General features: G+C 46.8%; 2 protein-coding genes across 2 annotated transcripts; both read right to left on the reverse strand.

Moving 5' to 3' along the window:
• Positions 1–1,014: 1,014 nt before the first annotated feature.
• Positions 1,015–69,377, reverse strand: iffo1a (intermediate filament family orphan 1a; the record flags this gene model as incomplete). The annotated part of the gene is made up of 9 exons (XM_084311930.1): positions 1,015–1,174; positions 13,539–13,660; positions 21,551–21,646; positions 25,497–25,611; positions 29,153–29,334; positions 34,591–34,731; positions 39,035–39,130; positions 41,472–41,532; positions 68,344–69,377. The coding sequence occupies 9 exons, from the start codon at positions 69,375–69,377 to the stop codon at positions 1,015–1,017; spliced, it is 2,007 nt and encodes a 668-aa protein (XP_084168056.1).
• A 1,132-nt stretch (positions 69,378–70,509) lies between these two features.
• LOC311227871 (glyceraldehyde-3-phosphate dehydrogenase-like) lies at positions 70,510–82,962 on the reverse strand. Its single transcript, XM_084313716.1, has 12 exons — positions 82,881–82,962; positions 82,259–82,306; positions 78,253–78,352; positions 75,525–75,634; positions 74,846–74,936; positions 74,484–74,599; positions 74,009–74,090; positions 73,514–73,665; positions 72,948–73,026; positions 72,483–72,566; positions 71,979–72,076; positions 70,510–71,082 (listed from the first exon to the last, which is right to left on the reverse strand). Exons 2-12 carry the CDS (start codon positions 82,279–82,281, stop codon positions 71,013–71,015), a joined length of 1,005 nt encoding a protein of 334 aa, XP_084169842.1. The 5' UTR covers positions 82,282–82,306; positions 82,881–82,962; the 3' UTR covers positions 70,510–71,012.
• Between the last annotated feature and the right edge of the window lie 61,217 nt (positions 82,963–144,179).

Raw genomic sequence — 144,179 nt, forward strand, 5'->3', positions numbered from 1 at the left:
TTAGCAATTTGGGCTGAACAGGAGACAACCTCTACACGCGTTACGTTCCCCCAGTGAAACTCCTCGCTGTCAGGTGAAAAGAAGTGGCTGGCGACTCCACATGTATCGGAGGAGGCCTGTGGTAGTTCTACACCCTCCCCAGGCCGACAGTGGGGCAACGCGCGCAACGACCAGGAAGGGAATTGGCATAACGACTAAATTGGGATGGGTGAAAATACAGAAAGCACCCCACCCCCCCAAAAAAAACAATGAGCAGCCACCTCTCATGTGCCAGAGAATTAGCATAATTTAAGTATTTTGTGTAACACATCTTTATGTTTCATTCAGAGCACTTTTCAAGCTACTTTGCATGTGGCGTAGTCATGGAACAGACTCTTAGATTAAACAGGAGCTAGAATAAACAATAATAAATATTATCATCAACTATTGAACTGAATGGTTTTAACTTTAGTTTGAATTATCAAGTTACAACAATGTATCGTGTGCAACGTTTTCTTCAGAATTTGTGCACGTTATGTTGCCTTGCTGTCCACAGTAATATGGTAAGCAATGGGGAATTGTTATGGAAACTGTGCAAATGACTGCTTCTTGCTATAAAGAGCAAAGCAGAAGGGCTATATAAATGAAGAGGTGTTCATTATTCATTCTCTTATAATCTTGGGGGACATACATTTATATTTAAATAACCTTCAGAGTACTATTTTGGCCTCCAACTAGGTGTAGTAACATCTCAAAGCCATAGGGAGGCAGTAGAGACAAATACATTTGACAACATCACTGGGGTCCCTGACATGAACTTAAATTGAACCTTGCCTCCTGTCCTTTTTACATAATTTATGACCTGGATCAAAATCGCCTACACGCCAGTCACCTGAATTATTCAAGTTTGCAAAAGTCGTACTGTTTATATAACTGTTTTTTGTTTGTTTTCTAAACTTTTGGATCCAAAAATGTAAACAGCACTATTGAGAAGACGATGTGTATATTAGTGTTAGATCAGGTATAGTGGTGCCGTTAAGGTTTCCTCCAAGTCAGTGGAGGACGACTGCTGCTGATGCGGGTGTCACAGTACGAGTCATCACTCTCTGAGTCTGCAGGCAGGCCCGGCTTCTTCCTCTCACACTCATCACTGTCAGAGTCTTCTACCGTTAATGGGATGAGGGAGGTCGACTCACTGAGAGAGAGAGAGAGAGAGAGAGAGAGAGAGACAGAGAGAGGAGGTGGGGACAGAGAGAGAGAAGGATGACGGGAGAGAGGGAGAGAGCGATAGAGGAGGGAGGGAGATAGGGAGAGAGAGATAGAGAGGCAGAGAGAGAGAAGGAGGGGGGACGGAGAAATAGAGAGAAGGATGGAGAGAGAGAGAGGGAGGGAGAGAGATGAGGGAGAGACAGAGAGAGAGAAGGATGGAAGGAGAGAGGGAGATAGAAGGATGGAGGGAGAGAGACAGAGGGGGGAGGGAGAGAAAGTGAGAGTGATTTATAAATGTTTTTCTTTTCCTTTTTCTTTCATACACAGAACAAGACATCACAATACAATAACATTAATGAGAGAGTGAGAGTGATAGTGAGAGAGAGAGAGGGAAAGAGAGATTATCAAAGCTATAATACAGGTGCAGCTCAATAAATTAGAATATCGTGGAAAAGTCCATTTATTTCGCCGCATTGATGCAGTAATTTGTGCAAAAGGAGCCCCAACTAAGTACTGAGTGAACATACTTTTCAGTAGGCTGACATTTCTATATTAAATATATATATATATATATATATTTTTTTTTATTGGTCTTATGTAACATAAAATTTTTCTGAGATACTGAATTTGGGGGTTTCATGAGCTCTAAGCCATACTCATCAAAATTAAAACAAATAAAGGCATGAAATATTTCACTTTGTGTGTAATGAATCTATAATCTATGAGAGTTTCGCTTTTTTGAATTTAATCACTGAAATAAATGAACTTTTCCACAAATTTATTGAGCTGCACCTGTATACTGTACATCCAGCCTTTTTAATTCGGTCTCTCTATGAATCAGATGTGTCCTACTTATTTCCATGATTTGTGATGGTAAATGGAGGGCATTTATATAGAGCTTTTATCCAAAGTGCTTTACAACTTTTGCCTCACATTCACTCACACATTCACAGTGGTGGCAACCATGCAAGGTGCCAACCTGCTCATCGGGAGTAGCTGGAGGGCGCCCCCACTGCATGATGTGTGTGTGTGTGTGTGTGTGTGTGTGTGTGTGTGTGTGTGTGTGTGTGTGTGTGTGCGTGCGTATAAGCACTATGTGTGTATGTAATTTCTTTTTATTTTACCTTCATTTACAGCCTGATCTCGCTATAAAGTACTAATTGACCACAGGAAAAAAGGTACAAAATGTACGTTATGTTATAGCCATAAGTAATATTTGTATGTATTGGAAAACTTTACATGTGTACTGTACGTATTACAAATAAGTACATATATAACCCCTTTTACATTTTCAGAACACTTTTAACCGAACTTTTAAGCGACTGCAATGATTGTTGGTTGCAGATATTTTTTTGGACTTTTGCCGATTACAATAAGTATATTACTTATGGCTATAACATATTGTACATTATGTACCTTTTTTCCTGTGGTCGATTAGTACTTTATTTACGTTTTCTGATGAGACTGTGTTATTATCTAACCAGGTGTTTAGCCTGTGTATGTGTGTGTGCGCGTGATGTGGCGGTTTCCATCTGTAAACATAAGTAATAGTTGGTTTTAGCGAAAACGTGGCCTTGTCTTTTCACCGACCATGTCGTCTTTCCCAACCTCTCTCTACCTGCTCAGCTGGAGTTGTCCTTAAGACCTGTTCACACCTCCCCCTCCCCCTGTATCCTCCCTTTTCTCTCCCCGCTACACCCCTCACCTGGTCATCCCTTCCCCGCCCCCCTTTTCTTAAGCTTAGAGGCAAACTCACAGAATAAGGGGGGGGTGTTCTCCTGGCCGGAGAAAGTCAAGTTCTGAACTCCTGCTCTAAAATGTATTTGATTAGCCATGTTTTAAGTTTCAAGTTTCAAGTTTCTTTAATATTTGTCATACAGAAGTACAGAATACTTTTATACAAAATGCTTCTTACTGTTACGCTCCATAGACTGTGCTATCAGTACTAAATACCTATATGTCCCTATGCCATAAATGTCATGTATGTTGTGTATGTCATAAATGTCTATATGAATTGAAAATGGGGGACCCTGATGGAAACAAGACTAACGTCTTTCTCAGGTCTGCATCCCCTTAACAATTGTATGTATTGAGCCGTACTGTATTGTACCCATTCTGCAATCTGTTAAATAAAGTTTTCATTCATTCATTCATAGACAAGATAAGTATGAAATAAAATAGTATAGCATGTAGAATAGAAGTAAAAATAGAGGTCACAGTGTTCAGTATAGACATATGTACAATGTTCGATGCAGAATAGAAGTAACTGAGTTACCATACAATATACAATATACTATGTGTTGTGAAGGATCAGATTAAACCGAATATATATATTTATTTATGGATATATATTTAATAGTATTTGTATATCGTTTGATATCCCTTGTATATTCCTTGTACATATACACGGAATATCCCTTTATTCTACTACAGCCCATAATAGTTCATTCTCTTATTGGACAAAAGGACCAGGCGCCAGGGACAAGCCCCTGGCGTTCAAGTTCAAAGGTACCGACGAGACATGCCCTTACTAGCCTCAGCTCCGCGCAGGAATACGGCTACCGAAAGCAGAGCGGCACTACTTGTCCACCGTGCATATAAATATGGCGCAAGAAATGTAGAATTCCTCTTAGTCCTTTACCCTTCTACCCAACTAAGTAACAAGACGTGAAGCCTCACCCCACGATACCGCGTGCGGTGTAGTACGGCCTGTTTGGCCTTAGAATAGCAGTGAGACCTCGTGCGAATTAATAGCTGAATTGCCAGAGTTTGGCACCGTATTTCTATTAAGTAATAATAGTCTATTATGTATGGTGCATCGTTCGGTTAGAGTTCTAAAGTGAGCAGCACCCCCATCGTTTCCTCGCGTTATCTAGAGTCTTAACCAGGCTGGGCAGACCACGCGTGGTGCTTTCATCCGAGGAGTTCTAGGCGAGGACGAGTGGACCTGCACATTGGATTACCTACCCCGACGACTGCTGAGCCCTATACGGCATGGAATATCTATTTGCTTTGGTGCTTTGATTTGTGGAGCGGATAATCGCCAACACCGGTGAGTGTTGGATTTACCCCGAGAGGAGCCAAGGTGAGACGGCGCTCAGACCAGACTGAGGTCGCCTCGCTTCTTCTTCGTTGTGGACCTAAAGCTACAGCTACAGCTATCGTCTACAAGAGAGCCCAAGTGTATTCATCTGCGGATCAAGGTTCTACGGGCACTGTGTTCTGTACCTGAACTCTCCCTAGAAATCGTTGACCAGACGGGATACAGCCGACGGCTCTCCTACCCCCCCTACTGGCTTACAACCGGCGGGACCCCTTCAGTATATTATCCAGCTATAATCATTAAGTGACCATCGCTATAATTCCCTAAGAGCCAGGTTGTATACTTGCTTCCTGTGTAACCAGAGATTGGACATTCAGTGTTGATTTGCATACGAGTACTCATTTGCCTTACAAGAGCATTCAATTCAAATCATAAATGTAATAAGTAACTATTATATGTACCCTTTGCTATATATTAAATATTTGACTTATACCTTTGTGTGGACCTGATTTCATATGTGGGAAAGTGTTCATCATACTTAGATATCGTGTACTGTATGGCCAGTAATTAAAGTACATAAAGCGGTAGTGGTTTAATGATACCATACTTATCAATACAGTCAGGGAATTGTACCCCTCAGTTACAATTGGTCCTTCGAGCCGGAGGGTAATTAGTGTAATATTAATATAGTGGTATTAATATTGAAATGGCCTATGATGAACACTCCACGAAACGGTCCTCCTAAAGTAGAACGCCCGCAACGTAGACGACAGCCACCTCAGTACTTAGAGGATTACGTTGTCAGTAAACTACCTAGCCTTCTACAAACAGTAAACGCAGTAAAAGTAGAAAGTAAAATTATGTCCGACCCTATCAACCAGGATACCCCGACCACAGAGGCCCTAGTGGGTTCTAATGTAACTGACCAAGCTCACGGTGGGGACCAGGAGGGAACTGACACGACTTTACCCCCCGCCAATACCGAAGAAGTAGTCCCCCCAGAGCTCCGGGAGGAAGACAACCCTCCAGAGGTGGAACTCTGCACGGAACAAGATGAGGAGAGCGCCGAGGAGATAGAGCTCCAGGACTCCCCAACGAGTACAGCCAGGAGCGGCTCACCTCTACAAGCGTCTTCCCCCAGCGAGGCGGAGAGGATGCTGTCACAGGCGTTCTTCGCCAGCCTGACAGCCTCTACCGAACGCGATCGACTTCAGGGTGAACGCGATCGACTTCAGGGTGAACGCGATCGACTCCAGACACAGCAACGGAGCGAAGAAGAGCACATACGTCTGGAGCTGAGACGCCTTCAGACGGAAGAGAATATGGCAAGAGACCGGGCCGACGCCCAGCGCGCCGCTGCCGGTGCCCAAAGAGAAGCAGATCTCACCAAGCGCGAAGCCGAGCGCGACAGACTACAAGCGCAGCTAATGGAGCAGCTGATCACCAGGGCAACACCCCCTCCCTCCACAAGGGGTTCCAGAGCCTCGTCAAGACACACGTCAAGGGCACCCTCCCCTAACCGAGCAGGCGACCTTGAACTCGACCACCAGAGAGAGTCTACACCCCCCTCCGAACTCATTCCCCGACCGGTCCAAGTGAGACCCAGCTACAAGGAAGGAACAGCGGACACCGCGGAGAGGCTAAATAGACGACTACAGGATCTAGGTGACCTGGCAGAAGAAGAAGAGGGAGAAGAGGAGAGTCAAGCCCGACAGCAGCACATTACTCCACAGGACCAGGAGGTCCAGTACAGCCCAGGCTATACCCCCGCGGCTCTGCGCTACAGACCCCCGACTCGACTCACGGGTGAGCATGACGCACGACCAGTCCCGAGGAATAGCACCTGGACCAGCGGGCCATGGTACCCTGCCAGTACCAGCCCACCGAGAGGCGTAAGAAGAGACTCGCCCAGGAGGCCCCTCTTCCAACGCTCACCGATGTGCCAGCCATCCATGGCGTCATACATTGGCACACCGACGTTTCCAGACTTCACCCATGAGAATCGAGCACAGTACACGGAGCTCCGGATGTGCTTAGAGACAATGATGGTGGATGTCGCTGATGAACGCCACAAGTATGCAATATTATTGAAGCACCTGAAAGTGCCCCGAGCGCACAACATAGCGCTGGCCTATGCCACCTCTACGACCCCATACACCGCGGCTCTAGCAGCGCTGGACCAGAGATATGGACGTATATGGGATTACGTAATACAGGAGATAAGGCATATTGACCGCCTACCCCCAGCAACAGACAATCGCTCACTAGACGACCTGTCTATAAAAGTACAATCCCTGGTAGGGATGCTGGGGGCTAGGCCTGCCGCGATAAGCAATAAATCGATTAATTGCCGCGATAATTAAAATGAATGCAATGATTTTGACGGGCGCGATTAATTGCTATTTGCGCGTTTGTTTTAATGAGGCGGAACCAGTGCCCCTTGCAGTCTCTCTCCGTGTGGGTTGGCCGCTGGCGTTACTACAGAGCACAGCACGGGAGCTCCGTGGGGCAGTAGCAACGCCACATATAGCTTAATACATTTCTCAATAGTATTGCTCCTTTTAACCAAGTAGCGTTATTTGTAGTGTAACGTTAGAATAACACAGAATAACGTTAATACAATTACATGCATCATTGTTTACAATGAACGGGTGGGGCTAGTCAAAGCACTGGAGACGGGGACAAGTTAAACATGAATTAATTTATTATAACGGGTCGTTTTCGAGTCGTGCTGCAGTGCCTACGCACCACAGCTATTCTATTATATACTGCTCATCGTTGATTGCCTGTAGTAGCTGCATCTAACGTTAGTAGCTAACGTTAAAACTAAAAAACACAACCGGACGAGACAAGTTGTCGGCTAGGATAATCACAACAATACTTCCGGTCCGGTCGGTGGGCTTCAAAATAAAAGTCTTAAACCGGAAAAGACGGAGCGGTGGGCTTCAAAATAAAAGTTTTGGGAAATAAATTTCTCAAAAAAATTCTCTAACCGGTCGCAATAATATCGCTTATCGCGATATTTTCGGGGGCAATTAATCGCCCAGCAAAATGTGTTATCGTGGCAGGCCTACTGGGGGCGCAACGAGAAAAGGGTATGCACGAACTATACGCAAACTCGAACGTCGAGAGGATTTTAGAGAAGCTGCCGCCCGCCCGACAGGAGCGCTTCAGGCGGCAAAGAGACCACCGTGATCCTAACGGTCCCGAGCCATCCCTCCTAGATTTAGCCGACTTCCTGGCGAGAGAAGTCAGCAGCCTACGGCTGGATACGTTCGTGCGGAGCACGCCAAGCTCCAGAGAGGGACCTAGGAGAGTAAACGATGGCCGAAGATCGGTGACTGTCATGCACCAATCAGAATCAGTACCGAGCAGCAAGAACCACAGTACCCCCTCGACGAAAGAGAAGTGGAAGATGGTGTGCCCGTACTGCGAGAAGGAACACTGGTTGTCACAATGTGACCAGTTCAAGAAGATGACCGCTGAAGAAGTAAGTCAGTGGATAAAGTCCAACAGGCGCTGTTACCGATGTGCGCGCAGTCACATGGCAGCCGAGTGCGCCTAAAGAAGAGGTGTAGTCGGTGTGACGGAGCCCAGCTGGATGTCCTACACGACAGTAACAAAAGAAAGCCTGCACCATCCAACAGCACAAAGGCAAGTGTTATGTACATTGACCCCGCTAGCAGCAGCGGCGCCCAGGTGCTCTTAAAGGTGGTCCGTGTAACACTGAGTTACCAAGATAAGGTCATGGACACTTACGCCGTCCTTGACGACGGGTCAGAGAAGACCCTTCTCCTCGCGTCCGCTGCGGCCCAGCTGGGGCTGCGGGGGAGCGAGAACCAGATGACGATTCGGACAATAAGAAGAGATCTAAAGACGATAAAGGGCGAGAATGTCTCCTTCACTATCGCAGCAAGCGGGCAGCCAGAGAGACGGTACAGGATTACTAATGCTTTCACCAGCCAAGAAATAGGACTATCGCAGTACACCTACCCCATCGCCAAGCTGATGGAGAAATATGTGCACCTGCGTCAACTACCTATACCGCTCATAGACGGTGCCACCCCGACCCTGCTGATAGGCTCCGACCATGCAGACCTCATAGTCCCGATAGACCGGGTCCATACAGGACCCAGAGGTTGCCCTGCAGCAGTCGAGACCCGCCTAGGATGGACATTACAAGGCCCCCTCGCCAAGTCTCTTAACCGAACAGCAGCCACTAGCTGCCTCCACTCCAGAGCGACAGAAGGAGACACCACACTCCTGCAGCATGTCGAGAGGCTATGGACACTAGAGACAATGCCCTTTAAGAACGAAAAGAAAGACATTCGTTCTAAGGAAGATATCTACGCTATAGCCCTCCTCGAGCACGGGACAAAGAGAGTCAACGTCAACGGAGTGATGAGATACGCAACTCCACTCCTGAGGCGAGAGGGAATGCCCACCTTTCACGCCACAAAAGAGGCGACGGAGCGGTATCTATTGAACACGGAGCGGCGCCTAGCCAAAGACCCCGCTCAAGAAGCTGTGTACCGCGCTGAGATTAACAAGCGAATCACAGCGGGACACATAAAGAAAATTGACTGGCGACGTCGTGCGCTGCTCCGCGCCTCCCTGATCAAAGACGGCTTTGATCTCCGGCAGCGGGCCAGCAGCGACCCCCCAGTATTGCGCAGCCTCTCCCCCGAGGTCGCAGAGGACCCAGCAGCAGATGAAGAGGTCCAACAAAGTGTGACAAATAGTTTCTACGTGGACAACTGTTTACAAAGCGTCTCGACGCCAGAAGAAGCCGAGGCTCTCCTACTCAAGCTCCGCGCCTCCCTGATCAAAGGCGGCTTTGATCTCAGGCAGTGGGCCAGCAGCGACCCGCAAGTACTGCGCCGCCTCTCCCCCGAGGACAAGGCCGCGAGCAGCGATACCTGGATGGCGACCATCCCAGGAGAAGCCCAAGAAATGACACTAGGACTAGTCTGGCGCTTCAAAACAGACTTGCTCCATTATAGACACAAACCCCTGATCAAGGAGCAGGGAAGGTCGACGGCAATACCGACCACCAGACGGAGTGTATACAGAACACTCGCCAGACAATATGACCCGTTGGGATGTATTCTACCTTACACCACCAGGGCAAAGATGATTGTAAGAGCGCTATGGGACAAAGACCAGGGCTGGGACGATCCCATACCCGAACACCTTGCATCCACATGGAGAGAGTGGGAGACGGAACTCCGCTCACTCCCAGGTGTTAATATACGCTGCAGCTACTTCCCACCCACAGTGAGGCCAGAGACATGCAAGATCGACCTGCACGTATTCAGCGACGCCTCCGAAGTAGCCTACGGTTCGGTGGCTTACTTGCGTGCCCAAGAGGAGGGAGGAGAAATACATACTGCTTTCATCCTGGCTCGCTCAAGAATAGCCCCACGCAAGCAACAATCTATCCCGCGCCTAGAGCTCTGCGCAGCCCTAGCAGGAGCGCAGCTCGCCACGTTAATCTAACGTGAACTCACCATCCCGGTGCAAAGAACAATCTTGTGGTCAGACTCCACGACCGTACTCACATGGATCCGGTCTGATTCGTGCAGATACAAAGTCTTCGTGGGAGTCAGAGTCACCGAGATTCAAGAGTTAACAGAAGTAACCAGCTGGCGGTATGTGGACACCAAACACAACCCAGCTGACGTCATCACCCGGGGAATGTCCCTGGATGACCTCACCCGTCCCAACCTTTACAGTGACGGGCCAGAGTTCCTCAAGCTCCCCGAAGAAGAGTGGCCTACACCCACCCCACGGGAGGCGAGCAAAGAGGAGGCAGAGAACAAGAAACCTATGTTCTGTGGGTTGACACACACACTCGTCCCCACAGACCCGGTTCTAGACGATTGCCTCACCCTAGAGAGTGCGCAGCTAAAGACATTTCTGTGGCACCACCCAGAGGTTCAGCCCACAACTGACATTTCAGCAGCTGACTACGAAGAAGCAGAACTCCTTCTACTACAACGAGCCCAGAGAGACTCGTTCCCCGATGAGCTAGCCTGTCTACAGGGAGCAAAGCCCGTCCCATCAGACAGCAGACTGCTTCACCTGGCCCCCGAGAGCGACGCCCATAATCTCATCAGAGTGGGTGGTCGTCTGCGGAGAGCCCCAGACCTACCGGATGACGTTAAGTACCCGATAGTCTTGAACAGCCGACACAAGGTCACAGAGCTGATCATAAAGAAATACGACGAGGATGTGCACCACGCAGGGGCAGAGAGAGTCTTCGCGGAGATCAGACGTCGTTATTGGATACTGCAAGGGAGAGAAGCAGTGCGGCGCTTCCAGCGAACCTGTCTAGACTGCCGTAAGTGGCACGCGCAGCCCAGTATACCCCGGATGGCTGACCTACCTCCCTGTCGCCTCCGACTCGGCGACAAGCCCTTCCACTCCACCGGTATGGACTGTTTTGGCTTGCTGTATATAAAGAGAGGAAGAGGAACCGAGAAGCGGTGGGGTATTGTATTCAAATGCATGACCACCAGAGCGATACATATCGAACTCCTTCCAACCATGAGCACAGACTCATTCCTTATGGCCTTCCGAAGATTCACATCACGGAAAGGAAAACCGTCTACATTGTTGTCTGATCACGGGACAAACTTCAAAGGCGGAGAAAGAGAGCTGAGAGAGAGCTTCCAAGCTATGGGCCCAGAACTTAAGACCCACCTCGCTCCATCCCAGATTGACTTCCAGTTTAATCCCCCGAACGCACCTCACTTCGGTGGAACCTGGGAACGAGAAGTAGACAGACAGCCCTGTACGCCGTGCTTGGGGCCCAGACTGTGGCGGAAGAAGTCCTAATGACAGTCCTCACGGAGATCGAGGGAGTATTGAACTCAAAGCCCCTCGGTTACGTCTCGAGTGATGTAGCAGATGTCGACCCAGTCACCCCCAACACCCTCTTGATGGGGCGGCTGGACCCCGCACTACCACAGACAATGTACAGGCCTGAAGAAGCGAACGGCCGAAGAATGTGGAGGTACAGTCAAGTACTGGCTGACAAGTTTTGGAACAGCTTCCTACTCCACTACCTACCGTCTCTACAGACCCGCCAGAAGTGGGTGAAAGAGAGAGACAATTTGACAGAAGGAACAGTCGTCATGATCATCGACCAGTCACTACCCAGAGCTATGTGGCCGGCTGGCCGCGTAAGCAAAGTGATCACCGGTGCCGATGGAAAGGTCCGAGCAGCTGAAGTGCTCGTCCAAGGACGGACTTACACCCGACCCGTGGCGAGGCTAATAGAACTGCCAAGGCTCCCTGATACTATTGATGACGACCATGACCCTATGACTTTGTGAGTTGACTGACCCTTACAGCGGACATTGAGTAGTGGACAGTGCGGTTAATCTGTCTCTGCTCAGCTAATTAGGTGGGACTAATTAGGGGGCGGCTGTTGTGAAGGATCAGATTAAACCGAATATATATATTTATTTATGGATATATATTTAATAGTATTTGTATATCGTTTGATATCCCTTGTATATTCCTTGTACATATACACGGAATATCCCTTTATTCTACTACAGCCCATAATAGTTCATTCTCTTATTGGACAAAAGGACCAGGCGCCAGGGACAAGCCCCTGGCGTTCAAGTTCAAAGGTACCGACGAGACATGCCCTTACTAGCCTCAGCTCCGCGCAGGAATACGGCTACCGAAAGCAGAGCGGCACTACTTGTCCACCGTGCATATAAATATGGCGCAAGAAATGTAGAATTCCTCTTAGTCCTTTACCCTTCTACCCAACTAAGTAACAAGACGTGAAGCCTCACCCCACGATACCGCGTGCGGTGTAGTACGGCCTGTTTGGCCTTAGAATAGCAGTGAGACCTCGTGCGAATTAATAGCTGAATTGCCAGAGTTTGGCACCGTATTTCTATTAAGTAATAATAGTCTATTATGTATGGTGCATCGTTCGGTTAGAGTTCTAAAGTGAGCAGCACCCCCATCGTTTCCTCGCGTTATCTAGAGTCTTAACCAGGCTGGGCAGACCACGCGTGGTGCTTTCATCCGAGGAGTTCTAGGCGAGGACGAGTGGACCTGCACATTGGATTACCTACCCCGACGACTGCTGAGCCCTATACGGCATGGAATATCTATTTGCTTTGGTGCTTTGATTTGTGGAGCGGATAATCGCCAACACCGGTGAGTGTTGGATTTACCCCGAGAGGAGCCAAGGTGAGACGGCGCTCAGACCAGACTGAGGTCACCTTGCTTCTTCTTCGTTGTGGACCTAAAGCTACAGCTACAGCTATCGTCTACAAGAGAGCCCAAGTGTATTCATCTGCGGATCAAGGTTCTACGGGCACTGTGTTCTGTACCTGAACTCTCCCTAGAAATCGTTGACCAGACGGGATACAGCCGACGGCTCTCCTACCCCCCCTACTGGCTTACAACCGGCGGGACCCCTTCAGTATATTATCCAGCTATAATCATTAAGTGACCATCGCTATAATTCCCTAAGAGCCAGGTTGTATACTTGCTTCCTGTGTAACCAGAGATTGGACATTCAGTGTTGATTTGCATACGAGTACTCATTTGCCTTACAAGAGCATTCAATTCAAATCATAAATGTAATAAGTAACTATTATATGTACCCTTTGCTATATATTAAATATTTGACTTATACCTTTGTGTGGACCTGATTTCATATGTGGGAAAGTGTTCATCATACTTAGATATCGTGTACTGTATGGCCAGTAATTAAAGTACATAAAGCGGTAGTGGTTTAATGATACCATACTTATCAATACAGTCAGGGAATTGTACCCCTCAGTTACACTATGCAATGTACTAATATACAATACTATATAGTGCAGAGCAGAAATGGGATCAGGTACAATTTAGGTACAATTTACAGTAAGGTGTACGAGTTGTAGTGCACATCCTTTACCAATAAATATAAAGTGTAAAGTGTGTTTCGGTGATCTAAAATGTGGAGAGTGGGTGCTGCAGTGTGTTGTTTGTTTAAGTGAGTGTGTGCGTGTGGGTGTGTGTGCTGTGTGCTGTGTGCATTTGATGGTTGTTGCATAGTGTTTATTGTTCGTTGAGCAGCCTGATGGCCTGGGGATAGAAGCTTCTTCTGAGTCTTTCTGTGCTCGCCTTAAGACTCCGGTATCGCTTGCCTGACCGCAGCAGTTCAAAGAGGCATTTGTATCAACCATGAAGATTTTACCATGCGCATGACTAACCTCTCCGGTTCCACCAGAGTGTGTGTTGACCTTTATTTAACCAGGTATTTAGCCTGTGTACGTGTGTGTGTTACCTGTCTGTGATGAGTCTCCTGCAGGTCTCCATCTGGACGTCCAGGCCTCTCTTCATGGAGCACATCTCCATGTACTCGTGCAGGTGGCGGTTCATGTCACTCTTGGCTGTGGACAACTCCAGCTGAGCAGGTAGAGAGAGGTTGGGAAAGACGACATGGTCGGTGAAAAGACAAGGCCACGTTTTCACTAAAACCAACTATTACCTATGTTTACCGTCTGTAGTGCTCTCTGCTAGAATAATCGGCGGATCGCATTCTTGCATTTTTTACATGGAAATGAGGTCACGCACATGGCGTCGACACACGATTCGGTTGAATAAATAACGAAGCACCTGATAGAATATGCCCTGTCAATTTTATATTTTTTCCAAATATTTAGCATTTTAAAAATTAGCGGACATATTATTTATCATACCCCGGCCTAAGAGTAGGTGTAGGATCAGTCTAGGATCAGTGCTCAGGTGACCATACATCTGACTATGACTTATGAGCCAAGCTGGTCTCAGATCAGCACTCGATAAGTACTCGACAATAAGTACTCGATAGTATGCAATAAGTACTCAATAAGTACTCGATAAGTACTCAATAAGTACTCAATAAGTACTCGATAAGTACTCAATAAGTACAGTCCCAGAACTCCTTTCCACATTTAAACAATTACTAAATATGGTCACAAAATCAGCGAAACGTTAGCTTCAGCTTTTGAATGGTCAATTCATCATACAACTCAGCACTTACATGTAGCGATACATGTACAGTATGTTATGTATGTGCTTTGCCGTTAATCAGTCCTCCATACAGCATAAATAAACCTCCTTAACAAACGGCCATTTCAAATGACTAATGTGAGCCCTATTTCACAACAACACTCTAAGGTTCTCAAACTTTTTTATACCACGACCCCATTTTACTTAGGATTTTTTTTGGCAACCCCACACTTAACACATTGGGGACGAAGCACGGATATATCCGGCTTTCGAATCCATGCGTTGTGGACAGAATCACGGAGATATCCGTGGGAAGTTGTTATTGCTTTTATTCCATTTTAATAACCTGTTCAAGGTCGCCGAGCGGCACTGCAGATTTTCCCTACTCTATGAATTCGACAATGTGCAATACCAGCCAGATCATCTTAGGGGCGCTATCGTGCTACTGCAATGTGCCCTGTGGGCGAACGGATCAGTCTCTTTGTTTTCTTTCAACAGAGATTTGAGTAGCACGATTCTGGATCTGCAGCCTGTAGCTTGGATTACGTTTCGATCTACCAGATGGTGATCGATAACGGGGAAATGCTCGGGGGGATCCCACCGGCTCACGGTAAGATCTTTTTCACGTAAATTACAGCCCGATCAGAGCTTGCTATGATACTCAACCAGCCGACCACCGACGAACATGGTTATTGGTAATCAATCATAATAAACGACGTGTGTGTCCCCCCCCTTTCATGCATACATGCTTTGGGAGCGTCCGGATCATATGCAGTTTGAGTTATTTCTGTAGCATCTGTAAAACGGAAATGCCATTGGATATAACGTTAGCAGCTATTAGCTCTATAACGATAGGTTATGTATATAACCTAGTTATATGAGTACTGGCTGAGCGTCCTGCTCTTCGCCATACCGAGATATACCTCATCTCATGTACCTACTGTACACCATCAACGAATAAAACAAATACACCCAGCACCTATCAGGCCCCGCCCCTACTGCCGTACTCTATAAAGTACTGGGCGTGGCCACCACTCACTCTTCCTCGGAAAAAATCATTTCCAAAGAAAAGTTTCCCCAAGGGACCTTAGGGCAAGCTAAGAGCAGGACGCTCAGCCAGTACTCATATAACTAGGTTATATACATAACCTATCGTTATTTTTCGTACCGGCGAATCGCGTCCTGCTCTTCGCCATACCGAGATATGGGGTAGAGCGGACGTGAGGCCCGACAGATGCACCCCCTGAGGACCCGTAAGCCCACATCAAGGGGTTGGGGAGTCCCGTCACCCCATCCTTCCTAATGAAGAGGGGGCGCAGTCAACTCCACCAGAGTGCAAACAAGAAGGAACTAGAACCCCTTGAACACACAGCACAGGCGGAACCACGTGTGACACAACACACTGTGGCCCATACCCACACACCCCTGCTACCCCACCAAAGGACGGGAAGCAGGAGAGGCCACAGACCTCAGAACCGCCTGGGAGACAGAACCCCCGGTCATGTCCATGAGGTAAAACCTTACGAAGGGACCCGGGGAGGACCATGAAGCTGCAGCACAGATGTCCTCCACCGAGGCCCCACCCAGCAGAGTGGCAGAGGCCGCCACCCCACGAGTGGAGTGCGCCCTGACGCCCCCAGGGGGATCCAGCCCGGCCAACATGTAGCAGAGGGCAATGCCCTCGCACAACCAATGGGACAGGCGCTGTTTCGATAGTGCCTTACCGGCACGAGAACCAGCGTAACAGACAAAAAGCTGATCGGTAGCCCTGAGGCCCTGAGTACGGCTGAGGTAAATCCCCAAGCACGGACCGGACATGACAGGTAAAGGCCTGCCTCCAACTCACTACGTGAGGTGGATGAGACGCCTGAACCACAATATCCCTGGAGCGGAAAGAACTCCGGATATTTTTAGGCACGAAGGCAGGATTAGGCCGCAGAGTGGCACCGCAATCGGAACGAAAGACAGGCACTCTGGTCATACCGAGAGAGCACAAAGCACACCCACGCGTTCAGCGGAGGTGACGGCCAGCAAGAACGCGCTCTTGAACGACAGCTGTTCCAACGGCGCTTGCTCAAGAGGCTCAAACGGGGCCAAGGACAACCGACCGAGGACCAATTGAAGATCCCAACTCGGAGCCAAAGAGCGTTTTACCGGCCCCTGCCCCCCGTCTTACACCACTCTTGGAACATACGCCATCTGCCCGCGTAAGCGCGACAGTGGAGGGAGCATGCGCATTCCAGATGGTATCAACCACAGAAGGGTCCATCCTCTCCAGACTTACCCTCTCACCAGCCAAACCATCAGACGTTGGCACAACACCGGGTGCTGAACAGCGACCCGTGTGCTTGAGTGAGGGCCTTCGCTGACCAAGGAATAGGCCATGGCGGAGCTACCAGTAGCTGGATCAGGACCGGGAACCACACAGCTGCGCCCCGGTCCGGCGCAATCAGGATCAAGGACCTGCGCTCCTCAACGTACCCGCCCCAACAACTGACCTAACAGATGTATGGGGAAAGAATCCCAGGCGGCACGGCATCGGTCCCAGACCTGCCTGGCTATGTCCGGACGTAATCCCCACCCGTCAGGATGAGGGACCGCCCCGCGACATTACACCTGTACCCACATTCACCCTGCCGGGGATGTGGGGAGCCCTCAGGCCGCGCAGATGGAGGACGCCCATAGCCAGCCGCCCGGTGCAGACGGGGGGAGCGTACTCCTCCCTGTCTGTCGATATACGACACTGACGTCGTATTGTCCGTCCTGATCAACACCGTTTGAGGACCAGAAGGACCGCTTTCAATACCAACACATTGAACGTAGCGCAGACCGGGCAGCATGGTTTGCCAGCTGCCCCCTACTGCGTTGGCCCGACGCGTCTCCAGCGAGGGAGGCGTCGGTGAAAAACGTGACGTGTGACAGCCTACTGCCCATGGGAACCCCCCTGGTGAGGAACCCCCCAGGGCGAGGTCCCCCAGTACTGACACGGGAACCTTAGCCGCTTCCACTTGCCTCTCACCGGGTCTATTTCCATACTGGAAAACCCACCTCCGTAGCCCCCTCCTGGGGTGAAGAGGAGGCCAAGAGGGACCACGGAATGAGCAGATGCCATCATACCGAGCAGGCGTATCACGGACAGCGCCGTAACCGTCCTAGGACGGAACCTCCCGAGCGTGTCGACAACACGCTCTGAGAGGGATGCCCATAGCACTCCAACCGTTGACTGGGAAGAGGAGTACTCTACTTTCAGTCTACAGCAAACCCCAGGCTGGTAGGAACCTGCCTGGTACGAGACCCGACGATCCACCTTGACCGCGAAGGACCAGAACGTCGTCAGGGCAGAATACACTCCGTAACCCCTGACGACGCAGAGGCCCCAGTGCGGCCTCCACGCACTTGGTGAAGATGCGGGGAGCCAGAGAAAACCGAACGGCAGCCTCTGGTACTCATACGCTAACCCTGCAAAGGAAGCGTAGGTAAGCCCTAGGATGGAAGATCGGAGATGCGAATACGCATCCTACAGGTCTATGGAGGAGAACCAGACCCCCACCTGACAGTGTTCAACAGGTAGGAGACGATCCAAAAAATGCTGAACCTTCCCATGGGACACGTCCAGCATGGGTCTGACACCCCCCCTCCCGATTTCTCAGGCACCAGAGAACACCGGGAGGAAAACGCCACGACGATGGCTTGCTTCGTCCACAGAGATTGGATCTCGTTGACCAGAGCTGTCACTGCTGGTGACCCTGACAATAGGGTCTGTACCAAACCCGAAAACGGGTGGGGTTGTATAAATACAAGTCCCCGCCTCAGCGTTCTCTCCATCTACCTCGACATATGTGATGACACTCCCAACGCACCCGCCGCCATGTGGCGCAGGTCCGCCAGGAACTGTAGATAGTCGGCCCGGTCCCACCCGCTGTGCGTAGCCAACCCTGGACCCTTGCGAGCAGAGCGTTCCGTGGAGTCGGGTCGGAACCTGACAATACCCACGAGGCAATCGCACCCAAGGGGGGGACCCCGACAGAAAGGGCCGGTTTGACACGGGGGAAGCTGACATCAATCTAGGTGACAAAAGCCCCCCCACTGAACACCCCTCCAGAACATGCTGAGGAGTTGTTCTGCAGCCGGACATGCAAGGCGTGAGGACCCCATGGGTTCCTACACACCGTAGCCCTGCAGTGATATTACTACCACCTAAATCACGCGCACCTCTTCTTTTCAGACCACTGCCGATCTCGCGGGAGTGGGAGGCACCAACATGATACCTGGCCTGGCGAAGGCGAGGTCGGGGAAGCCCGCACTGTGTGCCCCAAAAAGGTTTCGAGCCCCCCTGCTGACAACACTTATAGTTGACAGACGTAACACCAGGCTCAACCAACACAGCTTATGGTGTGGGAGCCGTTTGACAGCACAACATTCTCACGGACAGACCCAGGCTCAGCCATCAACTGGGTGTCAGCCCCTGTCCCCATGAGAAGCGAAAAGTGGGGCCGCACGCGCTTCAACGAAGGCACGCGGCCCGCAGCAAAAGGAAACAATCAGAGCCCCCTTTTTCCGCTGGTGTTGGGGGAGGGAGTGATCGGAGAGCGGGCTGCTCGCGGCAGGACGGCGACGGCTTGTATATTCCAAATTGAGCCCATCCAACATGGCCGATCCCTCGCCCGCCAAGGCTGTCGGCCTTGTGGACACCTGTCGATTCAACGCCCAGGATACCTCTGGCGGGGGAAAACATGGCCGCCTGTGTGAGGCGGTGTGGGGCCTAGGACAATACCGCCTGTGCTCCAGCGGAAGACAAAAATCCTCTGCGGAGAGGGGAGCCCTGAGCGGTTATAGCTTGCGGCTAGGTCAAAGCTAATAACGTCAACAACCTCGCGCGATGTGTCGACGTCGGCTGGCCCTCAAGGCCCCGCCACCAGACACCACTTTTTTATAGAAAAAACAGCAATTCGAACACAGTTACTAATCGCTGCCAATTCCATACCGTGGCGGTACAGGCTTTAGCAGCCCACCAGCCACTCGCCGGGCCAACCCACCTCATGGCGTCGGCCGGGCGGGGCACTGTTTCAACATGTCAAAAGCAAAGGACTGATGCCTTTTCAACACGGAGCACCAGTGGTGGTTGCAAACAGCAACCTCCACTGTGGTGTGCACCATGAAGGGGTTAATGAATAAATGAACTAACACCACGAACATACTGTAGAATGGGCAAACCCATGCTCACGACGTTAAGGGGAGGCGGACCAGAGAGAACCAGTCCCGCATTCATTCATAATATTCACAACAGCACACCAGCCCTAGCCCTCAGCTCATTTACCCATGAAGGTAAACAAGCCCCCCCCCCCGCACTACTCCCCCAGTAGACACCGATTGACCGTCAGCATGAATGGTTGAGGAGAGAAAAACTGTAGTATAGACAGACATTCCCGTAGCAGAGAGACAGAATAGAAACAGTAGCCCAAAAATAGCATAGCGTTAGCCGCGCGCTTCAGGATAACGGGGAAACAACAACGTTTACCCAGATATCCCGCCGCTTGCGCCAATACACACTCGGTTGTCTCTCGGGACAACTCGAGCACATCACAAACGCCAGCATTTGTCATGCCTAGTGACATCCCACAGCGGGGAACAGTAGAACATTGACCCAGCATTTATAGCATTTAGTATTAGCAGCGCGCTCCAGAACAGCCTGGGAAACGTCCACCTCTTAGAGGGACGTTTACCCAAACATCCTGCCCCTGGCGCAAAATACAACTCACAACAAGCAGCATTTACTAACACCAGCGATAATGCCTAGTGGCGTAAGTCCTACCTTGTGCGAGGTAGCTCGATAGTTACACCTCACACGCTGTCCCCTGTCTGCTGTCAACAAGACAGGGAAACTACCGAACTCGACGCTGAGATGCATCGAAAATGCATCCCGCTGCAGAGTCGCAGAACCGCCAGAACATGCCGCGAAGATTTCAGGGGTAGGCAAATCTTCGGTAAGCACTCAATATTATCTAAACTTTTCGAACAGCTAGTTGCATAGGGCGACTTGCATCCGCTATGATGGAACCGAAATTAGAGGAAGAGTGAGTGGTGGCCACGCCCAGTACTTTATAGAGTACGGCAGTAGGGGCGGGGCCTGATAGGTGCTGGGTGTATTTGTTTTATTCGTTGATGGTGTACAGTAGGTACATGAGATGAGGTATATCTCGGTATGGCGAAGAGCAGGACGCGATTCGCCAGTACGAAATATAACTAGCCTTCCAGAAAATATACTAGTCCAAATCCGCTATAAAGCTTATATTCACGGCGCTATAAAATGAGAACCTATTGATGCATTTTTCTTTTCTTTAAGCCATTTTGAAGGGGCGGTTTATGCACTCAATTGACAATGAGAATGGACAGATAGCAATACTATAAAGTATAGATTTAGCTGTACAAAAAGCCACACGTTTGTTTACAAAAGCTGGCCCTCAACCATTATATTAGACGGGCCCCAGTGGCCGCGAAAGTGTTAATGTATTGTGTAATTTCAACGTAGAATTAAGAAATATCAAAATAAAAGCATAATTGCATAATTATTAGAATTTCTTATTACAGCACTATGTAATATACATTTATTTTTACTTACTTGCCAATGCGCGACCCCACTGTGACCTACCCACAACCCCGCTTTGGGTCCCGACCCGTAGTTTGAGAACCGCTGCTCTAAGGCAATGTTTGGGAACTCCACTTTGACTGTGGGCTGCACTAGCTCCCATAGGTGCTTCATCTACTCAAAGAGCCTAAAATAGATCTCTCTCTCTCTCTCTCTCTCTCTCTCTGCTGCAGAGGACTCAAGAGTCCAACTGCAGCAACACCGGTGCTTGTTCTGGGATGTAGTTCAGTTGTGGTTTCTCACATTCTGATTAGGACTATCATCTTGGACCACACGTCGTCAGTAATGAGGAGTCATGTGACCAGAGCTTAATCTGAGCATAATCTGCAGATATTTTTCTCGTAACTTTTTGTCAATATTTGTCATTTGCTGAATTCTGGTCATTCTACTGGGTTATTTGTAATTTGTTGCTCCCAAAAAAACCTAACCCCTAATCTCCACCTTAACCCTCACCCGTAACACTAACTTTATCCTGCTGGATTGAGTGACGTGTTTAAATGTGAGCATGGAAAGATATTTTCCCTAACGAACACCTCGCAAAGTCTGGGGGTTCCTGTTATTGTGGGGATATTTGGGCCCCGTGAGACAGTAAGACAGAGACAGACATAGAATACACACACACACACACACACACACACACACACACACACACTCCTCACCTCTATCTGGTCGATGGTCTCCTGGTATTCTTTCTCCCTGGTCTTGAACAGACACTCAGTGTCATTAATCACTTTCTCAATGGATTCCTCCTGTTGCTAGAGAGAGAGAGAGAGAGAGAGAGAGAGAGAGAGAGAGAGAGAGAGATAATAGCTATTAATTAAAACCAGAAGAAAAACAAACATTAGGGGTGTAATAATACACATGTGACACTCCCAATAAACATGTTTAGAAAATAACAAACACAATTTAACATTATAGTGCTTTGGGACTAGAACAAAATATAATTGCTAATTTAGAAGCCAATATGAATATAGCACATTGAGGCTTACTCTTGGTGGGGTGGTTAAAAGACCCTAACTCCCAATCTCCACCTTAACTTAACCCTCACCCCTGATACTAATATTAAGGTGATGCATCTTTCAGAATTCATAAATGTACAAAAATATTTGTGAAAATTAGCAACTCTCTCCCAAATCCAAAGACTAGAGTGCTAAAACTCAAACTTTTGATGTCGTCAGGTATAAAGTCTGCTCCATAGTCAATGAATTGGGAAAGATTGTATAGGTGCCACCGAGAGCACCCAGGGGGAATGTTCAGAGTTGAGGTACATTTTCTGTTTCAGAACTGAGATCACTACATGAAATAAAGCTCATTAATAATAAAGAAAACAAACACTGTGGATCCACAAAATCAGTCTCCCATTCATTGTCAATGGAGCAGCTCCAGACTTGATGATCACAAGTTTGATTCGTACTTCTCTGATTTGTTTTTTTGGGAGAGGGAGTAACTCATGTTCACAATTGATTGAACTGTCTGGAAATAGCACATTTGATTATTTTCTAATTTGAGGGATGTTCCCCTTTAAGAGAGTATGAAAAAAGCCTTTTCCTAGCAAATACCTAGAGGCATCCATTCTTGTGGGGATAAAGGCATTCATAAAAATGAATAAAGATAAATTAAAGGTGCTATAGATAACATTCAGCCACTAGATGTCGCACCACAGCACCTGTCATTTATCCAATCAGGTGCATTCCTTGTGAGGAAATGGGAAGTAGGGAGGGGATACATGCACACAACATGTAAACAACAACATTCATTTTGGACCCTAAATAATTAATTCATGAATCAATTATGTTTTTGGCAATGCTTTCATTCCGCGCCTTTCTAAAAACTCTGTAGATGTATTATTTAAGAAAGAAAAAAAAGATTGCTCTTCATAAAAAAATATGTATACTGTAACACCTTTAAATTAAATGAATGGGCTACAAATGAAAAAATACTCTAGGTGGAGTGGCCCAGCCAGCCTATATATAATGGTAGAGGAAACTGTGTTATGGAACAGACACAGACACTGTATTGACCTCCATAGGTTCCCACGCTCCAAGGTAACTCACCTCTGAGTTACCTCTAGTCTAAGACTATTAGCTCCCATGGCTTAGTTGGTTAAATAAAGCCTTACTGTGTGTGTGTGAGTGTGTGTGTGTGTGTGTGTGTGTGTGTGTTTGTGTTTGTACTATTAGTAGTGTCATTACATTCAACTTGGAAGCAGACTTTTACGTCATTCCGATGTCCTCGTCTAAAAATGACTTTACCAGGTCAGGGCAGTAGGACAGATGCACGGACAGGACGGACACACAGCAGGGAACAGATCTACATGTGTGTGTGTGTGTGTGTGTGTGTGTGTGTGTGTGTGTGAGAAGATGGAAGATTCGATCATTCTTAGTATTACTAATGGGGTGGATCTGTACAGATTAACAGCTGACTTTGCCAGAGAGGGACATTCGTGCCTGATATTTTCCACTTGTAGCTATTTATTTTTCTTTCTTTAAATTTTTTTTCTTTTACTTGTGTACTAAGTATATGTGGACTGAAATAATAACAATAACAGGGGTCATATCGGTAGGATATTTGATTGTTCAGAATGAGAACCATACATGTAGACTCGAGCAAAGTTCGTTTTCGTGGAATAAGCACGTAATTGAGCGGTCAAAGCGGTCCTCACTGTCACGCGCCGTAATGCGACGACTGTCGAGACTTAAAAATGCCATGCTTGTCTCACAAACTAGAACTTTTTGTTTGTGTCTACGCGGATTTCATTCAAAACAATCAAATATCTCATGGATATGACCTTTGAAAATACAATCATTTAACATCATAGAAAAGCAGTTGAAAGCCAGAAGGCAACCCCTCTGCACGTCTCTGTACACGAGGGTGAGTCGCTCCTTGGTGTGTAAACTCACTCCTAAGATAAACAACTGCCCACTTTGCCACCTTGGTTCCTTTTCAGGCGGCGGAATGGATGAGACCGTGGCGTCTTTGACCTTCAGGGTCACGTGGTTCTAGCGAGAGGAGGGTTGGCGGTTTGAGGCTGGTCAGACATGGTGCCGCTGAGCGAGAAGTGCCTGCCGGTTTATATCCAGCAGTGGCCACTGTCCGCCAGTGCCCCTGATGACGACTATACATGTTGAAATGTTGGCTTAAAGGAACACGCAAACATTATGGGAAATGGTAAACGGTGCATTTATATATAGCGCTTTTATCCAAAGCGCTTTACAATTTGTTCCTCACATTTTACCCATTCACTAATTTTGAGAAAAATCTTAGAAATGTGGGAACATAGGGCTGTGGGACCATTGGGCTGTGGGAACATAGGGCTGACCCCACACATTCACACACTGACGGCAGAGGCAACCATGCAAGGTGCCAACCTGCTCATCGGGAGCAGTTAGGGGTTAAGTGTCTTGCTCAAGGACAGTTCGACACGCTGCCTGGGAGGAGCGGGAATCGAAGCAGGAACCTCCGGATTACCAGACGACTGCTATACCTCCGGGGCCATTATCAGTAGAAAGCTAATTTGTGCTAATCTAGGCTAGCTCGCAGCCAGATCGTTTTCTACTGAATGCACAGAGAGGAAATTGGTATTTATCTTCTTGTCAGACTCTAGAGAAGACAGTAAGCACATGTTGGTGTGCTCCTTTAAGTAAATGATTTATGCATAGAGTGTGTGACATTTCGCTGTGGTCAGCACCTTTCTAACACTGACTATTTGCTGTGGTCAGCACCTCTCTAACACTGACTATTTGCTGTGGTCAGCACCTCTCTAACACTGACTATTTGCTGTGGTCAGCAGCACCTCTCTAACACTGACTATTTGCTGTGGTCAGCAGCACCTCTCTAACACTGACTATTTGCTTTGGTCAGCAGCACCTCTCTAACACTGACTATTTGCTGTGGTCAGCACCTCTCTAACACTGACTATTTGCTGTGGTCAGCAGCACCTCTCTAACACTGACTATTTGCTGTGGTCAGCAGCACCTCTCTAACACTGACTATTTGCTGTGGTCAGCAGCACCTCTCTAACACTGACTATTTGCTGTGGTCAGCAGCACCTCTCTAACACTGACTATTTGCTGTGGTCAGCAGCACCTCTCTAACACTGACTATTTGCTGTGGTCAGCAGCACCTCTCTAACACTGGTTCCCCTTTGTCCCAGAGGCAGCCGTCACCCGCCATGCGTCCATCCTCCTCCATCAGTACAGCAGCAGTACATGCAGCCGTTTCCTTCTTTCATGTTAGGAGAGCAGAGCTCAATAGGCACTTTAGTTGTGTGGTGTGTGTGTGTATTTTTATTTTGTATACTTTTATTAATCTCCTTAGGGAAATTCGTCCTCTGCACGCATCCTAACTATTTTAGGAGCAGTGGGGCAGCCACACAGTGCGGCATCCAGGGACCAGCTCCAGTTGTAATGCCAGTACCTCGGTCAAGGGCGACGGCAGGAGTATATACTGTACCTACATGTAGCATGTCTTTTTCTGGTGTGGGAGGAAACCGGAGTACCGGGAGCAAACCCACGCAAACACAGGGAGAACATGTAAACTCCACACAGAAAGGCCCCCTGCTGGGGTTTGAACCCAGGACCTTCTTGCTGTGTGTGTGTGTCCTACCTCTCCCTGTGTCTCCACCAGAGAATAACCAGGAAAATCCTCCCACAGCAGCAGTGTCTCCTCAGTCTCCTCCCAGGTCAGGCTGTCGCAGTCATCCTCAAACTCACACTCACGCCTGGAACACACAGACACACAGACACAGACACACACACACCATATTTGAATCCACAGACCATATATAGATTTTAATGACAAATATATACAAATATTCCAGGAGGTTTTAATTTGATTGCTTGTCTATAATTACGCAATGCTATGCTAATGTGTATTTTGTGTCTACATCACTGCTGTGAAGCACTTTGGGCTGCAATTCTTGTATGAAAGGTGCTATACAAGTAAAGTTTATTATTATTATATCACACATACACAGGATTAAAATATTAACAGTTTCAACATGCCATTGACACATTTGATGACATTTCATTGGTACAGAAAACATTGTCTCACACACTCACTCACACAGTTACTGCTTACAGTTTTTCTCAATTGCTTTGGTGCATTTCTCTGATCAGAATTAAAGTTCTCATAACTGTTAGTTCAACCTCCACAACATTTTGTAATTTGTGCACATCATAGTAGCCGTTTCTCATTCCTCCGAACAAATTACAAATGCTTTTGGACATGCATCAATTGCTTTCATACAATTCTCTGCTGTTTTATAACATTATCATTTGCTTAGGTCATGTCAGTCAAAATGAACTATACTTATGACTGCTGAATAGTCATTCCCTATAAAACTAATAGTCCTCATTTCATTGCTTGAGTCATTACATACAAATATGTTGAACTAGTTGTCAAAATCTGTCAAGCAAATTTTATACATTTCTTTATAATCTTTCCCCTGAATGGAGCTGGATGCCAGGGAATCGCTGCACACATTCATATATGTTGATGAAGCGGGTTTCAATCTGGCAAAAGGTAGAAGGTGTGGAAGGAATCGCATTGGACAGAGAGCAACCACTGATGTCCCAGGCCAACGAGGAGGGAATATTACAATGTGTGCAGCCATCTCAGAAAACGGCGTCCTCACCCATATGCCCCGCATTGGTGCATACAACACACAACATCTGCTGACTTTTTTAGACTCTTTACAGGGACATAATCCCTGAGAATGAGAGGGGTCTAAATGGCGACCATCTGACCAAGTACGTTGTTGTATGGGATAATGTGCGTTTTCACCACGCAATTCTGGTCACACAGTGGTTTGCAGCACATGAAAGGATGCTGGTGGAATATCTCCCTCCCTACTCCCCATTCCTGAATCCAATAGCCAGACAGACAGGAACGTCTGGATGTGAATGAATGATTTACAGTACTGTGTATGTTGAATGTTCCAATTCAGTTCCAATATGTGCAATATTGTTTACAGTTGTGCACAGCTCTACCCAAAGGCCAAAGGGTGTTTCAAGTTCAAGTCAAGTTCAAGTTCAAGTTCTTTAATAGTTGTCATACAGAAGTACAGAATACTTTCATACAAAATGCTTCTTACTGTTACGCTCCAGAGACTGTGCTAGACAAGATAGTATCAAATAACATAATAACATAATATAGCATGAATTTAGAAGAAGAAAATGAGGTCACAGTTGTTCGGTATAGACATATGTACAATGTTCTGAGTTACCATATAATATACAATACACAATACTATGCAGTGTACTAATGTACAGTACTATCTAGTGCAAAGCAGAAATGGGATGAGGTACAATTTTAGGTACAATTTACAGTAAGGTGTACGAGTTGTAGTGCAATCCTTCATCCATAAATATAAAGTGTGGGGAGTGGGTGCTACAGTGTGTTTGTTTAAAGTGGGTGTGTGCTATAAAGTGTGTGTAGTGGGTGCTACAGTGTGTTTGTTTAAAGTGAGTGTGTGCGTGTGGATGTGTGTGCTATGTGTGTTTGGTGGTTGTTGTTGTGTAGTGTTCATTCATTGTTCGTTTAGCAGCCTGATGGCCTGGGGATAGAAGCTACTTCTGAGTCTTTCTGTGCTCGCCTTGAGACTCCTGTATCGCTTGCCTGACGGCAGCAGTTCAAAGAGGCAGTTGTTCGGGTGGCTCGAGTCCTTAATAATTCTCTTAGCCTTCCCCTTGCAACGCTTGTAGTAAATGTTCTGGAGGGTGGGGAGCCCCCCTCCAATTGTGCGTTCGGCTGAACGTGTCACTCTTTGTAGTCTGCTTTGGTCTTTTGCAGTGCTATTCCCAAACCAGGAGGTGATGTTGCCGGTCAAGATGCTCTCTATTGTACATGAGTAGAAGTTCTTAAGGATCTTCTGGCTGACTTGGAACTTCCTTAGGCGCCTGAGGAAGTAGAGGCGTTGTCGTGCCTTCTTCACCACACTGTTAATGTGTGTGGTCCATGTCAAGTCCTCGGATATGTAGGCTCCGAGGTACTTGAAGCTGTTGACTCTCTCAACCGGTGCCCCGTCGATGCTGAGGGGGCTGTAGTCCTTGACCCCCGACCTCCTGAAGTCCACAATCATCTCCTTTGTTTTGCTGACGTTCAGGGAGAGGCTGTTTTCCTGGCACCATCCCGCCAGGACCTTGACCTCTTCCAGGTAGGCCCTCTCGTCGTTGGCAGAGATCAGGCCCACCACCACTGTGTCGTCAGCAAATTTGACGATTGTATTGCTACTCCGCTGAGCCACACAGTCGTGTGTGTACAGGGAGTAGAGGAGGGGACTCAGAACACAGCCCTGGGGGGCCCCTATGTTGAGGGTGATGGATGAGGAGGTGCAGTTGCCTGCTCTCACCACCTGGGGTCTGCCAGTCAGGAAGTCCAAGACCCACTGGCAGAGGTCATAGCCCAAGCCCAGGTCCCTGAGCTTGGCTATGAGTATGGGGGGGACTATGGTATTGAATGCCGAGCTGTAGTCGATGAATAGCATTCTCACATAGTTCCCCTGCCTCTTGTCCAGGTGTGATGCTGCTGTGTGCAGCACATGGGATATGGCGTCCTCCGTGGACCTGTTGGGGCGGTATGCAAATTGCAGGGGGTCCATGTTGATGGGGAGGGAGGAGCAGATGTAGCCCTTTACTAGCTTCTCAAAGCACTTCATGGCTATGGAGGTGAGAGCTACAGGGCGGTAGTCGTTGAGGCAAGCAGGCTTGGATTTTTTGGGTACTTATGTTTCTTATGTTTGTTGTAAATTAGTTTGTATTTTTCTTTTGCACAATGCTGTGAACAAATTAAAATTGCAAAGAGCATATGCAGTAAAAATGTGAAACATACATGTCTTGTACTCATTTACCTCACTAAATACAGCAATGTGTAACTGTAGATTTCAAATGGCTGTGCAAATAGTGTATAGTGCTGTCTTGAGCATTTTCAGAAAGTGTCACCAAGATCTGACTTTTTTTGCATTGGAAAACACTTACAGAGTGAACTGTCATAACGAAAACATGGCAAGGCCATTTGACTATCTTGTTCATAAACAATGGTGTCAGGACTTTTCATTTTGATGACAGTGACACTTTCATTGACAATGAATACTTGCTTTTGAGGAATGAATTATCCATTTTGAGCAAGTGACACGCTTCTGCAGGTTATCACCTAGGTTTTGCAGTTTGTACTAATTGTTTTGAGAAATGCACTAACAGTTATGAGAACTTTAATTCAGAGAAATACACCAAAGCAATTGAGAAAAACTGTAATGCACCTACAGTTGATTCAGCATTCTCTGCATCTCCTCGTTAATTTGATTGGCTGACGTGCTACAGGACTCTTCATCCTTGCTACCGCCTCCTTCGCTCTCAGACAGTGTCTCGTCGCCGTCCACTCCCTTCACCAGCTGGACGCTAGGCTTTCTGGGTCGGCGGGTAAGAGTAGATGGGGGTGTAGCCACCTGCGAGAGAGAGAGAGAGAGAGAGAGAGAGAGAGAGAGAGAGAGAGAGAGAGAGAGAGAGAGAGAGAGAGAGAGAGAGAGAGAGAGAGAGAGAGAGGTGTGTTGTTAATACAGATCAAGGTGTTATTTCAGAGCTATAGGTTATTTGGTTATCTGGTCGTCAGCTACAAAAACGAATTTAAAAAAGTTGCAGGTTGCTCAGAATAAAGCGGCTCGCCTGGCACTAGGCTGTTCATACAGGACAAGTATTGGTTTTATGCATGAACATCTGGCATGACTGATGGCTGAAAATAAAATATCGATGAGTCTTCTAATGCTACTACGGCATTATTAGCACTGGTAAGCCATCTAGCTTGGCTCATCAGTTAGAAACGACTTCTGAACATGGTTACAACACTAGAGGGGCCGCTTCTGGTAACATCAGAACAAAATCAGCACCAAAATCTAATTTTCTCAAACTCACTGGCATATATAGGTCAATAGCACTCTGGAATGCTCTGCCGAAAAACATCTCATCCACAATACGTAATACAATTACTTTCAAAACAAATATTAAGAGATATCTTGCAAACATGTCAAGTATGTAACTGTTATCTGTGTATTATATATTTTTTTGTTTGACTGGAATGTTAGATTTTAAAATGTGAATTTGTATATTTGTATTAATTTTTAATTTGTGTTTTGTCAAGTATGTAACTGTTATCTGTGTATTTTATCTTTTTTTTGTTTGACTGGAATGTTAGATTTTATAATGTGAATTTGTATATTTGTATTAATTTTTAATTTGTGTTTTGTTTAAATTTTTTTATTCGTATTTTTTGTTGTACATTTGTATTGTATTTGTTTTGTCTAGGACCCCAGGAAGACTAGAGGCTCTTTCATGAGTCTCTAATGGGGATCCTTTAATAAACATAAACATAAACATAGGTACATTGAGTTCCATGTTTGATCAGGTCACAGTCAGGTCAATGAGGCATTGTCGTCTATTTTTAAAGCATGTTCTGCACTTAACCCAATAGCCCAGCTCTTTACTAGACGGAGTGAGGAGGGGAGGGGAGCTGCAGACCCAGAGAGCTGCTGACTCTTCATACTCATACTTCATATTCATACATAAAAAAAGGAAAAAGTTGCATACTCATTCATTTTGATGTGACATCAAGAGCTACACATTTTAAAGGGTAAAGGCAAAACCAACAGCAGTCATATTTGTAAAGGTGGTATTATGTAGTATATATACACTGTAAATGTGGTATTATATGTAGTATATATACACTGTAAATGTGGTATTATATGTAGTATATATACTCTGTAAAGGTGGTATTATGTAGTATATATACACTGTAAATGTGGTATTATATGTAGTATATATACACTGTAAAGGTGGTATTATATGTAGTATATATACACTGTAAAGATGGTATTATATGTAGTATATATACACTGTAAAGGTGGTATTATATGTAGTATATATACACTGTAAAGGTTGTATGTAGTATATATACACTGTAAAGGTGGTATTATATAGTATATATACACTGTAAAGGTGGTATTATATGTAGTATATATACACTGTAAAGGTGGTATTATATAGTATATATACACTGTAAAGGTGGTATTATATCATAGTATATATACACTGTAAAGGTGGTATTATATGTAGTATATTATATATACACTTAATGCGGGCCGTCAGACAGAGTCAGGTTTGAACCTCCGGTTTCGCCTCTCAATGACCGGACAAATCACCACTGACGCTGAAAATAATGACATCATGATCTTACTTGAGGTTTTGTGAGACAGAGAAGTGGTAAAAGAGCCTAAACATACCATTACATAAAGATGTGTAAAACATCTTTATACAATGGCATGCAAATTTCTTGATTCTGATTGGCTGAAACACTTCTTTCAGACGTTGTTATTTCTCATAACATACTCCACGTGATCCCAGAACCCGCCCACAACCGAATTACTTTGTTTCCGAATCACTCCGCCGTTCGTGGTTTTAGGAATGAAACCAAGATGGCGGACAATAATCTTTATGAATCAGATGTATTGATATCGTCATAACGACTCATTCAAAAACGATTCTGTCACATGGAATGTGTTAGTTGCTTACACAATGTTGGATTATGTAATTGGTTGGTCATGACTCATTGTGAAACAAAATATAAATCGTGGTGTTAGATGGCATTCGTTGTAGAACCTCCCTCTCCTTCAAAAGGACACTGTGATTTCACTGTTAGATGGCATGCTTTGAAGCAACCTATGTATAGATGTAGCACTGTCTATCTGTATGTCATATGTTATGATGCATTGAAAATGGGGGACCCTGATGTAAACAAGACGAAAGTCTTTCTCTGGTCTGCATCCCCTTAACATTGTGTGTATTGAGCTGTAGATACATTCGTTGTAGAACCTCCTCTCCTTCAAAAGGACACTGTCATTTCACTGTTAATAAAATTGTCAATCAATCAATCAATCCAATAACAACCGCTAACTTCAATGTTAGATGGCATGCTTTGAAGCAACCTATGTATAGATGTAGCACTGTCTATCAGTAATACAATTTTCAATCAATCAATCAATCAATCAATCAATCAATCAATCAATCAATCCAATAACAACCGCTAACTTCACTGTTAGATGGCATGCTTTGAAGCAACCTATGTATAGATGTAGCACTGTCTATCTGTATGTCATATTATGTTATGATGCATTGAAAATGGGGGACCCTGATGTAAACATCCCCTTAACAATTGTGTGTATTGAGCTGTACTGTATTGTACCCATTCTGCAATCTGGTAATACTTTTTTAATTAATTTTCAATTAATCAATCAATCAATCCAATAACAACCGCCAACTTCACTGTTAGATGCCATGCTTTGTAGCAACCTGCCTCTGCAAAGGACACTGTCGCATGAAGCGATTTCACTGGATACGCCGGACGCGTGAATATTAAAGGCAACCAACTTGTGTTCGGCTTTTCTCTGATTGGCCGCGACCCCACGCGCAAGCAAGCGGCAGCCCCTCCCACGTCCCAAATGAAACCCAAGGAGCTAGCGGCAGCGCGGGCAACCAACTTGTGTACCACTACCAACCAACTTAAGCTGCTGTACCAACCAACTTGTGTTCAGCTGCGGTAGCAGTGGAGCGCTGCTGACTGATTATTATGTTTCGCGTTTTTAACAACCAACTACCAGATTCACTTGTCACTGTACATCACCTCTGAAGTATAAACAAAGCCCATACAGTTATGAAATGCGCTGAACTAGAAAGCGTAACGTTATTATGTTTCGCGTTTTTAACAACCAACTACCAGATTCACTCGTCACTGTCACTTCAGCTCCAGCAGCAGCAGCGGCCGCGCTCCGTTGAAGCCCTTCAATGACAGAGCTCTCATATTTTGCGAATGCATTAAACTATATCTTAAATTATGGCTATGTGTCTAATATGGCTGTCGCTTATCAATGACTTCGCGACAGCCATATTAAACACTCACTGTACATCAGTGTGGAACTGTACGCTGTAACGTTATATGTTATTTCGCCCGTGGAGGCTGCTGAAGCCGTGAAGCGCCAGCGGGGCGACGCGGTGGTTTTTCCCCGGCTTCCGTGCACCGCCCACGGCTTGATCCAGCTTCAGCAGCAGCAGCGGCGGTGCTCTGTTGTAGGAAGCCCTTCGCTGACAGCGCTCTCATATTTTGCGAATGCATAAACTATATCTTAAATTATGGCTATGTGTCTAATATGGCTGTCGCTTATCAATGACTTCGCGACAGCCATATTAGACACATCGCCATAATTTAAGATATAGTTTATGCATTCGCAAATATGAGAGCTCTGTCATTGAAGTGGGTGGTGGCAGCATTACTAACAGTAGCGATTTTTATTGTTTTGTCATGACCAAACATAATCCCAACATAGATAGGAGGTGTACTGTATGTCAAATGTCGGTCATGTGGTGGAAGAGTTTAGTACAGTCACACAACAGAACACCAGTGTTTCTAGTAGATATGTTTATTAATATAAATAAACACCTCTGTCTGAACTGGTTCGAGCAGCGCGTTGGTTCGAGCAGCGCGTTGGTTCGACCAGCGTCTCTCAGCGGAAAAGGGCGTGTGCTAGGGCGGTCACGTGGCCGTGTGGCCAATCAGAGAAACGCTGAACGAAAAGCTGAACACAAGTTGGCTGCCTTTAATATTCACGCGTCCCGCGTACAATGGAAGTATGGATATATTCGTAACGAATAATAAAAAAAATATACTGTTAACTGGAATATGTTGGTTGTTTACACAATGTTGGATTATGTAATTGGTTTTGTTAGATGGCATGCTTTGAAACACCGCACCTCCCAGCTGCTTCTAGACACAGAGGCAACTTCACATGGAGGCAACTTCTTCTTTTCTTTTTTTTGGACCTACTTTTTCTGCTGATGGTTTTGTGAATAAATCTCCATTATGCTTCAATTACTGTGTGTTGGCAATAAGGTTGGATGAATTTGGCAATTGTATAAAAGACATTACACCTCAGCTGCGCCTCGGGCCTAACAACCACCCCTAGGCATGCTCTAATTCTTATAACACACTCCTGCGCGTGATGTAATGCTTAATTAAACATTATCGGATTTGGACATTTCTAGGTAAGACTTCAGGCTATGGCCCCAGCAGTGTTTTCAGCTAATAACTATAGAGTAGAGAGATATCCAGGCATCTCTTTGCAAAATAAAATAAAATAAAAATAAACTTTCATTTCAGTGTGTTCAAACCTCTGTAACTCTATGGCAATAGCACTCATACTTTCAGTATGCAATAGATTTTATGCTAAATTTGCAGGACTGTTAAGAGGTTAAATATATATACACACACACACATATATATGTATATATACATATACGCATATCATATATATATATAACATTATATGTAGACAGCAAACAACTAAGGACATGTTTTAAATGTATGAAATGATCGTGTCAAAATGTTTCAAAGTCAACAAGGTATTTGTATTAATGTGATGTTGTACTGAATGATTATCATGTCATGAGTTAAAACAGTTATGATACACTTTCTTCAACACACACACACACACACACACACACACACACACACACACACACACACACACACACACACACACACACACACACACACACACACACACACACACACACACACACACACACACACACACACACACACACACACACACACACACACACACACACACACACACACACACACACACACACACACACACCTGGAAGATGTTTATCATGTCCTCGCAGTTCCTCTGTTGGGCCACGTCACAGAGACGAGCGGTGATGTCGATGCGTCGACAGATGTCCATGTCCACCTTCATCGCCTTCTCCTGGATCTTACTGTCCAACTCCGACAGGTTCTGATGGAGAGAGAGATTAAGAAGAACTTCAAGGTATTTGACATACATCTCGATCTGATTCTAATATTGTGAAGCTGTTCAAACACCACGCATCAGCATTGAGAGCATTAGCAAAGAGCAAACTATATATTGTTAACAGAACTCAGCTATAGGGCGACAATAATGTGGTCAAGAGGCATGGTTTCTATCTTGAGCCTGAACTGGCGTGACTTGTCTTTATTCACATGGTAAGCAGCAGTAACACAAGTCTTCTCTCTCTGAGAGACGTTGGGGGAGAGAACGAAATGGGTGTATACCTTTGCTTTTATAGTTGCCATAAGGTAGAGTACCTGGGTGGCTCCGCCTAGAGCGCCCTCCAGTGGAAACAGATATATATGCAACTAGGCAATCACAGGTGGAGACAATTATATATGCAGGTAAACAGTTACTAGTGTAAACAGCCATATGTACAGTTAGACAGTTACTAACAATCCTACACAGAGCCTCTGATCTCAACATATCTGTTTATGTATAAGGAATTTCACAAGCTATAAAACATTTAATGGGATATACCACGGCTGCATAGGGCAAAATAAATAAATATTTGAAAGATTTCCATGTGTACCATGGACTCAAATGCATTTTTTTGTATTGACTAGTTATTGAGCCAAACATTATCATTTCTCAAAATTGTCTTATCAAAGTCACATTTCCACCTGAGGTGCCCTAGATGCCAAGCACCTCATAGATGAGCAATGTCACACAGTCACTCATTCTGCCCCTAGTGGCAGCTCACAGGCATGGCAGCCGTGTTCAAATCTGCGCTGATGCTTCACATCTACTGTATGTCACTGTGTGTCCTTGTCTAGCGTGTGTACACACTATTACATCTAATTCTCCACTTGCACAATCTGAATGTAGCCATTTCCGGCTGACTTCCGGTTGCCAATAGCACTTCCTGTCCCATCCAAATACATTGGTTTTAGCTACTTTTCTCCCCTTATTTAAACAACTTTGTCGTCACAGAGAGGCAATGAAACGTTTGTATTATTATAGTATAGAATGTATTTAATAAGCAAACGTTTGTCAGCAGGGTTTTTGGGCTGTATTTCATGTAAAAACGTTTACTGTTAGTTTCCTTGCTCAGCCAGCATTAGCTAACCGAAGCTAGTGGTTAAACAGGCCGGATTAGCTTTGAGCTAACTATCTTTCCCGACCCATGTATTCATTCCATTCTAAACATAACGTTAGTTTACAAAACATGACCCGTCTATATAACGTTGAGGAACAAATTATATAGACGGGTAATGTTTTGAACAACTAACGTTACGTTTAGAATGGAATGCATCGGCAAAGATCCGTTAGCTCAAAGCTATTCCGGCCAGTTTATCAACTTCCTGTCATTTAGAAATATGATTTTATAGTGAAAATCATTACCAAAACGTCCGGAAAAACCTAACAGGAGCATTATAGACGGTCATACAAATGTACAAATGCTATAAGGTGGCAAGAAATGCACTATAAACAATACTTTATGCATCGGCAAAGATCCTTAGCTCAAAGCTATTAAGGCTAATGCTGGCTAACAAGAGGCTAGCGCAAGAAACGACGCCGCAAAGTATTGTTTATAGTGCATTTCTTGCCACCTTATAGCATTTGTACATTTGTATGACCGTCTATAATGCTCCCGTTAGGTTTTTCCGGACGTTTTGGTAATGATTTTCACTATAAAATCATATTTCTACATGACAGGAAGTTGATAAACTGGCCGGAATAGCTTTGAGCTAACTATCTTTCCCGACCCATGTATTAATTCCATTCTAAACGTAACGTTAGTTGTTCAAAACATTACCTGTCTATATAATTTGTTCCTCAACGTTATATAGACAGGTCATGTTTTGTAAACTAACGTTATGTTTAGAATGGAATGAATACATGGGTCGGGAAAGATAGTTAGCTCAAAGCTATTCCGGCCAGTTTATCAACTTCCTGTCATTTAGAAATATGATTTTATAGTGAAAATCATTACCAAAACGTCCGGAAAAACCTAACGGGAGCATTATAGACGGTCATACAAATGTACAAATGCTATAAGGTGGCAAGAAATGCACTATAAACAATACTTTGCGGCGTCGTTTCTTGCGCTAGCCTCTTGTTAGCCAGCATTAGCCTTAATAGCTTTGAGCTAAGGATCTTTGCCGATGCATAAAGTATTGTTTATAGTGCATTTCTTGCCACCTTATAGCATTTGTACATTTGTATGACCGTCTATAATGCTCCCGTTAGGTTTTTCCGGACGTTTTGGTAATGATTTTCACTATAAAATCATATTTCTAAATGACAGGAAGTTGATAAACTGGCCGGAATAGCTTTGAGCTAACGGATCTTTGCCGATGTATTCCATTCTAAACGTAACGTTAGTTGTTCAAAACATTACCCGTCTATATAATTTGTTCCTCAACGTTATATAGACGGGTCATGTTTTGTAAACTAACGTTATGTTTAGAATGGAATGAATACATGGGTCGGGAAAGATAGTTAGCTCAAAGCTAATCCGGCCTGTTTAACCACTAGCTTCGGTTAGCTAATGCTGGCTGAGCAAGGAAACTAACAGTAAACGTTTTTACATGAAATACAGCCCAAAAACCCTGCTGACAAACGTTTGCTTATTAAATACATTCTATACTATAATAATACAAACGTTTCATTGCCTCTCTGTGACGACAAAGTTGTTTAAATAAGGGGAGAAAAGTAGCTAAAACCAATGTATTTGGATGGGACAGGAAGTGCTATTGGCAACCGGAAGTCAGCCGGAAATGGCTACATTCAGATTGTGCAAGTGGAGAATACTGAGTGTTACAAAGGATCAGATTAAACCGAATATATATATTTATTGATTGATATATATTGCATAGTATTTGTATATCGTTTGATATCCCTTGTATATTCCTTGTACATATACACGGAATATCCCTTTAGCCCAGACCATAATATTTCATTCTCCTATTGGACAGCGGTCCACAGGCGCCAGAGCCATGCCTCCGGAGTCAGGTTCAAAGTCACCGTCAAGACATGTCTGTGCATGCCCGGCCTTGCCCAGGGATACGAGACAGAAATGAGCTGGTACTAGTTTGTTCACCTAAACGTATAAATACGGCGCAGGTGAATACAGAAGCACTTAGTCAGAAGTCGTAGAGTTACCCAATAAGTTGAAGCCTCACCCACGATACAACGTGCGGTGAAGTATGGCCTGTTTGGCCCCAAAATAGAGCTCGGTCTGCGTGCGAATTAATAACTGAATTGTCAGAGTTTGGCGCTATACCGTCGAGTGCGACATATTTCTATTAAGTCAGTAATAGTCTATTTGTGTATAGTGTATCGTGCGGCTAAAGTTCTACAGTGACCAGCATCACCAACGCTTCCTCGTATCAGCTAGAGTGCTTATCCAGGCTGGGCTGCTTTCATGGCGCTTTCACCCGAGGAGACCTAGACGAGAACCGTGTGGACATGTACACTGGATTAATCTACCCGACGACTACATAGCCCTTTGCGGCTGGATTATATTTGTTTTGGTCCTGTGATTTATGGAGCGGAGAATCGCCGACGCCTACACGTGTGGGATTTACCCTGAGGAGCCACGTCGAGTCTGCGCCTCAGAGAGCCTGAGGCCGGCTAGCTTTCTTCACTGTGGAGCTACAGTCTACGGAGAACAGCTGTATTCGTCTGTGGATCAAGAGACTATTGCACCGTCTCCTGTACTTGGAGTCTCCTTAGTCATCGTTGACCAGACTCTCTACTACCGACAGATCCTCTACCCCTGCTGGCTTACAACCGGGGGGACCCTTCCAGTATCTCCCGCTATATATTACTAGTGTACCATAGATATAATTCCCTAAGATTCAGGTTGTATAATTACCTCCTGCGTAACCAGAGAATGGACATTCATTCTTGATTTGCCTACGCACATTCCTTTGCCTTATAAGCGCATCCAAAGTATAATAAGAGAAGTATATTATGTACCTTTTGCTGCAATAAATACTTAATTATCACTTTGTGTGGAACCGGTTCATTGTGGGAAGTGTTCATTATATTTATATATCATGTACTGTATGGCCAGTAATTAAAGTACATAAAGCGGTAGTGGTTTAATGATACTATACTTATCAATACAGTCAGGGAATTGTACCCCTCAGTTACACTGAGGATGCACTGACATCGGTGATAGTTACCATTATGTGTGTGCTTCCTTCCTCACAGCTGTGAATTATGCCAAGTAAGGGTTACTGGAATGACGTCAGTATGAGAAGAGAGCAGACACACTCACGTTGCTCATGAGGCCTTTGAAGAGGACCAGCTCTGCCTTCAGCTGCTTCACTCTGAGGGCCAGCTCGTCCTGACACACCTCACTCTCCTGGAGGTCCTACACATATGCAAATACACACACACGCACACATGGACACATATTGAGAATACACATGAAGAGATGCATGTATTGTACACACAGACACACGGGCACACACACACACACACACACACACACACACACACACACACACACACACACACACACACACACACACACACACACACACACACACACACACACTTTAGACACACTAAGACATTTCTTTATGCTTGGCAGACTGGTTTAGAATAGTGTGCCTGCAGACACAGTATAGTACAGGCATCTGGGCCAAATGCTTTACTATCAGCAGGTTTAAAGGTGAACTTGCATTCCGGTGCGTGATCTTTGTTTTGGATGAATTTCAGGTATTTTCTTTTTTAATTTAGGTTAATTTGTATGTGGTTGAGTCTACATGGTCCTCATTTCAAACAATCTTACAAATAGCACCTTTGAAAGGAGGAGGCAGGATGTCCTAGAGAGGCTGAAGGGTGGCTAGTATTACATCTACGGTACGGTGTCCCAACATCTCTCCCTAAGTGCCCTTGAGCAAGGCACTGAACCCCATAACTGCTCCAGGGGCGCTGCACTGCAGGCGACCCTGCGCTCTAACCCCTCTGAAGAAAAGCTTAATGTGTGGGGGACTGTGTGTGTGTGTAACTAGGAGGGATATGAGGACTGTGTGTGTGTGTGTGTGTGTGTGTGTGTGTGTGTGTGTGTGTGTGTGTGTGTGTGTGTGTGTGTGTGTGTGTGTGTGTGTGTGTGTGTGTAAAGTTAGGAGGGATATGAGGACTGTGTGTATGTGTAACTAGGAGGGATATGAGGACTGTGTGTGTGTAACTAGGAGGGATATGAGGACTGTGTATGTGTAACTAGGAGGGATGTGACTGAGGACTGTGTGTGTGTGTAACTAGGAGGGATGTGAGCACAGTGTGTATGTGTAACTAGGAGGGATGTGAGGACTGTGTGTATGTGTAACTAGGAGGGATGTGAGGACTCAGACTGTGTGTATGTGTAACTAGTAGGGGTGGGACGATACATCGATCCAGATCGATACATCGATGTAATTATCAACAATCGAATCGGATCGATGCGATGTAATAAGATCGATTCATATCGATACTCTTATTTTGAAAATCCTGTGGCGAGTCTCATATCCGCCCAAGAACAACAGCAGTAGCTCCGTGTGTGTAGATGTTACAGCATAGCATTCTCCCTTTCTGTGTGTGTGTGTGTGCGCGAGTCTTTGGAAAGACCAGATGAGGTCAGAGGAGTTTGATGTTTAAATGTTATTTAAACATAAACAATATAATACATAATAAATGTAGGCCTATACATGATCATGCAACATCAACAAATTGTTGTAGGAACGGTTTGGGAGAGGGAGGTTGTGAGTTTTGAGTTCCAAAAAATGTAGCTTAAAGTTTAAAGCTCAATATATCAAAACGTGGCACTTTACAGTGAACAGGAGGTCTATTTGTATTAAAAACAATAGATTGATTTTCCTTTAAATGTCTGGAAGAGCTCAAAAATACAAATGTCAAATGATATTTTCATTACCTTTTTTTTGTTGATCTAAATGTTACTGATTGTGTTAAATGGGCATATGATATCATCTCATATCGATCGCAGGCACCTGAATCTAATCGTATCGTATTGTATCGTGAGAGACTTTGTGATATCGGCAAATATCGTATCGTTGTCCAAAGAATCGATATCATATCGTATCATGATGAAACTGGTGATTCCCACCCCTAGTAACTAGGAGGGATGTGAGGACTGTGTGTATGTGTAACTAGGAGGGATGTGAGGACTCAGACTGTGTGTATGTGTAACTAGGAGGGTTGTTGATTAAATCAGCTAATCGATTAGTCGACAAATATTACATTATAGGGTTTGTATCAGCACTGCCAGTAGGTTAGCTGTAGAGTCAGTATACTAACTGTAGTGTCAGTATGCTAACTGTAGTGTCAGTAGGCTAACTGTAGTGTCAGTATGCTAACTGTAGTGTCAGTATGCTAACTGTAGTGTCAGTATGCTAACTGTAGTGTCAGTAGGCTAACTGTAGTGTCAGTAGGCTAACTGTAGTGTCAGTATGCTAACTGTAGTGTCAGTAGGCTAACTGTATGCTAACTGTAGTGTCAGTATGCTAACTGTAGTGTCAGTATGCTAACTGTAGTGTCAGTAGGCTAACTGTAGTGTCAGTATGCTAACTGTAGTGTCAGTAGGCTAACTGTAGTGTCAGTATGCTAACTGTAGTGTCAGTAGGCTAACTGTAGTGTCACAGTATGCTAACTTTAGTGTCAGTAGACTATACTGTCAGTAGGATAACTAGTTTAAAGTTTAGTTTAGAGCTTACCTCTTCCAATTCAGCCACTTTGTCCTGTAGGTCCATTCTAGCAGTGTACTCTTCCTCCCATCTAGAGAAATGCACGCACGCACGCACACACACACACACGCACACACACACACACACACGTTAACACCTTTGTTATGATAATATATGAGCTGTCTTAAAGGGGAACTATGCCCTACTTCAGAATTTATTAGCAACTCTCTCCCAAATACTTTATGACAAGTTTAATACTCCTCTGGCTTTTGGAGCTCAGGTTCACAAATATTGATTGAACTGTCTTAGGCCATTGAAATAAAAAATCGTAATTTGAGTGGTGTTCCCCCCTTTTTTTTAAATCTACTTTTTCTCCTCCTATTTTTCTGTATTTTTCTCCCATCCCAATTTAGTCGTTTATGCCAATTCACCCCCTCCCCTTCCTGGTCGTTGCACGCATTTCCCCCCTACTTGCTGGTCTAGGGAGCCCTGAAGTCTATCAGATGCTTCCTCCGATACATAGGAGACAGCCAGCAGCCTCTTTTCACCTGACAGCGCGGACTCTCATTGGTGAAGTGTAACGCGTGAGAGGATCACACTACCTTCACCAGTTCCTGCCCTTGCTGTGCAGGCGCCCTGACCGACCTGTAGGAGTCGCTTTTTACAACGACCAGGATACCACCCACCGGCTTCCCACCCGCTGACACTGCCAATTGTGTCAGTATGACGACCGACCAAGCCGGAGGTACCGCTGACAGCCGGATTCGATACCAGTGTCTCTGCGGTGGTAGACAGACGCTTAGTCCGCTGCGCTACCCGGCCGCCTCAGGGCTCTACAGTGCGACCAAATTGCTCGCATATGCCCCTAAAAATATGTGTGCGAACCGTAAAAATCAATTACGCACACGCTGTGCGAGTACAGATTACAGCCTCTCTCGTCTTTTTTTTCCTCCGCCGCGAGAATCGTTAAAAAACTACAAGTCCCACATTGCACTCAAGCCAACGGTCCAATCACAGTAGAGTGACGTGACTGGTTTCATGAGAAAGAAAGCAAATGACCAATCGGAAGCTCTCATTTGGCTTGAGGGCTTGTTTACTTCCTGAAACGCCACCATTGCGATATGCGAGTTTCCCAAGACATGTAACTTCTAGTCTTACCAATAGCAATATATTTTAGAACACCTAGATTTAGCGATAGCAATAGTAATATAACGTTAATGCAACAAAACGAATGCCTTGCTTTGTTAATCATAACGTTGATGCAGTAGCGTATGCCGTTGTGTTGACTGTAACGGACATGATAACAACATAACACTGTGTACACATTCAAATTGCGATAACATCTAACATTTTCAAATCGATGCAGTTGAATTTTCCCCTTAGGATCGATGCATTGTTACACCCCTACACCAAAGTAACTGCCGGCCCACTGTGTATGTGTGTACAGCTAGGGTGACCATATTTTGATTTCCAAAAAAGAGGACATGCCCCCTCAGCCTCGAGATACTTAATGATACTCAGGCATGCGTTGCTCATGGGACGACTGGTTGCACTATGTTTTAATGACGCCGCGCGCGCGCTCCCGCGCATGCACATAGATGTTCCCTCGCATAGCACAGACTAAAGACAGTGCCTAATTGCCTCTACGAATGGAATGTAACACATTTCATTCACAAGTTTTGTGTGAATGTATCTGAGAACGTATTTGAACACACCTGACAACCGGCCATATTGTTATGCAAAGTAGTACTTAGCGAGTTGGCGCATCAGTCGGGTGCAGCGCATTCCTGTGTGCACTCGTGTGCACATCCGTGCATGTGCGTGCTTCTGCTCACAGACTGTTTGCACGGTGTGCAACCCCGTCCCATGAGCAACGCATGCCGATACTCAACGTTTACTCAAAGATGCATTATTGTTTTAATATATTTAAAGTATGCCTCCTCTCTATGGATATACAATTATTATTTATATTATTTTACTGTATATAACACAACACTATCTCTCTATAACCAAAGACAGACCAAACCAAAGTTAACAATCAGCATGCTTGATGATTATGCCTAGAATTATCTGACAAATCTCAATGGCACAATAATTACTTAAAAATCAACCTGTAACAAAATAATAGCTCTCTTTTCAAGTCTTACTGGACAAAAATAAATAACAAAATATATGAAATAATAGAAAATAGAAAATCCTGTTAACAAATATCTTTTTCAGACAAATCGTTTTTTTTGCCATGTTTCAATGAGATATTATGCAATGGTTTCTGCTGTCTCATTTGGTGTATTTAACCTCGATTCATTTTGTTTGCATGCCACCCATCTTCCAGTCAAAGTACTATTATGATTGGGAATATTGTCACTGCTCCGTGGTTACTCCTGTCTGTAGAAACACCACAGTACTGGATTTGATTTGAGTGCTTCATGTGCGACATCAATCGAGTCGAGTGGGGCGCTATAACACATTGGCTTCGGATTTAGTGCGCGCACTAGTGAACTTCGCCTCCCATTTGTTCCGACGGGTCGGTACATTTGGAATTTCTTCTGCAGTTCATCTGTAAAAGTACATTATTTGGCATTGTGAATGTGAGCTGCGCTCCACTCTGTCCCCTCTTCCTCTGTTTGTGTGTGTGTAGTTGTAGAGCCGCCCACAAAGCTTCTCAGGGATTACGTCACACACGCAACAGATTACCGTAGTATTCTGTGCTTGCGCCAGTCAATTTAAGTATATGCAAACGGTCCGTGAAAGCCGGACATTTTCATGCATTTATAAACCCCCCCCGGACGGCCCGGACGCGTGAATATTAAAGGCAACCAACTTGTGTTCAGCTTTTCGTTCAGCGTTTCTCTGATTGGCCACACGGCCAATCAATCAATCCACTAGCACACGCCCTTCGCGGCAAGAGAGACTCGAGAGACGCGGCGAGGCTCCCCCAGGTACGCATGAGGCTCCCCCAGGTACTCTTGAGAGGAGCGCCCTTGTTGGTTAATGCCACTGGTGTTCTGTTGTGTGACTGTACTAAACTCTTCCACCATGCCCACATGACCGACATTTGACATACAGTACACCTCCTATCTATGTTGGGATTATGTTTGGTCATGACAAAACAATAAAAATCGCTACTGTTAGTGCCACCACCCACTTCAATGACAGAGCTCTCATATTTGCGAATGCATAAACTATATCTTAAATTATGGCGATGTGTCTAATATGGCTGTCGCGAAGTCATTGATAAGCGACAGCCATATTAGACACATAGCCATAATTTAAGATATAGTTTATGCATTCGCAAAATATGAGCATAACTGTATGGGCTTTGTTTATACACGAGTGAATCTGGTAGTACAATGGTGCTGCTGCTGCTGGAGCTGAAGTGATGTACAGTGACGCGAAACATAATAATGTTACGCTTTCTAGTTCAGCGCATTTCATAACTGTATGGGCTTTGTTTTTATACACTAGTGAATCTGGTAGTACAACGGTGCTGCTGCTGCTGCTGCTGGAGCTGAAGTGATGTACAGTGACGCGAAACATAATAATGTTACGCTTTCTAGTTCAGCGCATTTCATAACTGTATGGGCTTTGTTTATACACTAGTGAATCTGGTAGTACAACGGTGCTGCTGCTGCTGCTGCTGGAGCTGAAGTGATGTACAGTGACGCGAAACATAATAACGTTACGCTTTCTAGTTCAGCGCATTTCATAACTGTATGGGCTTTGTTTATACACTAGTGAATCTGGTAGTACAACGGTGCTGCTGCTGCTGCTTCTGGAGCTGAAGTGATGTACAGTGACGCAAAACATAATAATGTTACGCTTTCTAGTTCAGCGCATTTCATAACTGTATGGGCTTTGTTTATACACTAGTGAATCTGGTAGTACAACGGTGCTGCTGCTGCTGGAGCTGAAGTGATGTACAGTGACGCGAAACATAATAACGTTACGCTTTCTAGTTCAGCGTATTTCATAACTGTATGGGCTTTGTTTATACACAAGTGAATCTGGTGTACAGTGACGCGAAACATAATAACGTTACGCTTTCTAGTTCAGCGCATTTCATAGCGCTCCACTGCTACCGCAGCTGAACACAAGTTGGTTGACACAAGTTGGTTGCCCGCGCTGCCGCTCGCTTGCGCTCCTTGGATTTCATTTGGGACGTGGGACGACTGTGCTTGCCTGCGCGTGGGGGCGGGGGGGCGCGGCCAATCAGAGAAAAGCCAAACACAAGTTGGTTGCCTTTAATATTCACGCGGCCCGGACAGGGCGTGAAAAGAGGACATGTCCGGCCAAAAGAGGACATTTGGTCACCCTAGTACAGCTAACTTGGCTAGCGTTATGAACAGCAGAGGTGGGCAATAGGGTCCAGCTGCAGCGCCGGACGGCCGGAGTGCAAGCGGTGTGACGTAATTGGCAGACTCGACTGTCAATCAATGGTCTACCTGACACGCAAACTCATAAACAATGTTTCTGTACTGGAGGACGTGTACAGTATTTCAATAGGCAACCCTGAAAGGATTATTTCTCTAGAAGAGCAACACAGCCAAAACATAGGCATTCTATGCATAAAAGGGGCAAAAGCTAAAGTTAAGTGACTGTTACTTTTGTAGCAGTAGTTTGATTGATAGTTTATTTGATAGGGACAGCACATGTTAATGAACATCAAGTACAAAATACAAAATGTAAACATGCAGGGTTGTAGCAAGAGCTAATTTACACACATGCACGCACAGTACAAATATACATTTATTTTTGAAAAGGTTAGCGTAGAGCCCTGCGCCTAGTGGTGTTCCCCTTTAATCTCCGATATGGGCTGCTAGCAGGAGTGAGCAATACTGTATATCTCTGTAGCAGAGACACACTCGTCCCCTGCTTGGAAACTCCCATTCAAAGTTAAACCACTGATTTTTGTATACCTGGTAAACAACCCCTTAATTTTTTTTTTTTTTTTTTTTTTTTTTTTTTTTTTACTTTTCTTAGCCTGTTGAGATGTTAAAAGAAATTAGACATTAAATTAGACATACCCTCTAAGTAACTGGATGGTCCTGTGTACTGTATCTATGCTCACTGGCAAAGTAATGCTCATTTCCATTACAACATTATTATAGTGTTGGACTTCAGGAAAAATAAAACAGGCATGCACAGCCCCATCCACATCAATGGAGAGGAGGTTGAGCGGGTCTGTAGTTTCAAATTCCTGGGAGTCCACATCTCTGAGGACCTGTCCTGGACCACCAACACCTCGACCCTGGTCAAGAAGGCCCACAAGTGCCTCTTTTTCCTGAGGAAGTTGGCCAAACTCCACCTACCCCCTCCCGTGCTAGCGAACTTTTATCGCTGTACGATTGAGAGCATCCTCACCACCTGCATCTCAGTCTGCAACTGCACCGTTAAAGACCGGAAATCACTGCAGAGGGTAGTGAAAATAGCCCAACGCATCACCAAGACCCCACCCCCCCCCCATCTCATCAACCTAAGGGAAGCGGTGCTCACGGAACATCATCAAAGGCGCCTCTCACCCCAACCATGGACTGTTCACCCGCCTGCGGAGTACTCACTCTGGGGCACGCTACCGCAGCCTCCCAGGCAGAACCAACAGGACCACGAATAGTTTCTTCCCCTCAGCTGTCAGACTTCTGAATCAAAACTCTACGTAGCCCACTGCACCTCACTGTATACCATATAGCCATAGCTTATGTAGACTTTATTTGAACGATTATTATTTCTTTTTTTTATTATAACCATTGCACTTTACTGTACAGTTTTATTTATATGTGTCTTATATTGCAACTGACTGTTGATTGTCACATCCTGGTTGGACATACACAATCTTGTACTGTGTAATGACAATAGAGTGAATCTAAATCTAAAATCTACATTTATTAAAGGTTCTATGGCAGCCATCTAAGAGCAATCGTTCAAATGTGTCGATCAGGGTTGAGAAATGGCCTATCCAACAGCTCAGAGAACAAATATCCCCTTCAGCAGTGCACCCTGTACGAGAAGCACCATCTGTTGACATCCCTGTTATAGTCATGCGGATCATGACTCTAATTAAGAGGCCTTGCATTCTCGTTCTTCCAATATGGCTGCCTGTAACCATTGGTAACCACTTTCAAAATAAAATGCCTCATCTACATGTACATTCGGCTCAAACAAGGGACTAAACACGTTTCGCAATTATGCCACATCAATGTGGAACGCCCTACCCACAGCCGTAAGAAAATGTGAATCCCTACCCACTTTCAAAACCGCTCTCAAAGAGCACCTACGGGAGGCTGCAATTCGAAACTGGCCCCCGTAAATGTCCAACCCCCCCCCCCCCCCCCCCCCCCTCCTAATGTACAGTTTCCTCCCCCTCGTATGTATATATTTTCTGTTAGGATCTCTGTTTAACAGTACTGTATATTTGCATATCTTGTAAGTCACAAATGTAACAGTACTGTATATCTGTATGTCATGTATGTCATAAATGTCATGATATATATCTGTATATCTGTATGTTGTGTATGTCATAAATGTCATTATGAATTGAAAATGGGGGACCCTGATGTAAATGTAGCCCATGCTATTTTCTTGTCTAGCTGAAACATTCATTATGGACTGTGAATTGGGTGACGCTCCTTGGAAGAGTGTAATTTGTTGACGCTCCCTGGAAGAGTGTAATTTGTTGACGCTCCCCTGAGATTTACGTGGTACAGCCCTGCTTGTGAGCAGCGTGTGGAAAACTGTTCCTGGCTGCAAGCATTTGATAAGCAATCAACGGAGAGACAGAATATTGGGGCAGTTGGAGAATATTAGAAAAGTGACAGAAAACGGTATACTTGAACAGAAAACTACTTGGACAGAAGATGAAATATAGAGGATAAAGAGAGGATTCCGTGCTGGAACTGGACAAGGAAGAGAGAAGAAAAGACTAGCTGACTTGAAGACCGAATTGGAGGAGAAACCATTGCCAATTGAAAGACTGATAAACAAATGGAAGAATCCTGATTGGTTTTTGTTACCCCCTTCAGTGAACACGGATCTGCATCAACTGAAGTGGTCTTCTTCATTGACCTTCTCCACTCACCATCACCCAACGGTCAGCTGGTGAACTTTAACTTGGCCCCTGGTGGTAGGAACAGAATATCCGTTCCCTTTTTGTTTAATTGAGTGCACTCAAAACAGACTTTATTGGGTACCTTTTTTATTTAATTTATTATTTTCTATAAATGTGGACCATTGCATGGAAGCTATGATGTTGTAATATGTACTGAACCTGGTGAACTCCTTTAAGTTATATAAAAGGTAAAACGTAGATCACGGTGCCTGTGTATTTTTTCTTAGAGCCAGTCTCCTTGAACCTATAGTTGATAGTTGTACCACTGCAGAAAGAACTGATAGTGTTGAATTACAGTAGGTTACATAAACAAGACAAAAGTCTTTTTCTGGTCTGCATCCCCTTAACAATTGTGTGTATTGAGCCATACTGTATTGTACCCATTCTGCAATCTGTTTTCAATCAATCAATCAATCTATGTGCAGTGGTAGAGTAGGTGCAATGCTGGAAAAGCAGAATATTACTGTTCTACTGTGACTTATTTACACAATCCAGTAAGAAGACACCAATGTGGTATGTTTCTGTTGATACATTTCTCATATATCAACACATATACCAACTGTTGTCTCTTCCATAGCCATGTACAAAACAATGGTTGCTAATTGCTATGTTACAGGCATCCATGTTGGAAGACAAGAGAACTAACCAAACATTCCGTGCAAGGCCTCTATATCATCCTGCTCCCACTGCCTTATATCCACATATATTGAAAGGTTATAAGGTGCACTGCCTTATATCTCAGTATACAGTGTATACTATAAACTATATAAAGAGAAGACTACATTTGAAACGTTGGACCCAAATACACATGGAGCTGGTGTTAATGTACTCTTACAGAGTCAAATACATGGAGCTGGTGTTAAATGTACTCACTCAGTCACTACAAATTCAAGCTTGCACTCTGACTTAACACCACCAAAACAGTGATAGTGGGCTAACTATAGTGTCAGTAGCCTAATGCTAACTGTAGAGATGGTGCGGTATAAAGGGAGTGACCATTTTAGAGGTCCCACACCACTGCATTTCTCTTGCATTAATAGTGCAGAGTTTTCCAAATCATTCCTTGTGGGTGGGGTACAGTATGCAGTGCGGAAAGACCTCCACTCCATAGACCCCGTGGCTTTGCCTCCCGGCCTCGCTCGGCTTGTGGTTACGTAAACACAGGCCATGCACTATGCATGGCAAGACAGAGACCGTGTGAGTGTGAAAAAGAGAGAGGGGGCTTTCTCATTAGGAACGGGTGCTCCGCTCCGTCCTCGCTCCATCTTTGAGTGTGAACTCCCCCCCTCCCTCTCCCCCCTCTGGTTTGTGTACACACTGCAGTCTTGGTTCGCTCCGGGTTTTGTTTACGGTTTGCTTTTTGAGCGTGTAAGCTGCCGTAGGCGATGATGTCACACTCGAACGGCAACACATGGAACAGTTGAACATACGGAGATGGAAACTGGATGCCCGATATATAAAGAAACGAATAACCAATAAATATGAAGTTATCTTTGAACCTCTGTTGTCAAGCCTTGTCAATATAACCCACCCCCTTTTCTCACGAATGGAACTAGTGTCGTGGAGTTGAGCGTTTTCCAGGGTTAGCGGCTAACGCTAGTTAGCTTAGCCTAGTTATTGGATAACTAGTTAGCAGCTAACGTTAGTTATATATATTAACGTTATATTGCATGGCATTGAAGGCTGGTCTGTGTCTAATGAAATTACAATTGCATGTCATTGAAGGTCCGCGCTGGTCTGGGTCTATAATGAAATGAGAGGAAAGCTCTGCGCTAAAGCAAGTCTCATCTCAGCCGCGACGTGACAACATACTCGATGTTATATAAAAATAATCTTGCGGTCTACTTGAAAATCAGCCTGCATTCTACCGGTCGATCACGGCCGACTGGTTGGGCACCACTGGTCTATAGAAATAAATGCATTCGAACAAGAAACCAATGTATAGCAATAGCAAAGAAAATTGCCAGGCCTAATGCGAGCCAGGGAAGTCTTGGGCTTGTAACGTGGCTTCATCTCGAAGTTTTCATCCACTGAGCCGTGAGGCTCAACATGCTTGTTTGGTTGAGGTCTGAACTCCCCAAATTGTCCATAAATATAGTTTTTGTGGGTATTGTCCAGTTGTTTCTGTATGTTTTTATCTGCCCAAAATGCAAGCAAGCATGAAAGCATTACCGTAAGCTTGCACACCACGCCCCGTCGTCGGGGACGCTGGTTCGCACCCGAGACCACCTATTCCAGCGGTCCAGGTTTGGAGCGAATCAGCACACCCTATTTTGGTGCGATCGCGCTCTGATTCGACCCCGAATGGCTAGTCTGAAAGCCCCCAGAGAGAGAGGTGTGAGAAGACATGAATATTTATGTGTGAACTGTGAAGACTGTGGTTATAGAAGAGAGGGACAGACAGAGAGAGACACACACAGACAGAGTGGTAGCCTACAGACAGACAGGTAGCCGAGAGAGAGAGAGAGAGAGAGAGAGAGAGAGAGAGAGAGAGAGAGAGAGAGAGAGAGAGAGAGAGAGAGAGAGAGAGAGAGAGAGAGAGAGAGAGAGAGAGAGAGAGAGAGAGATAGCCTACAGACAGAGAGAGAGTGGTAGCCTACAGACAGAGAGCGACATCTCGGAATCAAAGAGAGAGTCAGAGGCAGGGAGGGCAGAGAGTCAGAGGCAGGGAGGGCAGAGAGTCAGAGGCAGGGAGGGCAGAGGCAGAGAGTCAGAGGCAGGGAGGACAGAGAGACAAAGGCAGGGAGGGCAGAGGCAGAGAGTCAGAGGCAGGGAGGGCAGAGGCAGGGAGGGCAGAGAGACAGAGGCAGGGAGGGCAGAGAGTCAGAGGCAGGGAGGGCAGAGGCAGAGAGTCAGAGGCAGGGAGGGCAGAGGCAGGGAGGGCAGAGAGACAGAGGCAGGGAGGGCAGAGGCAGAGAGTCAGAGGGAGGGAGGGCAGAGAGACAGAGGCAGGGAGGGCAGAGAGACAGAGGCAGGGAGGGCAGAGAGACAGAGGGAGGGAGGGCAGAGAGTCAGAGGGAGGGAGGGCAGAGAGACAGAGGCAGGGAGGGCAGAGAGTCAGAGGGAGGGAGGGCAGAGAGACAGAGGCAGGGAGGGCAGAGGCAGAGAGTCAGAGGCAGGGAGGGCAGAGAGACAGTCAGAGGCAGGGAGGGCAGAGGCAGAGAGTCAGAGGCAGGGAGGGCAGAGTCAGGGTGCCCAGTCCTGCTCGTCAGTCTCATCATGTGAACTTGCAGCGCTTATTGTAAACTTACAGGGTGGGCACACATACTGCAGGTGGTTGTGGAAGTAACTTTACACTGCAGCTCAACCAAACCTGGCTCAATTATCTTTGATTTGATTGAAGTTTATTTCAAATATGCAACATAACAAACAAACATCAAGTACATAATATAGCCTTAAGCCGTTCAAATAATAAATGTATAAAAAAAATTACAAATTTAAATAACAAACAAACAAAAAAGTCAAAAAAAAGTGGGAAGAAGCATACACTTATTTAATCCCACCCTATTTTACTCATCAGAACATACTATATTTTATTTACTAATTCATACATTACTAGACTTATATTGAAAATGAACTTAGTTTAACAATAATTTTTTTTAACAATACCTTATTAATATTTGTCAAACTGTATGTTACCCTGTAAAGTTCCTCTAGCCATTTTTTATACATATATACAACTATATACCTACATATGCACATATATACATTTATATATATACATACACATACATACTGCCAGTTATCAAACCCCTTCTTCATCTCTGTACCTCTGTAAAACCATTTGACTGTATTTTATTTTAAACTGTTTTATGTTTTGACATTGCTTTAACTCCACAATCAGACCATTCCGTAATTTTACTCCGCATATTGAAATACAAAGACTCTTCATGGTCGTTTGAAAACTGTATCTTTTGAAATAAAATGTTCCGGCAGGATTTTCTCTAAATCCATTATTGTTGTCAAATGAACGTCAAATGCATTCAAGATTGTGAGGTTCGCCTATTCCCTGGACCTTTAATTCCTGTTCCCTGGACCTTTTATTCCCTGTCTCCTCACCTCACCACCCCCCACCCTCGCGTTGTCGTTACTGTGAGGTTCGCCTCTTCCCTGGACCTTTAATTCCTGTTCCCTGGACCTTTAATTCCCTATCTCCTCACCTCTCTAGCCCCCACCCTCGCGTTCGTTTACTCTCGTCTGCTCTTCAGCAGCCAACACCCTTGGACTATCTTTCATTATGTGTTTGATTGGTCCGTGCCGAACACACACTTCTAGTCAAGTATCAATTACCTTCACGCACCTGATGTGTGTTCTAATTAGCGCCCCAGTGGGCTTTAAATACCTGGATCTCCCCCCCAGTCCTGGTCGGGTCGTTCTCTATCTGTAAGCTCCTACGGGAGATTCCCTATCTGTCTGTATGCTGTTTCATCTCCGGCGTGAGACGAGGTGCAAGCCTTCGCCACCTGTCGCCGTTTGCCTGGAGTGGGACACAGTACTGCGCTCTCTAATTCTCTACGGGAGGTATTCCAGTGTTCCACTCCAGACCCCGCGCCAGACGCGCTCCTACAGCTGATGCGCTCCTACAGCAGACGCGCACCACTCCAGACTCCGCGCTGATGCGCTCCTACAGCAGACGCGCACCACTCCAGACTCCGCGCTGATGCGCTCCTACAGCAGACGCGCACCACTCCAGACTCCGCGCTGATGCGCTCCTACAGCAGACGCGCACCACTCCAGACTCCGCGCTGATGCGCTCCTACAGCAGACGCGCACCACTCCAGACTCCGCGCTGATGCGCTCCTACAGCAGACGCGCACCACTCCAGACTCCGCGCTGATGCGCTCCTACAGCAGACGCGCACCACTCCAGACTCCGCGCTGATGCGCTCCTACAGCAGACGCGCACCACTCCAGACTCCGCGCTGGCGCTCCTACAGCAGACGCGCACCACTCCAGACTCCGCGCTGGCGCTCCTACAGCAGACGCGCACCACTCCAGACTCCGCGCTGATGCGCTCCTACAGCAGACGCGCTCCACTCCAGACGCGCATCGCTCTCTAATTCTCTACGGGAGGATATGTCTCTCCGAGCCGGCGCGCTCTCCGAACCGGCGCGTTCTCCAAGCCGACGCGCACCACTTCAGACGTTTAGCCGGCGCGCTACCACTCCAGACGCGCATCGCTCTCTAATTCTCTACGGGAGGATGTGTCTCTCCGAGCCGGCGCGTTCTCCGAACCGGCGCGTTCTCCAAGCCGACGCGCACAACTTCAGACGTTTAGCCGGCGCGCTACCACTCCAGACGCGCATCGCTCTCTAATTCTCTACGGGAGGATGCGTCTCTCCGAGCCGGCGCGCTCTCCGAACCGGCGCGTTCTCCAAGCCGACGCGCCCCACTCCAGACGTCTAGCCTGCGCGCTCCTACTCCATCCCTGTAAGCAGCTCTGGCCCTCACCCTGTCCAAGGCCTTAACCCTGTTTTCTCTGTCCCTGTCTCCAGCCCGCCTCCCCGGGCCTCTGTCCCTGTTCCCCTCTCCAGTGCCCCTGTTCCTGCCCGGTTCCTGCCCGGTCCTTTGCCCTGTTCCGTTAGCCTTAGCCCCTTAGCCTGCTCGCCTCTTAAAGGCACAGTGCCAATTTTCCCTAATTCTTGTTTCCAGTATTTTGTGTTCTCCCTTAGCCTTCCCCTTAGCCTGCTCGCCTCTTAAAGGCACATTGCCCTTTTTACTTGTTCCAGTATTTTTGTGTTCTCCCTTAAAGGGACAGTGCCGCTTTTCTGTTGTATTCAATAAATGCCCAGTTCTTGGCTTACTCTCATACCTGTCTTGTGTTGTGCGATTGGGGTCGGTTACAAACCATAACAGTACGACCCGCCCAGTCGACGACCCCAGCCAGTACAGACAGTGTATGTTGAGTTTGCCTTTTTTTTTGTTCCCTCTAGTTCCCCTGTTAGCTCCCCTGTTAGCCTTTGTTAGCTCCCCTGTTAGCTTCCCTGTTAGTCTCCCCTGTTGGCTTCCTTGTTAGCTCCCCTGTTAGCTCCCCTGTTAGCCTGTTAGTCTTCCCTGTTAGCTCCCCTGTTAGCCTGTTAGCTCCCCTGTTAGCTTCCCTGTTTAGTTTCCCCTGTTAGTTCCCCTGTTGACTCCCCTGTTAGCTTCCCTGTTAGCTCCCCTGTTAGCCTGTTAGTCTCCCCTGTTAGCTTCCCTGTTAGCTCCCCTGTTAGCCTGTTAGTCTCCCCTGTTAGCTTCCCTGTTAGCTCCCCTGTTAGCCTGTTAGCTCCCCTGTTAGCTTCCCTGTTAGCCTCGTTAGCTCCCCTGCAGCTTGCCAGGCCTCTACTACCAGCATGGCCCCGGTCTGCTAGCTTAGCCCCGGCTGCTAGCACAGCCTCTATGTTAATGCAGCCCTTGCAGCTAGCATAGGCCCTGTAGCTAGCCATGCCCAGGCAGCTAACCCGGTCCCTCTGCTTGGCCTCCACTTTTTGTGTAGCCTTCCCACTGCTAGGACTGCCCCTTCAGCTAGCAAGGTCAGTTTCCCCACTGCTAGGACTGCCCCTTCAGCTAGCAAGGTCAGTTTTCTCCCACTGCTAGGACTGCCCCTTCAGCTAGCAAGGTCAGTTTCCCCACTGCTAGGACTGCCCCTTCAGCTAGCAAGGTCAGTTTTCTCCCACTGCTAGGACTGCCCCTTCAGCTAGCAAGGTCAGTTTTCTCCCACTGCTAGGACTGCCCCTTCAGCTAGCAAGGTCAGTTTTCTCCCACTGCTAGGACTGCCCCTTCAGCTAGCAAGGTCAGTTTTCTCCCACTGCTAGGACTGCCCCTTCAGCTAGCAAGGTCAGTTTTCTCCCACTGCTAGGACTGCCCCTTCAGCTAGCAAGGTCAGTTTCCCCGCTGCTAGGACTGCCCCTTCAGCTAGCAAGGTCAGTTTCCCCACTGCTAGGACTGCCCCTTCAGCTAGCAAGGTCAGTTTTCTCCCACTGCTAGGACTGCCCCTTCAGCTAGCAAGGTCAGTTTCCCCACTGCTAGGACTGCCCCTTCAGCTAGCAAGGTCAGTTTTCTCCCACTGCTAGGACTGCCCCTTCAGCTAGCAAGGTCAGTTTTCTCCCACTGCTAGGACTGCCCCTTCAGCTAGCAAGGTCAGTTTCCCCACTGCTAGGACTGCCCCTTCAGCTAGCAAGGTCAGTTTTCTCCCACTGCTAGGACTGCCCCTTCAGCTAGCAAGGTCAGTTTTCTCCCACTGCTAGGACTGCCCCTTCAGCTAGCAAGGTCAGTTTCCCCACAGCTAGGACTGTCCTTCCAGCTAGCTTGTTCTCTCATGCTGGTCCAGCCCTGTCTGCTAGCCTAGCTCCGGCAGCTAGCGCAGCCTCTATGTTAATGTAGCTTTACAGCTAGCATAGGCCCTGTAGCTATCAGTGTCCTCTAGTTACCCCTCAGCTCCTTTAGTTACCCCTCAGCTCCTCTAGTTACCCCTCAGCTCCTCTAGTTACCCCTCAGCTCCTCTAGTTACCCCTCAGCTCCTCTAGTTACCCCTCAGCTACCATAGTTACCCCTCAGCTCCTCTAGTTACCCCTCAGCTCCTCTAGTTACCCCTCAGCTACTGGAGTGGAGCAGACGCGCTCCACTCCAGACGCGCATCGCTCTCTAATTCTCTACGGGAGGATGTGTCTCTCCGAGCCGGCGCGCTCTCCGAACCGGCGCGTTCTCCAAGCCGACGCGCACCACTTCAGACGTTTAGCCGGCGCGCTACCACTCCAGACGCGCATCGCTCTCTAATTCTCTATGGGAGGATGTGTCTCTCCGAGCCGGCGCGCTCTCCGAACCGGCGCGTTCTCCAAGCCGACTCGCACCACTTCAGACGTTTAGCCGGCGCGCTACCACTCCAGACGCGCATCGCTCTCTAATTCTCTACGGGAGGATGCGTCTCTCCGAGCCGGCGCGCTCTCCGAACCGGCACGTTCTCCAAGCCGACGCGCCCCACTCCAGACGTCTAGCCTGCGCGCTCCTACTCCATCCCTGTAAGCAGCTCTGGCCCTCACCCTGTCCAAGGCCTTAACCCTGTTTTCTCTGTCCCTGTCTCCAGCCCGCCTCCCCGGGCCTCTGTCCCTGTTCCCCTCTCCAGTGCCCCTGTTCCTGCCCGGTCCTTTGCCCTGGCCCTGTTCCGTTAGCCTTAGCCCCTTAGCCTGCTCGCCTCTTAAAAGGCACATTGCCCTTTTTACTTGTTCCAGTATTTTTGTGTTCTCCCTTAAAGGGACAGTGCCGCTTTTCTGTTGTATTCAATAAATGCCCAGTTCTTGGCTTACTCTCATACCCGTCTTGTGTTGTGCGATTGGGGTCGGTTACAAACCATAACAAAGATAAGATAAGATAAAATAAGATATGCCTTTATTGGTCCCCTTGGGGAAATTAGAATGTCATAGCAGCATGGGGGAGGGGGTGTACAAGAATGGGCAGGGTAATATTAGAAAGACATATATATAGGCAATACAATAAAGATATGATAAAATGATGATAAAAATAAACAGTGTAAACAATATAATTAACTGAATATAAAAATAAGAGAAAAGTAAACAGTGTAAACAAAGGTTCAGATGAGGGTCTGTATGTATCGGTTATATTATACGTTACAATAAATAAAGGCAATAAAGAATTTATTTTTATTTGAATCTGAATATATACTATGAGTAAGAGTAAAAGTAAACAGTATCCACAAGGTGCAGTATACACATGGTACCCTAACAGTAACAGGGCATGATATACGTCATACATTGTATTGGTGGTTAAGAGACACACAATTTCAAGAAGAATTCACCAGACCAGTTCAACATCAACCAGAGGGGACTTCCTGCAACATGCAGCAAGCAACGTGGCCCTGAGGACTTTCAAATTGTGTTAGAAGGTCATCACAACTGATCTAACAACAACATGTTGAGCAGAACATCTTATACCTTTAACCCTTTCACTACCACTATAGAATGTTAACCCTTTCACTACCACACTACAGTACAGAGTAGACTAAGAGTACAGTGTGGTAGTGAAAGGTTTAACCTTCTGTAGTGTGGTAGTGAAAGCGTTAACCCTTGTAGTGTGCGGTAGTGAAATGTTTACCTTCAGTATTGTGGTAGTGAAAGGTTTACTGTATTGTGGTAATGAAAGGGTTAACATTCTGTAGTGTGGTAGTGAAATAATTAACCCTTTGGAGTGTGGTAGTGAAAGGTTTAACCTTCTGTAGTGTGGTATTCTCCTAGATCTATCTGCAGCCTTCGACACAGTCAACCACCAGATCCTCCTCGCGGCCCTCGCAGGAATGGGAGTGGCTGGCTCTGCGCTGACATGGTTGTCATCATACCTCAATGACCGCTCCTACCAAGTGTCATGGAGAGGGACCCTGTCGGCCACCCGCCCCCTGCGGACGGGTGTCCCCCAGGGCTCGGTTTTAGGACCCCTTCTCTTCTCCCTCTACACTAAATCACTGGGTAACATTATCACGTCTCATGGCTTCTCCTACCACTGTTATGCCGACGATACTCAACTCTTCCTCTCCTTCCCTCCCTCAGATATCCACGTCTCTGAGCGGATCTCGGCCTGTCTGTCCGACATCTCCGCCTGGATGACGACCAACCACCTCAAACTGAACCTAAGCAAAACAGAATTGCTCCACCTGCCGGCCAAATCCTCCCTCCCCCCTGACCGACCTTTCCATCACAGTCGAGAATGCAGCTGTGACCGCGTCCCCGACCGCCAAGAACCTTGGTGTTGTCCTCGACGACCAGTTGAACTTCTCTGCTCACATCGCAGCGACAACCAGAACCTGCCGATTCCTCCTGAGCAACGTCAGAAGGATACGCCCCTTCCTGACAAAAGAAGCCACCCAACTCCTCGTCCAATCAACAGTCATCTCCCGCCTCGACTACTGCAACGCACTGCTCGCTGGCCTCCCGGCCACTGCCACTAAGCCTCTTCAACTCATTCAGAACGCAGCGGCCCGCCTGATCTCAAACCTACCGAAGTCGGCCCATGTCACCCCACTTCTTAGGGACCTGCACTGGCTCCCCATTGCTGCACGAATCCGCTTCAAGGCCCTTGACCTAGCATACCGTGCGGCAAAGGGAACTGCTCCCGCCTACCTCCGGTCAATGGTCTCTAACTACACACCCTCAAGACCCCTACGCTCTGCATCTTCTGGCCGCCTCAGACCTACTCCTATCCAAGCTCCGGGAGGGTCATCAAAGAGAAGTCGCCTATTCTCAGTCCTTGCCCCACAATGGTGGAATGAACTACCCACCCCAGTTAGGACAGCCGAAACACGTCCAATCTTTCGCCGTCGACTAAAGACTCACTTCTTCAACCATTATCTGAATTAAAAAAAAAAAAAAAAAAAAAAAAAAAATCTAACCCTAACTAACCATACTGTCATGCACTTGTCCTAATAAACTAACCTACACTGTAGCACTCAACACTTTGATGAACATTGTTACTCAGCTGATAGAGTTGTGCTCTTCCTGATGGCTTGTCGTACAGAACTTGTAAGTCGCTTTGGATAAAAGCGTCAGCTAAATGACTAAATGTAAATGTAAATGTAAATGTAGTGAAAGTGTTAACTCTTGTAGTGTGCGGTAGTCAGTGGTGCAGTCGTAATATGGGCAATGCCCAAACGCCACATGCACGCGCGCTCCCGCGCACGTGCATACATGTTCCCTCGGTTGCGCACAGAACAGATGATTATTATGCATAAATGTTTTAAATGTAATTGTAGTTACAATTTATTTAATTGAATTAACTTAAACTAGAAAAGTAAATACAAACTAAATTAACAATGTAACTTAGAGTTAGTTTACAGAAGGTCAGTTTCCTTCAGCGACTCCCTGCCGGAGCTGGGCGGCTGCTCCGACGACTCATTGACGCTGGTGGAGAGGCGGTAGTGGAGGAGAGGAGTCCGTTGTTATGCTATCGCCTATCGGTATCCTATTATTATGCAAAGTCTAGGTGATAAGTGCCGGCCGGCGCGACGAGTTGTGTGCGCGCGTGCACATCCGCGCACACTTCTGCCTCAGTGACCTATACCTAAACGGCGTTTAACCGCGTTTGTGCACGACTGCATGCCTGGCGGTAGTGAAAGGTTTACCTTCTGTAGTGTGGTAGTGAAAGGTTTACCTTCTGTAGTGTGATAGTGAAAGGTTCACCTTCTGTAGTGTGGTAGTGAAAGGGTTAACCTTCTGTAGTGTGGTAGTGAAAGGGTTAACCTTCTGTAGTGTGGTAGTGAAAGGGTAAAGTAAAAATGGTGAAATACTTACTAAGGTTTCCTTTGAATAATATTTCCAAGCTGATTTGACCAAAATGTGATTGTTTGGCTGATTATTGTTTCGGTAATGTAATGTATGATACATTGCAGTGTATTCTGTTTATTGGGTCTAAATAATGTAAACGCACCTGTCACCCCGCCTCTAATCCTAACCTTAACCAAACTAACCATAAAGTTAAATTAACCACAAAGTCAAAGAAAAGCTAGAAATGAATGCGAATGAACTTTTCACACCCAATGCACATGCACACAGAACAGAACAGCAAGCACGCACACACACACACACACACACACACACACACACACACACACACACACACACACACACACACACACACACACACACACACACACACACACACACACACACACACACACACACACACACACACACACACACACACACACACACACACACACACACACACACACACACACACACACACACACACACACACAGAGTATTGGACTAGCAGACTAGCCTGTCTGTATGAGCCATTAGAGGCTGAGAGATGGTAGAGAATAGACATCACACACACACACACACACACACACACACACACACACACACACACACACACACACACACACACACACACACACACACACACACACACACATTGATCCACTGGGGCCTGACCGTAATATAGGATGTGATACTGGTAAGCTGAGAGAGCTGACATGTATCTCTTCTTTATCACCAGCCAGTCCAGTCGGCCTATATACTGTAGGATATTACTGGAGGTTAAAGGGGCAGAGAGCAGACCTCTAAAGCAGACTCTATTTCTTCAACTTTCCTTATATAGATTTAAAATCTCTTTAAAGATACGTATAAAACTATGAATGTATGGGTGTATGTGTGTATATGCATGTGTGTGTGTGTGTGTGTGTGTATGTTTCTGTGTGTGTACTGATGCACGTTGTCTTGGCGATGATGATGTCAGCACCTCAGTGATGCTGCAGGAGGCGAATACTCAGTGAGTGTGCATGAACCTGTGTGCACGTGTGTCTGTGCACGTGTGTCTGTCTGTCTGTCTGAGAGAGAGACAGAGAGAGACACAGATAGAGAGATGGGGAGAGAAACAGAGAAATGGAGAGAGACAGAGAAAGAGAGATGGGGAGAGAAACAGAGAAATGGAGAGAGAGAGAGAGAGAGAGAGAGAGAGAGAGAGAGAGAGAGAGAGAGAGAGAGTTCCCTGGTGGCACCACAGCCAGCGGTCACAGTCCTCAGTACAGTGCCGAGTGCTGCATTGCAGGTGCCGTGACAAACGCAGGAGGAGAGGGAGGAGGGGGAGGGCGAGTGAGGGAAAAGTGAGCTACGGTGTTTGTGTGTGTGTACATGTACGTGGTGCTTGTGTGTGTAGGCAAAATTAGAGATAAATGGAGGGAGGGGGAGAGAGGTAGAAACAAGCTGAAAGAGTGAGATGGGAGACAGAGAGAGGGAGGGAGAGTCAGTAGGAGAAGGGAGGGGTGAGAGAGAGATAGAGAGAGAGAGAAATGGAGGATGAAAGAGAGAAACAAAGTGAGAGTGGAACGGGGTGAGAAGTATATGAGGATATGAGCGAAACAGAACGAGTGAGGAGGAGGCAGTGAGAGGAGAAGGTATGGAGGATGAGAGGACCAGAGGATGATGAGGGAGGAGCGAGAGAGATGAGGGAAGGAAGGGGGGGGGGGCATGAGGGAATACAATACGTTTCATCCGAATTTCACTATATCCAACAAACCATAGCAATAAACTCCACTTACCTTTCTGTCGGACAAATAGCCATCAATTCAACATTAGCTTTAGAGGTCCTAAACTCTGGACACTCTAAATTCATCATTGAGGTCAACAACCTCCTTATCCATATTCAAAAAATAATTAAAATCTAATTTAATTTCATCATAAATCACCATCACATTAAGTTACTCCTGTGTCATCAGTAGGGATGGGTACCGAATCAGGTACTTTTAGGGTTCCGATCGAATCACGTCGGTACTACCGAGTACCGATTCACGTGAGATCCGCCGGTGCCACATTTCGGTACTATAAAAAAATAAAAGTTTTTAAATTTTTTTGACTTACTTACTTTTTTATTTTTTGTCCGACGACGTCAATGTTTAGTTTACTGCGAAACGAAACCTCTGAAGTGTGCCTCACGTTCACGTCAACGTTCACGCACAATACACTCTTACCTAGGATTTTACTTGATTCAACAACAAAGCAGTTGGGGCAATGGCAAGCCGAAAACGGTTGCAAGTTTGGTTACACTTTACAAAGCTAGATGCAGACAACGCTCGCTGCAATATTATATATGATAATAAATTATTTGAAGTTTGGATTTTTAATAATTTTTTTTACAACTGAGGTAGGTAGATAAAAGATTTTGAGACTAAAGTACCGAAAAAAGGTACCGTTGGCTACCGGTATCGTTTCACAGGTACCAGTATCGGTTCAAATGTGAAAGGTACCCAACCCTAGTCATCAGTGTTACATCTTAGTATGACTGCTTGTTTCCTTTTCCTCATTATATACCGTCAATATGTTATTCTCCTCTTCTTTGCCCTCTTGTACTCAAAAAAATAAAAAATAAATAAACGTTTTTCTTGTTACTGACTCATGTCAATCTTCCATGTTTTCGCTATAGTGTCTGCCTTATGTCTCTGTTCCTGTTTTGTAGTTTATTTTGTAGACCATGCTACACATGTAATTCGTTCATATTGTTTATGGACAACGAGATGGGAGTGGAACTTTGTACAAGCCCTTTGGGCTTCGTTCCCTCCTAGCACTGTTTTTTTTTTTTTAAATAATGTGCTAAAATAAATAAACTAAACTAAACATGTGAGGGGAAAACAAGAGCTCCTCTCTCCTCTTGTCCCCTGACACTCCTCCTCCTCCTCCTGGTGCCATCCATGCTACAGGCCGACATGGCCACGTGTCAAGCAGGTTTACTGTCATTCTAACCTCATACAGTAGTCTATAGAGGAACACAATGACATTCCATCAGGACCACAGTGTAGCAGCATACTGCCCTGCAGAAGCTAACTGTAACTGTCACTACGCAAACAGTGAAACTGAGAAAAATGGCTTTAAAGTTCTTTCACTATCCGGTAATTTTGTAGTTACTGCAATTCTTTATACAATTTTCCTCTAAAACAGAGCAAGATTGGTGCGGCCGGGTAGCGCAGCGGACTAAGCGTCTGTCTACCACCACAGAGCCACTGTGCGGTCGAATCCGGCTGTGGTGCCTCTGGCTTGGCCGACCGTCCATACTAACACAATTGGCAGTGTTAGCGGGTGGGAAGCCGGCGTAGGTGGGTCCTGGTGGTTGTAAACAGCGACTCCTACAGTTCGGTCAGGGCGCCTGCACAGCAAGGGAAGGATCTGGGCGAGGTAGTGTGACCAGTGTTGGGCAAGTTACTATAAAAAAGTAACTAGTTACAGTTACTAGTTACTTCTTCCAAAAAGTAACTAAATTACTTACTCAGTTACAAATTATAAAAGTAACTAGTTACTTCAGAAAGTAACTATTGCGTTACTTTCAAGATTTTTTTTTACATAAACAACATACACAAATCTAAACTATTTGAATGTTGCTGTGGGACAAAGTGAGACTAGCCTCCAATCAAATGCCATGTATGTAGATATTATAATTACTATGTTTATATAGTGGATCATACAAATACAAACAGAATAGATGTTTTGGAACTTTTGATATGTATTGCCCCTCAACAGGCCACAACTGGGCAACATTAAATTATGCTTGTTAAGCACTATACCAAAAATAAATAACAAATATATACTGATTGATTGAACATTTTAATTAACAGATTGCAGAATGGGTACAATACAGTACGGCTCAATACACACAATTGTTAAGGGGATGCAGACCAGAGAAAGAGTTTCGTCTTGTTTACATCAGGGTCCCCCATTTTCAATTCATGACATTTATGACGAAAGTCTTTCTCTGGTCTGCATCCCCTTAACAATTGTATGTATTGAGCTGTACTGTACTGTACCCATTCTGCAATCTGTTAATAAACTTTTCAATCAATCAATCAATCAATCAATGACATACACAACATACAGATATAAGAATCTAATCGAATCATCTAAACTAATCTAATCTGCTATTAAACCAGGAAGTGCAGCACTGTTGATAAGGCTGTCAGCACTGCAGTAGAGCCACTCAGTGCCCTGCGCTGCAAAGAGTGAACACAAAACGCTCATGGACCCGCGGTCTCATGTTGACTGAGTCGCTTGTGTTGTTCGTTGGATTCGTTTTTGGGCTCAAAACGTACACTACACGGGCCGCGGTCTCATGCTGACTGATCAGTGATCGCTTGTCTTGTCGCGCTGTGTGTCAGACTCTGGATGCTTTAGACACCCGCCCACCTCCACCTCTGATTGGCTTACCATGACATTTTATTCAACCTCAGCCAATCGTCAGCATGTATGCTTGGCTCGCGCACTGCCCACTAAACAAGGAAGAACATATTATTGCCTCTCGGCGCAGAGATCTGTCTGATGAAAGAAACAGGTTCATTCATAGTAACGCGCCGCATTTTTTTGCAGTAACGGTAACGGCGTTATTAAGATTGGAAGAGTAATCCGTTAGATTACTCGTTACTGAAAAAACGAACGCCGTTAGTAACGAAGTTACTTATAGCGCCGTTATTCCCATCACTGAGTGTGACCTTCCACACGTTACACCCTCTCAGTGAGAGTCCGCGCTGCCAGGTGAAAAGAAGCGGTTGATTGGCTACACATGTGTCGGAGGAAGCATGTGATAGTCTCCGCCCTCCCAGACCGACGTAGGGGGTAGAGTGCGCAACGACCAGGAAGGGGAGTGGGAATTGGCATAACGACTAACATTGGGATGGGGAGAAAAATGGAAAAAGAAGGGGGAAAAAGAGAATACAAAAAAAAAGAACTCTGAATCCTTGTCACAAGATAAAACAGATATTGAGAATTTCTATTTCATTATAATTCAATTTTGTCCGTTTTTAATTGCAGTTACTGCGGTTAACTTCTGCAGGGCAGTATAGTATACAAGTGAACAAACTTGTGAGACAGAACTAGTGCAAGTGACAAGACAGTAAAGGTGCAATACACAAGACTACGCCGGGGAGAGGGGGTTGAGGAGCATGACAGCCTGTGGTAGAAAGCTAAGGTGATTTGTATTGGTCTACTCAAGTTTTTGATTGATTTAAGACTCATCCTCTGAAAAAGAGAGACTCCTCTGCATCTTTTGTCCCTCCCCCTCTTCCTAGCTAACGGCCCAATTCCCCATATCCGTCTGTGGCTTCCCATCCTTGTGCCGTATATTTGTCATCGTTTGCTCACACTGGTACTTTATGTGACTAATGAAGGTCCCGGCGACTGAAACGTCAACAGGACCTCGTCACAGTGCCGTCACACGCTTGAATGAATATTGAATGAACGGACTCTAGTGCACACATTTAGGCAGCATCTCTACTCCTGGTTGTTTGAGCGTACACTTTTTTCTTTACCTACTGGTGGTTGACACGAACTGGCCAGGTAAAATCTATGGATGACAGTAGCACCAAGTCATTGTTTTAATGACGAATCACACAGCTGAAAAGAACAAAGTAGGCTAAAAGTTGGTCAGAATTTCTACCGATGTTGCAGCTGATGATCTTTCTCAGTCTGCAAATTATACTAAGCCATGAAGGGCCCTCTGTTAAAGGTAATCGTTACTGACATAGTACTACAGAAAGCCTAGATTATTGTTTCTTTCAGACAGGCTCATGGGTCATCTGGGGGACTAAGTAAGTACCCCCTCGTACCACCATAATCCACACAATGGTTTTTCTGGCCCTGGAATTGGTATAAAATGGAAGCAGTCCTTTTCCATGCCATACCCCAACCCCCCCCCCCCCCCCCCCACACACACACATTCTCTCTTTCTCTCTGTCCCTTTCCTCTGTGTACTATTTAGTAAGGTAAAAATACCCGCCCCCCCCCCCCCCCCCCAATAATTATAATAATAAAAAGAAGTGCCATCAAACTGGCAAAAAAGGTTGGCACCAGCTCAGCAACAGGCTGACTCTGCACTTGGTTTCCAACCAAAATAAGCGCGACAACGGCCATCTCTTCTGACTATGTATAGTCATATATGCCATATAGTGTTATTTCCAGGGAAATGAAGACGACGAGAAAAAAATTAGCATGTGTCCCTCATCGCGTTTCATGTCGATGTTCGCCCTCGTTTCAATCCAAGCTGAAGGCCACGTTACAGTGTCCAGATGTCAGTATAGCTCAAAAAGTGAACCTGTGAATCATGAACGTGATTACAAATCAATGTGGTGGAACTCCCCCCCCCCCCCATAAGATAAACCCAATGGAAAAACATGCACAACAACAAGATCGCTAACGCTGTGGCGTCCTTGACGAAGACGGACAGGAGCACTTGGATTGGTCCCCTGGCGCGGCTCACGTTGCGCCTGTCTCCTCCCGGCTGCCCTTCGGGGGGAAGGACGACGGGATGGGTTAATCACAGAGACTAATCGCATACATGCATCGCATGCATGCCGATTAATGACCTCTGAGCAGGTCCTAAATTATTATTAACTATGGAGACTATTTCTGTTCTTATGGAGCTTAATGTGAACCTAATGTGCAGCGAACCTGAGAGGTACCAGGCCTCTCCGTTGTCCTCTTCACAACACATCTGTAATAGGAGAACCATACAATGTAAACGGATACAAACCCTATAAGCCAAAACGTCTGCTTTCCACAGACATGACCTCAGCCACTGTGTTTGGTTTATAAGTCTGTATTAAATCATCTAAAACACTCTAAATGGATTTTACCCAATGAGGCTGTAATCACACTACGAAGAAACGCGATTGTATACAGAACAAATAATGTGCCATTAAGAGGCAGAATAAGATAAACAAATGGCATGATATGGGCCTACCTACATCAATCAATCAATCAATCAATCAATCAACCAACTCCATAGGGGCGACAGTGGCTCAGGAGGTAGAGCAGTTGTCTGGCAATCCGGAGGATCCTGGTTCGATTCCCGCTCCTCCTGGGCAGCGTGTCGATGTCTCCTTGAGCAAGACACTTAACCCCTAATTGCTCACAATGAGCAGGTTGGCACCTTGCATGGTTGCCAACGCCCTGATAACAAACTATCATTACACATGGGCAAAACAGAGTCCATTCTCTTCGGTTCAAATAACAAACTCAGCAAGACCGACGGCTTCTCGGTTACAGTGGGTGACAATATTGTCACAAGGAAAGAAGATATTACCTACCTGGGTTCCATCCTAGAGGCAAATCTTTCCTGTGACAAAATGGCATCCAATGTAATAAAAAAAGTCAACCAACGAACTCGATTCTTGTACCGGATCTCCTCCCTGGTAAACAAGAATACCCTGAAGACTCTGGCAGGAGCACTCATTCAAGGGTACTACGACTATGCTTGCACCTCATGGTACCAAAGCACCTCAAAGGCACTAAAAACAAAATTACAAACATCTCAAAACAAACTGGTCAGACTACTGCTTGACCTTACTCCTAGAACCCACCTCACCCCTGCCCACTTTGACAACCTAGGATGGCTTAGAGTAGACGATGGGCCTGGTCTACAAGATACACTACACGACCAAGGTACCCATGTACATGTCAAAATACTTCCCAAAGGTCAGTGAATACCACGATCACAACACCAGAGGGAGCTCCACAAATCATGTTAAACCCAGATTCGGCTCAAACAAGGGACTAAACACGTTTAGCAATTATGCCACATCAATGTGGAACGCCCTACCCAAAGCTGTAAAGGAATGTGAATCACTACCCACTTTCAAAAACACTCTCAAAAAACACCTAAGGGAGACTGCAACTCGAAACTGGCCCCTGTAAATGTCCGAACACAACCCCCTCCAATGTACAGTAAATTACCAAGTATGGTCTTGTCAATATTCCAATGTACAGTTTTGTTTGTACAGTTGTACAGTGTCCCCCCCCCCCCCCACCTCCAATGTACAGTCCCCCCCACCCCCCCCACCTACCCAATCCAATGTACAGTTTCTACGTCAAATGTATATACTCTTCTTTCTGGACTCTTTTTGTATCACAAACAGTACTGTATTTGCAAATCTGGTATGTCATAAATGTATAGATGTAGCAGTACTGTCTATCTGTATGTCATGTATGTCATATATGTTACGATGAATTGAAAATGGGGGACCCTGATGTAAACAAGACGAACGTCTTTCTCTGGTCTGCATCCCCTTAACAATTGTATGTATTGAGCTGTACTTTACTGTACCCATTCTGCAATCTGTTAAAGTTTTCAATCAATTCAATCAATCAGTCGGTGTGTGAATGTGTGAGTGAATGGGTCAAATGTGAGTAACAAATGCTTTGGATAAAAGCGCTATATAAAAAAGCAGCCATTTACCACATAGGTTTATACATAGGGGCCTACGGTCTGCTGTAAGGGCACAGTAGGCCTCTATGGCCTATGCACGTTGACCATAGCTATATTGCTGTCCCGTCCTTACCTTCTCTTATACTCGTCTCTCTCTCGCTTCACTTTGGCCAGCACGTTGTACAGGGCCCTTATCTCCGGCGTGATGGTGTCGATCTGGACCCCCACTCCGTCCACCCCGGGGCTGCTTGCGCGCGACTCCCGCCCCGTGCCAAACCGCCGGGTGTGGTTGTACGACCAGATGTTCCCGGGGAGGAACCGGGGAGGGGGGTTGTTGGTGGTCGACATCCCTGTTCCACAACTGACATATTTCTCGTTGATGTTGTTGGTGATGCTTTTGGACGGGTCTGTTGGAGTCAGCGCTGGGCTAATGGGGTAGCTCGGTGTAGTGAGTTGGTTGTAGTTGGAATCAGTTGAGATCATGGTTGGATTCAAATGATTACCCAATGATTTCACGTTTGAGTCAAACGATAGAGGAGGGTTGAGGGTTGGAGAGAGGAGGCCTCCGGGCAAGTAGGCCGAGTTATTGGCGTTATGAAGCGCTATTTGCCCGGGCCTAACCACCGGGATAGGTCCGATGAAACCAGTTTGAACTCCCATCTCTTTGGTCCGCGGCTTTTTGAAGTGATGACCATCTCCTCTGCTTTCCTCGTTGTTGTCCAACGCCTGCTGCAGCTGCTTCTCCAGGGCTTTATTCCGACGCTCCAGTTCGTGCACTTTGGCCAAAAAGCAACGGAAGCGCAGATTCAAAGTCTTCAGGACGCTGATGTTTGACCCCAGGTCGTTCCGCAGAGCCATCGCGGCGGGGGGCGGCGGCGCGCGGTGCGCCGAGTTGTTGAGGTGAAAGTAAGCGAGGCCCGGCGGTGGGAACGCGCCGAAGTCCAGTCCAGATATACCGTCCGGACCGAACCCGCTGTGGTCCCCAAATATATACCCCGAGTCCGGTGTACCATACGAGTCCAGACCCGCTGTTGTGGTCGAAAAATCCGTTTGGCCCATCATTTGGTGTTGCTGATGTTGCTGTTGCTGGACCAAGAAGGCGCTCTCTCCTCCCAGTAACGGATTCATGCTCGAGTAGGAAAATCTGAAATGCTCGAAATCCGGCATGAACGACTTCTTTATTTAGCTTATAGCAGCTAATTCCGTATATGCAGATAATTCTGGATGAGATAAACTAAGCTAAGGTCGTCCCTGTATATTATCCCCAATGAAAACTTCAGCGCCTCACTGGCAAACGAAGGGAATAAAAGCACGCAGTGATAAATCGGGTTTTATTCTAGGGCTTGGAATAAAACGCCAATGGAAAGACAGAGGTCACGACTATAATAGTCAAGCAGTTAGGTTACGTACCCGACTGGCCGAGGCGCAACTACTAATTTTGGAATATAGGTGATAAGGTATATAGAACGTAAGAAAGGGCTAAAGGCGTGCGGCGGCAGAGGGGCAGTCAAGGAAATGGCTAAGCAGATATAAACAAGCGAACTACTGCGGCTTTTAGGTACCGTGGTGACTAGAATAGAGGCGCACTGGATAGTCTCTTGGACAGGTGCATGCAGCAACACGCAGCTTATCGCTTGGTTTTAAATAATGCATAGGCTACAAACCATATAACATGGTATAAAAGCTATACTTTTATTCATTCATGTTGAATAAGCAAAACAGTTAAAACAAATCTAGACAACATTACAGTAGTTTTTTTCAGTTTCATACGGTAGCCATAGCGTCAAGGTGACGTAATATTAGAACTCTTAAGGGATCATGACCCTCCTAGTAGCCTACATCCTCGTCACTTGTCATCAGACTCATCACCCAAAAGTTGTTTTCTTTGCCCATAGGTGGACCGTCAGACCCGTTGTGCTTGGGTCTCACAGCACTGTTCATAATTACAGTGGGCAATGTTTAAACAAAACCCACCCGTAGGGCTCCAGGCAAAACTAAAATGTACCAATTCTGGCAGTTAGAATATTTGTTTTTACATCAGGGTTTAATAATCTATATTTACAGAGACCCAAGTAAGACATTGTTCTAATCTAAAACATAGCCTATAGGCAACCAAGTCAACATTCTCAGTTTGAAAAGGCAAAACCTCATATTTACAGAGAGGATTAAAACATCAGGTGTGGATATTGTGAAACCTCACCATTCCATGCACAGTTTGGCTGAAAGGGAGGCTATTCCGTGTGTCCAGAACAGAATGAATAACTTTCAGCTTAATATTTCTCAGAAGACACGACACACGTTTTCACAAACGGAGGACTTTATTATTTTTCTCATTGTGTGACAAATGGTGCAAATCAGCTACGGTGCAGCACGACCACACGTTACAGTTCAATGATGGAATCTTAAAACGGGCAAATAAATACCCATAATAATAGTCACAAGCCATTACCATCAGGCAGACTGTACAGGGTGCCATCCCTCCGAAGCAAACGGGGCTCGCAGATAATCTGTGCCCAACGGCGCTGCACTGCTAAACTAACTGAAAGAGCACTTTGACCATGTTGCGCATAGGTCTGGGATAATGTTGAGGTGTTCCGTCATCGTTGGTGTTGGACGATGCTGTATGGCACGTGATTCATTTCAGAAAGGGTTAATAAATATCCATCCATCTAGTCCTTGCTATTGGAACAGAACAGGACTTTTTTATAAAAAGGGTTTTATTCACTAGTGGAGTTAGCTCCCTGGCAGACAGATGGCTTGGGTCCAGTAACAGGGGGACAAGGGATAAAGAGGTTGGCGACTTTACTCCTTGGTGAACATGTGCAGGACCAGGTCCAACACACGGTTGCTGTAGCCCCACTCATTGTCGTACCTGGAGAGAGAGAAGGGAAATTTGGTAAATTGACAATAAGGGATTCCTCAACCTTGCAGTCAAGATCCCTTTCCACTGTTACACATGTCAGGTGTCTGGAAATATTCCTTATAAAACTAAAACCGAAAGACTGCACTGAAGTAGTCATAACGACTACTGGAGGTCATAACGACTGTACTGGAGGTCGTATATAAATTGACCACATCTGCCCAGTTGTACAGCCCTGGCCTATTCCCATTTTATTTATATAATTGTACTATATTCTATTGTGCTATATCCCATATCATTTTATTCAACCTCTTATTTTTTTTTTTAAACTTTGGCCATTTCCCTGGCTCTTTTATACGTTTATCGCATTTATACTTGGTCAAGTTCGACCGACAGAAGCAGGCTGAAAGGGTTCAGATGGGGGGGAAGACACTCTGGGAAAGGCACGGCTGCAGTCCGGGATTCGAACTCGCTCAGCCCCAGATCCGTGACGAGCACGGTTGTCCACGGCGCTGAAATAGCACTCGCGGTACGTGGTGAGCTACTGGAGCTCCCCCCTTTCAACCCCTTATTTACAGTTGTACAGCCCTGGCCTATATTTTATTTCATAATTATATTATTCTATTGTGCTCAACTTAGCTCATATTTCATTTTACTCCCATCTCTTTATTGTATCATCTGTCCGCTAATGTCGCACCGATAACCTACTTGGCAATAAAGACCATTCTGATTTGGATGACGGTATTTAAGGTCATCTTGCATTGTACTAATCATCGAGTCACCAGACACAGGTCGGGAACTCCTGCAGTAGCCAAACGCATCTAAAAACATTATTCGGGGCGTTGTTCACATCAAGTCACTGGTTAAGAGCAACTGCCAGATTCCCTCAAGTGTAAATGTTCACTCACCAGGAAACCAGCTTGACAAAGTGGTCGTTGAGGGCGATGCCTGCACCGGCGTCAAAGATAGAGGAACGGCAGTCGCCGTTGAAGTCCGAGGACACAACCTGAGGAGAGAAGACAGTGAAAAAGATATTTAAAAAGTAGCTTGTCAGATGGCAATACCTGCCGCTAGGGTTAGGGATTAAAGCCACCCATGCCAACAGTGGGCATCAATCAGTCAATACTCAATTTGTATACAAATTATTTTTAATAGCTACATGCAGCGACAATATTTGAAGACTGTACTCAGCCTTCATAGATATTTACCATACATGTCGCACTCAATGTTTTAACCTGTATCATAGCACAACAGGTTTAAGCATACTTGGAGCCATGTTATTCAGTGATGGGTTGCCATCTAGTGGGTGAGAGTAGACACTACAAGAGTGGGGAAGAGTAGCTTTGGCAAATTCCTTCAAATGTTGACTATCCAAAGTGCATACTCAGCAGTGTGGTCAGTGTGTGCATTACCTGGTCCTCTGTGTAGCCCAGATATCCTCTCATGGGTCCCTCAGCGGCAGCCTTGATCACCTTCTTGATCTCGTCGTATGGGGCCTGGAGGAGGTAAAAAAAAAAAGGGTACATTTGATCAGGCAACAGGGATATGATTAGATTATAGACAGGTATTCAAAATGTTTGCGCTTCTAATGAAGAGGAAAGTAGCATTTTGTATCCAAAGCAAAAAGGTTCCCCCGTTCCCCAAGAGAAAGTTGTATGTATTGCAGTTTTTTCCTAGTATACATTTTTTGGTTACAAGATTGTGTTTAAAATTAAATGCTTGTTTTGAAATATTAGAAACAAGACATGGCTGTCGTTTGGGGGAAATTAAGGCTTTGTTTAGAGTGGCTCCATGCTGCTAAAGGTCCCAAAATAGTTGTTGCAGCTTTAAAAAGATAAATTAATAGTCTAGCGCAAACGACAAAAGTTAAGACTTACGGGCTTCTCCAGACGGACGGTCAGGTCAACCACGGAGACGTTGGGGGTTGGGACACGGAAGGCCATGCCGGTAATCTTGCTTTTGGACAAACGGAAAGAGTCTGGTTAGATCCAACAGCGGCTCATAAATGACAAAGCATATTTGATGAAGCTACAAAACATCTAAAAAATAAAAAGCACATTCGATACCTCACTGATCATTAGGCTCATTTGACAAACTACAATGTCTTGAGATTAAGCTGCAGCATTGCATGTACATCGCAGGAACTAAAAAATGCAGTGAAAGAATAAAATAGCCACTTCGCTTCATAAACAAATTGTAATTTAAACAAAAAACCCATCAGTCTCAAATCATTTAGGTGCCGATTTTCAACCTCCTCTGTCACAAGTCTCAATACTACTTCACCAACCCTGCTATATAGACCAGAGCCTTAACCTGCTCAGCTTCACCAAGTCTCTACCAACCCTACAATAGACCAGAGGTCCCAGTGCCTTAACCCATCCAGCTCCACCAAGTCTCTACTACCAACCCTGCTATATATAGACCAGCGCTCCCAGCGTCTTACCCGTTCAGCTCGGGGATGATCTTGCCCACAGCCTTGGCAGCACCAGTGGAAGCGGGGATGATGTTCTGGGAGGCACCACGGCCATCTCTCCACAGCTTACCGGAGGGACCGTCAACGGTCTTCTGTGTGGCTGTCACGGCATGGACTGTGCTCTGGGGTGGTGGGGGGGGGGGGGGGTGCATTGTTAGGGATGTGGGCTCGGCTTGGCACGGGAACCATTTAGACGAACGTTGTCAACCGTATTCCATCATGCAGATTCATCAATCTCTTTTATATATATATATTTTGTATAGTGTTGGTCTTTATTCTTTGACTTTTTACTGTATGAAGCACAATTTCAGGGTCATACAGAACCAAGCATTTCACTATAATGTACATTATGAGACAAATAAAACTTGAAATATTACAAGAACCAGTGCAGAGGACATTTACAACAAGATCCCTGATGGGGATATACAGAATTGAAATCATTAAGTACTGTATAAAAAGGTTTACCATGAGACCCTCAATGATACCGAAGTTGTCGTTGATAATCTTGGCAACGGGGGCCAGGCAGTTGGTTGTGCAGGAAGCGTTGCTATGGACAAACAAAATAAGTAAACACAAATACAACAATATTGCAGATTCCGCCAACTAATTAGACCAAACACAAAATATTAGAAATGCATAGACAAGCCAATTGACTCATATCAAGAAAAGACAGGGCTTGAGATGGGTCAATTGCAAGTCTTAAGTCCATGGGCCAGGTACATGATGATGGTGGCCTCCCGACCATCCATTGCTATCCCACAGTACAAAGCATTCGAAATGTCAATATCGACAAGTTTGAAAAAAATCTGGGGAATGCATTATTCTAACTATGAGTTGGGCCAGGAGAGTCATCAAGCCAGAAGCCAGCTATTTAAGAACCTGGTCCAACACACTGTCTGAGTGCACCCATGAAATTATCCTGAAGAGGATACGCTCTCACCTGACTATCTTCATGGTGTTCTCGTATTTGTCGTGGTTCACACCCATGACGAACATGGGGGCATCAGCGCTGGGGGCGGAGATGACCACCCTCTTGGCACCGCCCTTCAGGTGAAGCTAGGGGTGGAAGAATTAGGGCAAAAATGAGCAAACCGGAAATGTCTGGCAATAGCAATGATCAATTCTAAGATGGTCAGATTTGGACACATTCTTTGCATTTCACAGCTATTCCAACGTCGAGCAACCGAGCCATCATACCCTTGAAACATTCAAACCATGGAATGGCTACTAAAAAGCAGGTTGCACATGCTTCATTTCATTACCAGGTATTTGCAGTGGTACCAAGTAGCCGTTAACACTTACAGAGGCCTTCTCGATGGTGGTGAACACACCAGTGGACTCAACGACGTAGTCGCAGCCGGCATCGCTCCACTTGATGTTGGCGGGGTCCTTCCTACACAACAGGTAGGTAAAGAGGTTAAAGGTCAGAGGCGATGCCATAGAGATAGATACAGTGTGAATCCATCTCAACCCTTTCCTTCTGTTCTGGATCCTCCAAATCACAAGTGTTGCTTCCCAGTTAGCTTTAAACTCTTCGGGTCGATTCTCACTAATGTGTCAATAGCTGACAAATTTGGGCATCCTGGATGGCAAATAATGAATCTAGGACCACTTTTGAAAGCTGAACTACAATGCGAACCTTCTGCTTATTAAAAAAAAAAGACTACCATAGAATGATTCAAGCCAGTGCCAAAGTCGGTATTAGAGGGATGCACCGATACCAAGTCCAATCCATTACTTTTACTACACAGTCTAGACTTGGACCATTTTGACTAAATGTGATGAGCTTATTTTTTTCCTTTTTACCATTTGGAAAGATCAAACGTATTTTCTCTGCGTCAGTAACAACGTTTTTACTTTAGATTTCTGACATGTAATAGGCATTATAATTGTGGAAATTCTGATGCAGAGCCCAAAATATCTGGAGGCTGATACAAGTCTGATCCCAGGTCAGTGCATCATCAAGTGTTGAAGCACGTACTCGTGGAAGACCATGATGTGCATGTTGCCGATGACCAGCTTGCCGCCCTCAGCCTTCACCTCACCGTGTTTGAACACGCCGTGGGTGGAGTCATATTTGAACATGTAGACCTAGAGAGAGGGTTGAAGCAGGAGGGAGAGAAATGACAGTTTTAACAATCTGTGTATACCTTTTTTTCAACGTATACCTTGATAAAAAGGACTAATAAAAACTAGCACAGACACCTCATCTCAAAAGGAGAAGATTTACAAAAGCACTAAATGCAACAGGAACACGCTTCATTGCCAACCCTCTTGTCAACGATGCATCGCCTAGCCTAGAACATTACGATCCATCTACTACAGGTTTATTGAAGGTTCCCAACCACAGGCAAAAGAAAACCGGGGACACAACAGTCGCAAAATGATGCACCACTATGGAAGATCCTACCTATGGACATTAGGGAGTCTAGCTCACTAAATATTTTCAAAAGTAAGCTTAAAAACGTCTTCACCTTAGTCTTTTAATACACTCCGCAGCTTGGACTCATTGCATCCAGACTGATTGTTGTACTGTAGATTAGAACTATGTTATTGCACTATTGCACCAATTTACTAATTTACATCTTATGCCAATTTATGTCTATTTTATTGCACTGCTCTTATTCCGTCTATTTGTATACACATTATGAAAATCAACAAGAAATCAATTACAAATTTTCCGGGAGGTTTTAACATTTTCAGCACCAGCTGTTTTATCCATCCTTGTAGTCAGTGGGCCACGCTTTAAAGGTCCCATGCATTATAAATGGCCTTTTCCAGAGTTTAGCATTATTTCCTAGCAATTGGGGATTATATCAATGTGGTCTGTGTCGTTAATTATCATATTGACTCAGTCTAGTCTCGAGTTCACAAGATCTTCCCTCACTCAACTAGGCTGTTCTGATTTGACTCGCAATGCGACGTAGCAAGTAGCTGATCTGCAGTAACGGCCCCTCTATGGTTGTAGCGCATAGTGTAACCAGACACTCTCAAACGGGTTTTGGCAGAGAACGAGCAAGCAAGCGAAAGGGAGGGACCGGCGGGACCGTGCAGAAGTGTGTGTAAAAATTTGTGTGTGCCATCTCTCTCCCTCGTCGTAGCATTTACACACAAACTTGACTGAGTGTGTGTCGGGGACGCATCTCTCTCCCTCGCCGGAGCATTTACACATTGACTGTGTGTCGGGGACGCATCTCTCCTCTCTTGCTCGTTCTCTCTCGCATGTATCACGCTGTGTGGGTGACTGTCAAAGCGCTTATGGGCGGAGCCCATCCAATAACAGCCTAAAATCCTGAGGCTGAAAAATTATGCTTTTGAGTACTTCATTAGAAATATAAAACAATGATTCTTTATTTTTTTTATTATCTTTTTTCCCCTCCTTCTTTTTTCGATTTTTCTCCCATCCCACTGTTAGTCGTTATGCCAATTCCCAACCCCCTTCCTGGTTGTTGCGCACTTTCCCCTACTGTTGGTCCGAGAGGCCGGAGACTGTCACATGCTTTCCTCCGACGCATGTGCAGCCAGCCGGCAGCCAGCCTGGCCGATTCTCACCGGGAGAGTGTAACGTGTGGAAGGTCGCACTACCTCTCTCCAGATCCTACCCTTGCTGAGCAGGCGCCCCGACCGAACTGTAGGGGTCGCTGTCCACAACTCCCAGGACCCACCCACGGCTCCCCTCCCCCTAACTCAGCCAAACGAGTTAGTATAGCGATCAGCCCGAGCCAGGCAATGCCGACTCTCCGAACAATGAATTTTTTTGAAAACCTTACAGATGTCTTCCATAGACTCACAGGAATTGTGTAAAGTTGCCTAAATAGTGCAAGGAATAGCAACGCATGTCCCCTTTAAAAGATAAGGATTTTCACTGTGCGTCACAATGTTTGCAGGGCTATATCTATATTATAGCTATGGAGACAATTGGCTCATTTGACAGTCACTATCTCTCGTCCAACATGTAAAAGAGTTAATTATTTTCATGTATACGTTTGCGTGTTATCCCGTGGTGAATATTGTATAGTTTCAAATTGATCCTGGCTAATTCCTGGAAGCTGCGTTATGGAGCACTATGTGAATTTTGCTAAAGGCGTTCGCGTTGCTTGCCTGGACACGTTAAAAAGTAGGATTGATGTCATATAGTCCTTACCTTTACTAGGAGGCATCCCAAAAAGAATATTCCAATTGTCTGATTGCGATTTCCAGTATTGATGTCGATTGGGTCCCCGACATGAAGTGTGCTGAACGCCTTTCAAAGTGCTCGGATGAAGCGATTCACTTGGCTTAGTCTAAATTCTCCGCCTGGACCATATACAATGTAACAGGGTGAAATAAGGTTTCAAAGGGTAGGCAATACTGCCACCTAGCAGGATTTGGCCGGTATTGCACTCTCCGGGTCTCAGAATGAGTTCCAACGGTAACACTGAGGTCCGTGAGACTATAGAATAAAAAAATCGAATAAAAGAAAAAACTATGATAACAATCGAAAACCCAACTATACTCTGGTTTTGGCGCTTAACGGTTGGCGAGATAACCCGACTATAGTCGTGGTTGGCCATGAATGAGTTAATATGAATTCTGTAAATGTTATGCCAGTCTATAATTATGCTCATTCTATGCCTATTTTGAGTCTACATCACTGCTGTGAAGCACTTTGGGGTGCTATACAAATAAAAATCAAACGCAGCAAGTTATTAATTAGTTCCCTCTCTCACCATGTATTCCAGGTCGATGAAGGGGTCATTGATGGCAGTGACCTCCACCTTGCCACCGGCGGCAGCAGCGCGGGTCACCAGACGGCCAATACGTCCAAATCTGGAAATACACAAATTATAAAGATGGTAAAGATATTGGATGTTAGCCCAGCAACAAATCAATAACACTACATTCTACAAGTATAATGGTAATTGTACAGTTGGTTCCCATTTCCCGTATGGCCCTACAGACTATGAGAAAACAATGTAGGAGACGAGGGTAGGAATTCATAACCGTAAGAGGCCCAATATTACTCCAAACTCTCTTGGACCAGTAGTTTTCAAAGCATGTGGGGAGACTAACATTTTTCAAACTAATGTCTCAAACCGTTTGTTCCGTTTGCTGGCCATTGTGAAGATCATATTAACAGTACACTTACCCTGGTTTTGACAGCCAAAACAGAAAACACAGTTATGCTCACCTCTCATTAACTTTGACTAGAATTGTCAAAAGCCCATTAAGTCACCAATATCTCCAAAAAAAATTTGGGATCGATTCCAAATCTTCCAACAACCCATCTGGGTCTGAAATGTATACCGGTAGTCATATAGGCACACAGCTTCCTACCAGCAGGTGGCGATATATCTACACCACAACAAAATCATAGCAATGACAAGACGCCATACAAGGCCTGCCAAACTTGACTGAAGATAACAATACTTGGCATCGACAGCCGAAAGCCTGTTTACACCAAATATGGCGGCTGCCACAGCAACAGGTCAGACAGACATGCAGAGTCCTGAAACTAGATACGGGGACAAGTAGAGGACAGAGGTGTGGGCAGACATGTTTGCGAGGACAAAGACAGAAGTGGGACGTTGACTTTTTGCTGAATCTATTTCTGGCATAAGATTTGGGCCCTTGTGGAAAACAAAGACAATCTACAAAGACCACAGAAGCTGAAAGTCTTGGAAATGTAGGCAGATATGGTAACCAAAGGGGCCAGGTTATAAGCGGCAGGTGAAGATAGGGTTTGTGTAAATGCATGCTCCATCCAACCAGCAAATCAGATTTCCAATACACACTTGTGACACCCAAGGCGGTTCAGGGTCAGGCTAGAATCGAAAGCAGGAGAGTAAAGTTCATTTGGATGATGCCATAGGTTCCCGTTTTCATACAACAGAAAGATCTGGGAGTCACTATATTGGAAGACCCGAACAGACGATGGAAGAGACCTTTAATGGTCTGTTCATGGTCACAAAGGCAGACAGATACATTTAACCATTATTTGACCAGCAAGGTTCACAATGAACATAATGTTCCCATAATATAGCTTTCTCACTTACAGAAACAGCCTGGGGGAGAAGAGACAGGAAGGCTGTGTTCAAGTGGTTTCATTTGTCACATACGTGAAATGCTTGGTTCTGTATGACCCTCCTGAGATTGTGCTTCATACAGTAAAAAGTAAAAGAATAAAGACCAAACACTACAAAATATACAAGGCTCAAATTTACAAAAATGGAGGTAGAGCAAATCTTTTAGTAATACAAATAAAATATGGTGTAGCGTTAAAGACTGCTTAAACTGTCTAAAGTGAATGTTACTGTGGATGTTTAGAGTGTGTGCATGTTGTGTGCAATGAGTAGAATGGATGAGTTAGTGTTACATAGAGTCAGCTTTGAGCATCCTGGTGTCCTGGGGTAAAATGCTCTTTTTTGTGTCTGTACTGGCCATGATAATCCGGTAGCACTTGCCTGACCGCAGCAGTGCAAAGAGGCAGTTTGGGTAGCGAGTGTCCTTAGAAACAAGGTGCCAGGTGCCCCCCCCCCCCCCCCCCATCCATTAAGGCTTAAGCTATACTGCACACTGTAAATAAGGACAAGGGTATTGTCGACTATCCATTTGTTCCATCTTCTTTTGGTAAACGAATTCCATTACAAGTTAATTATGCAGTGGTCAATGGATAGTTTGCCCATTTATGAATAATATAATAAGCCTCCTCTCGGTAAAATCAAACCCGCACACCATAGACTTGGTCAGCAACTTTCCTGCACTGGGCCAGCTATAGCAAAAACAGTGTATATTCAAAACTTCACTCTAACATATTGTACACATACTGAGCATCTGTGCACTACATATCATGTAATGACCCATCTTTAGCATAGAGAAGGAGGGGAGGGGGAAGGGGGGGGGGTTACACTTTGCCAATGACCCCAGACCAGCCCAGGGGTTAAAAGTTCAAAAAAGTAAAAGTGGTAGGCATCAAGGTTGGGAGTTTATGATAAGGAATTCACCCAAGTCTTCCTCCCAAATCTTTGGCGATGATTGTACGTTCTGTACTAGACCTCGATCATGACACAGGAAGGCCCTATTCAACCACCGGCTGAGATGCATTTGTCCATGTAAAAACGTCCAGACATTATATTAGGTATGATATTCTGTACTGTATAAAAAGGCTGAGGAAACAACCCATTACTTTTAGCAGGAACTCATATCCAACAAGGACACCGTCTTCCCGGGTTCGTTTTGGGAAATAAACCAAGTGAGCCTTCACGTCATTACGGAGCCCATCTCCCGTGTCAAGAGGCAGCTTCGTGTTGGGAGAGGCCCATATCAAAAACGTATCGTAATCTTCCTGCAGCTGTCCTGCAGAGAATTAAAATGAAGGTTCCAGAAGTAAAGCCGCCTGGATGCAAGCGCAGCTCCTACTAAATGACTTGGCAGTATGATCTCTGAACTTTACAGATAAGGTTAGAGGGTTAAAAATAGACCAGAGAGAATAGAGGAATGCGACAGCTGAGGAAAGGAGAGCTACAGACGAGGGGGTGAGAAGGGGGGGTGGAGAGAGAGAGACTCTGGACATTACAGCAAAGGTAGGAGAGACACTGTTGTCGCCACGTCTTCCTCTTGTCCGTCAACCACCTCACGATGATAAACCCACTTATTGGACCCTGGCAGTTCTGCAATGCACAGCACTCCCATGCTGCCATGTTGTTCCTGGCCCGACTTGGAACCAGGGGTGGATCACTTGGGAGCAATTTCATTGTCATCCCCATATACATTGTTCCGTTAGCAGCCAATCAAATGTTGACTTAAGGTTTTTTTTTTTTTTTTTTGCACCAACTAGTGCTTGAAAAAAATGCACACAAATCATTCTGAACTAATCAAATTCGGTATGTTCCAAGTCACCAAATGGTACTGGTAAAAACTCCCAATCAGGAAAGGGTTCCCTGAAAAGAGCTGGGCTGCCAATTATCATTCCTTCCCCACTCAACTCAAGTAATCAGCACTGGAATAGAGTGATAAGCGTTGGAATGGGAGTGATTGGCTGACTGCTAGGCCAGTGAGATAAACAAGGCTTCACTAAATTGAAGTGTCGCCTGTAGTGTAGACTAAAGACATACGAACAGCATGTTTTTACATTGACTCGGGATCCGGGAGGCTCACACAACTCTTAAGGGTTGGATTCATTTGGACTCAAATTAACTAACCATTAAAGAGAAGGAACCACAGTCAAGTTCCAACCCTTCTTGGCACCCTGGCTTCAGTCAAGAGCAAATCAGTTAACATGTCATCAACATGGCATTTCCCAGTCTGCATATTGAGACTTGAGATGCAAACACTGATCCTAACAGTATGTTAGGACAGCACTGTGGCCTGGGTTCAAACCCCATCAGGTTTCTGTGTGGAGTACGAATGTTCTCCTGCGTTTGCGTGAGTTTCCTCCAGTTACCCCCAGCCCATACAAAAACATGTATGCTAGGTACAGTATATCCTGCCATTACCCTTGACCAAGGCACTGGAGTTAGTCCCTGGGCACTGCACTGTGCGGCTTGCCCCACTGTTCCCAAATAGTTAGGATGGGTCAAATCACAAAGAGCTAAAAGCACAAGTATAGTAGGAACATTAACATTATCCTGTCTCACTACATTCAGTCTGAACTCTGTACCACTTGAACTGAATAAAAACACAAATCAGAGTGAGCAGAATATTTTAAAAGTGGTCAGAATTAAAGCATGAACTCACCCATTGATTCCAATCTTCACCATTTTGCCTGATATGGTCTAGTCCTCACTAGAGGGAAAAAAACAAGACATTATTTTCTTTTTGATGCAGTCTAAATGACACGCAACACATCATGCAAAAGTAATTTCTCTTTTCTTTAAGACAAAATCACACAAGGTATGATGCCAATTGCTGTAATAGTTACTTAGATTAGGGCAAGTCCAACCATGACTGCAAATAATGTATGCTAATATACACTTTTCCATTCATAGGATTCCATTGCAGGCACCGGGCTCGCACACAGGCAATTGTAATCAAATAGCAGGTGATTTTCATTACGTAACAACCATGGCCAATGCGCTGCGGCATTGCGCCATATTTTATGGCAAAACACACGAGAATACTACGAATAACACTAAAAGCTAATTAAGAACCCATTTTAACAATTCAATGTGAATGGTTAAATGAACCACCATAACAGTAGGCCTTGCACGATAACAGTCCAAGCTGGATTGATTGCAAGCGATTCGTTAAACAAATCTTCCAAACAAATCTTTTGGAGCCAAGCGTAAAATAGCCAACTCGGCGTGCGTCTTCAATTAAATTCCAGGTAGAGAAGGTTGCGGAGGAGATGGGAAAGTACCGTTCGTTAAGTGCCTCTGTCTTCAAACTTTGGTGCAAGTGAGAGCGGGGACGAGGAGAGGCGCCACGGCATTTTATCCACTCAACTATTCGCCGGGCACGCCCTCGTGTGCACACGCTCCAGCGCGGGCACGCCCCCCACGCCCCCACAGAATAAATGTCAAGGTCATAGCTGCAGGCAAGTCACAAGTCACAAGTGAACAGTTAATTTAACAGTGTTACACACGGAGAGTACCTGGTTGCCCCCTTAGGCATTTCCAGTACTATGTTACTTTGATCTGTAGTGATTGTAATGGTACATAATTCACCCACGGAACTATTGTTAGGAACATTCTAGAACATTAGTTCCGATTCCGCCCGAACATTCTGGAACGTTTGTGATGATGTCATGGCAGAACATTCTCGAACCTTAGTTCTGCCCGAACATTCTGGAACGTTCGTGATCATGATGATGTCATAGTAGAACATGCTGGAATGTTGGTGGTGATGTCATAGTAGTACCTTTTAGAACCTCTAACATTCTTATTTAAGCGGTGGCAGGAAGGCATTCTGTTTAGCTTTCTAGTAACGTATTGTATCTTGTAGTTGTGCTGATGAATATTAAAGGCGTTACCTTCGGCTTTGTGACACCGCCTCAGACTGATTGCTTAGGAATTTACTATTTTGTTACATAAGCAAACTTTGACCATTTCTATTTGCCGCATTATGAAGAAGGGCCAAACCGCACTGGCTAAAACCATTAGTTTGCACTAATATTACTAATACAAATATTAATAGTAATATTAACAGTCAACAAGATTGTTGTTGTTGTTGTATTGTTATAGCTTTGATGCTTTTAGTATTGATGCAAAACATGTATGACTTCAATTTCTATCTTGCAAGGAGATTAATAATGATATTAATAAGAAAGGTAGCTGCCAACCGTTGCCCTGTGCAGTTGTTCACGTAGCAGTGGGTACAAGCCTCCGTGTCACATGGCCAGGACACTCAAAGTTTCATACTGAACATGAGAGGGCCCTTCAGGGGAAGGCCTAGAGAGAGGTCTCTTTGGTTCAAATAACAAACTCAGCAAGACCGACGGCTTCTCGGTTACAGTGGGTGACAATATTGTCACAAGGAAAGATGAAATTACCTACCTGGGTTCCATCCTATAGAGGCTAATCTTTCCTGTGACAAGATGGCATCCAATGTAATAAAAAAAGTCAACCAACGAACTCGATTCTTGTACCGGATCTCCTCCCTGGTAAACAAGAATACCCTGAAGACTCTGGCAGGAGCACTCATTCAAGGGTACTACGACTATGCTTGCACCTCATGGTACCAAAGCACCTCAAAGGCACTAAAAAACAAATTACAAACATCTCAAAACAAGCTAGTCAGACTACTGCTTGACCTGACTCCTAGAACCCACCTCACCCCTGCCCACTTTGACAACCTAGGATGGCTTAGAGTAGACGACAGAGTACAGCAACTTGCAATGGGCCTGGTCTACAAGATACACTACGCGACCAAGGTAGCCATGTACATGTCAAAATACTTCCCAAAGGTCAGTGAATATACCACGATCACAACACCAGAGGGAGCTCCACAAATCATGTAAAACCCAGATTCGGCTCAAACAAGGGACTAAACACGTTTCGCAATTATGCCACATCAATGTGGAACGCCCTACCCAAAGCTGTAAAGGAATGTGAATCACTACCCACTTTCAAAAACACTCTGAAAGAACACCTACCCCAGTTGTACAGTAAATGACCAAGTATGGCTTTGTCAGTATTCCAATGTACAGTGTACAGTGTGTGTCCCCCCTACCCAACCCCCCCCCCACCTCCAATGTACAGCACCCACCCACCCAACCCCACCCCACCCACCCAACCTCCTCCAATGTACAGTTTCTACGTCAAATGTATATACACTCTTTTTCTGGTAACTTTTTGTATCACAAACAGTACTGTATTTGCAGATCTGATATGTCATAAATGTATAGATGTAGCAGTACTGTCTATCTGTATGTCATGTATGTCATATATGTTATGATGAATTGAAAATGGGGGACTGTTGTGAAGGGCCAGATTAAACCGAATATATATATTTATTTATATATATATATTTAATTGTATTTGTATATTCTCTAATATTCCCTGATATCCCTTGTATATTCCTTGTACAATATGCATTGAATATCCATTCTAGCCTACTGAACATCCCATAATAGTCTCCATTCTACTATTGGTCGAGACCTTGGTGCCAGGCTGCCATACCCCTCAGACCCAGTTCAAACGTACCGCTCGACATGTACGAACAAGTCCTAGTTCCGCGTAGGAATTTGGCTACCGCACCACTAATGGGACTATTTGTTCATAGTGCGTATATATACTGCGCTACTAAAGTAGGACTTTCTTTTCAGTCCAGTTTCTTACCCTCCAATAGAGTCACAGACGTAAAGCCTCCCCGCGACGCCACGTGTGGGAGTAAGGCCAAGTTCGCCTACCATCGGTATTGAGACATCGTGTATATTAATATTTGAATAGTCATATTTGGCACTATATCGTCGAGTTGGACGTAGTCTATTAAGCTAATAATAGTCTGTTAATATATAGTGCTTCGTGCGGTGAGAATACTACCGTAGTCAGTACCCCATCGTTTCGGGCAGAGAACTGGCTGCTTACCCAGGGTGGTTGACCCTATGTGAAGCTGCACCCGAGGAGCCCCAGAGCCGACGAGCGAGTGGACCTGTATACCGGATTATTCTACCGACGACAGCCCGCCTTCCCAGGCACGGATTATGCTTTGGATACTTTGATTATTCCATGGATAAAGACCCCCGACACTGCCGTGTGTTGGAACCCCCCCCCCTGGAGAGGACGCAAGGTGAGGAGACGCTCTGCAAGACGAGGTCTCTTCACATCTCTCCCCCGTGGACCGGAGAGAGCCGGCCCACAAAGAGTCCACCTGCTTTCATCTGTGGTCCAAGGATCGCCGGCGCATTGAACGGCACTACAGTGGGTTCACCTGGGATACCCTTGGCCGGACGAGGCAGCCGGATTCTACCCCCCCCCCCCTCCTACTCCTGTCGGCTTACAAGCGACCGGATTAACCCCCTCTAGTGTATCCAGCCTATAATCATTAAAGTATCATTGCTGTTATTCCTTAACTATTCCAGGTCGTATATTTACCACCTGCGCCTTCAGAGATTGGACATTCTCTATTGATATACCGACGAATACTCCTTGCCATAAAAGTGCATACTATTTCAATTCATAAATGTAATTAAGTGATTAAGTGCTTATTCTACACACCATCGCTGTGTAGGAAATAAAGACCTGTTTCTAATTCGTACATTTGTGTTGGATCCGTTTCATCTACGTGAGAGTGTTCATGATAATATATTTATGCCGTGTACTGGGTGGCCGAATATTAAGTACAAAGGTAGTGGTAGTAAGTATCATATCTAGTAATACAGTCAGGGAATTGTACCCCTCAGTTACAATTGGTCCTTCGAGCCGGAGGGTAATTAGTGTAATATTAATATAGTGTTATTAATATTGAAATGGCCTATGATGAACACTCCACGAAACGATCCTCCTAACCAACGCCCGCAGCGCGAACGACGGCTCCCTCAGTACTTAGAGGCCTACGCTGTCAGTCAACAACCTAGTCTTCTACTAACAGTAAACGCGGTAAAACTAGAAAGTAAAAGTATGTCTAACCCCAACGCCCAGACTACCCCGACCATAGAGGCCCCTACGGGCTCTAATGTAACTGACCAAGTTCACGGTGGGGACCAGTGGGAACCAGACATGACTTCACACCCCGCCAGTACTGAAGAAGTAGTCCCCGATGAGTCCCGGGAGGAATACAACGCTACCGAGAGAGAACTCGGCACGGAAGAAGACGGGGAGAGCACCGTGGAGATAGAGCTCCAAGGCTCCGCAAGGAGTACCCCGAGGGAAGGCTCCCCTATACAACCGCCTTCTCCCAGCGAGGCAGAGAGGACCCTACAGCAGGCCTTCCTCATCAGCCTGAACGCCGCTGCTGAACGCGACCGACTGCAGATCCAGCAGCGGAGCGAAGAAGAGCATATACGTCTAGAAATAAGACGCATTCAGATGGAAGAGAATGTGGCCCGAGACCGAGCAGACAGCCAGCGAGCAGCTGCTGGTGCTCTACGGGACGCAGAGCGCGACAGACAGCAAGCGCAACTAATAGAACAGCTGATCAGACGGACAACACCCTCTCCCTCCGCCAGAGGCTCCAGGAACTCGTCTAGACACACCTCCAGGGCGGCATCCCCTAGCCGAGTAAACAACCCTGAACTTGACCAACAGACGAGGTCTATACCCCCCACAGACCACCTCCCCCCACCGGTCCAAGCGAGACCTAGCAACCGGGAAGGAGCAGCATATCCTGTGGAGAGGCTAAACCAGAGACTACAAGCACTGGATGACCTAACTGAAGACGAAGAGGAAGAGGAGGAGAACCACGCCCGAAGACAGCACAGTACTCTACCGGACCAGGACGTCCGGTACAGCCCAGGCTATACTCCCGCGGAGCTGCGCTACAGACCCCCGACTCTATACACGGGTGAGCACGACGCACGACCCGCACCGAGGAACAGCACCTGGACAAGCGGGCCATGGTACACTGCCGGTACCAGCCCATACCAAGGAGCGGGAGGAGACTCGCCTAGGAGGCCTCTCCCCCAACGCTCGCCGATGTATCCACAGTCAGCGTCATACATTGGCACGCCTATGGTACCCGACTTCACCCAAGAGAACCGGGCCCAGTATACAGAACTCCGCATGTGTCTGGAGACCATGTTGGTGGATGTATTGGATGAACGCCACAAATACGCCATCCTACTGCAGCACTTAAAGGTACCCCGCGCACATAATATAGCGCTCGCCTACGCGACTTCCACCACCCCATACACAGCAGCGCTGGTAGCATTGGACCAGAGGTATGGGCGCATATGGGATTACGTGATCCAGGAGATCCGACACATCGACCGCTTACCCCCAGCAATAGACAATCGAGCACTGGACGACCTGTCCATCAGAGTGCAGTCCCTGGTAGGGATGTTGGGAGCGCAAAGAGAGAAGGGGAAGTATGAACTTTACGCCAACTCAAATGTGGAAAGGATTCTGGAGAAGCTGCCGCCCGCTCGTCAGGAGCGCTTTAGGCGGCAGAGGGACCACAGAGACCCGAATGGCCCCGAACCGAACCTCCTCGATCTAGCAGACTTCCTGGCGAGAGAAGTCAGCAGCCTACGGCTAGATACATTCGGACGGAGCACCCCTGGCTCCAGAGAAGGAACCAGACGACTAAATGATGGAAGAAGATCGGTGACTGTGATGCACCAATCGGAGTCAGTACCGAGCAGCAGGAGCCACAGTACCCCCTCCAGAACGGAGAAGTGGAAGATAGTGTGCCCCTACTGTGAGAAAGAACACTGGCTAGCGCAATGTGACTCCTTCCCCAAGCTGAACGCGGAGGAAGCAGGTCAATGGATAAAGTCCAACAAGCGCTGTTTTCGCTGTGCGCGCTCACACATGGCAGCCGAATGCCGCTTAAAGAAAAGGTGCACCAAGTGCGATGGAGCCCATCTGGACATACTTCACGACAGTAACAGACGGCGCCCTTCACCTGCACCATCCAGCCGCAAAGCGAGCGTCATGTACATCGATCCCGCCAGCAGCAGTGGAGCCCGAGTACTCCTAAAAGTAGTGCGTGTGACACCAAGCTACCAGAATAAAGTCCTGGACACTTACGCCGTCCTCGATGACGGGTCAGAGAAGACCCTGCTGCTCGCCTCCGCTGCGGCCCAGCTAGGGCTGCGGGGAAGCGAAACCCAAATGACAATTCGGACAATAAGACGAGATTTGAAGACGATAAAGGGCGAGAATGTCTCATTCTCTATCGCAGCAAGCGGCCAGCCTGAGCGACGGTACCAGATTGCAGACGCTTTCACCAGCCAAGAAATAGGACTGTCGCGGTACACATACCCCGTCGCCAAGCTGATGGAGAAATATGCACATCTGCGCAAGTTACCGATCCCGCTCATAGACAATGCTATGCCGACCCTGTTGATAGGCTCCGACCATGCAGACCTCATTGTCCCGATAGACCGGGTTCATACCGGACCCCGAGGCTGCCCTGCAGCAGTCGAGACCCGTTTGGGATGGACTCTCCAAGGCCCGCTCGCCAAATCTCTCAACCGAAGTACAGCCACTAGATGTCTCCACTCCCGAGTTACAGAGGGAGAAACCGCACTCCTGCAACACGTAGAGCGGCTATGGACCTTGGAACAGATGCCCTTTAAGAACGGAAAGAAAGACATTCGCTCTAAAGATGACATTTACGCCATTCACCTCCTCGAGACAGGGACCAAGAGAGTCCCGGTCAACGGCGTGTTGAGATACGCCACGCCACTCCTGCGGCGAGAAGGAATGCCTACTTTCCACGCCAAGACAGACGCCACAGAACGGTACCTGCTGAACACGGAGCGGCGCTTAGCCAAGAACCCCGCCCAAGAGAGTGTATACCGCGCTGAGATTGAGAAGCTCATCACAGCGGGACACGTCACAAAGATGGACATTAAAGAGGCTGACCAGACCACTGAATCGTGGTACGTGCCCCACCACAAGGTCCATCACAACGGTAAAGACCGCATAGTATTTAACTGCAGCTACCAGATCGGATCCCAAAATCTGAATAAAGAGTTACTGCCCGGTCCCACACTCGGCCCCTCCCTACTCGGCGTTCTACTCCGCTTCCGCCAGGAAAAGGTGGCCATCAGCGGGGACATTAAAGGAATGTTCCTGCAGACAAGCCCCTGTTACGGTTCCTATGGAGAGAGAAGCCAGGAGATGAGCACCCAGCCATCTACCAATGGGAAGTCCTCCCCTTCGGAACGACGTGCAGCCCCTGCGGTGCGACATTTGCACTACAGAAACATGTAGCAGAGGACCCAGCAGCGGACGAAGAGGTCCGACACAGCGTAAAGAACAGCTTCTACGTAGACAACTGTCTACAAAGCCTTTCAACCCAGGAAGAAGCCGAGGCTCTCCTGATTAAACTCTGCGCCTCATTGATCAAAGGCGGCTTTGATCTCAGGCAGTGGGCCAGCAGCGATCCGCAAGTACTGCGCAGCCTCTCCTCCGAGGACAAGGCAGCCAGCAGCGAGACCTGGATGGCTACAATCCCGGGAGAAGCCCAGGAGATGACCCTGGGATTGGTGTGGCGATTCAAAACAGATTCGCTTCACTACAGACACAAGCCCCTGACTACGGAGCAGGGAAGGCCGGCGGCGGCGCCGACCACCAGACGGAGTGTGTACACAACACTCGCCCGACAATATGACCCGCTAGGATGTATTCTACCGTACACCACCAGGGCAAAAATGATTGTACGAGCATTGTGGGACAAGGACCAGGGCTGGGACGACCCCATTCCCGCACACCTTGCATCCACCTGGAGAGAGTGGGAGATGGAGCTCCACTCACTCCCAGGCGTTAATATGCGCCGAAGCTACTTCCCACCCACGGTGAGGCCAGAGACATGTAAAATGGACTTACACGTCTTCAGTGACGCCTCAGAGGTCGCATACGGATCAGTAGCCTACTTGCGGGCCCAAGACCAGGGGGGAGAGATCTACACAGCATTTGTCCTCGCCCGCTCGAGAATAGCCCCACGCAAGCAACAATCTATCCCACGTCTAGAGCTCTGCGCAGCCCTAGCCGGAGCGCACCTAGCCACGCTCATCCAACGTGAGCTCACCATACCGGTGTCTAGAACAATCCTGTGGTCAGATTCCACGACGGTACTCGCCTGGATCAAATCGGACTCATGCAAGTACAAAGTCTTCGTGGGAGTCAGAGTCACCGAGATTCAAGACCTAACCGAAGAGTTAACCGGAGAAACAGAGTGGCGCTACGTTGATACAAAACAGAACCCAGCTGACGTCATCACCCGGGGGATGCCCCTGGATGACCTCACCCGTCGCAATGTCTACAGTGACGGCCCCGCATTCCTAAGACTCCCGGAAGGACAGTGGCCCATGCCTATCCCGAGGGAAGCAAGTCCAGAGGAGGTGGAAATTAAGAAGTCTGTGTTCTGTGGATTGAGCACCGTAGCCTCCACCGACCCTAACATAAACGATTGCACGTCCATAGAGAGTGCACAACAAAGAACATTCCTGCGGTACCACCCGGAGTGCAAGTCCCCCGCTGATATGTCAGCAGCTAACTACGAGGAAGCAGAATTGCTTCTACTGCAGCGAGCCCAGAGAGACTTGTTCCCCGATGAATTGGCCTGTCTACAGGGAGGAAAGCCCGTCCCATCCGACAGCAGATTAATTCACCTGGCCCCCGAGAGCGACGCTCACACCCTCATCAGAGTGGGTGGTCGCCTATGCAGAGCCCCCAATCTACCGGATGACATTAAATACCCGATCGTATTGAACAGCCGACACAAGGTCACAGAGCTGATTATAAAGAAATACGATGAGGATGTACATCACGCAGGAGCAGAAAGAGTCTTCGCGGAAATCAGACGTCGTTACTGGATCCTACAAGGAAGAGAGGCGGTACGACGCTTCCAACGAACATGTCTAGACTGCCGCAAGTGGCGCGCGCAGCCCAGCATACCAAGGATGGCTATTGTATTCAAATGCATGACCACCAGAGCGATACACATCGAGCTTCTCCCGACCATGAGCACAGACTCATTCCTTATGGCCTTCCGTAGATTCACATCACGGAAAGGAAGACCGTCTACCCTATTGTCCGATCATGGGACAAACTTCAAAGGCGGCGAAAGAGAGCTGAGAGAGAGCTTCCAAGCTATGGGCCCAGAACTTAAGACCCACCTCGCTCCAGCACAGGTTGATTTCCAATTCAACCCCCCAAACGCACCCCACTTCGGTGGCACTTGGGAACGAGAAGTGCGCTCCATAAAGACAGCCCTGTACGCAGTACTTGGGGCCCAGACTGTGGCGGAAGAAGTCCTAATGACAGTCCTCACGGAGATTGAGGGAGTACTTAACTCGAAGCCCCTCGGATATGTCTCCAGTGATGTGGCGGATATCGACCCAGTTACCCCCAACACACTCCTGATGGGGCGGCTAGATCCTGCATTACCACAGACAATGTACCGGCCTGAAGAAGCGAACGGCCGACGAATGTGGAGGTACAGCCAAGTATTAGCCGACAAGTTTTGGAGCAGTTTCCTACTGCACTACCTACCGTCTCTACAGACCCGCCAGAAGTGGGTAAAGGAGAGAGACAATTTGACAGAAGGAACAGTCGTCATGATTATTGATCAATCACTGCCCAGAGCTATGTGGCCGGCCGGCCGCGTAAGCAAAGTGATCACCGGTGCCGACGGCAAGGTCCGAGCAGCTGAAGTGCTCGTCCAGGGTCGCACTTACACCCGTCCCGTGGCAAGGCTCATAGAACTGCCTCGACTCCCAGACACAATCGATGATGACCATGACCCTACAACCCTATGACTTTGTGAAGTTGACTGACCCCTACAGCAAACCCTTATGTGTAAATAGACAACGCGATTAATCTGTCTCTGTTTAACTGATTAGGTCTGGGACCTATTCAGGGGGTGGCTGTTGTGAAGGGCCAGATTAAACCGAATATATATATTTATTTATATATATATATTTAATTGTATTTGTATATTCTCTAATATTCCCTGATATCCCTTGTATATTCCTTGTACAATATGCATTGAATATCCATTCTAGCCTACTGAACATCCCATAATAGTCTCCATTCTACTATTGGTCGAGACCTTGGTGCCAGGCTGCCATACCCCTCAGACCCAGTTCAAACGTACCGCTCGACATGTACGAACAAGTCCTAGTTCCGCGTAGGAATTTGGCTACCGCACCACTAATGGGACTATTTGTTCATAGTGCGTATATATACTGCGCTACTAAAGTAGGACTTTCTTTTCAGTCCAGTTTCTTACCCTCCAATAGAGTCACAGACGTAAAGCCTCCCCGCGACGCCACGTGTGGGAGTAAGGCCAAGTTCGCCTACCATCGGTATTGAGACATCGTGTATATTAATATTTGAATAGTCATATTTGGCACTATATCGTCGAGTTGGACGTAGTCTATTAAGCTAATAATAGTCTGTTAATATATAGTGCTTCGTGCGGTGAGAATACTACCGTAGTCAGTACCCCATCGTTTCGGGCAGAGAACTGGCTGCTTACCCAGGGTGGTTGACCCTATGTGAAGCTGCACCCGAGGAGCCCCAGAGCCGACGAGCGAGTGGACCTGTATACCGGATTATTCTACCGACGACAGCCCGCCTTCCCAGGCACGGATTATGCTTTGGATACTTTGATTATTCCATGGATAAAGACCCCCGACACTGCCGTGTGTTGGAACCCCCCCCCCTGGAGAGGACGCAAGGTGAGGAGACGCTCTGCAAGACGAGGTCTCTTCACATCTCTCCCCCGTGGACCGGAGAGAGCCGGCCCACAAAGAGTCCACCTGCTTTCATCTGTGGTCCAAGGATCGCCGGCGCATTGAACGGCACTACAGTGGGTTCACCTGGGATACCCTTGGCCGGACGAGGCAGCCGGATTCTACCCCCCCCCCCCCCCTCCTACTCCTGTCGGCTTACAAGCGACCGGATTAACCCCCTCTAGTGTATCCAGCCTATAATCATTAAAGTATCATTGCTGTTATTCCTTAACTATTCCAGGTCGTATATTTACCACCTGCGCCTTCAGAGATTGGACATTCTCTATTGATATACCGACGAATACTCCTTGCCATAAAAGTGCATACTATTTCAATTCATAAATGTAATTAAGTGATTAAGTGCTTATTCTACACACCATCGCTGTGTAGGAAATAAAGACCTGTTTCTAATTCGTACATTTGTGTTGGATCCGTTTCATCTACGTGAGAGTGTTCATGATAATATATTTATGCCGTGTACTGGGTGGCCGAATATTAAGTACAAAGGTAGTGGTAGTAAGTATCATATCTAGTAATACAGTCAGGGAATTGTACCCCTCAGTTACAGGGACCCTGATGTAAACAAGACGAAAGTCTTTCTCTGGTCTGCATCCCCTTAACAATTGTATGTATTGAGCTGTACTGTACTGTACCCATTCTGCAATCTGTTAATAAACTTTTCAATCAATCAATCAATAGGGGCCAGTTGATAGACAGACCACACACTAGCCTAAAATAACCCAACTTATTATTGAGCGTTCTATGTTGTGCCGTGCGAAATGAGGATCTCGGATCTCGGAAACCTACCTGGTTCAACTAAGTCGATCAAAAGTCCCATTATCCAGATTCAATTAACCCAATGTTTGAATCCAGGCTTTCCCTGTTCCTCGAACGCTGATTCAGTCTCGTTCATTCGAACCAGACTTGATACTCAGGATAATTGCGCACGGCCACCTCACCTGAAAAGACAGCAGGTGTTGATCACAGAAATCCTAATTTTCTAACAGCATTGATTGATTGATTGATTGAAAACTTTATTAACAGATTGCAGAATGGGTACAATACAGTACGGCTCAATAGCCTCGCCGACAAGTTAAATGCATAATCTATAGGCTAATTTTAAGTCCCTCATTACCCCAATCAATCAGATTATATTTCTGTGAGAATGGGTTTAGGCAGAGCCCAATAGCTGAACACAGGAGAAGAGAGAATGGAGCGTTTTAATTGTATTCCCCAAGCAGACAGAGTTACATCCGGAAATGTACAACAGACAGGTATTGGGAATGTTTCTTGGGGGGTGAGGACCTGTGCACTCCCAGTGCAGCTGTGGGCAGAAGACACAGGTCTGTGTCGTGGAAGAGAGCAGGAGCACTCCTTGTGCAGCACGAGGTGTCCAGGCAGGGAGGTGCACTGGAGCGGAGGTCCTGGGCACAAGAGAAACAAGGTTAGAGCAAGGAATAATCACAAGAGCAGGTTAGCAGGGCTTTAGGTTGAGTCGTCGTACCTAGGTAGCTAGATTAACTGTGAGGATTGGTTCGTTCCCCGCCACACGCTCCTTTAAGGTACTGTGTTGATTGGTGCATTCCCCGCCACACACTTTTGGAGCAAGTATCAATTCCAGCACGCACCTGTCATAGTTTGTGATTAGCGCCCCAGAGGCTTCTTATACTGGGACCTTCCTTCAATCGATGTCGGGTCGTTTTGAATACTTCTACTTCTGCCTGTGTCCCCCCGTTGCTGTGCCTCGTCTACTTTCCCTCCAGGACATCTGTGGATTGCCGCTGGTGAAAACCTTGTTCCCCCGTTTGGAGCTGCGCCTCGTTTACCCGCTTTACGCGTTTGCGCTTTGGTGAGTTGGAACCAAACCCCTTTTTGGATTATTCTGTTTTGTGTGTTTGAAGAACACTGAAGAGTATCATTTTTGCTTACACTAGACTCAGCTAAATTGTGTGTTAAAGGAGACACTGAAGAGTATCATTTTGCTTGCACTGGACTCAGCTGAATTGTGTGTTTAGAAGAGACACTGAAGAGTATCGTTTTTGTTTGCACTGAACTCAGCTAAATTGTGTGTTGTGGAGAACACTGAAGATTATCGTTTTTTGTTTGTTCTGGACTCAGCTAAGGGAGGAGGGAACCGCACTGCCTCTGTGTTATGTTGGACTGTTATTGATCTCTCTCTCTCTCTCTCCGTTTCCACCTCGAGTTGAAGCTGGGAGTATCTGCAGAGCCGCTACGGCGTCAACACCGATTCCCCACCTCTAACACCAAGAGGATCTGCAGAGCCGCAGATAACTCTGCCGAAGGCAGTCTCCCTTTTTGTGTTTCGAAATTGTTACTTGACTCCTTTTTGACTCTGTAAATAAATACGCCCTAGTATTTGGCTAACTCTGAACTACCTGTCTGTGCCGTGCGTTTGAGGTCAGTTTCAAACCCTAACATTACGACCCGATCATGTCGACCTCAGCCGACACAGACAGAGTGGGAACCGCGTTGGCGGTCCAGATTGAATTAACCAACGACCACAGCCTACAGCTAGGTGCGGCTGCGGCTGCTGTACAGGAGCTCCGAGCCCAGGTCCTGCCTATTCAGGAGTCCCTTGGCTCTCTGGCTACCCTGCAGACAGCCCAGGGTAATCAGCAGGCTGATATTCTTCACCAATTGCGAACTCTGAGTGACGCATTTAACGCCCTGCTTGTAACCCCACCTGCTTCAGAAGTCTCGGCCAGAGCACCACCCGCAGCCGTGGCAGGCCCCGCGCCTCCCGATCCCGCACCTCGGGAGCCCCGTCTCTCCGAACCACGGTTGTTCAATGGTAACTTCGAGGATTGTGCCACATTCATCATGCAATGTGAGTTGGTTTTTCGTCATCAACCCAGCCGATTCACTTCAGAGGGAGCCCGAGTGGCTTACATGAATAACCTGCTCTCAGGCCGGGCAGCACAGTGGGTTACTGCCTCCTGGGCAATGGGGGCTGATTTCTGTTTTTCCTACCCAGACTTCGTGGCAGAGCTCCGCAGGGTTTTCCACCACCCAGCCCGTGGCCAGGACCCAGGAGCTCGGTTGGGCACCTTCCGGCAGGGCAGTGGCGGGGTCACCGACTACGTGCTGGAGTTCAGACTGGCGGCAACGGAGAGCGGTTGGAACGACCAATCGCTTCGTCTCACCTTCATGAGGGGGCTCAACGACGCTGTAAGGGACCAGCTCGCGACCCGTGAGGAACCGGAGTCCCTCGAGGACCTATTCAGCCTCGCCATTCGCATCGACGGACGCCTCCGGGAGAGAAAGCGTGAGAGAGCCCGACTGGGACCTCCAGAGGTTCCCCAGACCTCCCGCACTCGTGATGGTACTGCGGCCCGTCCTGCTTCCACCACAACTGGTGGTCCCTTCCCCTCCCGTTCGGTGCCCGAGGAGGAACCCATGCAGCTGGGATGCTCTCACCTTAGCCCGGCTGAACGAGAGGCCAGGTTCAGGTCGGCCTTTGCCTCTACTGCGGCCGGGATGGGCACCGTATCTCCAACTGCCCCACCCGGCCAAAAGACCAGGCTCGCCGGGACCCCGGGAGATCCTGGTGAGCCGTTTTTCTCGTTCCCAGAACCGTGCACCACCTAGTCGTCTGATGAGCGTCACCCTGGCCTGGGCGGACCAACGGGCGACGGTGGAGGCACTCATCGACTCGGGTGCTGACGAGAGTTTCCTGGATTTCGAGTTTGCTACCCAGGCAGGGTTTCCGTTAGAAAAAATTGTTGCCGGTCTCCGTGACCTGCAAGATTTCAATCTACCGGACAAATTAGATTAATTCCGGTCATAGTTTATTGAGCTTTAAAACAATTGATAGGCAGGCTATATAAAGAATGTCATCCTCAAGGCATGTAGATTTATAATAGTATTACTTAAAACTAGGCTACTTTTGCGTATACAGTCATTAATATATTCCAAATAAAATAAGTCCCTCGATACTCCGTGCTGCTGCTGACTTGAAATAAAATAGACCGCGTATGTGGGCAGTCGGTCCGACACTAAACAGCAGTCTGTTATAATCACATTTTTATGAGCTAACGAATTCCGTTATATTGGACATTTGTATTAATTATATCAAGCGAAGAACTGAGAAAGCAGAGAGACGGCAACATTATCGTGGTTTGCGTGACGACTCTCTCCACCTCGCAACGACTTATTTGCAAAGAGTATGGCGCTGCAGAGCAGCTGATTCAGCTGTTATTGGCTCTTTTCTGGGAACCGCACAGCAGCGCCCCCCACCCAACATTGGCTGAAAATGGCTGAATTGGAGTACTGCTGGAATACTGCATTGTGCTGCTGTTGCTATGGCTCTGCAGCTTCACAAAAGTTCGCACACCCAGCACTAAGCTCTCGCTGACAACGTCGTTGTCATTATTAGAAGCAACGAGGAAACAAATGTAATGATCGTTTCGTTCATCGCATAGGCTATTTAATTTTAGCCTATTTTAATACAATTCAAATAATCAAATTGTGCTTAGACTCAGGGAATTATTTTCACCGGACATTAAGACCGGAGAGATTAAATATGTCGGACTTCAACAGATTTTGCCGGTCAAATACCGGTAATTACCGGCTAACGGAAACGCTGTACCCAGGCCAACATTCCGCTAGAGGACCTCGTGAGACCCTTGGAGGTGTTTGCGTTGGACCAACACCGCCTGGCTGACATCACTCAACGCACCTGTCCAGTCCTTCTCACCATTGCTGGTAACCACGTTGAGAGACTCCAGTTTTTCATCACCAGCTCTCCTCTTGTCCCAGTAGTCCTGGGCAGGCCCTGGCTCGCGCTGCATGAGACCCACATCGCCTGGTCCTCCGGTACCATCAGGGGGTGGAGCTCCGCCTGTCATGCCCAGTGTCTTCAGGCGGCGTCCTGTCCCTTGCCCCGGAGCCCCTTTTGTGAGCCGCCTCCGGACCTCTCGACGATACCCCCCGAGTACCACGACCTCGAGGAGGTTTTCAGTAAGTCACGGGCTCAGGTCCTTCCGCCTCACCGGCCTTACGACTGTGCCATCGACCTCCTTCGCTCAGGGGCTCCCCTTCCCGGCAGCCGCCTCTACAGTCTGACCGTCCCTGAGAAGGCAGCGATGGATCGATATATCTCTGAGTCCTTGGAAGCAGATCTCATTCGGCCTTCCTCCTCCCCTGTGGCGGCCGGTTTCTTCTTTGTTGGGAAGAAGGACGGAGACCTTCGACCCTGCATCGACTATCGCCAGCTCAACGAGATCACCATTAAGAACAAGTACCCTCTTCCTCTCATGAACTCCACCTTCGAGCCTCTCACCCAGGCTACCATCTTTACCAAGCTGGACCTCCGGAGTGCCTACCACCTGGTCCGTATCCGAGAGGGCGATGAGTGGAAGACCGCCTTCAAGACTCCCAGGGGCCACTACGAGTACCTGGTAATGCCGTTCGGCCTCACCAACGCTCCGGCGGTATTCCAGGCACTCATGAACGACGTCCTTCGTGACATGCTGGAGGAGTTTGTGGTGGTATACCTAGATGACATCCTCATCTTCTCTAAGACCCTCGAGGAACACATCCAGCATGTCCGATGTGTGCTGGAGCGCCTCCTCCACAATCGGCTCTTCGTCAAGGCAGAGAAGTGCCGATTTCACTCCGACTCCGTCGATTACCTGGGCTTCATCGTGGAGAGAGGCTTGACCTGGGCTGACCCTCGCAAGATCCGGGCCGTGGAGGAGTGGCCGGAACCCACCTCTCGGAAGGAGTTACAGAGCTTCCTCGGGTTCGCCAACTTCTACCGCAGATTCATCCGGAACTACAGCCAGGTGGCGGAACCACTTACCAGGCTAACCTCTCCCGCCCTGCCGTTCGACTGGTCCCCAGCGGCGGGTGCTGAGTTCCGCTCCCTCAAGAGGAGGCCCCAGTCTTGCTCCATCCAGACCCCAAGAGACAGTTCATCGTAGAGGTGGACGCTTCGGATACCGGACTTGGGGCTATCTTATCTCAGCGGTCGGCAACGGACCAGAAGGTACATCCGTGCGCCTTCTACTCACGTCGTTTCCTCCCTGCCGAGAGGAACTATGACATCGGCAATCGGGAGCTGCTGGCAGTTGTGGCTGCCTTGGAGGAGTGGCGTCATTGGCTAGAGGGGGCCGAGGAGCCATTCACCATTTGGACGGACCACAAGAACTTGACGTATATCCGTGCTTCCAAGCGCCTCAATGGCCGGCAGGCAAGATGGGCCAGCTTCCTCAGTCGGTTCGACTTCTCGCTGACGTTTCGCCCTGGTTCCCGCAACACGAAGGCCGACTCCCTGTCCCGGTTACACTCCAAGGGGGCTCCAACCACTGAGGACCCGACTCCCATCCTCCCAGAGGGCAGGGTGGTGGGAGTGGTCACCTTGGGCATCGAGGGGGTGGTAAGGCGTGCCCTACGCTTCCATCGCGCTCCAGGCAATGTACTACTATCCGGGCTATTGCAGCCGCTTCCCATTCCGAGCCGCCCTTGGTCCCATGTGGCGTTGGACTTCGTCACGGGACTTCCTTCTTCCCAGGGGAACATGTGCCTACTGACCGTGGTGGATCGGTTCAGCAAGGGGGTTCACCTCGTGGCCTTTCCCAAGCTTCCCTCGGCGGCCGAGACGGCGGACCTCCTGACACGCCACGTGTTCCGCCTCCATGGGTTTCCCCAGGACGTCGTCTCGGACCGGGGGCCCCAGTTCACTTCCCAGGTATGGCGGGCTTTCTGCAAGGGATTGGGGGCAACGGTCAGTCTTTCCTCTGGTTATCATCCCCAGACTAATGGACAGACGGAGAGGATGAACCAGAGCGTGGAGTCTGCTCTTCGGTGTGTGGCTGCCGAGAAACCTGCTTCTTGGAGCCGTTTCCTTCCCTGGGTCGAGTACTCCATCAACTCCATGGTCAGTTCCGCCACCGGCCTCTCACCTTTTGAAATATCCCTGGGCTACCAACCCCCTCTTTTCCCTGCACAGGAGTCGGAAGTGGCAGTTCCCTCCGTACAGGAGCATCTCGACCGGTGCCGTCGGGTCTGGGAGATCGCCAGGACTGCGCTGCTCCGGTCATCGGAGCGCGCCAGTCGTGGGGCCGACCGGCGCCGGGTCCCTGCGCCGACGTACCACCCTGGGCAGAGGGTGTGGCTGTCCGCAAAGGACCTTCCGCTTCGGTCCTCAGCCAAGAAGCTTAACCCCCGGTTCGTCGGTCCTTTTGAGGTTCTGAAGGTGCTCAGTCCGGCGGCGGTGAGTCTTAAGCTTCCTGCGTCCATGCGCATTCACCCCGTTTTCCATGTGTCCCGGGTTAAGCCTGTCTCTCTCAGTCCCCTGATGCCTCCTGCTCCGGACCCGCCTCCTCCCGAGATGGTGGACAGACACCCCCAGTGGCAGGTCCGCCGGTTGATGGGCGTTCAACGGCGGGGTCGGGGGTTCCAGTACCTGGTGGACTGGGAGGGATACGGCCCGGAGGAACGGAGCTGGGTCTCCTGCCAGCTCATCATGGACCCCGGCCTGATCACCGACTTCCATCGTGCCCACCCGAACGAGCCGGGTCGGGCTGGTCGCCGGGTGGCTCGCATGGAGGGGGGGGTACTGTGAGGATTGGTTCGTTCCCCGCCACACGCTCCTTTAAGGTACTGTGTTGATTGGTGCATTCCCCGCCACACGCTTTTGGAGCAAGTATCAATTCCAGCACGCACCTGTCATAGTTTGTGATTAGCGCCCCAGAGGCTTCTTATACTGGGACCTTCCTTCAATCGATGTCGGGTCGTTTTGAATACTTCTACTTCTGCCTGTGTCCCCCCGTTGCTGTGCCTCGTCTACTTTCCCTCCAGGACATCTGTGGATTGCCGCTGGTGAAAACCTTGTTCCCCCGTTTGGAGCTGCGCCTCGTTTACCCGCTTTACGCTTTGGTGAGTTGGAACCAAACCCCTTTTTGGATTATTCTGTTTTGTGTGTTTGAAGAACACTGAAGAGTATCATTTTTGCTTGCACTAGACTCAGCTAAATTGTGTGTTAAAGGAGACACTGAAGAGTATCATTTTGCTTGCACTGGACTCAGCTGAATTGTGTGTTTAGAAGAGACACTGAAGAGTATCGTTTTTGTTTGCACTGAACTCAGCTAAATTGTGTGTTGTGGAGAACACTGAAGATTATTGTTTTTTGTTTGTTCTGGACTCAGCTAAGGGAGGAGGGAACCGCACTGCCTCTGTGTTATGTTGGACTGTTATTGATCTCTCTCTCTCTCTCTCCGTTTCCACCTCGAGTTGAAGCTGGGAGTATCTGCAGAGCCGCTACGGCGTCAACACCGATTCCCCACCTCTAACACCAAGAGGATCTGCAGAGCCGCAGATAACTCTGCCGAAGGCTGTCTCCCTTTTTGTGTTTCGAAATTGTTACTTGACTCCTTTTTGACTCTGTAAATAAATACGCCCTAGTATTTGGCTAACTCTGAACTACCTGTCTGTGCCGTGCGTTTGAGGTCGGTTTCAAACCCTAACATTAAAGCCCAACATCCAGGTTAAACCCTACTGGTCAATTATGGGTAGTTTACATCATTGGTATATAATTTCATTATTTATTTTTTTCCATTTGACACCGGAAATGCCACTCCGAAAGAGTTAAAAAGGTCCACGCACGAATAACATGCACGCGCGAATCAAAAAAGCTTATCAAACGCCGACGTCACTACAGGTGCATATTAATGAGCCGAATCTAAAAGCTTATCAGACGCTAGCACGGCCGTGACGTCACTTCAGGAAACGTATGCCTTGCCCGTCCGGGTCATAGTACTACTCGATATATGGCGCTGGCTAACGTTAGCATTATGTCTACTGTCGTGAACCATTTGAGATCGGGGCATGTATAGGAGTTTGGGGAACGAGTAAAATCATGTGCAGGTCCTCTTCTCAGACCTGTGTGGCAAAGCACTGCACACGCATCATGCAAGCTACACGTCGCTGCATGTTGATCAATGGTGGCCCACTCGGTGCATCACAGTTAGCCTATAGCTCCGCCGTCCCTTCTACAGTCGGGACCAGTACACTAATGTTAGCCTATTAGCTCCGCCGTCCTCCCGGTTACAGTCGGGACCAGTACACTAATGTTAGCCTATTAGCTCCGCCGTCCTCCCGGTTACAGTCGGGACCAGTACACTAATGTTAGCCTATTAGCTCCGCCGTCCTCCCGGTTACAGTCGGGACCAGTACACTAATGGTAGCCTATTAGCTCCGCCGTCCTCCCGGTTACAGTCGGGACCAGTACACTAATGTTAGCCTATTAGCTCCGCCGTCCTCCCGGTTACAGTCGGGACCAGTACACTAATGTTAGCCTATTAGCTCCGCCGTCCTCCCGGTTACAGTCGGGACCAGTACACTAATGTTAGCCTATTAGCTCCGCCGTCCTCCCGGTTACAGTCGGGACCAGTACACTAATGTTAGCCTATTAGCTCCGCCGTCCTCCCGGTTACAGTCGGGACCACTACACTGACAACAGCGGCGGCCGTAGGGTGTTTGAGCCTGTAGCGTTAGTTAGCTCATAGCTATCGTGTACCACTAGCCTTTACGGGCTCGAGCACCCTACGGCTGCCGCCGTTGTCGCGTCCATGGGCCCCCCGGCAGGGTACCCGTGGGGACGGGGTGTACAGAGAGGAGAGAACCATTTTGGGTCGGCCGTTCATGCCGGCCAGCGAGCCGGATGTCGGGATATGTTGTTAGCACAATAGCTACCAAACTAAGCTATGTTAGCTACTAACGTTATAAACACAATATGTACAATGACACAATGATTTACATTATTACAAATATGGTAACATGGTTGTGGCTTTTACAAATAGTGGTTAGCTTTAGAGATGGATGGCTATAATCACGGAGCAATAGTGTTAGGTGAAACAGATACATTTTCATTCGGCTAGTAGTAGCAAGCATATATCTATGGTAGCAAGGCTCTCTGCCTGCAGTGCCTGCCACTAGCTGTGTGTGACTCTCAGCGCCCCCTGGTGAGCCCCCTGGTGCCCTGCACCTGTTGTGACGAGATCATTTCGATTACACACGCACGTTATGAACCATTGATTAAAATATCCACGTGCGTGGTGATTGTGTTAGGCAGACAAAATGTTTGATAAAAACGCTAAAACTGGGTCAATTTCAATACTTTTTTTTCCTTCTTCATGAAAGTCACCGTTGGCCTAGTCCACATTGTTTATTGAACAAAAATACAACGTGAAGGTTGGCCTTTAACACTACGACGAGGTTTCATTCATTAAAAACATCCCCGCGGGATTCACATTTGCAATGCTCCGACATTATTAAAATAACCACATAGTGTGTATATCGCACCTCGCGAGCGCCGTATATATGACGTGCATTAAAGTAAATTTATTATCAGCATTTTAGGTATATTATTTTACATTTCAAAAGCCCCCTCTAGAAAAACGAAGCACACAAACATAATTCAGAATGGTATAATGGGATCTAGACTGTGAGAATTATTTCAGGAAGGGAGCTGGCATTTCTTTGCAAGGGCGTGGCCATGCAGGTTATCGAGCTAACTGAACTAAACCCTGCCCTCGACCAGGTTCAAACTTTTGGATCTGTTGCCATAGTGATTTAGAAAATCGCACGTCGGAGAACCGAAAGGTCTAGTTTAAGTCAAGTTATCCTGAAAATTATCCGGCTAACTCAGTTAGCCAGGTACGAGGAACAGGGCCCTGGCAGAGACGTTCAACATATGACATCATCATCATATGACACGCCAAAACATGGAACACTTAGCCCACCCACACCACACTGTTCATTGGATCTTCACCCAACCTGCCACAGACATTCCTCAACATGGAATTTCACTCCATCCTAAAATATATGTATACATAATTTTTTTCTTCACAAATTTCTTTACCAAAAAAGGGAAGTTAAAGTGTATAGTTGCAACCCAGTGTGTGTCCCGTAGGCGCTAGTGTGTGGTCTGTCTCCATCAACTGGCCCCTAGCCAGACCTCTATCTAGCCCCTGCAGCTGAAGGGCCCTCTCCTGTTCAGTGTATGAAGCCTCAAGTGTGCGGGCCATGTGACTGTACCCACTGCTACGTGAACAACCGCATGGGGCCAAAATTCAGCAGCCACTTTCTCTGAGCAGATTTCAGATCACATCATTATTCATCTTCTAGCAACATAGAAATTTAAGTCATACATGTGTTTTGCATCAATGATTAAAGCATCAAAGCTACAATGATACAAAAACAACAACAATACAATAACAACAACAACAGTAATACTACTACAACAATACCACAACAACAACAACAATAACAACAACAATCTTACACTAAAAGGTGCTAATGTTTGTCTATTTGTGTCTGGATTCTCTTACCACATCATTCATCAGATCTCTGCCAAAATTGGCCCAGACATTAGTGACAGGGCACAGCATGGAACACTTAGCCCCTCCACACCATGAATGAATGAATGAATGAATGAATGAATGAATGAATGAATGAAAACTTTATTTAACAGATTGCAGAATGGGTACAATACAGTACGGCTCAATACACACAATTGTTAAGGGGATGCAGACCAGAGAAATACGTTTTGTCTTGTTTACATCAGGGTCCTCCATTTTGAATTCATAGTGACATTTATGACATACACAACATACATGACATCATGACATTTATGGCATAGGGACATACATGACATACAGGTATATAGTACACTTGTGACATATATGATATATGCAAATATACAGTACTGTTACCCACAGATCCTGACAGAGAGTATAATTATACATATGATGGGGAGGAGACTGTACATTAGGAGGGGGTGGGTGTGTGGGAGAGAAATATACATACGGTGGGGAGAGAATATATACATACGGTGGGGAGGAGACTGTACATTAGGAGGGGGTGGGTGGGTGGGAGAGAAATATACATACGGTGGTTGAGAGAATATATACATACGGTGGGGAGGAGATTGTCTATTAGGAGGGGGTGGGGGTGGGGGGGTTTGGACATTTACGATGGCCAGTTTCGAATTGCAGCCTCCCGTAGGTGCTCTTTTAGAGCGGTTTTGAATGTGGGTAGGGATTCACATTCCTTTACAGCTTTGGGTAGGGCGTTCCACATTGATGTGGCATAATTGCGAAACATGTTTAGTCCCTTGTTTGAGCCGAATCTGGGTTTAACATGATTTGTTGAGCTTCCTCTGGGCTGTGGTCGTGGTATTCACTGACCTTTGGGAAGTATTTGGATGTACATGGGTACCTTAGTCGTATAGTGTATCTTGTAGACCAGGCCCATTGCAAGTTGCTGTACTCTGTCGTCTACTCTAAGCCATCCTAGGTAGTCAAAGTGGGCAGGGGTGAGGTGGGTTCTAGGAGTAAGGTCAAGTAGTAGTCTGACCAGTTTGTTTTGTGATGTTTGTAATCTTGTTTTAGCGCCTTTGAGGTGCTTTGGTACCATGAGGTGCAAGCATAGTCGTAGTACCCTTGAATGAGTGCTCCTGCCAGAGTCTTCAGGGTATTCTTGTTGTAATGAGGTGTTTAGGATAAGTGGGTAGGATTCAAGCGCAGGACAATGATGGGTGAGAGAGAGACGAGCACGAGTTGAAGTTGCAGATAACCAGGCTTTCACGAAGGCTAAGCAGAGTAGCACGACAGGATAACACCGGGGAGGCAGAACACAGCACGGAAGGGTACTGACAGGATAACCAAACAATGGCGCGACACTGGTAGACAGGGAGTGGCATGAATATATACAGGTACTGATTATGATGGAAAACAGCTGGGGCTTGTAGTGTAGTGTAGGCAGGGGCGGACCTAGCCCATTTGGCGCCCTAGGCGAGATTCACCACTGCGCCGCCCCCCCCCCCCACCCCCCCCCCCCCCCACCCACCCCAAAAAAATGTTTTTTTTTTTATTTTTTTTTAAATTATTTTTTTTTGCTTTTTAGCTTTTTTCTTCATAGTTCTCTAACGTTAGTCTTTCTTTCCTCAATGTTCAATTCTATAAACACTTGACCGATACCCATCAATGCACAGCGCTCTAGCATGTTCTGACTGTGAACACCTAAAGCTGAGGCTCAGACCGACCGACCGTTTTAGATTTTTGGCTCATTTTCCCTTATGTTAGAATTTTTTTAATGTAAAAATAATGGTTGCAGATATAGAGGTGGGCGCCAAAACTGCACAATTTTTTTTTTTTTTTTTTTTTTTTTTTTTTGGTGCCCCCCTCTGGGTGGCGCTCTAGGCGACCGCCTATATCGCCTGTAGGAAGGTCCGCCCCTGAGTGTAGGACTACAACTCCCAATGTTAATGTGTCACGTGTCTTGCTTATGATTGGTTACTGTTACGTGAACCAGAGGCGCCCCGGAGCGCTCTGTGTCAGAATAAGGTAGCAGCCAGAGGGACTGGCTGCGGTTTCACTGTTTACCTGTATGAATACCAACTGTGAATAAAGCACAACTGAGCACTACCACGGTCTCTTCTATGAAGATACAACAGTGGCGACGAGGATAAAGGAAAAAAACGTTTGTGTCCACCTCGGAAATAGAGGTTGTAGGCTTGTAGCCGAAGAAAGAATAATAGTCAAGCTAGCTTCCACGTTTTTTTTTCTCTTGGAAATCGTGGCGGGGAAGTGCAAAAAGGAATGACGCTGTACAGTCTAGAAACGGGACTGGTGTTTGATGAGACGATAGAGACATTTGAAGCCTATGAAGAGAGACTTCAGCAGTTTTTCATCGCAAACAACATCGCGGCAGGCCGGCAAAGGGCTGTGTTTCTCTCCGTGGTAGGAGCTAAAACGTTTACATTGCTCAAGGATTTGGTGGCGCCGGACAGGCCAGGCGACGTGGACTTGAAGGACTTGTTAATGGCAGAACCAAGAAGATGCTGACAGCAGCACCAGTGCTAGCGCATTTTGACCCCCAGTTACCAGTGATAATGGCCTGTGACGCTTCCCCATACGGGATAGGGGCGGTGATATCACACAAGCTACCAGATGGCAGTGAGCAGCCAATAGCATATGCCTCACGGACCCTGTCCAAGGCAGAGGTAAATTATGCGCAAATAGAGAAGGAGGCCCTCAGTATCATTTTGGAGTAAAAAAGTTCCATGAATATTTTTGTATGGTCGAAAATTTACCCTCTGTACAGACCATCAGCCACTGGTCAAGATCTTAGGACCAAAGACAGGTGTTCCCACATTAGCAGCAGCAAGACTGCAGAGATGGGCCCTAATTCTAGCAGCCTACCAGTACGATATTCAGTATAAGGCCGCCCTGACACATGGGAATGCGGATGCATTATCTAGGTTACCGATGCAGGCAGAGGCACAAGAGTGTAGCCCGGACTTCAGAGTCTCGTTCTTAGATGAGATCCCTATCTCTGCTAGAGAGATCGCAGAGCACACCAAGAGTGATGCAGTAATGAGAACAGTGAAAGATTTCACACAGAAAGGGTGGCCTAAACATGTCACAGAGGAGGAACTAAAACCATACTGGGTGAGACGTACAGAACTGTCTGTAGAGAGTGATTGTGTGATGTGGGGTTTTAGAGTGGTCATTCCTCCCGTACTGAGGTCACAAATGTTAAAAGAGTTACATGACAATCACCTGGGTATAGTGAGAATGAAGACCAGAGCACGTAGCCATTTTTGGTGGCCAAACCTGGACAGAGACATTGACAACCTGGTGGCCACATGTAACCCTTGTCAACTGACTAGAAACACACCACCGACAGCTCCGGTGCATGCATGGACTGGTGCAGTGAGACCGTGGCAGAGGGTTCACGTGGATTTTGCAGACAAAGGCAAACATAAGTTCATGGTGTTAACAGACAGTTTCTCTAAGTGGCCGGAAGTGTCATTGATGATGACAACGACAGCGGAGAAAACAGTGGAGGTTCTGAGGGGGTTCTTCGCAAACTATGGACTGCCAGAGGAACTGGTGTCAAACAATGGCCCCCCATTTCAGTCAAGGACATTTCAGGACTTTCTCAGGAACAATGGGGTGAAACACACACGGTCGCCGCCGTACCACCCTGCCTCTAATGGGGCTGCAGAGCGCCTGGTGCAGAATCTGAAAATCTGAAAAAGCAAAGAGTCAGAGTATCACAACGCAGCACTCTATTCAAGACTTTTTGTTTTGTTACAGGAGCACCCCCCATTGTGTGACGGGTAAAACACCGGCCGAGCCCGGAGGGACCGCAGAAGAGGGTCCGATCGTTTCAACCTCACCAGCGGGTGTTGGTGAAAAACTATGGGGGAGGGGAAGGAGAAAAGTGGGTTCATGGGAGGATTGTGAGGCCATTAGGCCCGGTTACATACATGGTTGAGGCTCAGAACAAACGATGTAAAAGACATGTGAATCAAATGGTGTCAACTAAGTTACCAGAGCCTGAAACGGAAGAGCGAGTAATACTAGGGCCTGATGGTCCTCAGGTCAGGGGAAGTAGTAGACCAAAACGAAATGCAAAACCCCCAGACAGATTAGATCTGTAATCTCAGGAATCAGGGTAGGGGAGGAGTGTAGTGTAGTGTAGGACTACAACTCCCAATGTTAATGTGTCACGTGTCTTGCTTATGATTGGTTACTGTTACGTGAACCAGAGGCGCCCCGGAGCGCTGTGTCAGAAATTGAATAAGGTAGCAGCCAGAGGGACTGGCTGCGGTTTCACTGTTTACCTGTATGAATACCAACTGTGAATAAAGCACAACTGAGCACTACCACTGTCTCTTCTATTAAGATACAACAGGGATGACAGACACAAAAATACTAATACAACACTGGGAATACAGGACTAGATGAACATATGAATATGAATACACACACAGGGAACAACAGGGTAGACTAGGACATAAGGACTAATGGGAGATACACAGGGAGCATGATATAAATGATAGACAACAGACTTGACAGAATAGGTAAATAAAGACCCATACAAAGGGCGGCAGCCTGTAGCACCGCGAACAGACCGCCCGGGGGCGACAGAGGATTGTTCAGAGAGTTCAGATTATGACACAGAGAGGATATCCGGTACAAGAATCTATGTTCGTTGGTTGACTTTTTTTATTACCTTGGATGCCATTTTGTCACAGGAAAGATTTGCCTCTAGGATGGAACCTAGGTATGTAATTTCATCTTTCCTTGTGAAAATATTGTCACCCACTGTAACTGAGAAGCCGTCGGTCTTGCTGAGTTTGTTATTTGATCCGAAGAGAATGGACTCTGTTTTACCCAGGTGTAAGGATAGTTTGTTATCAGCGAGCCAGGTGCAGATTCTGCCGAGTTCTGAGCTGAGGGTTTTTTCAACCTGTAACTTGTTCTTGTCAGAGACCAGCAGGGCTGAGTCGTCCGCGAACAAAAACAAGTTGCAGTCACAAGCTGACGACATGTCATTTGCATAAATTAGGAACAGTAGCGGTCCTAGTATGCTTCCTTGTGGAACACCACAGCTCACTGTGAGGGGGGGGGATAGAGTACCGTTTACCTCCACCATCTGTTCTCTCCCCTCAAGGTAGGATTGCATCCAGCTCACTTAGGGCTGGGCGATATGGCCAAAAACGTTATCGCGATAAAATTATAAAATTATTTTCATATAACTCGATATCGATAATTATCGTCGATATAATGTCTGTCAAGTTTAATTAACTTATTATGCCCGGCGCCGATGGACTTGTTTTTCTGCTGCGAATGTCTCGAGTTGATGTCGTCATCAGTCCGCGCACGTTAGCAGTTAGCCAGAGCGAGACAATCCCATGACAATGTACTAGTAAATATCCCTAAAATACTCTGTTCCGCCCCAATAAATTGCAACGACGTCCACCGTATACCACACACTACTATAACCGTGGCATCAGAATTCACGCCACATACATACTCTGCACGTAAATATATAAAATCGCGCCGTGCAAGCTAATTATCCTAGCCACGCATGTATCCAAATGTCCTAAATATCCCTAAAATACTCTGTTCCGCCAGAATACATTGCAACGACGTCCACCGTATACCACACACTACTATAACCGTGGCATCAGAATTCACGCCACATACATACTCTGCACGTAAATATATAAAATCGCGCCGTGCAAGCTAATTATCCTAGCCACTCATGTATCCAAATGTCCTAAATATCCCTAAAATACTCTGTTCCGCCAGAATACATTGCAACGACGTCCACCGTATACCACACACTACTATAACCGTGGCATCAGAATTCACGTCACACGCATACACGGCACTAAATATATAACATAGAGCTGTGCAAGCTAATTATCCTAGCGCCAGCCTTGAGTCCTAAACCAAAACAGTGGCGCATCTGGAGCTGTGGTGCGTAAGCACGTCACGTCATCACGTAAAGCACGTCACGTCATCACGTAACGTTGGTTGTTGTTAGTGAGTGTGTTGAGCCGAGGCTGAGCGGAGCCAAACTTGGAAAATCGATATATCGAAACTTTGCGACCACGTTTCATGTTTATTTCGAGGAAATAATTTATCGCGATATTTATCGTTGTCGTTTTATCGCCCAGCCCTAAGCTCACTGATAAACTATCAAAACCAATTGCTTTTATCTTGTCAATCAGAATGGAGTGATTGACAGTGTCGAAGGCCTTTTGTAGGTCCAGCATGACCATGCCGCAGTATTTGCCCACGTCCACCTCTTGTTTGATGTGATCGTTCAAATAGAGAAGGCATGTGTCAGTGGAGTGGGATGTTCTGAAGCCAGATTGGAATTCGTAGATTCGATTTTTTTCCGCTAGGTACTTTTCGACCTGTTCGTAGAATTTTTTTTCCATGACTTTCGAGATGGAGGTAAGAATAGAAACAGGGCGGTAGTTGCCTGGGTCTAATTTGCTGCCCTTTTTGTGCAGAGGGGTCACTCTCGCAATTTTGAAGTCCTTGGGGACGTGTCCCTGTTTTATGGATAGGTTTATTATGTGTGTGATGACTGGGGTGATGGCGGCTGCTGAGTCTCTGAGGAATTTGGAGGGGATGTTGTCATGGCCAGTGGCCTTGTTAGGTTGGAGGGCGCTCAGTTTTTTGAGTACCTCATCTGTTGTTACCATTTCCAGTTTGAAGTCGTCTTTGCGGACCCCTAGGTTTTTGTAGTATGCTACTATGTGTTCTACCCCATAATGCCCTGAGTGGGAGGGTAGTTTGTTTACCAGTGTTGTGGCTATGTTTGTGAAGAAAATGTTTAAGTAATTGGCTACATCCAGCTTGTCTGTGATGAGCGTGTTGTCCGTTTTTATGTTTATGTTTGAGATTTGAGAGAATCTGGTTTTAAGTTTTTTACTGCATCCTAGTTGATTATTGAGTAATTTCCAAAGTTCACATGGTTTTCTTTTTTCCCTCAGTTTTGTCATTGATGAATTTTTTTTTGTGGTTTTGATCATGGTGTTTACGTCATTTCTTAGTCTGTTTCTTTGAATTTTTTGTTCAACCACGTGGGCTTGGAGTTCACTGTTTGAGCTTTTGGAAAGCTTTGTCTGACTTTTATGAAGTTCAGAGCATTTTTTGTCTCTGGTTTTCATAGCGGTCAGTATTTCAGTGTGCATCCATGGCTCAGCGCGATTTTTAACCCTGGTGGTTCTTAGGGGTGCCATGTTGTTATATACTCGTACTGGCAATCGCGTCTCGCTCTTCGCCATATCGAGATATACCTCATCTCCTGTACCTATTGTACTACATGAACGAAAACAAAACACCCTTGCACTTGACCAGGCCCCGCCCCAGTGACCTCCTATAAGTCACCAGGCGTGGTCATACTCGCCCTTCCTCTTTTTTCGTTTTCTATCATGGACGTGCTTTGCACCCTGTGTAACTAGTGTTATGAAATGCAAAGAGAAATTGAACAATGTTGGGTTTTCGCCAGAGATTTGCCAGCCCCTGGAATCTTCTCGGCATGTTCCAACGGCGCCTCGTATGGGTTCTGCGGTCCTGCAGCTGGATGCATTTCGATGCATCTCCGCGTCGGGCCTGTCCTGGAGTTTCCTCGTCGTTTGACAGCAGATTGAGGGACGTCACGCGATGTTTAGCTATCGGGCTAACTCGCGTCCAGGTAGGATCTGCGCCACTAGGCATAACAATGCTGGCGTTGGTGATGTTGCTCGAGTTGTCCCGGGAGACAACGAGTTGTGTATTGGCGCAAGGGGCAGGATATCTGGGTAAACGTTGTTGTTCTCTCGGTTATCCTGGAGCGCGCGGCTAACGCTATGCTATATGCTGGGTTACTGTTTCTGCATCCCCTTAACGTTGTGTGTATGGGCTAGCCCATTCTACAGTGTATTGGTGGTGTTTCTAGTTCATTTATTCATTAACCCCTTCATGGGTGCACACCACAGTGGAGGTTGCTGGTTGCTACCACCACTGGTGCTCCGTGTTTATGAAGCAGGTGGCATCAGTCCTTTGCCTCTGGCATGTTGAAACAGTGCCCCGCCCGGCCGACGCCATGAGGTGAGTCGGCCCGGCGGGTGGCTGGTGGGCTGTTACGCCTATACCGCCACGGTATAGAATTAGCAGCGATTAGTAACTTTGTTCGCATTGCTGTTTTTTTTCTGTCAAAAATGGTGTCTGGTGGCAGGGCCATGAGGGCCAGCTGACGTCGAAACATCGCGCGAGGTTGTTGACGTTATTAGCTTATATAGCCGCAAGCTATAACCGCAGGGAGCACGCCCTAAAAAAACGTCGCTGTCCAGCTGTGTGCAGCCCACTCTCCAGTCACTCCCTCCTCCAACACCAGCGGAAAAGGGGCTCTGATTTGTTTCCTTTGGCTGTGGGCCGCGTGTCTTCAATGAAGCGCAGGCGGCCCCACGTTCGCTTCTCATGGACCCAGGGGCTGACACCCAGTTGATGGCTGAAACTGGGTCTGTCCGTGAGAATGTTGTGCTGTCAAGCGGCTCCCACACCATAAGCTGTGTTGGTTGAGCCTGGTGTTACGTCTGTCAACTACAAGGGTTGTCATCAGGGGGGCTCGAGACCTTTTGAGGCAAACAGTGCGGGCTTCCCCGACCTCGCCTTCGCCAGGCCGGGTATCACGTTGGTGCCTCCCACTCCTGAAAGATTGGCAGTGGTCTCGCAGGCATGCGTGATTTGGGTGGTAGTAATATCACTGCAGGACTACGGTGTGTAGGAACCCATGGGGGCCTCACACCTTGCATGTCCAGCTGCAGAACAACTCCTCAGCATGTTCTGGAGGGGTGTTCAGTGGGGGAGCTTTTGTCACCTAGTATGATGTCAGCTTTCCCCGTATCAAACCGGCCCTTTCTGTCGGGATCCCCCCTTGGGTGCGATTGCCTCGTGGGTAGTGTCAGGGTCCGATGTCCCGACTCCACGGAACGCTCTGCTCGCACAGTTAGCAGGTCCAGGGTTGGCTACGCACAGCGGGTGGGACCGGGCCGCCTATCTACAGTTCCTAGCGGACTTGCGCCAAATGGCGGCGGGTGCGTTTGGGAGTATCATCACATATGGCTACAGCAGTACCATATGTCGAGGTGGATGGAGAGAACGCTGAGGCGGGGACTTGTATTTACACAACCCCACCCGTTTTCAGGTTTGGTACAGACCCTATTGTCAGGGTCACCAGCAGTGACAGCTCTGGTCAACAAGATCCAATCTTTGTGGGCGAAGCAAGCCATCGTCATGGCGTTTCCTCCCGGTATTCTCTGGTGCCCGAGAAATCGGGAGGGGGGGGGGGGGGGGGGGGTGTCAGACCCATGCTGGACCTGTCCCATGTGAAGGTTCAGCATTTTGGACCGTCTCCTACCTGTTGAACACTGTCAGGTGGGGGCCTGGTTCTCCTCCATAGACCTGTAGGATGCGTATTCGCATACCCAATCTTCCATCCTAGGGCTTACCTACGCTTCCTTTGCAGTGTTTTGCGTATGAGTACCAGAGGCTGCTGTTCGGCTTTTCTCTGGCTCCCTGCATCTTCACCAAGTGCGTGGAGGCCGCACTGGGGCCTCTGCGTCGTCAGGGGTTACAAGTGTATTCTGCCCTGACGACGTTCTGGTCCTTGGCGGTCAAGGTGGATCATCAGGTCTCATACCAGGCAGGTGGTGGAATTCCTCACCAGCCTGGGGTTTGCTGTAGACTGGAAGTAGAGTACTCCTCTTCCCAGTCAACGGGTGGAGTATTATGGGCATCCCTCTCAGAGCATGTTGTTGACTGTCCGTGATGCGCCTGCTCGGTATGATGGCATCTGCTCATTCCGTGGTCCCTCTTGGCCTCCTCTTCACCTCATGAGGAGGATACTGAGATGGTTTTTCCAGTATGGAAATAGACCCGGTGAGAGGCAAGTGGAAGCGGCTAAGGTTCCCGTGTCAGTACTGGGGGACCTCGCCCTCTAGGGAGGGTCTGGGGCCCTCACCAGGGGGGTCCCCATGGGCAGTAGGCTGTCACACGTCACGGTTTTCACCGACGCCTCCCTCACTGGGGACGCGTCGGGCCAACGCAGTAGGGGGCAGCTGGCAAGACCATGCTGCCCGGTCTGTGCTACGTTCAATGTGTTGGTATTGAAGGCGGTCCTTCTGGTCCTCAAACGGTGTTTGATCAGGACGGACAATACGACGTCAGCGTCGTATATCGACAGACAGGGAGGAGTACGCTCCCCCCGTCTGCACCGGGCGGCGGGCGGTTGGCTATGGGCGTTCTCCATCTGCGCAGCCTGAGGGCTCTCCACATCCCCGGCAGGGTGAATGTGGGTACCTGGTGTGATGTCGCGGGGCAGTCCTCACCCTGACGAGTGGGGATTACATCCGGACATAGTCGGGCAGGTCTGGGACCGATGCCGTGGCCACCTGGGATTCTTCCCCCCATACATCTGATAGGTCAGTTGTTGGAGCGGGTACGTTGGGAGCGCAGGACCTTGATCCTGATTGCGCCGGACCGGGGCGCAGCTGTGTGGTTCCCGGTCCTGATCCAGCTCTTGGTAGCCCCGCCATGGCCTGTTCCTTGGTCATCGCGGGCCCTCTCTCAATCGCACGGGTCTCTGTGGCAGTCCCTGTGCTGGGCCAGCCGCTGATGGTTTGGCTGGTGAGAGGGTGAGTCTGGAGAGGACCCTTCTGTGGTCGACACCATCCGGATCGCGCATGCTCCCTCCACTATCACGGTTTACGCGGGCATGTGGCGTATTTTCCAAGAGTGGTGTAAGGTGGGGGGCTGGGACCCGGTGTCCTGCCCTCTGGACGCTGTCCTTACCTTCCTTCAGTCTATTTTTGAGACTGTCGGCTTCGACGGTGAGGGTATATGCTGCGGCTATATCCTCTTGTCATGAGGGGTTTGAGGGCGTTACGTCAGCCACCCTCTTGTGAAGCGTTCCTGCTTGGCGCTCTGCGCCTTAAGCCGGTGAAATGTTCTCTGTCTCCGAGTTGGGACCTTCAATTGGTCCTCGGCCGGTTGTCCGAGGCCCCGTTTGAGCCTCTTGAGCAGGCGTCTTTGGAACAGCTGTCTTCAAGACTGCGTTCCTGCTGGCCATCACCTCCGCTGAGCGCGTGGGTGAGCTCTGTGCTCTCTCGGTGCGGTCTGAGTGCTTGTCTATTCGTGTCAATAGCGGTGCGACTCTGAGGCCTAATCCAGTCTTCGTGCCAAAAAATATGCAGAGTTCTTTTCGCTCCAGGGATATTGTGGTTCAGGCGTTTCATCCGCCTCCTCACGCTGGTGAGTTAGAGGCGAGCCTTCACCTGTCGTGTCCAGTCCGGGCTTTGGGGGTTTACCTCAGCCGGACTCAGGACCTCAGGGCTACCGATCAGCTCTTTGTTTGTTACGGTGGCTCTCGCGCTGGTAAGGCACTGTCGAAACAGCGCCTATCTCATTGGTTGGGCGAGGGCATTGCCCTTTGCTACACGTTGGCTGGGCTGGCCCCCCCTGGCACTCCACTCGTGGAGTGGCGGCCTCTGCCGCCTTGTTAGGGGGGGCCTCGGTGGAGGACGTCTGTGCTGCGGCCTCCTGGTCTTCCCCGGGGGCCCTTCGTTAGGGTTTACCTCATGGACATGACTGGGGGTTCTGTCTCCCAGGCGGTTCTGAGGTCTGGGACCTCCCCTGCGTCCCGCCCTTCGGTGGGTTAGCAGGGTTGTGTGGGTGTGTGCCACGAGGTGTTGTGTCACACGTGGTCCCGCCTGTGCTGTGCGTTTTAGGGGTTTCTAGTTCCCTCTTTTTCGCACTTGGGTGGAGTTGACTGCCGCCCCCTCTTCGCTAGGAAGGGGGGGTGACGGGACTCCCCTCCCCCCTGGTGGTAGGGCTTGCGGGTCCTCAGGGGGTGTATTTGTCGGGCCTCGCGTCTGCTCTACCCCATATCTCGATATGGCGAAGAGCGAGACACGATTGCCAGTGGGTGGCGGGGTCACTAAGTGCCCACCTGGTGGGGTCTTGATGCTGGCATCATGGACTTCTCCGGGCCCCCGTTCCAGGGGGTCCAGTCCCTTTGGTGGGTCTGGGTCTTCCTTCGCGCTCCGCTGCTATGGCCTTGCCACGGGGTTGGGTTTGCCCTTGACCCCCCGTGATTCTGGGGGCAGTAACGAGGTTGTTCCCTCCGTTCGTTCCCGGGTGGCATGCGGGTTGTGCGTGTGTGTAGTCGTGGGGTCAAGCCACGGTCTGCTCACCCTGTGCGTTGGGTTGCTTGAGTGCCTCTTCGCACGGTCGGGTCCGTCGCCCTCCCGTGAAGCCCCCAATAGGGGGGGTGCCCTCCATTAGGGGGGGTCGGGGGGGCTCGGTCCTCCCTGATCTGATGGCTGTGGGGGGCCTCAGCGGGGTACATTTGTCGAGCTTCTAGCTCCCGCTCAGCTCCTATTATGCAATGAGACGCTGAGCGGGAGCTAGTGTGATACAGAACGTTAGGTTATGACTATAACCAAGTTCTGTTAACACTAGTAGACGCTCAGCGTCTAGACGCCGCTGCGGCCCTTGATTTTTCATTGTGGTGAAATTTGTTGGGAAGGAGATGAGTGTGTGGCACCACCCCTGCTTATGTAGGTAAGCGGATGGGGGTGTGGCCAGATGAATGCTGGCATTTAAAGGTACATTTTGAAATGTATTCAGTATATATATACTGAAGCGAGATATATGCAATGAGACGCTGAGTGTCCACTAGTGTTAACAGAACTTGGTTATAGTCATAACCTAACGTTATGGACCATACTGAGCTGCAGTTGTACCGAACTAGCTTCCAGAGGGAGCCAGCCCAACAGCTGGAAGTTCTGTTTACCAACATGGTCTCTTGAGGCTAGCCCCAACGCTACTCTGACTAGCTTATTCTGAGAGACCTGTAATTGATCTTTTAGAACTTTGGTCAGGCCACCATACCATGAACAGATGGCATAATCAAAGCAACTTGAAACTAGATGAAAATAAATGAACTTTTCAGGAAATCAGGAACAACAGCCTAATTTTCATATTGATCACGGCTCCATATGTTGAAGTTCAGCCATCTTTGTCCTTTAAGTCAGTCCTTTAAGTCAGCCGGCTCGGTAAAGGTCACCCTAAAAATATGACATAACCTTCTCCTCAGCCAGGCCAAGTGGCTGCATTTACATCCAGCCCCGTAGGACCGCCGGGAAACACGCTTCAATATGCCAAAGGGGGTGACATTTGGCTCCGTAGAGGATAGCTCTGGTAGGCAGGCACAGGTCTGGAGTCAAAGCACATGACTGGGAGGTCAAACCACAAGGCTTCAAATATGTGAAGTGGTATGGTAGATTTAACTTGCTAGATACTATATTGATGGCCGAAGAGCAAAACCTCCTATCTGCATAAAAAAAAAGGGGGGGGGGACCTATCTGCACATACCTGTATACATATTATAGTTATATAGTCCAACAGTGTATTGTATTTTTACCCAGGGTACATTTGCTCTTTATCAACAATGTCCTGCTTCACTCACTCACTCACTCACTCACTCACTCACTCAGTCACACACACACACACACGCACGCACGCACTCGTGAGAATCGTGAGATTCAGATTGACATCTAGTGGTCTAATTGAGAACTGCAGACGGTCACATAGAGAAACAATGTAACAAGGCACTGGTGGTTCTATAGATAGGATGTGTGGGTGGGGGCCTGTATGCCTATTGTCAAATTATGAAATGTGCTCTGACTCACTGTGGCTGCCACAAAGAAACACTAAATCTGATGTAGTCTCACATAGCCAGACCTCTCTCCACACTACTGTATGTTAACGCTGCTGTGCCAGCTAGGGATGGGCGTCGGTTTTTGAATATTCAAATAGTTGTTAAATTATTATATAATTTTGCCGGGCATTGTACCCATCATCATTGTACCCTCTCTGCCAGCGCTATAAGTCTATGGAGATGTTCACCTTCTTTGCAGGGCTATAACTTTTTAAATTGTATTGCTAAATTGACATTACTATGACCCATTCAACATCAATTATCTATCGTTCAGGATGTAGGAACGTTTTACTTTTTCATTCACACATTCATACTAAAATACCGTCTAGAGTATAAATATGTTTTTATCGTTTTCTGCAGTATTTCATAGAACGTGAGATATAGGCATAAATGCATATATTAGATGATCAAATGCAGTTTGATACCGATCAACGTTATATTAAAAATGTCGATCAAACTATTCAAGAATTACCACAACACTATAAGTAGGGGTAGGGGAAAGAGTGACATAATATCATTGATGACTTTCTTCCATAGCCACATCCGTGCTAGAGAGTTTTTCTTTGTGTTTTTAGTTTTTTCTTTATCTCTTTTTATCTAAAATAATTGTGCACAATGCAGATGGGTCTGATTGATATTGTTGTTGTTTTTTGTTTTTTGTTTTTCTTTCCCAGCAGCATCTATGCCAGGGGTGGGCAATTATTTTTCCCGGGGGGCCGAATGAGCAACTGAAAATATGTTGGAGGGCCGGGCCAAAATTCCAAACTCAATTATGCATAATATACATTTTATTTCTATATAAAAAGCAGTAAATGGCATTGTTTTGACCCCTGGTAAGAGTGTATGTTATTATTTGGCAATTAAAAGGTGAGGTTAGCTTTCAAAAATATCATTTATTCAAATAGAATTTATTTCCAAAATGATAAAAAAAAATGTGAAACATTAATAACAAAGGGCATGTATGAAAAAGTGCTATACAAATAAAGTAATTTTTTTGAGTTTCATATACTATTGAAACAAGGATTTTATTAGCTTTCTAAAGACATCACATCATCTTATAGCCAAAATAAACAAGACATGTCACTGAACTGTGTAAAGAAAAGTGTCCCAGTAGCCTTTTTTACTTTACATGCCTATATTAAACATTTAATGTTTTCAGAACTGTGCAAAAAAAAGAAAAATGCACTTGTTATATTTCCACATTTTAGTGTTCTTCAGCTTTTCTTTTTTTTTTCATTCAGTGTGATAAATCCAGTCTCTGTTGAGCTTTAACAAGTCCATCAAAGTCAGGTTGCATGTCTGAGGTGGAGATGCGAAGCACAGCTGCCAGATGTTCATCAGTGAGAGAGGATCTGTACCTGGACTTGGTAAACGTCATGACTGAGAATGTCTGTTCACATATAGGTGGATCCAAAGAAAACCAACATCTTCTGAGCATGTCTTCTCATGTTTGGAAAGTTCTCCTCCTTGAGAGCAGAGTAGAACTCTAGCAGTGATGCTGACTTAAAGTGCTCTTTCAGTAGTGAATCAGACTGCAGGTCAATGAGTTCAAGTTGAACATCAGTGGGTGCACTATCAACACTGCAGGTAAAGGGAGAGGAAACCAGCTGCATTTCATCCTCAACCTTTTTGAAATCTTGAAAACGCCTTGAAAATTCATCATGCAGTGCTCCCAACATGGATGAGTACCTGTGCCGGTGATCAGCTGATGGTTTGACTTCTTTCAGGGTTTTCATGTGTTTGAGATTGTTGCTGCCTAGTTGCCTTGAAATTAATTGCAACTTTGTCATGAAGGCTTTCACATGGCTATGCATTTCATGAGCAAAAATGCCCTTGCCCTGCAGTTGTGTGTTCAGTAGGGATGGGAACCGTTCACATTTGAACCGATACGGTACCGGTACCTGTGAATCGATACCGGTACCCAACGGTACCCTTTTTCTGTACTTTAGTCTCCAAGAATTTAATCTACCTACCTCAGTTGTGAAAAAAGAAATCCCAAACTTCAAATAACCACACTTTCGACCGTTTTAGGCTTGCCCAAAAAAAAATATATATATATATATATAAAAAAGAAAAAAATTATAAAAAAGAAAAAATTTATTATCATGTAATCTTTCGCGGGCCGGTCAGAATCATCCCGCGGGCCGAATGATGTTTTTGAGTATGCAGTAAATCCACAGCTAAAGAGATTGGTTTTATCGGGTATCACAGTGGCTAAAAAGCTGATAGCATCACGATGGTTCCAACCGGAAAAAATTTGCCGAAAGGTCTGGATTATTACATATCTTGATGTGATTTATCAAGAAATATATACAGCAAGAATTTTGGGTCTCAATGAATCCAAAATGACAATGTGGTTAGAAGTGGTGGAGAAAATAAAAGCTAGCATATAATGGTAGTGTCTGGTTTGGAGCGAGGGATAATGGATGGATTATACAATGGGGGGTCCGGGAGGGGGGGGTACGAGCTGGAGCATATGTGTGTAGGGTATTAGATAGCAGGTATTGGTGGTATATTCTGTATAAGACATTTAACTATATGGTGATTTCATTGGATGTGCACTGTTAATAATGCTTGTATATCTTATCGTGTGTTGTCATGTTTGTTTATATGTTTGTTTAAAAAATAATAAAAAAAAAAAAGAAATTACTATCATGTAATCTTTTGCGGGCCGGTCAGAATCATCCGGCAGATGTGTTTGTCAACAACCTCAGTGTGGGGGGGATGGGGTGGGATGGGAATGAGGGAGGGGAATGGGAAATGAGGGGGAAAAAAAGAAAAAAGATGGAAAATGTACAATATCTATAAATGTAAATGTTAAATATTTTTTTCCTGCAATAAAGAAATAAAAATAAAAAAAATAAAAACTGAGGGGGGGGGGGGGGGGGGGGGGGGGGGCTAGGTCATTTAGAGTTCAATGACCGACGTTAAATGATTTATGTAGTATGGGTGATATATTGATCAGAGCAGTTTGTATCGAAAATGGTAAAGAAAAACGCTGAAACTCACCCCAGTCTCCTCGTAGCATTGGGCGATGAGAGTGGAGCAAACAGATCCCAATTATGGGATGTTGATCGATGCGATCCATTTCCGGTTTGTATATTACTAATAAACGTCCAAACAGTACAGTAACGAAGTAACTTTTGGCGATAACTAGTACTCTAACGCATTACCTTTGAAATTCAGTAACGCTGTTCGTTACTGCGTTATTTGCGTTATATACTGCATAGATTGATAGCGAGCGGTAGTGATAGCGAAAAGAAAAGAAAATAACGTTTTAGTTATGTCATTTGTGTTTTGGCTCAAAGATACTGGAGTCTAACGTTAACTACCAGGACTCATCCAAAGCCACTCGCCACCCGCGTAGAATGATACCAGGCGACACACAGCAAATGGGACGGAAATATACAGTACAACATGGAAATGAGGTAAAGAAAATGTTTGAGGGGCTGCTGGACTAACGTTACATCTCGACAGACACTGGTGAGTGCAGTGATGTGAATGTAAATGAATGGAAACTCAAGTTGATCAACGGATTTTGACTACGAATCTGCCAGGGAATCTCATCAATACTAATCAAACAATATAAATATAGTCCTTTCATGCACAATTGATATCCTAACTATTCTAACGTTGCAATGCACGATTGATATCTTAAACAACGTTGCAAGACGGTTATAATGAAACGCTCCAGCGACATCAAGGCTGTTCCTTCAACCTAAGCTGCGATACAATTAGGCACGGCGCATTTCTTATTACGTCGGGACATTTGTGTTTGTGTCAGATTTGTGTTTGTATCTAGACCACATTGCTTAGCAGAGTTCAGTGATGTGAATGGAAACTGTCAAGTTGATCAACCGATTTTGAGTATCTGTAAGCGTCTATACTTTCCGTAGCCGCATTTCTGGCGAACGCTCTCTGATTGGCCACTGACTGACGTTCTGCTGTAAGCGTCTATACTTTCCGTAGCCGCATTTCTGGCGAACGCTCTCTGATTGGCCACTGACTGACGCTCTCTGATTGGCCACTGACATGTTTGCCCAATCGCGTGACGAGCTGTGTCAGATTTGTGTTTGTATCTACAGTAGACCACATTGCTTAGCAGAGTTCAGTGATGTGAATGGAAACTGTCAAGTTGATCAACCGATTTTTTTGAGTATCTGTAAGCCGGGCATGGGAGCAATTTATTTTTTAAGTAACGAAATAGTTACTTTTCACAGTAACATTACTTTTGGGTGTAAGTAACTAGTAAAGTAACAGAGTTACTTTTGAAATGAGTAACTAGTACAATAACTGAGTTACTATTTTTCAGTAACTAGCACAACACTGCATCCAAATCATGTTGATTATTGAGTTATGGCAAAGATCCATATCGACGGTGTCTGTATTGAGCCCCGGGACGATAAAATAGGGGACGGACCGAGCTACAATGGGCACTTACGGTTTGGCAACTCGCCGATCGGCCACCAGGTGGCGGTATTGAAGCGTTGCAGAGTTATGATGGCTCAGACAGCATCACCCAAGACTCTGTGGGTGAAATATGAATACCATGACGAAAATATGAAATATTGATCTCAAAAACACCTTACGGAGTTATTGGCAGACAACGCATGGCGCCCGCCTTAACACGTGATTGGCGGACAATGGGTTAAATAGTTTATGCAAATATTGTTTTGTCTCAAAAAGATTATTTTCACCGGCAACTACACTGTGGTGTATTGAGAGGGGACCCAATTAACTCTTACATTGCTGAACGGCATGCTGGGTACAGCTCGCTAGCTAGCCAGGTACAGTAGCATAACAGTCTGTTAACAGCTGGAAGAACAGAAAATAAAGAGACCAGAGATGTTACATGGTAGCAATGTTTTGTACGTTTGCCGCGTTGCCGCACATTTCAAGCATCAGTGATGTAACTTTTGGAATGAATGCTTTACATTAACCTGGTCCACTAGTGTTAGCTGTTATGACAGCAGCCAGCTAGCTCGGGTCCTATGTTCCCCGGGTCCTATGTTCCCCGGTAGCGATAAAAAAGGTCCTATGTTCCCCGGGTCCTATGTTCCCCACTCCCGTTGCGGCTCCCGAAAAAGCGACGAGTTTTTCAGGGCCGACCATGTCAGCTTGCTTCATTTCTCTGTCATTACGGTAGTGTAAAAGGGAACCGCTCTCGCCTACCTCCGGTCAATGGTCTCTAACTACACACCCTCAAGACCCCTACGCTCTGCATCTTCTGGCCGCTTCAGACCTACTCCTATCCAAGCTCCGGGAGGGTCATCAAAGAGAAGTCGCCTATTCTCAGTCCTTGCCCCACAATGGTGGAATGAACTACCCACCCCAGTTAGGACAGCCAAAACCCGTCCAATCTTTCGCCGGCGACTAAAGACGCACTTCTTCAACCATTATCTGAATTAAAAATAAAAAATTTAAATAAAATACCTAACCCTAACTAACCTTACTGTCATGCACTTGTCCTAATATACTAACCTACACTGTAGCACTCAAACACTTTGCCACCCATATTTATGTATAATATATCAAAACTGGGACAGTAGAAATAAAAATAAATGATAGGCAGATCTTATGACCAAGGCACACGTTAACCCTTTCACTGCAGTACACGGCTGTAACGAGTTATATTAGTATTGGCTGAGCGTCCCGCTCTGAGCCTTATGAGATATCCCTATCTCCTATGATACCTATTGTATCTCCCACAAACAAAAAACTACATGCACCCCACCTGTATGGGGCTCCGCCCCCATGGTGGCACCGCCCATATAGCAGTGACTCTGGTCACCACACATCCTTCCTCGCCAAAAAACCCGTCCCAGGAAAAGATTCCTCAAGAGGGAACTCAGGGCCGCGCAGAGCGGGACGCTCAGCCAATACTAATATAACTAGGTTATCTACATAACCTATCGTTATATGCCGTATTTGCTATCGCGTCCCGCTCTGAGCCTTATGAGATATGGGGAAGAGCGGACGCGAAGCCCGACAAATGTACCCCCTGAGGACCCGTAAGCCCACATCAAGGGGTGCGGGGAGCCCTGTCACCCCATCCTCCCTAACGAAGGGGGGGCGCAGTCAACTCCACCTGAAATGCGAACAAGAGGGAAACTAGAACCCCTTGAACACACCGTACAGGCGGAACCACGTGTGACTCAACACACTGTGGCCCATACCCATACACTCCTGCTACCCGACCAAAGAACGGGAAGCAGGAAAGGCCACAGACCCCAGAACCGCCTGGGAGACAGAACCCCCGGTCATGTCCATGAGGTAAAACCTTACAAAGGGGCCCGGGGAGGACCATGAAGCTGCAGCACAGATGTCCTCCACCGAGGCCCCACCCAGGAGAGCGGCAGAAGCAGCCACCCCACGAGTGGAGTGCGCCCTGATGCCCCCAGGGGGATCCTGCCCAGCCAACGTGTAGCAGAGGGTAATGCCCTCGCACAACCAATGGGACAGGCGCTGCTCCGACAGTGCCTTACCAGCACGAGCCCCACCGTAACAGACAAAGCTGGTCGGTAACCCTGACGTCCTGAGTACGGCTGAGGTAAATCCCCAAGCACGGACTGGACATGACAGGTGAAGGCCCGCATCTAACTCACTAGTGTGAGGAGGAGGACGAAACGCCTGAACCACAATATCCCGGGAGCGGAAGGAACCCCGGATATTCTTAGGCACGAAAGCAGGATTAGGTCGCAGAGTGACACCGCAATCGGCCCGAAAAGACAGGCACTCTGGACGTACAGAGAGAGCACAGAGCTCACCTACGCGTTTAGCAGAAGTGACAGCCAGTAGGAACGCGGTCTTGAAGGACAGCTATCCCAACGGCGCCTGCTCGAGCGGCTCAAACGGGGCCAAGGACAACCGACCGAGGACCAATTGAAGATCCCAAGTCGGAGCCAAGGAGCGTTGCACCGGCTTAACGCGTCGAGCGCCAAGCAGGAAACGCTTCACAAGAGGGTGGCTGAACAAGACATCCCCTCAAACCCCTCATGATAGGAGGATATAGCTGCTGCATATACCCTCACAGTCGAAGCCGACAGTCTATCAAGGAGAGACTGGAGGTAACTAAGGACAGCATCCAGGGGGCAGGAGACTGAGTCCCGGCCCCCCGCCTTACACCACACTTGGAACATACGTCATCTGCCCGCGTAAGCGCGACAGTGGAGGGAGCATGCACATTCCAGATGGTAACACCATCAGGATCAAGAACCTGCGCCCCTCAACGTACCCGTCCCAACAACTGACCTAACAGATGTATGGGGAAGAATCCCTGGCGGCACGGCATCGGTCCCAGACCTGCCTGGCCATGTCCAGACGTAATCCTCACCCGTCAGGATGAGGACCGCCCCGCGACAGTACACCTGCACCCACATTCTCCCTGCCGGGGATGTGGGGAGCCCTCAGGCCGCGCAGATGGAGGACGCCCATAGCCAGCCGCCCGCCGCCTGGTGCAGACAGGGGGAGCGTACTCCTCCCTGTCTGTTGATACACAACACTGACGTCGTATCGTCCGTCCTGACCAACACCATTTGTGGACCAGAAGGACCGCTTTCAACACCAACACATTGAACGTAGTGCAGACCGGGCAGCATGGTTTGCCAGCTGCCCCCTACTGCGTTGGCCCGACGCGTCACCAGCGAGGGAGGCGTCGGTGAAAACGCGACGTGAGACAGCGCCGTAACCGTCCTAGGACGGAACCTCCCGAGCGTGTTGACAACACGCTCTGAGATGGATGCCCATAGCCCTCCAACTGTTGACTGGGAAGAGGAATACTCTACATCCAGTCTACAGCAACCCCAGGCTGGTAGAGACCTGCCTGGTACGAGACCTGACGATCCACCTTGACCGCGAAGGACCAGAACGTCATCAGGGCAGAACACTCCGTAACCCCGGACGACGCAGAGGCCCCAGTGCGGCCTCCACGCACTTGGTGAAGATGCGGGGAGCCAGAGAAAACCGAACGGCAGCCTCTGGTACTCATACGCTAACCCTGCAAAGGAAGCGTAGGTAAGCCCTAGGATGGAAGATCGGGGATGCGCATACGCATCCTACAGGTCTATGGAGGAGAACCAGACCCCCACCTGACAGTGTTCAACAGGTAGGAGACGATCCAAAAAATGCTGAACCTTCCCATGGGACAGGTCCAGCCTGGGTCTTACACCCCTCCCTCCCGACTTCTCGGGCAGAGAACACCGGGAGGAGAACGCCACGACGATGGCTTGCTTCGTCCACAGAGATTGGATCTCGTTGACCAGAGCTGTCACAGCTGGAGACCCCGACAATAGGGTCTGTACCAAACCTGAAAACGGGTGGGGTTGTGTAAACACAAGTCCCCGCCTCAGCGTTCTCTCCATCCACCTCGACATATGGTACTGCCGTAGTCATATGTGACGACACTCCCAACGCACCCGCCGTCACGTGGCGCAGGTCCGCCAGGAACTGTAGATAGTTGGCCCGGTCCCCCCGCTGTGCGTAGCCAAAACTGGAACCGTGCGAGGAACGCGTTCTGTGTCGGAACACCTGACCCTGACACCACCCACGAGGCAATCGCACCCAAGGGGGAACCCCGACAGAAAGGGCCGGTCTGATACGGGGGGCTTCCGATGAAAAAAGCCCCCCCACTGAACACCCCTCCAGAACATGCTGAAGGAGTTGTTCTGCAGCCGGACATGCAAGGTGTAAGGCCCCCATGGGTTCCTACACACCGTAGCCCTGCAGTGATATTACTACCACCCCAAATCATGTGAGCTGCGACCACTTGCCAATATTTCAGGAGTGGGAGGCACCAACATGATACCTGGCCTGGCGAAGGCGAGGTCGGGGAAGCCCGCACTGTGTGCCTCAAAAGGTTTCGAGCCCCACTGCTGACAACACTTAAGTTGACAGACGTAACACCAGGCTCAACCAACACAGTTCAAGGTGTGGGAGCCGCTTGACAGCACAACATTCTCACGGACAGACCCAGGCTCAGCCATAAACTGGGTGTCAGCCCCTGTCCCCATGAGAAGCGAAAAGGGGGGCCGCCCGCGCATCAACGAAGGCACGCGGCCCGCAGCCAAAGGAAACAATCAGAGCCCACTTCTTCCGCTGGTGTTGGGGAAGGGAGTGATCGGAGAGCAGGCTGCTCGCGGCAGGACGGTGACGGCTTGTTTGTTCAAGCCGAACCCATCCTACATGGCCGATCCCTCGGCCGCCAAGGCTGTCGGCCTTGTGGACACCTGTCGAATCAACGCCCAGGATACCTCTGGCGGGGGAAAAACATGGCCGCCTGTCGAGGGCCCCGTCATCGCCGCTGACGAGGCCGTGCTCTCTCTTCTTCTGGCTGCGCGGTGTGAGGCGGTGTAGGGCCTAGGACAATACCGCCCGCGCTCCAGCAGAAGACCAAAATCCCCTGCGGAGAGGGGAACCCTGAGCGGTTATAGCTTGCGGCTGGGTCAAAGCTAATAACGTCAACAACCTTGCGCGATGTGTCGACGTCGGCTGGCCCTCAAGGCCCCTCCACCAGACACCATTTTTTTAATAGAAAAAAACAGCAATTCGAACACAGTTCTAATCGTTGCCAATTCCATACCGTGGCGGTACAAGCCTTAACAGCCCACCAGCCACTCGCCAGGCCGACCCACCCATGGCGTCGGCCGGGCGGGGCATTGTTTCAATATGTCAAAAACAAAGGACTGATGTTAACACGGAGCACCAGTGGTGATTGCAAACAGCAACCTCCACTGTGGTGTGCACCATGAAAAGGTTAAATGAATAAAAGAACTAAACCACAAAATACTGTAGAATGAGCAAACCCATACACACAAAGTTAAGGGGAGACGGACCAGAGCGAACTAGTCCCGCCTTCATTCAAAATATTCACAACAGGACACCAGCCCTAGTTTAGCCCATTTACCAAAAAAGGTAAACAAAGCCCCCCCCTGCACTACTCCCCCAGTATACCGATTGACCGTCAGTATGAACGGTTGAGAGGAGAGAAAACTGTAGCAAGACAGACCTTCTCATAGCAAACGAAACAATAGCCCACTACACAGGGCCGCCTCAGGGGATGGGGGGCCTCGCGTCTAAAAACGCACAGGGCCTCACATTTCTCCCAGCCCTTATACCACTGCAGCCTAGCGGGAGGCGATGTGGGACCCAAAACAACAATTGCCTGCGCACAGACACGCAACATGTTTACCATGTCGGCTGGACCCATAGCCCCACTACCCGACGCCAACCCAGATGGGAACACCGTTCAACAAACCCCGCCGGAACACAAGGTAACATACCTGGCTAGGAAACCTAGCCACGGCCTACCCTGTTGTCAACCCATTTACCCGAAAAAGGTAAATAGGACTCAGCAAAAAACCCCACAACAGCTACCGACTGACCTTCATTGATGAACCGGGCAAGAGGAGGGAGAGTGACAACATCTCACGGCGGAGACATTAGAACAGCGTAGCAATTAGCAGTAGTAATAGCATGCGGCATTAGCGATAGCATGTAGCATAGCATTAGATGTTTCAGCAGCACGCCCAAGACAGCTTGGAAACCGTTCCCTGCAGAGAACGTTCACCAAACCATCCTGCCCCCGGCGCCAACACACAACATGGTTGTGTAACAAAACAAACCAGCATTACTAACACTAATACCCATGCCTGAAGACACAGGGCCTACCTGAGTACAAGCTGGCCCGACAGCCAGTCTTGTACAGCTGAACCTCGATGTGCTGTCATCAAACGAGGAACATCAACATAGGCCCGTTGTGTCGCCGAAAACATGCGTCGAAGATGCCAGGGGCCAGCAACCTCCGGTAAGCTTTCAACATTATGACTCTGATCTTTTCATCCTACTAGTTATCGTATGGTGCACGCATCCAAGTACGCTGGGACGAAAATAGAGGAAGGATGTGTGGTGACCAGAGTCACTGCTATATGGGCGGTGCCACCATGGGGGCGGAGCCCCATACAGGTGGGGTGCATGTAGTTTTTTGTTCGTGGGAGATACAATAGGTATCATAGGAGATAGGGATATCTCATAAGGCTCAGAGCGGGACGCGATAGCAAATACGGCATATAACCAGAAAAGTGACTGCAGGTTCTCCGGAGAAATAAATAAAGTGTGATGTTGGGTCTCAGGAGGGCTCTGTGTGTGTGTGTGTGTGTGTCTCAGAGGGCTGTGTGTGTGTGTGTGTGTCTCAGGAGGGCTCTGTGTGTGTGTGTGTGTGTGTGTGTCTCAGAGGGCTGTGTGTGTGTCTCTCTGTGTGTCTGTGTGTCTCAGGAGGGCTCTGTGTCTGTGTGTGTGTGTCTCAGGAGGGCTCTCTCTGTGTGTGTGTGTGTGTCTCAGGAGGGCTCTCTCTGTGTGTGTGTGTCTGTGTGTGTGTGTGTGTGTGTGTGTGTGTGTGTGTGTGTGTGTGTGTGTCTCAGGAGGGCTCTGTGAGCGTGTGTGTCTCAGGAGGGCTCTGTGTGTGTGTGTGTGTGTGTGTGTGTGTGTGTGTGTGTGTGTGTGTGTGTGTGTGTGTGTGTGTGTGTGTGTATTGTCGCAGTGAAAGGGTTAACCGTTTGGTAGTGCGGCAGTGCAAGGGATAATTCAGTCTCTCCAATACAATAATTCTCTTGTCATCATTATGTCCCAAGACTCTGTTAACACTCACTGATTTGTTGTTAGTTATTATGGCATAAAGCCATGGTCTTATTATTGTAGAATTGTCACAAACTATGAAATGATTTTGATTTTGAATATGATCATTGAGAGAAGTAGTTTGTGTATCTTATTTAATGCGCATCGATATCTAACCACAGCATTTATCGGTTGCTATGAAGGGAAAAGGTTTTTTCTATATCTTTGCGATAAGTTAATGGAAACACTGCAATTTAATTAATTAACAGATGAATTATCTTCTCAAAATAGTATAAGTGGCTATCTTGGCCCTGAGAGCGTTGCTCTCCGGCTGTGCAGCTGGACCCTTCTCAAATAAGCACGAAAAAGGCTATAAGCTTCTAAAACGATTTAATAGGCTAAACTTCGTTTTAAATTCTTTAATTCACATTTGTTTATTTCATAAAATTTTTCCAGACATAATGCTACCTGCCCCGACCAGATCCGTGACTCCGTTGCGATACAGATTAATTATCTTCTCAAAATAGTATAAGTGGCTATCTTGGCCCTGAGAGCATTGCTCTACAGCTGTGCAGCTGGACCCTTCTCAAATAAGCACGAAAAAGGCTATACGCTTATTATCTTCTCAAAATAGTATAAGTGGCCATCTTTTATGCATATTTTACCACTGGTTGAAAACCACTGCTGTAGATCACTGCCGGTACGTGCGCTGGGGTGGCAAGCCTTTATCGCTACCGGGGAACATAGGACCCGGGGAACCTTTATTTCAGCATTTGGCGAGCCTACTTTTTTTTTGTTCGGGAGCGTTCGGGAGCGGGCGGGACCGGGGAACATAGAACCTTTATTTCGGGAGTGGGGAACATAGGGCCCTTTCTTTAAAAAAAAGCAGGGAACATAGGACCCGGGGAACATAGGACCCGGTGTTAGATCCTGATCAAACTGGCCAGTATCACGTCTTCATCTGTTTTGGCTCTCCATCCAATTCCTCTGCGTTGTGTCATTTTAATGGTCCCGACGTCTCAGATACTGGCTGATAAGATCCTTATCTCTCCCCGTTAGTACAATCCGCAAACCATAATAATTCTCCACCTCCGTAAGAATCCGACACTTCGACAACGTGAAATACCTTACAAGGAAAAGCGTGGTTTTATTTGATAAACAGAAACCTCGGCTCAGATGTTAACAGATTGTATTGTCCTTGAAGAGTCTATTCTAATGATCTCTCTGTGTGTTCAGATTGTCCTTTCAGTCCAATAGTGGTCAGGCCTAGTTGTTAGCCAAGACCATCCTCGTGGTAGCCGAAGCTAATGATGATGTGGCATTCTCCCCCCCCCCCCCCCCTCTGTGATAAGAGGAGAGAGAGTCTCTCCTGGTTTCTTCCCTCTTAGTCTCAGTCAGATTTTAATCTGCCTTACACCCGGAAACACTGTTCGACTTATAGATCTTCATCGTAGAAACGACGGCCCACCCCTTTCTGGTTGTCATGTGCCGCGTTGTCATGACAACTGCGTTAATAACCTTTCACACCATTAAACGTTTCATTCACTGTTGCATTAAAGAGGTCACCCCTCTCCCTCGCTCTGTACCGCTCCGTTATCTTTGTTCTTACAAGGAATGCAAAACAAAACACTGACGCGGCCTGTGCCTGTGAAACCACTGGTTCCACCACCGTCAATATCATCCCGTGATGATGATGATATTACCCTCTTAAAGCGTCTCTTTATATCAGTTTATAACCAAATATACATTGAAAAAACCACCATTTTCTCTCAATCCCCCCTTGATTCTTATCACCCCTTCAGAATCATAAATCATTATTTGGTTTTTTAATTAATTATGCCAAAAATAGCCTGTGGTTGAAGCAAACCAACCTCATCTCTCGTGCACAAGAAATGAAGACGGCCCATGGTCAACCCAGTGATCTTGCTGCCTGATGTCTGTTTGCGCCCCCCTTCGTGCACAAAGGGAACCGAAACCGACCACCAAAACCAACAACATCCAACGACTCATAACAATTGGAGCTCCTCTGTCTGCTCCCAATAATTCTATCCTGTTGTTTTACTGTTTTCCCTCTTATCAACCTTCTATATATATATATATCCTTCTATACATATATCTTCTATATGAATCCTCCATTTATATCTCATACTCCTAATCAATGAACACAGGACTTCTCGCTGTTGTCTCGTCTCTCGATCTCCTGATTGACTCTGAAAGGAAGTCCCTGTTTGTCCATGATTCACCGCCCGTGCTCTGTTGTTTCAAAACGCTCTCTAAACAGCGTCTCCGCAGGGAAGCCCCCTCCGATGTCCGCCTCGTTCTCCCCTGGGCAACACCGCCTGCGACCGCTGGACTCCGCCCCGTCGGCCGTCTCCGCCCCGTTGGCCGTCTCCGCCCTGTTGGCCGTCTCCGCCCTGTTGGCCGTCTCCGCCCCATCAGTCATCTTGGTTGAGGCTCATCTCCACCACCGTCGGCCCTCTCCAGACTCTGAAAGCAGAAACACCACGCCGGCAGTTTTTCTGTACACTCGACCCTGTGTTTTCTATTAGTCTACCGTGGCTTTGGGCCTGCAGCTCGTTCTCTATATATTTTTTCCTCTGCAAGCCCCTGCCATGGCCACGCCCTTTCAGACTGTTGGATGGTGTGAGTGTCCTACAGCCCATGGCGCTATTTGTTCTCTATTAGTCCCCCACCTTCTCAACACCCATATCTAATCCTACAGGGCTGTTCCCTGTTTTGTTGTCTTCCGGCGTGACACCAGCAGCTAAACGATACCCACTCCGCGCTCTATCTGTTCGTCCCACGGATGACCCCCAGCGCGCGCCAGTTCTTTCTGGTGACGTGTCCCCTCAAGACTCTGCCTATTTATTAGGTGTGAGAAGGCCCCACTGGAGAATCACGTCTTCATCTGTTTTGGCTCTCCATCCAATTCCTCTGCGTTGTGTCATTTTAATGGTCCCGACGTCTCAGATACTGGCTGATAAGATCCTTATCTCTCCCCACCCCCCCTCGTCGGGCCTCTGTCCCCGGGTCCTGCCCCCCTCTCCGGGCCTCTGTCCCCGGGTCCTGCCCCCCTCTCCGGGCCTCTGTCCCCGTCCCCACCCCCCCTCTCCGGGCCTCTGCACCAGTTTTCGGCCCCCCTGGCTGCTTTGCCCCTCCTGGGTTCTTTTCTCCGGCTCCCGGCCGCAGCTCTCCGGGTCCTTGCCCTCGTTTTTTTCCGGGGTCCCGGCCTCCTGCTCCGCCTGTGTCCGGACGAGATTTTCGGGCGTCTGGAAGCCCCCCGTTCGGGGGGGGGGGTACTGTTATAGTCCCAGACAGGCTAGAGTCTGGGACGGAATGGGCAGTGAGCGTCACTGTCCCAGACGGGGAGCAGACAGTATGAACGATGTGAACAGTAGTCTCATGGCACCATCTAGTGGTCACCTGCAGATGATGCACTTTATGGTGATACTTCTCCTGAACAATGCTGTCATTGCATTTATTGTTGATATTACAATTGTTATCTGTTTAGGTTGTTCTCTGTGTTTGTATCTCTGATTCTGTTTGTTGTCCTAGCCTGTTCCATTGTTCCTGTGGTGTTTGATTCTTTAGTTTAGTTCTAGGGTCTGTCTTCCCCAGCTGTCTTCTAAAGACGCACTTCTTCAACCATTATCTGAATAAAAAAAAGAAAAGAAAAAAAAAAAAGATTATTTAACCCTAACTAACCATACTGTCATGCACTTGTCCTAATAAACTAACCTACACTGTAGCACTCAACACTTTGATGAACATTGTTACTCAGCTGATAGAGTTGTGCCCTTCCTGATGGCTTGTCGTACAGAACTTGTAAGTCGCTTTGGATAAAAGCGTCAGCTAAATGACTAAATGTAAATGTAAATGTAAATGTCTCCCATTATTAATTAGTGTCAGTATATATTGCTTGTAGGTTGGGTGTATTCTTGTGGCATCATTGTCCCAGCGTTGTTCCCTGTGTTGTGTCCGTGTACCCTGGTGTCCTGTTGAGTGAGTTTGTTCATGTTTGGTGCTCTTTGTTTTTCATATACAATCCGTGTTTTCTCCAGTGCTAGCCCGGCTGTGCCTTTGCCTTTTGTTTTGTATATTTTGTTATTATCTGAATTGCTCCCGTGTTCTTCTATTAAAGAAAGACACACGTCGTTGAGTAGAGCAACCACCATCTCCGTAATCTTCCTTGTCTGCATATTGAGTTCTCATCACCTTCCCTCTTCACCCCAATCGTAACACTGGTGTTTTTTTTTTTTTTTTTACTTAAATTTTTATTTGCAGTTTTTAAACATCAAAGACAATACAGTTACTGACAAAATTATAAAAATAATTATATAAAAAAAACCAAACAAATAAAAGGGGGACATAAATAAATAAAAAGGAGTCAATCAATCAATCAATCAATCAATCAATCAAATGTATTTGTATAGCACGTTTAAACATGACGCTTGTCAACCAAAGTGCTTCACATGGCTAAGCTAAGTACAAAGAAAAGTATAAAATAAACAGAGAAATAAAATAAAATCAACGGATAGACAAAGGAAAAACAGAACAACACGTCAACAAGTACGGCAAGAGTCAAAGTGAGTCGGGGAAGGCCAGGCGATATAGGTGGGTTTTGAGTTTTGATTTAAAAGACTCAAGTCAAGTCAAGTCAAGAGTTTTAATTGTCACGGCATACAGGTATACAATGAAATGCGGGTGGTCTTGCCCCACTTGATGGAGGGGGCAGATTTGATGGACATGGGGATGCTGTTCCAGAGGTCAGGGGCTGCGACCGCAAAAGCACGTCCCCCCCTAGACTTGAAGTTGGACCTACGAGTGGTTAGGAGACCCTTATCAGCCGATCTGAGGGCCCTGGCGTTGGTATAGGGGGTGAGGAGGTCTGCTAGGTAAGCAGGGGCTTTACCATTTAGGGCTTTGTACACCATTAAGAGGACCTTGAAGTCTATTCTAAAGCGCACCGGGAGCCAGTGGAGGGAGGCAAGTACAGGGGTGATGTGAGCTCTCTTCCGGGTACCTGTGAGCAGTCTAGCGGCAGCGTTTTGGGGGAGTTGTAGACGGGCTATGGTGGATTTATTTAGCCCCAAGTACAGGGAGTTACAGTAGTCTAAACGTGAGGATATGAAGGCGTGAATTATTCTTTCCAGGTCTGAGGGGGAGAGAATGGCCTTGATCTTGGCTATGGACCGGAGCTGGAAAAAGCATCCCTTCACCACCGAGTTTACCTGCCTATTGAAGGAAAACTCAGGGTCAAAGAGCACGCCCAGGTTTTTAACAAAGGGCTTGACTAGGGGAGACAGGTTACCCAGGCTGCTGGCAATGACATTGGTTTGGTTTGGAGGGCCGAAAAGGAGGATTTCACATTTTGAGTGATTGAGTTGTAGAAAATTGTGTGCCATCCAGCATTTGATGTCGTCTAGGCAGGAATGAAGACTGTCAAGATTGTTTATATTGTTGGGTTTCATGGGGAGATAGACCTGAGTGTCGTCAGCATAAAAATGGAAAGAGATGTTGTGTTTTTTAATGATCAGACCAAGGGGCAGCATGTATAGGGAGAATAGGATAGGGCCAAGGATGGAGCCTTGTGGAACCCCGCAAGAGAGAGAGGCAGAGGGGGAGGAGCAGTTTCCGATGTTAACGGAGAAGCTTCTGTCACTGAGGTAGGAGGTGAACCATGATAGGGCTGTGCCACTGACACCAACTGCTTGGTGGAGACGGTCAATGAGGATAGCATGGTCTATTGTATCGAAAGCTGCACTGAGGTCTAAGAGCATAAGGACAGCGCAGTCCCGGTTGTCTGTAGTGAGGACCAGGTCATTGGTGACCTTAAGTAGGGCAGATTCTGTGCTGTGGTTGGCTCTGAAACCTGACATGGGTTCATCGGTCCATACATTGTTTATTTACATTTCAATTTATTTTCTTGTTTCCTTTTCATTCTTCTGTGATGTCGTTTCCTTTCTTCCTATATTCCTCCCACTTTTCCTATTTTGACTCCAATTTCTCCTCTTGTAGGCTCAGCATATGTGTGATTCTCTCCATTTCCTGTATCCCCTCTATTATCTCTATCCATTTTCCTTTGTCTGTGTTTCTACCCTGTACCACAGTTTAGTCAATACTTTCTTGGCTGCTACTAATAGTATCTTAATCAGATATTTGTCTTCTCCCTGAATTTCTTTCTGTGTCAAGTTCCCTATAGGTATAGTACTTGACCTGTCTGGGGTATTTCATATCCTACGATTTCATTTATTATCCCTCCTATCTCCTCCCAATAGTTTCTTATTTTCGGACATTCCCAGAATGTGTGTGTGGTTCGCTACTTCTTGCCCACATTTTCTTCAACATGGCTTCTGTGTTGGCATGTAATTGCCCTGTATTTCTGGTGTTATAAAGAATCTAATTATGTTTTTCCACCCAAACTCCCTCCATATCCTTGATCCTGTGGTTGATTGTTGTATCTTACATGTGTTATACCATTCTTCCTCTGTTATCTCTGTTTCTAATTCCTTCTCCCACTTTTCTTTTATATACAAGGTTGTAATTTCCTTGCTGTCCATTATTGCATGATATAGTGCTGATATAACCCTCCCCTTCCCTCCTTCATATGTTTTTACCATTATCTTAATTATCCCATTCTGTTCTTTGTCTCTGTCTTGTTTTATTTCTTTGTTATAGTAATCTCTAATCTGTAAATATCTAAAGTGGTCTCTATTCTGTAGTCCGAATCTTTCTTAAATTTTTTGTAGAGTCTGCATCTCACCTCCTTCTATCATTGTACATATTGCTGTTATACCCCCCCGTTCCCATCTTTTTAACCCATGGTCATCTATCCCTGGTTTGAATTTGTTGTCGTGTGTTATCCATCTCAGTATCTTGGATTATTTTTCTAGTTTGTATTTCTTTACTATTGTGTTCCATATATTTATAGTGAACTTGGTAATAGGGTAGTAGTTGTTCCTGTCTTCTGAACAGCTCCCTATCTCCTATTAGTGCCTGCACTTTGAATCCCTCTCTTTTGGTTTCTATGTCTTTCCATTTGGCTTCATAATTCACATTGCACCAGCATGTTACTGTTCTAAGCTGTGCTGCATAGTAATAGTCTTCTAAACTGGGTACTGCCATTCCTCCTTTTTCCTTTGGTAGTTGTAGAGTCCCATATCTGATCCTTGCTCCCCCCCCCCCCAAATGAATCTTGATATCTGTCTATCATTCTCTGAATTGTTTTTGTGGTATTAATATAGGTAAAGACTGAAATAGGTATAATAACCTTGGTAATATGTTCATCTCAGTACCTCACCGACCTCCTCCACCCCTACACTCAGTCACGGTCCCTACGATCCACGGACACTGGTCAGCTCTCCATCCCCCGAACCAGACTGCGGACCTTCGGGGACAGAGCTTTCAGTGTGGCAGCTCCCACCCTCTGGAACTCCCTCCCTGCAGAACTCCACACCACCCCAACTCTGGACTCATTAAAAAAACTGCTCAAAACCCACCTCTTCAACTTGGCCTTTAACCCCTAATCTCTCACTTTATATGTATATGTACATGTATATGTTGTGTCTGTCCACTGTCTGTTACTTTGTTATCCCCCCCCCTATGTAAAGCGACCTTGGGTCCCTTGAAAGGCGCTATATAAAATTAAGTTATTATTATTATTATTATTATTATTATTATTATCTTAATGATTTCGATCCTTGAGCTGAAATCTAGGGGCATTACTGTCCATCTTTGAATGAATGAATGAATGAATGAATGAATGAATGAATGAATGAATGAATGAAAACTTTATTAACAGATTGCAGAATGGGTACAGTACAGTACAGCTCAATACATACAATTGTTAAGGTGATGCAGACTAGAGAAAGACTTTCGTCTTGTTTACATCAGGGTCCCCCATTTTCAATTCATCGTAACATATATGACATACATGACATACAGATAGACAGTACTGCTACATCTATACATTTATGACATACCAGATTTGCAATTACAGTACTGTTTGTGATACAAAAAGAGTCCAGAAAGAAAAGAGTATATACATTAGGCGTAGAAACTGTACATTGGATTGGGTAGGTGGGGGTGGGGGGGGACTGTACATTGGAGGTGGTTGGGTGGGGGGGGGGGGGGGGGGGGGGATGGGGGACACTGTACAACTGTACAAACAACACTGTACATTGGATTTTTGACAAGACCATACTTTGTAATTTACTGTACATTGGAGGGGGTTGTGTTCGGACATTTACAGGGGCCAGTTTCGAGTTGCAGTCTCCCTTAGGTGTTTTTTGAGAGTGTTTTTGAAAGTGGGTAGTGATTCACATTCCTTTACAGCTTTGGGTAGGGCGTTCCACATTGATGTGGCATAATTGCGAAACGTGTTTAGTCCCTTGTTTGAGCCGAATCTGGGTTTAACATGATTTGTGGAGCTCCCTCTGGTGTTGTGATCGTGGTATTCACTGACCTTTGGGAAGTATTTTGTCATGTACATGGGTACCTTGGTCGTGTAGTGTATCTTGTAGACCAGGCCCATTGCAAGTTGCTGTACTCTGTTGTCTACTCTAAGCCATCCTAGGTTGTCAAAGTGGGCAGGGGTGAGGTGGGTTCTAGGAGTAAGGTCAAGCAGTAGTCTGACCAGTTTGTTTTGAGATGTATGTAATTTTGTTTTTAGCGCCTGAAGTATCTTGAGCTTCATTTACCTATATCTAAGTTCAGTGATCGTATAGTATTCTATTACCCTTCTCCTGCATTTGTTTGGTATTTCAGATGTTCGGTTCAAGTAAGGATAGAAGCTGACGAGGTGGTCAAAATCAACAAACTGCGGTGTTTATTAATAAACCACAGCTTAGGAATCAAAACAAGTACATCGTCTCTTTGGTATATCTAATTGTCTCTTTGATGTGGCTGTTTGGTCCATGCTCGGATCAGCTAGGCCCAATCAGAGTTTTCTTCTCCGGTGCTGGGGTTGTTGTCTCTTGGTTCCCATGCCAACACGCGCCTTCTCTTAGTGGTTTGCTGGTCGTTCCTCGGCGGTCAGGCAGGGAGCGCTTGATTTTCGTCTCGGCGGAGTCTGCTATGAGCCTCGGCTCTGTCATCTGGTGTCAATGGCTCTGAGTCTCCAGTCCCCCTCTGTCGGTGGAGGTTTCAGCGCTCCAGGTCTGTCTCTCAGTCTCCAGGTCCCTTCTCGCTGTGTCTCAGGCTCGGCTCTCGAGTTCTGTGTGGCTCGCCTCCCAGGATCTTCTCCGTCTCCGGGTCTGTCCCCGGGTGTGTGTGTCTCTCCATCGCCATCAGCCCTTTTTATGAGAGAGAGAGAGAGAGAGACCTTCCCTGCCTGCCTAGTCACGTCACTCCCACAATCTGGCTTCCCTATTTGGACAAATTCCTTGTAGCAGGAATTTGTCTGTCGTGACACATCTTCCTGGGTCTTGCGTCAACATGTTACACAGTTTGGGTCTGCTGACACTACACAGTTTCACAATTAGAATCTGCCGGCTGTTTAATCATTACTTGATGAGGGGATCCGTTTTTCACTGAGTAACACATCCTTATGCTTGTGACAAAATGTTTACACAGTGTAACTTGTAAGCTCTTGATTCACAGATAATAGCATACATCCATCAATAGAAAATAGAATACTTTGTCTCTTGATTATCCAATAAGGAATCCTGTGTCATGGTTTCTTTTATCCTTATTATTCAATAGTTATTCTTTATTGTGACTACTGTTTTCCTAATAGTTTTCTAAGAGTTATGCCTACATGTAACGTATGAAATTGCTAAACCTATTTATCAAATGTAGTTTGGTATGACAAAGTATATTATTGATTTGCACTGTCTTAACTGGTGGCCGGCTCTGTGATGTGAAAGGGAAATTCCAACCGTTTTGGTGTCACCTTTCTGACCTCTGTACCCTAGTCAGCAGTTGCTTTTAGCTTAGTGTAAATATGACCTTTTGATCTCAACTGTTATTTTGAGTTTGGTTTAGTTCCTTCAAAGATAATTATATCCTTCCTTCTGTCTGTTATTATCAAATAGGTTCTGTCCGGTGGGGGCAAATGGGTCATTCTGGAGTAAGCTTTTGTTTTCCTCTCTTAGCTAGAGTACATACTTCCTTCCTGCCCTCTCTTACTATCTCCTGGAGGGCCTAGTAATTATCTTAAGGTCAGCCATCTGGTCTGGGGTGATGGGAGAGTCGACTTGGCTCTATACCCTCTTTTAGCCTAGGGCCACAGAAATAACTCACATGGCGTTCAAATCACCCTTTCTATCAAATCAACTTCTCTATCTAATCATTACTTTGTACATTTCAGTTGCTATGTTCATGTTTTCATTTAGAAATATACGACACGCCTTTGAGGTGCTTTGGTACCATGAGGTGCAAGCATAGTCGTAGTACCCTTGAATGAGTGCTCCTGCTAGAGTCTTCAGGGTATTCTTGTTTACCAGTGAGGAGATCCGGTACAAGAATCGTGTTCGTTGGTTGACTTTTTTTATTACATTGGATGCCATTTTGTCACAGGAAAGATTTGCCTCTAGGATGGAACCCAGGTAGGTAATATCTTCTTTCCTTGTGACAATATTGTCACCCACTGTAACTGAGAAGCCGTCGGTCTTGCTGAGTTTGTTATTTGAACCGAAGAGAATGGACTCTGTTTTGCCCATGTGTAGTGATAGTTTGTTATCAGCGAGCCATATGCAGATTTTGCCTAGTTCTGAGCTGAGGGTTTTTTCAACCTGTAACTTGTTCTTGTCAGAGACCAGCAGGGCTGAGTCGTCCGCAAACAGGAACAAGTTGCAGTCACAAGCTGACGACATGTCATTTGCATAAATTAGGAACAGTAGCGGACCTAGTATGCTTCCTTGTGGAACACCACAGTTTACTGTGAGGGGGGGGGATAGGGTACCGTTTACCTCCACCATCTGCTCTCTCCCCTCCAGGTAGGATTGCATCCAGCTCACTGATAGACTATCAAAACCAATTGCTTTTAGCTTGTCAATCAGAATGGTGTGATTGACAGTGTCGAAGGCCTTTTGTAGGTCCAGCATGACCATGCCGCAGTATTTGGTCTCTTTCTAGGTCTCTCTTGATTTTCTGATTAATCTGTGTATAGTTTGCATCGTATAACCCCTCCACCCCTCTTGTAATGTTCACCCCTACTTGATCCTGTCCATGTCCCATTTAATTTTGTATTTTTCTTTGATCTTTATCGTTGGAGTGTAGTTCAGTGCTAAAGTCTGTGTCTTCGTCACGTTGAGTCTATACCCTGAGTAATATTCATATTCTGTCAGTAAATCCATCAGTATCGGGAAGCTTGTATCTGGTTGTCTCATATATATTATCACGTCGTCTGCGAACAGTCCCAATTTATGTTCTGTTCCCCTTATATCCACCCCTTTGATGTGTTTGGTCTGTCTAATTAGTTGAGCCAGTGGTTCGATGAATACATCGAAGAGCGTCGGTGAAAGACAACAACCCTGTCTGGTAGCTCTCTCTAGTTTAACCTGGTCTGTCAGACTACCATTTACCTTAATCCTTGCCGTCGGTTCTTGATATAATGCCTTAATTGTTTTCATAGCATTTTTGTCTAATCCAAATTTCTCCAATACTTTATATAAAAATATCCAGCTCACACTGTCGAATGCTTTTTCTGCGTCTAGGCTAACTAATACTGCACTTCCTCCTTCCTTTTATATCTCCTCTACTATCTGCACTGTCTTCCTTTAATGAATCCGGTCTGGTCTTATATATCTAGTCTATAATATCCGTCATAAATGTCTCAAATCTTTTGGATATTATTGATGTATACATCTTGTAATCTATATTAAGTATGGACACTGGTCTGAAACTGCTACATAGTTCTCCATCTTTCCCTTCTTTTGGAATTGTAGTAATTATGGCTTCGTTCCATGAGGGTGGCATTGTGCCTTCTTTCATCGTGTGTCTGAATGCTGCTTCTAATATGGGGCTCAGTTCCTGTCTAAATGTTTTGTAGAATTCAGAAGGGAATCCGTCGCTACCCGGTGACTTACTGTTCTTTGCTTTACTGATCGCATTTCCCACTTCCTGTTCTGTAATCTCTGCATTTAATATTTCGTTCTGTTCCTTCCCTATCGACGGTAAATCTAGTTTTTCAAAACATTTATTTATCTCCTCTTCTCCTGCCGCTATCGGTTGTGTGTATAGTTTCTTATAGTATTCTTCAAATGTCTTCTCTATTTCAGCTGGTTCTCTTAGTATTTTGTTAGTGTTCGTGTCCTTTATTGTGTGTATTGTGTTCAGTTTTTGTTGTGTCCTGATTCGTCTAGCTAAAAGTCTGGTCGCTCTCGGTCCTCCTTCATAGTATGTCTGTTTCATGTATCTAGCTTTCTTCTCTATTTCTGTCAGCAGTTCTTTGTTTATCTTTTCTCTAACGTCCTTTACCTCTCTAAGTGTCCTTTGGTTCTTTGAGTTTTGGTGTTCTTTCTCTAATTCTTTCAGTTCCTTTATTAAGTTCTGGTATGTCTCTATTCTGGCCTTCTTGAGTAATGCCGTCTTTGCTATCAATTTTCCTCGTATTACTACCTTTAGTGCATCCCATAAAATGTTTGGGTCTACCTCTCCGTTGTCATTTTCTTCTCTGTATCTAATTATGTCTCCTTTTACTTCGTCAACCAAACCTTTGTTATTTAATAGCCCTACGTTCAGTCTCCAAACTGTATTTCTCAGTCTACTTTTAAGATTTACTGTCAAATATATTGCACTATGGTCTGATATGTCCGTTACCCCTATCCTGCAGTCTACCCTGTATCCGTCCCCTGTTGTCATGAGAAAATAGTCTATCCTTGAATATGTTGTGTGTGAATGTGAATAATGTGTGTATTCTCTGTCTAGTGTGTGCATTTCTCTCCATATATCCATGATTCCAAACATTTTAAGTACATGTAAATCAATTTCCCTTGTGAAATTGAGTTGTACTGCAAAACTAAATTGGGCTATATTAACTCATGATTTGGCATGTTATTACTAAATCCAACACATTTTAACTGTTATTATTAATAACATGCACTTACGTTTTTGGTTTAAATTTAGTTCACTTATGCAATCAATTTTAATCAAACTTGTGTCCCTTTGTTACCTTAATTATTTTAAGTAAATCTATTCAATTATATGAAGTTTCCCTTAGTTAACTTAATTTTTTAAGTAAACATACACATTATTTACAACACATGGCAATTCTTATTTACCTGTATCTAAATGAATTATGCAAATGTGTTTTAATTGGCATTATAGGACTTTACATCTATTCAATAACACTGAATGTCACTGTTCCCATAATTTCTTCATTTCTAATGTACCCAATATCATGTCTTCTTTGTGCTTGGTTTACTTGAATTGGGTCAACAGATTACCATGCATAAAAAGAATACCAGGTAAACATGTATTTATGCAAAATCAAAACATGTTTTATTGCAAGTTTATTGCAAGTTTAAACATAAAAATTAAGCACAACATAACCCCACACCCCCCCACCCCAACACTTGACCTTGCCTCCCCCCACCCCAACACTTGACCTTGCCTCCCCTCACCGCCACCCCAACACTTGACCTTGCCTCAACCCCTCACTTGACCTCGCCCCCACCCCAACACACATACCCTTAAGATCACCATCCAATCTACGCCCCCACCACCCCCTCCCTCCCAGCACGCCATCCAACTGAGCCACCCGCAGACCACGTTACCCTCTTTGGCCCACTGCAATCACTTTCACAAATATTGCGGTTTCAGGCTGACTGGCAAACGTGTGTGACATCTGTCTAGAAGTGGAATAAGTGGTCTTGTGTGGCCCTTAACACACTGCCAGGGTTTGGGGTTTATTCCTACTCCAGGCCAACCATGCTAAGGATGTACGTGCACTTGTGGTAAGATGCCCGGGATAAAAGCATTCACCAAAAGGAAATACATAAGCATTATGAATACCTGTTGGTAACTAACCTTTTAGAACATACTGATTAAGTAATCAAACAGGAATGCCTTCATTCAAAAATTCAAACAAATCATCCTCACGTGTAAATGTAAAAGATTAAGCACAACATAACCCCACACTTGACCTTGCCTGCCCCCCAC

The sequence above is a fragment of the Notolepis coatsorum genome, assembly GCF_963971535.1.
Source record: "Notolepis coatsorum genome assembly, chromosome: 4".
Taxonomy (NCBI): domain Eukaryota; kingdom Metazoa; phylum Chordata; class Actinopteri; order Aulopiformes; family Paralepididae; genus Notolepis; species Notolepis coatsorum.

Coding starts and splice junctions, on each gene's coding strand:
- LOC311227871 (XM_084313716.1), bottom strand. CDS start 82,281: ATGGTGAAGATTGGAATCAATGG. Junction 75,635..78,252: donor TCATCGACCTGGAATACATG/GTGAGAGAGGGA, acceptor CCCTCTCTCTAG/GTCTACATGTTCAAATATGA. Junction 73,027..73,513: donor ATCATCCCCGAGCTGAACGG/GTAAGACGCTGG, acceptor TTTGTCCAAAAG/CAAGATTACCGGCATGGCCT.